The following is a 141,916-nucleotide window of genomic DNA, read 5'->3' on the forward strand; positions in this document are numbered from 1 at the left end:
CGTGGTGAAAAGAGTGCGCAAGTAGAGAAGGGAAGCGGGTGGGGGACCCACTTCAGGGAGAGAAGAAGATTGGACAAAGGTCCGTGGAAACTTTCTTTGGGCCTCTGTTTTCTCATTGGTAATATAGGTAATTCTGCACAAACTTAGTGTATCCAACGCGATTCTCTCAGAATACTCTTAATTGCCAGAGTTCATGCTACCGGGCGAATCCTGGAAGCGGGCAGTCTTATAAGGCTTGAGTAACCCCTTCCTTCCCTTCTCCCATCCTGCGCTTAAGTATTAAATCTACAACTCTCCCCTTTCATCATTTACACCGTTCCTGCCCGAAGCTGAAGTGCTTACCCTTTGGTAAGATGCACTTCATTTGTGTCCTGGACCATTCAGCCCCAGTTCTGGAAAGAGTGATCAGATCATCACTGACCTTTTCAGACAAGACAGAGCTCCATGCTGCAGCGTGTGAGCCAGCCAGCCTTCTCCCCTCTGCGTGAGACCCAGGAGGAAGTTTTGATTCATTCACAGCATGTATCTGAGGAAGGAAAAAACGTCTTGGAAGCTGCCCAACCGTATCCCAGTGCTTTTCAGTGTTTCCTTAGAACTGCCAGGGGATGGCCTTCAGGGATCCCAGGACCCCTGTCCAGCTGTCCCAGGGACTTCTTTCACAAACCGCTGTTTCTCCAGCTGCAGGGTTATGAGAGGGCCTGGGAAGCTGTCCAAGGGTGTTCAGGGGACAGAGAAAGAAGGCGGGCCAGACAACCAGGCCCTTAGCCGGTCTTCAGGGGAGATGCCTGCCCCTACCCGCTGAGTCACCCCACTGCTGACCCTGAGCAGGAGTGAGGTCAGATTGCCCCCCCCCCCCCATGTCTGGAGTGCTGATCAAGGAGGAAGTGAGGAGGAGGAAAACCCAGGCAAAGGTTCCTGGAGAACGGAAAGGTGGGCTGAGAATCCCTTAATACCTCTCACCCCTGAGCTGGTGCCACAGCACCGAAAGGGCACCCTGATGAGTTCAGCCTGTTGAAATTGCCTGCCTAAGGGAGAGGTGATGGCACCACTTCTCCACTGTCCCTTCCTGTCGTTGGAAATAGTTGCACACACGTGCGGTAATCATGGGTCAGCCTCTACATTTCTGGCCCTTCTCTGAAGCTTCATCTGTAGGCTCAGCGCCCTCCTCCTGCTCCTGGGCTATGGAAAGCCTGGCAGCTCAGCTTCCCACTGAAGAAGCAGCTAGGACCCCTCCTTGTTCAGCTCTCCTAGCCCTCAGCTCTTGGTTGCTTGAATTCTGTGCTGCAGCCCAAAGACTTGAACGGCCTGCTACTCCAAACCAAGCCCAGTGTGCATTACCAGGAGGGCTGGAAGAGACTCTATACCACTGCTCGGCGGCTGCCCTGCTCCAGACCACTCTCCACTCCCTGCTTCCTGAGCTCCTGTCCCCCGCTGGAGGGGTTGCTCACAAAGGCTGGGTGGATTGTATCCCAGCTTAAAATACTTCAGAAGGGGGTTTCAGATCCCTGCCAGGGTGGTGTGAGGAGGGAGGTGTTTTATAGACATTTTTTGAATCAGTGTGGAGACATTGAGCAAATTGTGACCCCGAACCCTCCACTCCCTCCTGAGCTTGGTGTGTCAATATCATGATCAGTGGTGTTCAGGGACCCAGGGGAGATGCCTGCATTTTTCAGAAAAGCCCGATGTGACAGTCACTGCTGGGACTCCTTTGCTTTCTACTGCAACGGTCCCAGCTTCCTTGCCCTTGGCATGGGGAAGGGCTGCTAAAGGGTTCTCTATCCTCCACAGAGTCCCCCAGCAGGACCAAGCCCCAGTTATCTGCAAAGGCAACCTGGTCTTTTCATGCACCCTTTTTTGGCTTCTTCCCGGTCCCTGCCTCAATTTCCCACTTCCTTATAGGTGTCTGCTGGGGTCATTTTCTGAACAGACTATTTGCATGTAAGTCCTGTCTCTCAGTTGGTTGTGGAGGAACCCAGCCTAAAGCCCTGGGGTAAGCAATATTGGGCCAGGCATTCTTTCAAGGTCTTTCTCTCTCCAAACCCATTCAATCCTCATTAAAAACCCTATGAGGCAGGTGCTGTTGATATTACTCCCATTTCACAGATAAAGAAACTGAGGCACAGAGAGGTTGGGATGCTTGCAAAAGTCACACAGCAAATAAATGGGGGAGGTGCCATCCACACCAGCTGTCTGACCTCAGAGCCACAACTCTTTTTTTTTCCATTTTCTTCGATTTCTTATTTCTCTTGCTCGTTCTTTTAAAAAAAATTATTTTTTTTATAAACATATCATGTATTTTTAGCCCCAGGGGTACAGGTCTGTGAATCGCCAGGTTTACACACTTCACAGCACTCACCATAGCACATACCCTCCCCAATGTCCATAACCCAACCATCCTCTCCCGACCCCCCTCCCCCAGCAACCCTCAGTTTGTTTTGTGAGATTAAGGGTCTCTGATGGTTTGTCTCACTCCCAATCCCATCTTGTTTCATTTATTCTTTTCCTACCCCCCCAATCCCCCCTCTTTGCATCTCCACTTCCTCATATCAGGGAGATCATATGATAGCTGTCTTTCTCCGATTGACTTATTTGGTTAGGCATAATACCTTCTAGTTCCATCCACTCGTCGCAAATGGCAAGATTTCATTTCTTTTGATCAGAGCCACAACTCTTAAGAGGAAGTCTCCCTCTTATCTGGCTGAGGAAATCGAGGCACAGAAAAGCTAAGGAGCTCACCTAAAGTCACATAGCTACACACTGAGGTGCTAGGATTACTAAGCTGGGATGCTTAGCCACCTTGCTCCCCTGTTCCTCACACGGATCCTGGTCTGTGCACTCCCTGGGAGGAGCTGGGTGCCACATTGCCCCACGGACCACCTGGGCTTCGGCGTACCACACAGAGCGGGCAGAGCCTGCCGAATCAGCACCACCCGGCTTATGTGAGATCTGCTGACTGAGGAAAACCACGAGCCCACGAAGATAGGCATCAGGTGTTCTTCTCTGAGCATTGGCCCTCCATCCTGCCAAGGGTGCTGCAGTGAGGGGAGATGACAGTCTCCGGATGTCAGGGGCCTGTATCCGTATTGTCTTCTGCTGGGCATGGAGACTGGAGATGGCCAGGGAACGGGTCCTGCGGTCGCCAGTGGCACTAACCGGCAGTCACTAAGTGCCACGCCCTCTCCTGGGGTTTCAGGGGCAGAGGGCTATCACCGGCAGCTTCTCCTGGCTTGTCACCACTTGCTGAATGAGGGATCAGGGGAAGGGACGCCACCTCACAGGGTGTGGGCTAGAGAATGATCACCTGTGCCGCGTGAGAGGCGAACATCCCCATTTTCCTGACCGGGGAATCCGAGTCTAGGAGAGGTCGTGATCCAGCGCAGGGTGACACCGGGTGCGAGGACAGGACTGGGATTTGGGGCTTCCTGACGTCACACCCACACTGTTGCTCTCCACTCACCGAGCCAGGATTGGAAGCAGGGGGAGCTGAGGGTGTGGAAGGACAGGGCGGCGGGGGAAGGGTGAGGTGGGTAGCTGGCAACGGACGTTGGGGGGTGTGGCAGGAGTGAGGACAGGGTCCTGATGAGGTAGAGGTGTCCTCTGGCTGGGCTGCCCTTCACTGGGCCCCACGCGTCCAGGCAGCCCTCTCTTCCTCTCAGAGGTCTCTTATGTGTTTGAAGACTGTTTTCCTATAGCTCCCCCAGAATTGTGTTTTATCCAAGGAGAACATCTTCTGCTCCTCCCGTTGTCCTTCTCATGACAGTAAGCCTGTGGGAAAGACAGCAGCGGTTCTCTACATTCCTTCCAGAATGTGCTGTCCAGCACTCCCTCAGGCACCCAGGGCTGACTGCCCCACAGAGAGCTGAGGGCCTTTGTCACCTGCCTAGTCCACGATTCCTATCAGTGTGACCAGGTCCCTGTCCTCTTCCCAAGGGCCAGCCATCAGTTGAGACCCTCAGTCCAGATCCAGCTGCCATCCCCTAGATCCTGGACACGGGCGGTTGTTTTTTCCTGGGCGGGTGCAGGCTTTGTCACTTGGCCTGGTTGCATTTGACTCTGACCTGCTGGAGAGCCAGCTGTCCTTCTTCAACCTACTCCCCTCCCTCTTTGCATTTGAACTACTGCTTCTAGGAACCTGTGCTCAGATCCTACCGAGAATGTGTGAGAGGATGAGCGAGTGAGCAGTGAGCGTTATCTCGTCTGTTCTTATCATGAGTGCTTATCTCAGAGCTCCATCTCTTCTCTGGGTTCCATAGCTCACACTGACTTTCAGGTCTTCAGGAGGAGGGGGAGAGACCGTAGCAAAGGGGTGTAGGGGTGAGGAGGGAGTGGCCCCTGGGACCCTTGGTGTGAAGCCTCCCTCTGCCAGCCCCCGCAGCATGTTCTCCTGCCCGAGGCAGGTCAAGGAAGGGCTGTGGGGGTGGTTGGGCAATGAACCCCTGTGGCAGGTGGGAGCGTCCCCGCAGAAGGGGTAGCAGCTCATAGCCCACGGTGTCCAACAGCCACGTTTCTCAAACTTTGGGGGGCATCTCAATCCTATGGAGGGTGCGTTGCAAGACAGTCCTGGGCCCTGACCATAGACATTATGACTTGATATATCTGGGGTTGGCCTGAGAGTCTGCATTTCCCTAAGCTCCCAGGGGCTGCTGCTAGTCCTTGGGCCACGTGTTGAGAGCAGCAATGTGCAGGGGGAAATCCGTGGTTCAGGAAGAGCTTTCCTGCTTCACTTTCCCAGGAAGGGCAGGGCCAAGCTCACCATCACCCGACCATTTATTTACCCACCACATTTTTATGGAATGTTTACTCTGTGGCCGGAGCTTGGAGTACAGCAGGGAACGGGCAGTTGTGATCCCTGCCCAAGGGTGTGTACGCCATCTTGGGGGCACAGATATTAAACACTTGAATCTCAAAACTTTCCTTCGGGGAAGGCTGAGCAGAAATCATTTCCCCTGTATCCCAGGTGAGGAAATAGCACTGGGGAGCGGTCACATGACTTGCAGAATGGCAGTGGCAGAACCTGAACTCAGGACATTACTCAGAATGGGGCTGCCGTCCCCTGGCTGGGAGCCATCTCTACTTTATGGGGTTGGGCTTAGGGGGCAAAGCTACAGGCCCTGGTGTCAGTAGGTAACAGCGGGGGGCTTCATCCTTATGTATGGAAGGAGAGCTTGACAGATACTCATACACTCCCATGCCCACACCCACGACTCTCAGTTCCCAAGACCTGCATAACTGCGGAGTTTCACAGTGAGTCACTTCCCCTCCTTTCCTCTCTGTTTGTTAATTCCTCTCCTCTCAATGCCCCTAAAGTTTGTTTTTCCTAGGCTCTGGCCCTTCCTCAGTGCCATATCTGCTCCAGTGAAGGATGCCTCCCCCAACCAAGATGGCGGCCTCATCTCCAAGGCAAGCAACCCCCTGAGACTTTGCCTTGGTGACCAACTTGCAAATTATGAGGCTGCTTTCCTGAAGCATGGACCAACAAAGTCCCTGTTTGAGGATGGGCTCTGCACTGGATGGGAACTCCCGGCTCGTTGTACCTCGGTACACTCTAGCCAGGCACCACAGGGTCTGAGCTGGCTTGCTGAATGCCAGCTTGGTGAGAGGAGGTTTCCTCTGAGTCAACAGTCTTGCTTCTCTGTTCTTCTCATGCAACTTCCAGAAGAACCTCAAGCTCTCCATGGGCAAGATGGGGCAGCTGGCCCTTACTGCCCCGGATCAGCCAGGCTGATTTTTCTGGGTCTCACATCCCAAGGCTTGCTCTACCCAAGAGCCACTGTGTTCCCCCAAAAGACCCTTCATCTGTTTACCGATCTTAAAAGCGTAGCATTTAGGGTCAATTTTATGGACATAAAAATCGTGGCGATGTTGATGAGAAGAAGATATCTTATTGCAGTGGATACGCAAAACCATAGCAATTTCCCCGGAAGTTCAGATAGATGGTGGCGCTTCTGTCCTGAGTGGCTACCAAGCACCGGGGACAAGTGTGTGCTGGGATTATCTCATTTAATCCTCACGGCAACTCCCTGCGGAAGTTGCTCCTCCCTCCCTGGTTTTCAGAGAAGGACTGTCCAGGAACGGGCAGTTGGCAAAAGGCAGAGAGAGGATTTGAAGGCAGGACTCTGCCCCCATACCTCCCTGCCTCTGTTTTTGCCACTTGACTTACACCAAGAATAAGCCCCAAGACAGAAATTTCAGGTCATTAAGGAAGCGTGTGCCTTCCAGACAGAGCAGAAGCTGATCCATAAGGAGTTACTCTGCTGCTCTTTTACTTTCCGTTCAGAATAAAATCTTACACAATACTCAGATATTATCGCTCTGTGCCTGAGTGGTTTCAGCTCTCTACCTGCAAGATGACTCTGGGCAGATCTAGATACCTGGCTTTTTTGTTGTTGTTGTTTTGAGATTAGACCCAGAAAGGGGTAGAAGGTTACATTTTCTAAAGTTGCCTGCAACAGGGTCTGCTATCCACGTGGTCTTCTTCCAATGCGACCTTGCTACCCCTTCCCTTGAGGAGGGGGGGTCTACATCTCTCCTGCATCCAAACCTGGAAAGACCTCCGTGATTGCCTTGGCCAAAAGAGAATGGCAGAACTGTTGCTGTGGGACTTCTGAGACTGGATGATAAGACGGTCATGAGCTTCCTCTTGGCTTTCATAGCACACTCCCTCTTGGACCTCAACTGCCGTCTTGCGAGGAAGCCTACGTGGTCGTGTGCAGAAACCACATGAAGAGCCCAAGGAAGGTGTTCCAGCTGACAGAGCAGCTCAGGTCCCAGAGGACAACCACATCATCTTCCAGGCATGAGCCAAGATGCCTCCAGATGCTTCTAGCCCCCACCTGTCAGGTCACCTCAACTTCGCATCTTCCCAGCAGGGGTTCCCAAAACCATGGAGCAGAGACAACTCTACCTGCTTTGCTCTGTCCAAGTTCTGCACCACAGGACCTGTGAGCATCATAAGGTAGATGTTTTGCATCACGGGGGGTTGGGGTTTTGTGTTACGCAGCAGTGATAACTGGAACGGAAGGTGTTGGCTTACATTCAGGTGTCTGTCTCAAGTGGGAAAGTCTCGTGGCCTTTACTGCATCCTCTCTTGGAGCAGATGTGATTGGTGATTGGTGGGGATGGCAGCCCATTAGCCCCATGACTTCATTGGAGGCAGATTGGATGGACAAGCCCTTCCTTGTTCTTTAGTTACAATAAATTAATAAATTTTACTTGCTTCCTTGTTTATGATTTCCCATTGACTAGAATGTTCATGCCCTCCGGACGGGATCTGTTGTGTTCATTACTGTATTCCCAGAGTTCAGACTAATACGTGGTACTTCGTAGTTGCCCAATAAATAATTATTGAATGAATGAGTTAACGAAAATAAACATCAAGTGGGCACAGTTTTTGATAATGATTCCTCAGGAGAATTTTGTGAATTTTCCACAGGCTATTTGTTATGATAATGTAACTTTATTTTCTGGACAATGTCTAGCTGACACTGCAATGGGAATTTCTTGAGGATCATAGTAGAGACTAGAATAGAGAAGAGAGGAGGATAGAGAATGGTTAACAGCATCAAGAATTAATAGTTAAGAATAGGTAAGAGTCCCAACATTTTCTCGAAATTAAAAAAAATCGTTAAATGTATATGAGTGGTAGGGGGTCTTTAGGTGTATAATAAGGAGTTCGTTCAAGATGTTTCTAGACATTCTCTAAGGGGATATAGATTCGGTCATCAAATAACAGTTGATTCAAGCAAACTTCTGCCTGGCAGTTCTGGGTGTCATGGGTCCACAAAAAAGTGTAAGATGGGGACAATGTCCTCTAGACAGCATTGAGTGCCATGCTGAGTCCAGCTGAAGCCTCTGAGGTAGCCAGCTCAGGGAGGCAAGTGAGGTCCAGGCGTAAAACCGATTGGGTTTCAGCAGCTGAGTTTCCTGAGGACGAGGGAATATCAAGGAGGACTTCTTGGAGGAGGCAGGTCTAGGCGGGCAGCTTTCCCAGGCACTCAGAGGAACGCTGAAACCCCATAGGGATTATCAGAAATCTGCCTGTTAACTCAGGTTTCCACCTGCAGATTCTCACAGAGCTGGTGGAAAGGAAATTAGTGTCTCTTTTGTTAAAATACTCTTAAACAGTTGAGTAAGTACTTACGTAGGTAATATCCTTAAATAGAAAGAAAACCTTCTCCTCCCTAGCACTGGCACATGTCCTGGGGGAGGTGCTGGCAGGTAATTTTGTGATGTGCATTGCAAGTTGCTGTGTCCACTGGCCCGTCTGGCCATCCCTGGAGTGGGCATTGCTGGTCAGCCAAGGTTCCGAAACCAACTAATGTAAAGCAAAGGGCTGTGTACTAAGATCACAGCTGCAAGCCTTTAAATGTTTCCTAAACAGTCGTTTGGTTGCAAAAGAACCTACAGAGAGAAGAAAATATGAGAGTAAACCATGACCGCCTGAACACGGGGATAACTCTCTTTCGAGAGAGACTTGTTTGCTCCCCCACCAAGTCACTCTGCTGTTGGCGACTGAGTGAGGCTCGCTGGTTCTGAATTACATGCCCGAGAGGAGAATGGGGAGAGGAAAGACCATTCCGAAGAAACTAGACTTCTGTTTGCTGCATGAAATACGACTCCATTTTTATTTATAGGAAAACAATTTCTTCCCATCCTAGGTTAGCATTAAACAAATACTGGATGATTATTAATTTGAAGCACGCCAAGGGTTTCTGGTCCACACCGCAGAAAGGACAGTCTCAGCCAGGTCACATTGTCCTGTTGGTAAGCCTAATAAAACCTGGGGGATAAGTTTAGAACCCCCCAGAGGCCATGATTAGTGCTGTGGTCAAGGCGAGCACACCTGGAGAAGTGGGTCCCAGGGCGTGTCCTGGGAGAGCCCAGGAAGGCACCAGGGGTCTCTGTCCTGTGGTTTGTTCCTTCTTTGGCTGGCTGTTCCTTCTTTGACCAATTCTGTTCCTTTCTGCAAATAAGTATCTTTTGGAGTGCAGCCTTGAGCCGTGCTGATCCACTGGGACCAACAACCTCTGTGGCCGCCCAAGCTCAGTGCTGGAGGCATGCCACCTCCTGGTGGCCTCTTGCCCCGTGTCCTTGGGGCTTTCTGAACATCAAGAGCAAGTTCCCCATGAGCTACTGTGAGCTGATAACTTATCATCCAAATGAGCGCCTTTGTCTCTGTAGGACACCAGGAAGACAGGTGTAAGCTAGACATGTCCCAAGGACACGTGATCCCTCTACCTTGGCACCTCCCAGGTATTGGGGTGCACATTGTGTGACCTACCGTCACGTGACAGAGGTGGGCACCAGGAAGCAGTGCTCTTCTGAATGTCTATCAACAGACCAACGGTACTTTCTCTGCCAGGGTGAGGCACCTGGTTCATGCCTGCTCGCCACCAGGTTTGGGTCATTTGGAATCAGAGATACACTGAACCTTAATGTAGCTGGCTGTGGGGTCCAACGGTTTCAGCTCTGTGCTCCCAGGCTGTGTGACTCCCCAAGACTTGGTTTCCTCCAGTGTGAAATGGGGTCCAGATTGGCTCCTGTGTCGCCGTGTGTTGGGAGGAAGGACTGAGCTGCGTGGGTAGAGACCAGGGATGGAGCCTGGCACCCCATCATTGCTGGGGCAGGATACTGCTAACCTTATGGATGACATCACTGGGTCCATCAGAATCCCTGACATCAGACACATGCTCTTTTCCTCACACTGTTTTCAGATGCAAACCAGGTGAGCTGAACAAACTTGGGCTCTGTTCTATGGAAGGATTTGGGGTGGGAGTATTTAGGGCAAAAGTTTCCCCATGTTGTCCTCTGCTTTGACTATGTGATCTCCAGCAAGCCCTCAGAATGTGTTTCTTCTCCTTCTCTCCTTCTCCCCCATTTCCCTTTGCCTGGGGGGCTTCTAGTCCTTTCCTAGAAGCCAGCTTCAATGTCCCTTCCTCTGTGCTCCTATTCCATGCTGGAATCCCCCGAGTGCTGGGAGTGGCTGAGTTCCTGGTGGTCTCAGCTAGATGCCACGCTCTGTTGGAGGAGACTACCCTGCCTGGCTCCCTGTCTCCGGAGCCCCTGCATGGGGGTCTGGCACAGAGTGGGCGCTCATACGTTTTGTCCATGAGAATTTGCTCCACAGGGATTCTTCTCAAGCAGTCAGCCAGAGAACACAGATTATCCCTCCTGAGACTTCTACTGGCTTCTTCTGTGGAGAGTGGGATATGGTACCATAGGAAGTAGGATGCCTTGCCTGGGGTAAGTGGGTATTATGATGATTAATTTAATGTGTCAACTTGGCTGAGCCATGGTGCCCAGATAGTTGGTCAAACATTTTTCTGGATGTTTCTTTGGAGGGGTTTTTGGGGAAGAGGTTAACACTTAATCAAGAGATTGCTCTCCATAATGTGGGTGGGCCTCATCCAATCAGTTGAAGGCCTGAACAGAACAAAGACTGACTTTCCTCCAGCGAGAGGCAATCTGCTGGCAGATTGGACCAGAACCACAACTCCTCCTAAGTCTCCAGCCCACTGGCCCTACCCTGTCAGGTTTTAGACTCACCAAGCTTCCCTAATCACATGAAATCAGTAAAGATATTGAAGAAGAAATCTCAGGAGGGACTTCTCTCCTCCACTCACCATCCATCTGAAACTCTTTCCTTCTTTGGGAGGTATTATGCAACAATTACACTTTTTTTTTTTTTTTTAACAAGTGTATTTACATTCAGGACTTGCTACCTATAGGTTGTCTTAACGGGGCATTTTTCTGAAACTTGCCTGGTGTCCTTGGGTGGGGATGGATGGAATGTATCCTGCATTTTCCACTCATGTTCACAAAAATATTTTTATTTAATGGATTTTCATTTAGCAGCAGGGACCAGAGAAACAAAATCGGGTGAAGTGAGGAATGGGCAGATAATCGTGCCTGCTTGTCTATCTGTGCCTGTGGACACGATGTCCAGGGTCCCCAGAGATGAAATGTCAGTCACTACATCCAGGCAGATGTGACTCCAGCTGAATGTCAACCTTTTATTGGTAACAAAGCAGCAAGGTTGGGGGATGTTTCCAAGATACCAAGGGCAGACCTGTCTCCATGCCTGTGTGTGCGCGGGGTGTGTGTGTGTGTGTGTGTGTGTGTGTGTGTGTGTGTGTGTGTGCATGTGTAACTGGGGGAGTGATTTGTGGTGCTGGGAAGCCCCACCCCGCAGAGACAGGAATGGAGAGACAGTGGAGCCTCGGAGAGACCTGGTGCCGCTGAAGAGTCCTTGCGGGCCATGCTGAGCTCAGCTCCCAGGAACAGCAGGGGCTCTGGGCTCAGGCAATGGCTGGGGGCTGCTGCACCTGCTGGGCTGGGCTTTCAGGAGGGGCTGCTAACGCCACGGGCATGTCCTCAGCTGAGTCCAGGTACTGGAGTCGGGAGAGGAAGGAAGAGCTAGACTAATCGCCTCCAGTTTGCCCTGAAGCCCCTGTGATCCCATGATCCTTTCAGATCCTTCCAAGTGCACTCCCCTTTGACCCAGGCCTCCCCCGCTGCAGGCCAGGCCACAGTTGCTGGGCCCCAACCATGGGCTTGGGCAGAGTTCTGCTCCTAGCCATGGCAGCCCCTGGAAAGAAGGTTGCCCAGCAGGCATATCTGGATTCTAGAGCTGGCTGGGACCTCAGACTCTCTGAATCTCCCTCTCCTCTGTGGCACGGGCATCACAATCCCTTTCCTGCCCCCTGGAGGCCGGTCATGAGGGCTGGGGTGCTGAGCTGTTGGAGCCATCCTCTACGGCACAGACTCCTTTTCAGAAGGCATCTAGGGCCCTGAGGCATCACTCTGGAGGAATCCCCAGAGCACCCCCCAGCATAGATATAGAGGGGCTCACCCTGGCCTTGCGCAGAGCTCCCCAGTGTAAACCAGTAGTGCTCACCCTGGCCATTGCACAGAGCACCCTAGTGTAGACCAGTGGGGTTCCTGACAGCCACTGCACAGGAGCAACCCCCAGTGAAGACAAGTGAGGCTCACCCTGGTCTTGTGCAGAGCCTCCCAGTGTATATCCAGAGGGGCTCGGCCACTGCGCAGAGTACCCCCTCCAGTGCCAACCAGAGGGGCTCGCCCTGGCCTTGCACAGAGCCCCCCAGTGTAGACCAGTGGGGCTCACCCTGGCCTTGTACAGAGACCCCCAGTGTAGATCCCAAGGTGTTCACCCTGGCCACTGCACAGGAGCCTCCCCAACCCCATATAGAGTCAGTGGGGCTCATCTGGCCACTGCACACTGAGAGAGGATTCTGTTCCCTCCCCCCAACCCCAATGCTTGTGTGTCCTTCTCCCTTTGCTTACCCCATCCAGGCACTGGGGACAGGGTGAGGGTGCTCCGGTCCTGTCTTGTGGAGATCTCTCTGGCCACATGTAATCGAAGGTGGCTTGGAAGCCCAGGAAGGTGGTCAAGGAAGTGATGTCCAGCTCCAGGACAGAGGAAAGCAGCAGCAGCACCAAGAGACTCTTCTGGGGCAGCTGGGAAACCAGTAGCGGGAAGACCCTCAGTCTGTACCTCTGGGAGTCAGGCAGCAGATCTGACCAGGAAAACACACTAGGTACTGGGCTGAAGCTGGGTATGGGGATGGGTGCAGGAAGAGAAGCTTCCGAGGAAGGGCCAGTCATCAGCCATCCACTGAGCACCTATGTGTTCATTTAAATCCCAATCACTTTCTTGGGTCGGTGCATTATTAGCTGCTACTTTCATCTTAGGACGAAAGAGAAGGTTCAGAAAAACAGAACCACACACTCGTTATTACAAGCATCAGGTATTGTATGTGAGTGACGAGTCACTAAATTCTACTCCAGAAGCTGAGATGACACTATACGTTAACTAAGTAGAATTTAAATATTAATTTGAAAGAAAAAATGTAAAGGGATCAAAAAGTTAAAAAAAAAAAGGAAAGAAAGAAGGGAAGAGAAATAAAGAGAAAAAGAAAGAAGGAGAGAAAAAGAAAGAAGGAGAAAGAGAAAGAAAAAGAAAAAGAAAGAGAACGAAAGCCAAAGTCACACAGCTGGTCAGTTAAAGCTGTCTGTTTCCAGACCCCATGTGCTCAGCCACACAGACTTCCTGCAGCAAAACGTATAGAGAGGTCAAGTAAGCAAATACAGAGAAGAGTGTCCCCAGTGTATCTGGCATTAGATCGCTGGTGACCTCCACACCAGAGCTGGGGAGATGATGGGAGGTGAGGAGGTGTAGACAGTGGGAGAATCTTGGCTATGAAAGGGGAGAGAGGGAGGAGCCAGTCAGACAGAGCTGCGGGATCTCGGAACTTAAGAAGATGGGAAGGATGGAGGAGAGAGGGGAAGGTAGAAACAAGGCACAAGGGCCTGGGGCAGGGGGTTGTAGGAAAAACTTGTACTCTCCTGGCAAGGAAGGCAAGGATGGGGCCATGTGAAGATTCGGTACATTTGAGGGCAGGAAGGGAGGAGTCTTACGGCGGGGGTAAGGTCAGGATAGGGCAGCAGTGGACTGTGTGTTTCTGTCCTCCTGTGCCCAGGTCGTATGTTGGACCCCACTGTGAAGAGTGGCCTGGTCCTTCCTGGTCCTTTCCTAGGACATAAACAGATGGGACTCCACCCAGGGTTTCCACCCTCTGTGCTTGCCACATGGGGGTTCATGGTGGTGACTGTACAATGCATTTGTGGGTTGTCCTGCAGATCAGCCCTGGACCCCAATCAGGAGAAGGCGATACTCACTGGTGAAGCCCAGTTACCTGGGTAAAGCCTGGAGCGGACAGATCTGGGTGGGAGTTCTGCCTCACAGGCTCTGCAGGTATATGACCGGATAAAGCAATTAATCCTATTTCCCGGTTCCGGCTTCGGTAAGTGGGAAGCGATAAGACATCTCTGGGGAGTGGTTTCCAGGATGCAGTGGGGCACAAAAGGGCAGGTGCCTGTTCTCTGCCTCTACCTTTTGGGGCGGAGTCTCTCACCTGGGTGTACATGCGGCCGGCAGTCAGCTCCACCACAAAGGCGCATATCCCAAGGCTGACAGCCAGCAAGCTGACCAGGTTCATCCCTGTGCTGACTTTCACCTGCCCAGGAGATCAGAGCAGCAGTCACCATCCGGTCCGCAGGGGAGGGGACCGGCCTCACGTGCCATACATCGCAGGCTTCCTTCATGGGCTTTTGATCTGGGGAGAACTGTTGACCTGCCCCGGGGGACTAGGACAGATCACTAGAGGTGAGAAAGACATCTCTGCTCCGACTATGGAACCCCATGGGACACGGACACCAGGAGCTATTGGTGGCCCTAGAGGCTAGGCCAGCCTTAGCAGCCAGAGGACCCCTTTAGTACCCACGGCCCATGTATGGCCCCTCTGTCCTGTGCCATGGCAGACGACACTAATTCATCCTCGTAATCCACCACGGCTGGCATCACTCTAAAAGCTACCTGCCATCGATTGTGGGTTTGTGCCTTCCAAAAAGACAGGTCGAATTCCTATGGATGTGGTGGGGACCCATCTGGAAATAGGGTCTTTGCGGATGTAATTAGGTTAAAATGAGGTCATATGCTTTGAAGGTGAGCCCTTAGTCCAATACAACTAGTGTCTTCATGGGCAAGGAGGAGACCCCGGGTCTGGTGTCTGGTCTCCTGCCCCTGAGAAGGAGGCAGAGGGGAAGTACAGCTGTCACAAGCCAAGGAATGTCAGGGAGTGCCAGGCACCCCAGGAACTTAGGAGATGCAAGGAAGGATTCTCTCCCAGAGCCTCAGAGAGAATGTGAGCCTGCCACCACCTAGATTTGGGGTGTCTGATCACTGGATTTGGCAGGTTATGAATTTCTGTTGTGTTTTAAGCCCTCCAGCCTGTACTATTCCATTCCAGCAGCTCTAGGAATGGGTGCCCCATCCCAGTGCCCTAGATTCAAAATCATGGCTCTGGGGCTACTCAGGGAACAGATCTCCTGCAAAGCCCTGGACAGATGGGTCTGCATTCCCCCTGTCCCGGCAGGGACAACGTGGTGGCTGGCATGGGGGACTGGCACGTTTCCCCGACAGGTACTGGTGGGTGATCAGGTCCTCACAGAAAGCAGGCAGCTTTGACAGCCCCCCTCCCCACCACCTCGTACAAAGGCTCCCGCGAGCATCCGCCTGCTTTCGAGGTTTTCCAGGATGAGTTGTGCCTGGAGGTAGAGACAGGGGCTGAGAAACTCACCCTGGGAATCGTGCAGCTGGCCGCGGCCATCAGGGTGGCTACTCCTGTAATGAAGAACTAGAGAGAGGGCAGGAGGACTCGTGGCCCTCCAGAACCTGGGGTGGCTCCATCTCTCTGTAAAACCCTGGTGCTGGCAGGTTCCCTGGGGAGTTTGCCATCTGCGAAGGACTTACCCTGAATGTGGACAGCTATGGCTCATCACAAGGTGGCCAATGAACAGGGAGGGACATGGTTACGGTAACAGAGAAGGGCACGCGGTCTCCTGCTGGGCTCTGCAGAGCTTATAGGACAGAATTCTAGAAGGTGACCACTAACGACTCCTAGGTACCTTGTCCACTACTTCTTAAGCGATCGGAGCACACAAGTAGCTTAGGTGCTTGCTAAAAGGCAGACTGATTTGGTCCATCTGGAGTGTGGCTGAGACGCTGCATTTCTCTCTCTTTTTTTTTTTTTTTTTTAAAGATTTTATTTATTTATTTGACAGGCAGAGATCACAGATAGGCAGAGAGACAGGCAGAGAGAGAGGAGGAAGCAGGCTCCCTGCTGAGCAGAGAGCCCGATGCGGGGCTCCATCCCAGGACTCTGGGATCATGACCTGAGCCCAAGGCAGAGGCTTTAACCCACTGAGCCATCCAGGCATCCCTGAGATGCTGCATTTCTAACAGGTTCCCTGGGGATGCAGCGTCCCCGTCCGGAAACCACACTTTCAGGAAGGACCAGCCTCCTAATACGAAGATGAGGAGACTCTGGCAGCTTCTTCCCTTGTCTCTGTCTAAGTCATGGGGCTGGGAAGTGGTAGATCTGGGTCTAGACAGCAGATGTCTGTCTGACTTGAAGTCATGGAGGTGGTTTCCACAGCAGGGGTTCTCTTTCTTGACCTATACACCAAATGTGAGACCCCCACCCCCCACCCCAGGAACCGTGTCTTTCTTCTTCCCTGGGCTAAACCTACTGGGGTAGGGGCCCTTCTCCACAGCTCCCATCCTCCCCTGCCCCACATGCAGGGAAGCAGCTGCAGCCGCTGGCTGACCAGCGTGCAGCCCAGCTCCCAGCCTTGGGGCACCCCACCCTGTACGGGTGTGTGAAGTGGGGGTAATGAGAGCATCCCCTGGAGCTCAGGACGATCTACATCCTGCACCCACACCCCCCCATTTCAGACTCAAACTCTTCCCTAAGGGCTCAGGGAGGATGTAGGTTTCCCAGGTCCCCCCATAGCCCCCCGCCTGGTTCCACAGAAAGCCTGCCTCTGGCCACCACCAGGCAGGGTCTCTGGGGTACTCACCAGCACTCCGCTGGCAAGCAGGTACCAGCAGGTACCAGAGGGAAACTCCACAAAATTTGGGGCAGCAGCCAGGATACTCCCACTGTTGATATGTAGCAAACCAATAAGGATCTGTAGGGCCTGTGGGGCGTGGGTGGGGGTGAGCTGAAGCCCCGGGGGGTCCCAGCAAGGACTCTCTGAGCAACTCAAATGGTGGAGCTGAGCAAATTCTTGTCCACGTGTCACTGCCCAAAGGGATCTCAGACAAACCTCCTCCACCTGCTGACGTGGCCCTGGAGAGAGGGAGTGCCTTGTCAAGATCACCGAAGCCAGTGAGAGGCAAGACCCAGGGCCCACCACTCCCAAATGGGCACCACTGCTTTGCAGAACTCTTGAAGCCTTGGGTTAGGACCATCTTGGGCATCCAGCCGGGTCCTCCTTCATGAGATATCATCAGTTAGCAGGCTGGTCACCTCCCACGTGCCAGGCTCCAAGTGTGCTAAGCACTCTATGTATCCCATCGTGAAGATATCAGAAGCCCGGGAGGCGGGCACCCTTGCCACTGTGATGCAGACGGGAAGTGAGGCTCAGCAGCGTTAGTCCCTTGCCTGAGGTCGCTGAGCTGGCCTCCGAGCTCATGTGAGCCCAAGCAGAAAGTCTGTGCTCCTTGCTTGCTCTATACAGCATCTGTGTGAGCAGGCTGCTGGTTTCAGCCTCGCCTTCCAGAATGCTGGGTTGACTCAGCTTCGGCTGATGGCCCCGCATTTGTGGTCCTCTGTTGCAAGCTGTCGCTGGCCCCCTCGATGGGCTTCTTTGACCCTGAAAGTAGCACTGTGACCTTGCCTTCCGACATGCTGCATTTCTGAGTATCACCCAAGAGGAGTAGCTTCTCCCAGGCTCCCTCTGCTCTCTCTGTCCTTCACTGCCCATTGCCAACAACGTAAGTCAGCCTCCACTTTGGAAAGAGGCTTGGAGCCCCCACTGGTGACCACATGATTTGGGATTCAAATGTTTGGCTCAGCTGCTACTCTGACATCCATGCCCAACAGTTGGCCACGACTCACGCTTGCCCACCACGGACCAAGACCCGCTCGGGTGTGGTAGCGAGATCCACAGGCAGGCGCCGGGCATCAGAAAAGGAAAGTCAAGGGGAAACAGAGGGACGCGGACTTCTTACCCCAGTGTGGCCGGAGGAGGAGGTCACCCTGCTCACTCTGGGTTCAAGAGTCACCCTCCAGGATGTAGTGGCAGCCCTAGCCTTTCATTTTTTTCTGAGCTGGAGGCTATGCAGGGACAGCTCTGCAGATCTGTCTTGTTTTCCCACTGTTTTAACTTTCCTACTGGGAAATGCCTTTGGCCCTATAAATCCTGCCCACTCGGTAGCTGCTGGGATTGGTGGTGGCTGTTTCAGGTCTACCTTGGAGGGAGGAGGGTCTGTGGGGACGGAGTGGTCCACTTACTCCCAAGGTGGTTGGCTGTCCCTGGAAGAAGTGGTCCTCCCTGCTTGGGTGCTCAGTCTCCAGGGTCTGGGGAGGCAGGGAGGCCTCCTCTGGGTTCCGCCACGGTACCCCTGGGGTCCTGGAGACAGGGGATATCACTGCCTGCTGCTCCTGGCTTTTACCACCGATGAGCAGGCTTCCGAGGGCAGCTGGGCTCTGGGCTGGGCTGCCTTCCGCTTGCCAGAGGGAGTTGGAGCTGGGGTCCTGGAGCCTGCAATCTCAGACATCCTGTCCATGGAGCACATGGGCACACACATAGGTCATCCAAGGAGGAGGCAAACGTTCCCGAGCAGATCTCCATTCCTGGGTTCCAGTTCCTCCAGCTGAAAAGTAAATCTTCATGGCCAGGAGAGGTCATTAGTAACACGTGGGTGAATGCGTCATTGTACAAGATAAAGGCAAAAGGCTACATGTCTGTAGAGAGCGGTGGGTACGCATCTGAAACAGGGCTGGGTAGGAAATAAAAGTCAGAAACAGAAGGAGATGTCAGAATGCCATCTCTATAAGTGAAATAGTGCACGCCGAACAGCTCACACACACACACACACACACACACTCTCTCTCTCTCTCACTGTAATACACTGAAGTCGGTGCTGGGGCCTGGGGGATGAGGGCAGGGCTGCAGGCACAGGTGGGGGCGGGTGTGGCCCGGCTGACCACCTGCCCTGGGCTCCCACTTACCAGCAAGCATTTATGGTTTGATAAACCCAATCTCCATTTCACTTCCGGCAGCTAGAACTAGCTTGCCCGATTCCACCGTTAATAAAGACCAGAGCTGGCCTCCAAATCAGGACAGGTGGCTGCAGCCCCTGAGCATTTCCCACTTTTGGGCACCCCTTATATCCCCCTCCACCCGCAGCCCTGGCCTTCCCGCCTGGCCGAACTCCACCAGCGCCACAGCTCGCACCCGTGTCTACAGCTCGTCAACCAGTCACCGGTGCCTTCGGGTAGGTCCCCTGGCTTCATTACTAAGCATCCCTTGAGTTGTGTAGGGCCGGGAGGACCACATCCACTTTGCTCGGGTTTTACGAACGTAAATGGGGGGGGGTCTACACTTGCACCCACACCTTCTGAGCCCCCACGTCCTGCGTTCAGTCCACTGTCCATGCTGCCTCCCTTAGCAAAAATGGGGGACATTCCAAAAAAAACAACGGAAACCCAGAACACCTCAAATTATGAGTGAGCTCAGGAGCAGAGACCCGGGAAGCCCCCGGAGTCCGAGGCCCACAGCCCTGAGCCTTTACCTGACTGTGGGGCCCTCCATCCGTAGCTGCGGTAGCTCCTCACTGAGCCCCCCAAGATGGCCCCTTCTCCGCCCCAACCTGCAGCCTCCCCATGCCCAGCTGTGCCTCAAGCCACGTCGGCAACCTGCTTCCTCCTCCCTGCTCCCATGTGCTGCTGCCCAGCCTCGTGGGACCGCAACCATCAGCGGGGTGCTTGCTAAATGTCACTGACACCTGGTCTTCACTGCAGGCCTGGACTTCCAGATCGGTCTCTCCTGTCGGGGGGGGGGCACCTGGGAGTCCCAGCCTTGAGTAAACCCTGACCCTGCACTCAGGCCTCCACCCCTCCCGTCCTCTAGCCCCTGCTGCGTTGCTGGGGATTCATCTCCCGTCTGTGAGCCTCCGCATGGATGTCTCAGTTCCCATACCTGAGCCAGCCAGTTGGCCCCTCTGAGCCTCTGCTTCCTCACCTCGAAAACAGAGGGAAATCTCTGTCCCAGAGGATCCCGTGGGATGTAATATGCTAAATTCAAAGCGCCTAGCAGTTTCTGGCTGCATGGGTGTTAGCTTCTCCTTCCCGCCAGCTGCAAACTTTTAAGCCTTCCTGAGGCTTGAAAGTGTAGTCAGCCCTTGGGTCCTGTACACCCGCCCCAGATGGCCTCCCAGATGCTCACCTGCCTTCCCTGGAAATGGCTGCATCCCCTCTAAAAGGCTGGGAGTTTCCTTTTATAAACGGGTGTCTGTTGATCACCTGCCAGCCTCGTGTCTGCTCAAGGCCATGTCTGGACCTGGGCAGGTGATGATCAGGCCGGCATCCCCACCCCTTTGGGAGGCAGCCAGAGCCCCAAGTTCACGGTCTCACCAAGTGCATTGCAAACACCACTGTTTCCCCTGAAAGGTCAACCCGGTTCCATTTCCTTCACTTGCTGCCACATTCACACTTTCTGGGTCTTTTTTGGGGGCAGGGAGAGAGATTATTTTCCTAGACTTTCTTCACCACCTCTGCAGGCCATGACCATGGAGGAGCTGTAGGTGGTGCCTGTGTGGGGCGGAGGGTGGGTGTCCCAGCTGCCAGAAGGGGACATACCACGAGTTCAGTGGGAGTAGGTGGGTGACAGTAGAAGGAGCACCCTTGGGAGAAGGGGGGGACCTGGCTTCTTCTTCGACTAAAGGTACTGACTTCCTGTGTGCCTTTGGCAAAACTCTTCCCCTCGTGGGCCTCAGTTTCCTCATCTGGAAAATGGAGATGTTGGACCAGATAATGAGCCCCAAGGCCACTTCCAATTTTAACTGACATTCTTAGTCTTAACTATACATTGTATAATTATAATTGTTACTGACCCAGGAAATGTAATTGTAATTGCAGTGTAATTGTTACTGACACAGGAAAAATGTCCATTGTCTGAGTGTGTGTGACTTCCATGTCGAACGTTTCCTTTTTGTTGTTGTTGTTTTTAAGTTTTATTTATTGATTTATTTATTTTAGAGACAGTGTGCGAGCAAGGGGAGGGGCAGAGGGAGAGGGAGAGAGAAGCAGACTCCCGCTGAGGGCGGAGACCACACAGGGCTCCATCTCACCAGTATCACGACCTGGGCTGAAATCAAGGGTCAGCTGCTCAACCAAGTGCACCACCCATATCTGAGGTCCTGCCTGGACGCTGCCAATATTTCCACAGAATCTAAGTGCCGTAAGCCGAATGTTTGTGTCTCCCCAAAATCCACGTGTTGAAACCAGACCCCCAACGTGATGGTCATTGGAAGTGGGGTCTTTGAGAGGTGCTATCCCCTCACGAACGGGATTAGTGCCTTTGAGAGAGGTCCCAGCAGGTGCCCTCACTCCTGTCATGGGAGGACATAGCGATAAGACAGTCTATGAACCAGGAAGAGGGCTCTTACCAGGCATCGAACTGGCCAGCCCCTTGATCTCGGACTTCCAGCCCCAGAACTGGGAGAAATAAATGTTTGTAAATTGAGCCACTCAATCTCTGGCATTTCTGTTGCAGCAGCCCAACAAAGACATCGACTTTCAGCAGGTCTAGGGCTCACCTGAGTTAGCCAGCGAGTGTTCTAAGAACCGCACTGGGATTCCAATAAATATGCTCCCTTGTGGCCAGGAATGTCACCACTCTGACGCGCAGCTTCCTCATCTGCCTGCAGGGAGGACATCCTCGTTCCTGGCCCTGGGTGGGTGCTGAATCAGATCCTGCTGGCTCCCCTCTGCCCATCCACGCTGGGGAGCGGTGGGAGCCGAACCCCAGCCACACCCACCCTCCAAACCCTAAAAGTTAATCAGGAGCCCTAACTGGGCTCGGTCAGGGACACCTAGCATGGGCTCTCAACAGCACATTGTAGCTCAGAGCTGCGGCCTTGGGGCAGTCTCTGGGGGCAGGAAGGTCACATGGAACCCATATTCCAAGGACAGGGTGGGGTGGGGTATGGGGAGGCGGGGTGAGGAGCCTCCTCACGGTCGGGGTCCAGCTCAGGGTCATTGTCCGTCATGTCTGTTTTGATCACGTTCCCTAATGATGCCCTTTCCCTGCGCTCTCCCTGAATCATTCAGAGGAATTTACTGCAGGGGAGTCGGAGCTGCTAACTGGGCTTTGGCTGGAGAGGGGCGGGGACAGGGCAAGACACGCCCACAGGCGCCTGCGGCGTGGGGGTGGGGCGCCCACGAGGCTCCTACACGGGCTTCTCGGGCCTATTTGCCTTCCTGCTGTTGCAGGCTTCAGCCCACAGCCCCTCCTGCTCCTGTAAGTGTCGCCCCCTTCTCTGCGCCCCCAGTGGCCCGTGCGTTGCTCTTCTCTCAGCGCTGTCACCTTCCCCGTTCCCGCGTAGCTGCCCGCTCCCACCTGTCCACGTGGGCTGGCCCCGGCTTCCCGGCTTTGCTGGCCAGTGAGCGCCTCGGTGTCTGAGGTCTCACCCTCCTCAGGGCCACAGGCAACCCGACCCCGCTCTGCCTCACACCTGCTGCGCCACCTCAGGCAAGTCACTTAGCCTCTCTGAGCAGGGCAGGAGACTGACCGTGGAGAGGGTCCTGACCGCCCCCTCTCACTTCTGCGGGTTTGACCAGGCAAGAGGCTCCCAACCACCAGGCCTTGAGCCCTGAGGGCCGAGCGCAGGGGCGCAGGGGTTTGCTTCTGAGCTGAGGAGCTGGAAGTGAAATCCCTGGTTCCCACCAAGGCGGGGAAATTCTCCAGACTTTGCATACAGTGGTCTCGGAGAGATCTTTCCAGAACAGAAATCAGTGTCTCTCTATGGCCTGCGGCATGCTTTGGAAGCCCAGGCCTCATTCTAGCACGGTTTCCCAACCTTGGCGATATTGGCGTCAGGGACTGGATGATTCCTTGTTGGCAGATGCAGGGCTGTCCCAGGCAGTGTGGGTGTCCAGCAGCAACCCCCAGCCTCCACACTCCAAATGTCTCCAGGCAATGCTGATGAGACCCCCTGCCGTCCCTGAAGATAGGGCTTGGGGGGAGGTCTGTGGATTGTAAAGGCTCCCAGGTGTTTCCGATCCAAGTCAGACCTCCCTCCCACCCTGGTGTTGCCTCCCTGGCTGTCACACCAACCCACAGCAGACCCCCCAGTGTGACATTTCACCTCCTCAGGGCCACCCTGCCCTCCTCAGGTTCATCCCTGCCCTGCTTCAAGAGTTGGGGGAGAGGAAAGTTAGCTTTCAGTAGCTGGGGACTCCCATCCCCTTCTCCGTGAGCAGATGCCCCGATGGAACGTGCTGTCCCCTCTGCAGGTCTGTTCTGTATTATTGAACTTTTTGGGTAATTTATGGGATTTTCAAGGACAAGTGCCTCCGTGACTTTGACCTCTTGACTAAGACTGTCTTCGTCTGCTCAGGGTGGGTGGTTCCGCAGCAAACATTTATCTCTCACGGCTCTGGAGGCTGGCGACTGAGGGCCGGGTGCTGGCATGGTCAGGTTCTGGGGAGGGTCCCCTTCCTGGCCTGCCAGTGGCTGCTTCTCATCAAATCTTATCGTGGCAAGCAGTGGAGACAGGAGGGAGCACTCCCCTGCCTCTTTCAAGGGTGCCAATCCCACTCCTGAGGATCCTACTCTTGGGGTTTAATTTCCTTCCAAAAGCCCCACCTCCTAACCCCCCCACACTGAGGATCAAGGTTTCAACGTAGGAATCTTGGCCTGTGTGGCTGGAAGGGCGGGGGGACACAGACATTCAGTCTGTAGCACTGATTTTTATCTTACCTGCTGACTGTGGATGCTGACCCCTGTGTGGAGGGGGCTTCCTGTATTTGGAAATTCCATTTGTAATTTCATAACTGCTTCCTGTTTCCCTCATCCCAGGCCTTCACCCAGGCTGTTCCTGCAACCAGAAGCACCGTTCCTTCCTCTGAGGCCCAGTGCAGACAGACAGACTGACCTCCTGCAGCACCTCCCTGACTGCCCCGCCCCCCTGTTCCCAGGACATCTGCCCTGGGGGTCCCGAGGTCACTGTGCGGTCCCATGTTTACTGTCCCTGGCCACAGCCAGCCCATAGGAGGGCCTTTCCACCTCCCTTGCAAGTTCTCAGTTACTCAGACACCAATCCAGATGTTGCCGGGGAGGGGTTTTGTACATGGGATTGAACCCATAGTTCATGGACTGTAAGTAAGGGAGAGGGTCTCAGATGGTCTGGGTGGGCCCGATGCGGTCAGTGCAAGGCTTGAAGCACAGAAGGGAAGCTTCCCTCATGGGGGAGAAGCTCCAGCCATGGATGGCAGCTGCGAACGGTGCCCCTGGGTCCCAGCATGGTCTACCCAGTAGCCTGCTCCCCCAACTGTGTGCTTGCCTGCCCAGCCCCCATAACCGCCAAAACCAATTCCTTGCCATTAGTCTCCTATGTGTCTCCCACTGGTTCTGACTCTCTCCAGCTCCAGCAGGGGCCTGGCACTGTAGTGGGCCGTTTGCAGCAGGAGTGCTGGGAAGGCAGTGGGGAGGGAGGGAGGAGGGGGTGGCTGTGGGGGTAGGGCGGGGACAGCTAAGCTGAGCAGGCCGCTAAAGGGGTTGGTCTGGGGAGAGCTGTGGTCAGCTCAGACCCGGTGCCCCAGGCCTCTGCATGCCCTTTCCCCAGGTCAGTGCTGGGCAGCCTTCAGGTTCCCATCAGTCCTCCCAGCACTTGCCCCAGTTCCACATTTATTGGTGTGGCCCTTAGTGCCTGTCTCACCCACTGGAGCCCAGTGTCTGAGAGGCTGGGGGCTGTGCTCTGGCCATTGCTCATGGGGGTCTGCTTCTGACACAGCACAGTAGCACAGTGCGGGTCCATTGTCACCTGCGGAAGGAAGGAAGGAAGGACGGACAGACGAGTACAATGCTCTCACGCCTCCATGACCTGCTTGAGCACAGAGAGTCACTGAAGGTGTTTGAGGGAGGAAGGACGTGGCTTTGAGGCTTCTCTTGATGCTCCCAAGGTAGGGATGGGGATTAGAGTTTGCGGGATTGTCCCGTAGACAGGAGGACAAGGTAGGCTGGAGAAATTTGAGGGGGGGAGGTGAAGTTGGATGCAGACAGCTGCTGGCCTCGTCCCCCAGGCTCCCTGGGAAGGAGGGGGAGCGTGTCATGGGCAGTGGGGCAACAGTGCCAGACCTGGGCTCCAGCCACTCCTCAGTCTAGGTCCTGCTGGATAAGCTTCCATATACCCGGGCCTGAGTTTCTCCATCTGTCACCGGAGGGGTTTGCGAGATCATCCATAAAGATTCTTCTGGTATGAAAGTTCTATGAGGCCCGGAGGCAGAATCCCAGGTTCCAGGGCCCAAGTGAACTTTCCGCTCAACCTCAGAGAGCCAACCTGCTTCTTTTCTGTTCAGCGGGGTGGGGTGAGCGGGTCCGCTTGCTTTGCTTCCCAGACTCCAATCACTCAAGCTCTACCTTCACAATTTGTATATATTTACTTGTGTTTTATACCATTATTTATTTAATGGGTTTCTTTAAATGGACCTCCTTTTTAAAAAGTTTTTTTTTTTCAATTCAATGATTTTTAGCACATGTACAGAGTTGTGCCAGGGTCACTACGAGTTTAGAGCATTTTCATCTTCACTTGCAAAGAAGCTGGGCCCATCATTCCTTTGTTTTTAACTCACACACGTCTTTTTCTTCTTCTTCTTTTTAAAGATTTTATTTATTTATTTGACAGAGAGAGATCACAAGTAGGCAGAGAGGCAGAGAGAGAGGGAGAGGCAGGCTTCCTGCTGAGCAGAGAGCCCGATGCGGGGCTCGATCCCAAGACCCTGGGATCATGACCTGAGCCGAAGGCAGAGGCTTTAACCCACTGAGCCACCCAGGCGCCCCTTGCGCACATGTCTTCTAAGCGCGCACTGTGTCACCTGCTGTAAGGGGAAGACGGCCATAACAGCAGACCCAGGACAAGGAACCGCCTGGGGAAGTTCTGCTTGATGTCGTGCCTGCTGCAGAGGCAGCTGTCTCTGGGGGAGAGACATCATCTCGCATCAAAGAGGTGTTAAAGACAGGACAGTCCCAAATGGAGACTTTCTCCTTAAAGAAATCCGAGAGGTCGATGGAGCTTGAAGAGGAATTGCCTCCCTCCACATGCACGCTGATATCAAGTGTCACCATGTTCTCGAACCCTACACCGTTCCCCTCCCCGCGTCCATGCTTCAGGGAAACACGGAGGCCGTACTTTCACATCCGAGGTCTTCTCTGACTCTCACGACCACTCTGTGAGGGAGGAACAACCATTCCCATTCTGCAGATGGGAAATGGAGGCTCATTTCCACAATGAGTCAGAGGAGCAGGATGTTCTTAGTCCAACGACCTTCCCATCCCCCGAGCATTGCCCTCTCCCCCAACCCGGTGTGCTCATTTCTCGGGAGCCCACCGCTCACAAAACTGGTCCCTTCCCAGGCTTGGGGGTAGTTGGTGGTGTCCTCACTGGGGATGGAAAGGCCCTGACCCCAACCTCCTGCTGGCTCATGGTCGCAGAAACCATGCATGCTGGAGCTCACTGGGAACCCAAGGGGCATTGAGGCAGCAACCCCCAGCCTCTAAGCTCATAAGTCCCTTTACGGGCTTGGTAACCGCAAGAACCCGATCAATGATTCTAGTTACTCCTCATTTGTGCGTGGCATATGGCAAAGAAGAAACTTTAAGTTAAAAAATAAAATAAAAATTGAGTTAACAGCATTGTCTGCGATATAGTATATCAAGTTCGTGTTTAGTATACTTAAGATTTATACACCTTACATTCAGCTGTTACAGAAAAGCCAATTTTGACATTTTCCTATTTAATAAGTAATGTGAACTGTTTTCTTTTTAAAAAAGATTTTATTTATTTGAGAGAGAGTGAGCGAGCGAGCGAGCAGAGGGACAAGCAGACTCCGTGATGAGCATGGGGCCCGATGCAGGGCTCGATCCCACAACCCCAAGATCATGAACTGATCCCAAATCAGGAGTTGGACACTTAACTGACTGAGCCACCCAGGTGCCCCTGTTTTGTTTTCTGTAAAAAAAAACAAACAAAAAACCAACTATAGGAAAAGGTAGGTACAAAGACTGATGAAGCAGTGGCAAACTGTGACAGTGACCGCCATGCCCGGGATCACTACCCGAGGGACAAGCCAGGCCCAGGGTCCGAGATGGGACACAGTGAGATGGCCCCAGCACCACCACTGGGAAGTTCTCCCCAGCATTCCCCCTGCATCAAACCAAGCCTCAGGGTCACAGCCAGGTGACAAGAAAGAGGAGGACGGGGGGCGGGGGGTGGCAAGCGAAGGGCACCGAGAAGAAACAAGCAGACATTCCACAGACAACTGTTCTTTTCATGAGAGAAAGTTGGGAGGACTGGTCTAGATTAAAAGAAAACGAGGTAAAAAAAAAAAAAAAAAGAAAACGAGGTGACGTGACATCAAATATAATGCATGAAACGTGATTGGATCCAGGTTAGACCGAAAGCACAGGAAAGGGCATTTTCGGTGCCATGGCGGAAATCTGAATGTGGACAGCATATTAGTATCATGGAATTATTTTTAATTTTCTCCGTGCAATAACACCTGTGTGCGTACGCAGAATGCCCACACTCTTGGGGGGAAAATGCAGGTGGAAGAATATGGGGATGAAGGGTCGTGGTATCTGCAACTTACTTTCTTCTCCTTCTTCTTGTTATTGTTACACATATAATGTATTATTTGCCCCAGGGGTACAGTCTGTGAATCATCACGGTTACACACTTCACAGCACTCACCATAGCACGTACCCTCCCCCGTGTCCAGCCCCCAGCCACCTGCAACTTACTTTCAGATGGCTCAACAAAAAAGCGTCTAGACGGATGTACACGTGCGTATGGGTGTGCACAGGAGGGGTTTGGATGGAGAAAGAGGAAGCAAGTGTGCAAATTTGACACTTGTTTAATCACTGTACTATCCCCTTCATTGGTTGATTATTCAAGCAAACCACCATTCTAGTATAACGTCCTGTTTTACAGATGAGAAAACTGAGACCCAGTGAGACATGGGGCTGAGTCAAGGTCACCGAGTAAGTGACAACCAGGCTGGAATTTGCATCTGGGTCTCCAGACAGCCAAGCTGAAGTTCTTTCCTTCAAGTCCCTTGTCTGAAATAAACATGTGCATGGCTCTCAGCTCCCTGAGGCTCCCTCTACCTCTACCCAGCGGCTTCTACCTTGCATTCTGTTCCAAAGCCAGCTGGCCGCAGCCTGCAGAACCAGCCGACCAGAAAGTGGAGAAAAGAGATGGAACAGCCAGTGACCGAAACCAGAGGCGACAGCCAGAAATAGCAAGAAGGGAGGTAACAATAGAATTCAGACAATGTTGAACCCTGGGAATATTCAGAGTGCCATTGATTGGGAGGGGATCTCTACACATAGGGGTTGTTGAGGGCGGCTAGCCCGTACAGCCTTGAACCTGGGCTACCACACAGTAAACAGCCTGTCTGGAAGGATGGGGTGCCCGTGAGCTTTGAGGGCTGACTCTGCCATGTACACCGTGTGCTAGCTCTCAGATGGCAAGTCTCATCTGACCTGGGACAGCACAGAGCAGGGCCCCTCCTATAAACATAACAGTGCTGTCGGGAGGCCAGCGCTTCCGTTTGGAGCCAGAGTGCTCAGGTCCAAATCCTGGCTTTGTCACTCACCAGCTGGGTGCCTTGGGGGCAGGTTGCTTGACTTCTCTGAGACTGTGTGAAATGGGGATAGTAGCAGAACTACATCACAGATGGATGGGAGAGTCAGTAGCCCAACAAAGATTCACAGAGCGAGCGCTGCCAAAGCCCCGGGGAAGAGAGTCCAGGCAGTGGAAGGGCACGGGGGTGGCTCAGCGGCAGGGGTGTGCTTGCCGCATCGGTGGAACCTCAAGGATGCCACGGCGTCTGCAGCAACTGAGCGAGAGGTGGAGAGCCAGCAGCTGACATCACAGGAGCAGGTGGCAAGTTAGTCTTGTTTCTACTGTGTTTACATCATTTTGTGCTTAGCTTCTTTTTATGGAAACTTACTGGCTTCCTGTTTATTGCAGATACAAAGTACCCCTCCAAAATGATACATTGTGAAAAAGAATCCATTTATGGAAACACAAGAGGAAAGGAGCACAGTCCACAAATAACAGAAACCGCAGACTGTCCTGGGACCACTACGTTCTGGAAAGGGGAAAAGCAGCTCTCTGTCATTTGACTTCCTCGAGGGAGCTGGTGTGGACGCCGGTTTGGACACCGAGCCTGCAGGTTCACAACGGGAATCCTGAACTTGACTACTATCTTAGAGCTTTCCAGCGAGGGGTGAGGCCCGATGGCTTCAGCCACCCACCCTCTTCGTGGTACAGATGGAGATACTGAGGCCCAGGGAGGCAGGGAGATGCATTTACAGTTTGCTGGAAGAACTGGTCCCAGTTTCCCCTTGACTCAATCCAGAATCCAGGGATTCGGATATAGATGCCCCTCTGACTTGCCCCACAGTCCCACAGAGACATGCTTCCTGTGTGTCCTGCCAGTGACTGGAGAAAGCAGACTGGGAGGGGAGAGTGTGTGGGGAGGGGCCTGGGGTCTGTTCCTGGGTGGGCAGGACCTTGTTGTGTTCTGGGCCGGTCAGTCAGGTGCTGAAGTGTTACGGGGGGCTCGGGGCCTGGGGCTCGGGGTCCCTCCTGTGCCTGAGGGGATGGGGACCGTTCCCCACCTTGGCCACCAGCACGGGGCAGACCATTCTAGCAATGGCACCATTTGCCCCTTTTGGGCAACTGCCCCCTCGGAACCGGTCCATGTCTGGGCAGGAAGAAGGGGCCAGGGGGTGAACTCTGAGAGTTGCGGGGAGCCCAGGGCGTCCATCCCTCTGCATTTGCCCATCTTACATGCCACCTAGAGTCGCATCCTCATAGGATGGTGGAGGACCCATGGACCACTGCCCGATTCTCACTTGTGTGTCCTGAACAAGGATCAAGTCGTCTTCCTGCAAAAAAGGAGCCACCGTCGCAGCTGCTCCCATTCGCACAGTGAGTGGCCATTTACAAAGCACTGACCCACCGGCTCCCTTGCCGTCTCAAGATTCCCATGGAGATGGGGAGCCGGGGGCTCAGGGAGGGGCTCTCTCCATCTCCCTGTCCCTGAGGCGGGAGCGGGGAGAGCCCCACTGGGAACCAGTGGACCGACCCTCGTTCCAGGCCTGCTACCAGTGTACGGAAGACCTTGGGCGCACTGCCCCCCAAGTCCCCCATCGGCTTCCCTGATGGGGCTGGGCCGGGGCCTTGGTCCAGGGTCCAGCAAGACCCATTCAAACTGGTGACGTCCAGAACCATAAGACCTCACAGCCATGTCTTTTTAAGCTGCCAAATTGGTGATAATTTGTTGCCACGGCAATGGGAAGCCACGACAGCCGCCCCCAGTGGTACCCGGCCCACGGCGGATGCCAGTTGGTGGGAACGGTTCTTGTTAATTCCCACAGCAGAGAGGGGGCCTCGGCCTCCCCATCCCGAGCCATCCTGAGGGCTTGGCCTCAGCAAGGCCTCTCCCAGCTCTCCCACCTCTTAACGAGATTTCTGGCCAGACAGCAGGGCCCTGACTGGGACAACCAGCTCAGGCCCCACAGCTCCCACTGGGGCCGTGGAATCTCCATGGACGGACGGCACCCATGGAAACCAATAGGAGATTCAAGCTCACAGGCTCACGGGGCGTTTGGAGCCTGTAGTTTTCACAGTGCTCTCAAGTTCAGGTTCTAATAGGAACTTTCCTTGTTTACAGAAGTGAGCCTAGAGAATCACATCTGGTCAGGGTCACTGGCATGGGGAGGGGCCAGTCTGTTCCAAAATGCACCTGGCCCCAGCCTGCCATTCTGCTAGCCCCACGGGTGGTCAGGCCTAGCCGTGGGCTAGGCACACCTTGGACTGAGTCCTGGATTTCCTTATGGGCTGACTGGCCTTGGGAATGGATGGGACCTGTCTACGCCTCGTTTTACTTATCTGTAGGATGGGGAAGTCTGTACCATGTTGAAAGGCTATTGAGAAAATTAAGCTAAATCAAGTGATGGCGTGGGGGAGATGGTGGTGGTTGTTTTCTCAAGTTCTATTTTTCTAAAGTGCCGATAACAGGTGCGCCCCATGACCCTGGCATACCTCGCTTATGACACACCTCGCTTGCTCCCTCCACAGCCAAACCCCACAACACGCCACAGCTCTCTTGGTTTTCCCTGTCTGAAAACCAAGCCATTGCCCATGACCTTGCCTCTGCTGGAATCCCTTTTCCCATCCTGACTGAGGTGGGCATCCTTCCCCGCCTCTTGAGAGAACTCCCCGGGCCTCCTGGCTGGGGAGCCTGGGCTGCTGCTCTGAGCGCCTGGGGCCTTCTCTCCTGCGTAGCCTGCAATGACCACCTTGAATCTTCCCGCCTCCCCTGCAGAACCGCCTCTGTCCGGGGCAGGGCATCGGGAGGCCCACTGAGTAAATGCTCAGCCACTTGACAAAGGAGGGAGGGACTTGCTCCTCCTGTGCCCCGCCCACTGCCTCCCCTTCCTCGTGCCCCCCCATCTCTCCAGGGCTGGCGGCCCCAGGAAGACCTCACCTCTGCCGGCCGGCAGTTAACGCGGCACACGGTGACCGCCGTGGAGCCCAGCAGGAAGAACTCCAGGACCGTGAAGCAGAGCAGGGCCAGCTCCAGCCTCTGGATGTGGAGCTGGGGGGGGGGGGAGGGAGTCAGGGCGGGGCCTCGCTGGGTATCTGTACCCCTTAGGTGGGCTCCGCAGGGGTCAGACCCAGCCAGCAGGGGGCAGTGGGGGTCTCAGCTGCAGGTGTGCCCATGGCGTGGGGGGGGGGGGGGTGCAGCATGCAACTCCGGTGGGCTGGGACAGGGTCCTTCTCATTTGCTGTCCTACACCCCACTGTCTGGCACCCCTGGGTCCTCAGTGACTATTTGCCTAATGTTGGAGGATGGAGGATCTCCAAGCGGTTCTGGTGGAACTGCAGGTGGCCTTAGGTGTCGTCTCAGCCAGCCCCACACTGAGGGTCAGAGAGAAGGGGCATCGTTTATAGCTGGGGAGAAGTTGGGCTTAGGGCCACCATGCAGTGGGGACATCTCACACGGCATGAGCATTTGTGGGGGAGCGTGTGCGTGTGTGCATGCGTGCATATGTGTGTGTGTGTGTGAGCAGGCCTGTTTGTGTGTCCACACATGTGTGTGCATGGTGGAGGCCTTAAGGAGGAGCCCAGCATCACGGTCAGAAACCTGACCCATAGCCGCCACGCAGTGTCCAGCCTGCCTTCTGCTTCAGGGGTGCCGGGCTGTTGAGAAGGCACCAGGCTCGGAGTCATAGGCCCGGCTTTGAGTCTTCCCTGCACCCTTGACTTGCCGTGTGGCCCTGGTCTGCTAATGTAGTCTCTCTGGACCTCAGTGTTCACTCTCCTCAAATGGGGGTAGCAAAGTAGACTTGGCCTGGTCGGCAAGGCTGCTATGAGACTCAACCTCAGACAGGTCCTCTCTGGTCCTCAGTTTCCCTACCCATCAAAGTGGGACTGCACTCAGTGACTCACGGCCTCACCCAGCTCCCTAACACTGACCAGGAGAAGCCAGCATCCCTTTTTGTCCTGTGCCTCAGGAGGGACGGGTTGGGAACAGATTTCCTGCGGGCCCCAGCACCTGTGCCTGGGCTCTGGGAGGTTTCCCGAGAGCCAGAAACCTCTGCTTGGCCAAGTCAAGGCAGTGCCTTCCCAGGAGTGAGAGGACCCTTGGGGCCGGATACTCACTGTGCTGCTGGGGTACGGTGTCCAGATCGGGAAGTCAAAGGGACTCTCCAGGAAGAGATCTTTGGCGATGACAAAGAGGCCAGCTAGCACGCAGAAGCAGCTGATGGCATGTGCTATCAGGCAAAGCGTCCTCTACAGGCAAAAGTAACAGTCACGACCGTTGTCCAAAAGTTAGGGACCCAGACTTGGGTCCTGTGTCTAGGCCTGCCAGGTGCTCGCTCTGTGATCACAGGAAAGACTCCGCCTGTCCCTGGGCCTGAGGCTCCTCATGGGAACATGACTTTCTGAGCTAGCTGACCACCCAGGGTGCGGGGGCCCAAGCGGCTTCCACCTTCTCTGGGGCAGGACTGGGGGAACCCAAGGGCTGCCTCCTGACCCACAGACTTGGTCCTAAAGAAGGATGGTCCCACCACTGTCTCCTTCTCAGAGCCAGTCTTAACTATCCTGGCATCAACTCTGTCGCCTGGTCAGGGACCAGACCCCCAAATGGCCCCTCAGCCGTCCCCTTCCCTACAGGAAAGAGCAGGAGGAGCGCTGAAGGGGAGGAATGCTGTCCTTGCGCATTCTGCCTCCTCCCCAACCCGCCATGGTCTCCCTGAAACGCCTCCATTCATCACCATCTTGGGTTAAGCTTTATTCCAAGAGCCTGTTTACCAAGAGGGAACTCCTGAAATGGGGAAAGAGAACACATGGAACCTCCGGCTTATTTTAGCAGAGAGGAGGAAGGGAGAGGCTTCTGGTTTGGAAAGGGGCTCAGCCGGGGAGGGATGGGCAGGTCTTTGCCATGTGTCTCCTGCCTCCGCTGGGTGGGTGGCACAATGCCATCCTGTGGTCTAGGCCTCCTGAGAAGGCCAGGGACAGCCACAGCCCATCCCAGTCTGAGGGGCCCAAACCTGGACCAGGCCAGGCCTTCTGGGGCAGAGGGTGGTCTGAGACCCTGAAGTAGGAAGGATAGGGATGGCCATTCCATTGCCAACGTCTGTCTGGCCAGTCTGGTGTTGCTGTCTACTGCGGGCCACTCCAGCCCACCTGAGCTAGAGAGATGCTCGGACACCTGCTGCCCACACAGCTTAGCATCCCCTGGAGATCACAGGCCGAATCTCCAGCACGTACACACAGAGGCCCTTCCTAAACCTGACCCCGCTTGGGACAGGAGGGAGTGCTCTAGCTTACCAGGTAAGACTTCGGAAACAGCTCCGTCATGATCACCAAGATGCCTGAAGTGAGGAACTGCCAGCCAGATTTGCAACAGTCATAAGAGAGGTCGGGGTTCCTTGAAACCCACACCTTTGCTGTCTTCTGGCTACTCTCCAAGAAGACCAGACGCCCAGCCGCCGGCCAGTGGTGGAGAACGACTCCTCTGATGCAGGAGTTCCCCTGCCCAGCTCAAGGCCCCTCCAGGCCTGCTCTGGCTCCGCTGGTCTTCCCCGGATGCACAAAGCCCCATGCTGACCCTCCTGGCCCCGCCCTCATCCCCCATTTGTGCGGCCCAGACCTCCCTCTGGATCAGCTAATTATCTCCTCCCTCTGACCCTTTCTCCATTCCGGAATTCTGCAGTCTGGAGCATATCATCTCTGCATTCTGAGGTCCCTGGTGTATTTCTGCAATGATCCTGCAACTGTCAGCTGAGTGTCTGCTGTGTGCCTGTCCTGGGGACCGCAGGATGAATAGACGCTGCACGTGGGGACAGTCCCATGACTGAGCACTGAAAATCCAGAGCTGGTGTCAGTTGTGGGGGGGGGAATCAGGACACCTGCCCGAGAGGGTGCTGTGAGCTGGGACTCCGTGTGTACGCCGGGTTCCGGGGGGGACCCAGGGTTGGGGATGATGCCTTGGGTGCCTTCGGGAAATAGTGTGTGCTCTGGTCTCCCCTCATCTCCCCTCCTGGACTGTGGCCTTGGGAGGAGAGGAGGCACCTGTCACAGGCTTGTGTTCCCACAGACTCAGCCTGACAGAGCCTCAGGCACCAGGGACAGGTTGCTGGATCTGGAGGCAGCCTGGCTGCCCTCCTCCACCCCCATGCTCGCCCTCCATCTGCTGGAGGCACCTGCTGGATTAGGGGGGTGGGCATAGAGTCCAGGAGTGCTCCCCTGGGATGCAAGCCTGAAGGGGTCTCCTGGGCAGCGCTGAGGACACAAAAGCTGAGGCAGGGACTGGAGAAAGGGGCTTCCCTCCTAGTCGCTCCTTCTGACCCACCAGCAGCTGGCCTCAAAAGCCAGGGTCCCCCGGCCCTGCCTGCTGACCCCTACATCCCGCCCACGTTTGGGCACCGACTCACAGAGGCAGCCCCCCAGAATGGATACCACGACTTCAGCACCACCAGGTGAAGACCCTTGACGTTGGAGACCAGGCAGCTCCCGAAGAGCAAGTACAGCAGAGCAAGGACAACGTGGAAGGCCTGGGGGCGGGAAGGGGCGGGATGCCACCATTGGGGGACTGGGCCCTGGTGCCCAGCGCCAGCTGGCTGGGCCGGGGCCACTTTGCCCCTTCCGAGGGACCCTGGTGGGTCTGCAGGGGAGGGTGGACTCCTTGGAAAGGCGATAGGAATCATGGGAATGGAGTGATTGTCCCTCCCCCGGTAGTCCGGTGGCGGGGTTGGGGGGGGAGTAGGGGGGTGGCTGGGGTTGGTGGGGGCAGTTTGGGGGAGGGAAGAGGCGAGAAGGGGTGGGACTTCTGTTGAGGCGTTCCTTTGAGCCACACCTTGCTGGTGCCGGTGCGGGTGTAGACAGCCCCTCCCAGCCCTCAGGACTTTTTCAGTTCCAGCAGGAGTGTTTTAAGTAGGGCACCCTGAGGCCTCCCTCTCTAACCTCAGGGCCCCCCAGCACTCCCTCTCCCTCCCTACCCTCACCAGGGTCCCAGGAAATGGGCACTCACTACCCCCACGGGGGTCCCAGGAAGTGGGCACTCACGCCCAGCAGCTTGAGAAGGCTGTTTCTCTTCCTGGTCTGCTTCTGGTACCAGGCCCGCAGCGGGAAGGCGGGCGAGCTCGTCTGGCCAGGCTGGGTGGGACCCTGGGCCTGCCGTGGCGGGAGCTCCCCCACTTCCGGCCTGGGAATCACTTCCGCGGCTCCATAGGCTTCTGCTGTCAGGGCAGGGACCAAGGACATTGGCTGCAGGCGAAGGAGAGAGACTGGGTCAGAACCCATCCCGTTCCTGGGGCTCAAGCCTGGGTGAGACTCAGTGACCGTCACCTCTGCTCTCCGAGCCAGGACCTCTCAGAACAGGCTGCCCTGTCCAGTAACCCCTGAACTGGATTTGACTTAGAGTAACCTGGCTTCCGGGCCCCTCGAGGCCTCTGTGGCACCGGGGGGATCTTGTTCTGGCATAGAAAAAAGGGCCAGACTAACTTCCCAGCCATTGCAAGACAGAGCACCCCCTAACTGGCGATGATGGTGCCTCCTAGGTTTGGCCAACTTCTGTGGAGGACCTACTATGAGCCGGCATTGAGCCAGGAAGTCCATATTTACTAGTGCGTCAAGGTTTATACGCATTCTCTCTGTTCTTGGCAGTGGGACAAGCATTTTACTTGCATTATCTCATGTTATCCTCCTCCCAAACCTCTGAGGTAAGTGCTGTGCTTGCTTCCATTTTGCAGAAATGAGGCCCAGAGAGGTTAAGCTACTTGCCCAAGGTCACCCAGCCAGGAAATGTCTGGACTGGGACTCAAACCAGGCAGACCTGCTCCAGAGTGTGGGCTTCCGTCCTCTGGGCACTGCTGCCTCTGTGAGTGAAAGGAAATGTTCTGGGAGTTTTAATAGGGGTGAGAAAGCGCTTGCGGGTAAACTTTGCTGGGGACTGAAAGTCCCACCTGCTGAGGGGCCTGGCCACTATTTCTTACACTGAGCTGGGGCACATAGGGCCTGGGGACTGCCTGGCGACCTAGTGGGAAAAGCTGACCTTGCCCAGGAGAACCGAGGTGGGATGGGGTTGGGAGGAGGGGGAGCCGGTTCATGGAAATCGAGGTAGGACACAGTTCTCCATGGGGATGGGGTTCATGAGCAAAGTGCATGCGCCGTTCTTGCTCTTTCTGGTAAAAAAGAGGGCACATTCCCCTCACTTCTAATTCCAGCTGTATGAATTCAGAAGGTCTCATTTGAGTATCCCCATTTTGCAGTTTTCCTGCATGGAGGTGGTGACTGTAGCCGGGAGAAAGAGCTTTGGGAGCCTGGGAGGGACAGGCAGCCTGGAGAGTTAAATCCCAGACAGGGAGGAAAGGAAGGGGCAGGGTCCAAGGGCCAAAGGGCCCGACGGGACCTCATGGCCGGAGAGCACTGCTCTGTGCTAGGCTGACCTCCCTCAATCCCCGGGAACTGGCTCCATTCTATGGAAGAGGAAGTAGAGGCTGAAGGAGGTCCAGGGCCTTGACCAAAGTCACACAGCCAGAAAGGGGCTGGGATTTGGGACTGCGTGTGGTCGGCCAGGCTGCTGGGCCCTCTGACAAATGTCTCCACTGGTCTGTAGTGACAGTCCTGACTTGGTGGGGAGGAGGGGAACTCCAGCAGCTGAGCTCAGATGCACATTGACGCATGACTCTCTCTTCTGTGACCTGACCCGGCTATGCCTGGAAGTCTGTCATCTTAATTCCCAGCACTTCGGGGCCCCTCGGACATAGCCGGCTGGACTGACGGATGCAGCTGGAGGCAGAGCCTGACCAAGTAGTCACCGGCCACAACTAGACTTCTCTGGTGCCCCTGGGAGGACGGAGCATGGACCTGAGCATGGACCATGCACCCCCTCCCCCCTGCCCCCGGGAAGCACAAAAGAAGACTTGTTAGCAGAGGGGTCTTGGACAGAATAAGTCGTCCAGGAAGGTAGTGAGCACTCGGCCACTGGAGGTGTGCCTCGCACCTGGGATTTCACTTTCCAGAATGGGACAGGGGGAAGGGTTCAAATATCCCTTTGGGAGCCATATTCAAGAATGCGGGGTAAGCTTTCTCGAAGTGTGTTCCATAGAACACTGGCCCCAAGAGATCTGCAGCAGAAGGGTTCTTTGGTCAAGTAAGTTTGGGAAACCCTGGATTCCGGCTTCCCCCCGTCTTTAGCATGGTCAAGTTCCTGAGAATTCCTGCAGAGGAGTACTCTATTTTATTTTATTTTTAAGATCTTATTTATTTATTTGACAGGGAGAGAGAGAGGAGAGAGAGAGAGAGAGATCCCAAGAAGAAGAAGAGGAAGGGAAGCAGACTCCCTGCCGAGCAGAGAGCCCAATGCGGGGCTCAATCCCAGGACCCTGAGATCATGACCTGAGCCAAAGGCAGAGACTTAACCCACTGAGCCACCCAGGCGCCCCTGGAGTACTCTATTTTAATCTTAAGGGCATTTCCCAAACTTAACTGGCTGTGGAAACTTTTTTTCTCAAAGACTGTTCATTCTACAGTTGTTCTGTGGGGAACACTTTGGGGCAAAGTGGCCTTAAACTAACAAACTTCTGGTTCTGGGGGTGTTTTGGCCTCACACTGGTTTTCTCCTGTGCAGATCGAGGTGGGGGTAAGGATTAGACTGTGGTCTCAGGGGCCACGTCCAGCTGTCTCCTGGGGCAGGCCATCAGAAAGGAGGGGTGCGGAGGGATGGACTGAGAGAACCAGAGGGGCAGCCGGTCTGCCCTGAGCTTCCCACTTCCAGAGAGAGGCATGAACTCCAAGGCCTTAGAAGACTTAGGTCCTGTTGCCCCCCACCCGCCCTCCATTCCTCCCCAACCCCCATGCAGGGCTGTGTGGGGCGGAGGTGGGCGGACCCTCCACTCTTACCCTTGGCCTCTCCCCTGCCCCTCAGCTGGCTCAGGACCCGCAGGCCTAGCCAGCCTAACATTCCCAGGGAACCCAGCCAGGGCCCAGCTTCCCTTTGGTCCTTCAGCTCCCGGAAGGCAGGGCCAGCAGGGACAGAGCTGGGGAGCCCCTCTGGCTCCCGGCAGAGGGGATCACATTGTGAGCGCAGGGTATGGGCAAGGCTGGCTCAGATTCTGGCTGTGTTCCCGGGAGCCTGGACCTTGGGCCGGTTGATGACATCTCACTCTCTCTTTGTCACCTCGGGGGTGGGGAGCTCGTGCCTCTCCCGGGCATAGGGGAGAGGGTGAGTGTTACAAGGATCGAATAGAATAATGTCCTCAATGTGCAGGGCCTGGCGGACAGCAAATGCTCAGCAAACACGAGCCTGCCCCATGCCTGGAATCCCGCCACCCAGGCTCCCTTGGGTCCTCATCCATTTCTCTTTTAACACTTGACCCATCCTAGGCGCCTGGGTGGCTCCATTGGTTAAGCGTCTGCCTTCAGCTCAGGTCATGATCCCTGAGTCTTGGGATCAAGCCCCACATTGGGCTCCCCTCCCTGCTTAGCAGGGAGTCTGCTTCTCTGTCCCTCCCCTGGCTCATGCTCTCTCTCTCTCTCCCACTCTCTAATAAATTAAAAAAAAAAAAAAGACTTGACCCAACCTATCCTCATCGCCCTCAAGGCTGGTCATGGGGGAAAGGGTTCGACAGCTCAGGGCTCCTGGGGAAGGGGGAAAGGTGTGGCAAGGGCGGGAGAGGACTGAGTGTACCAAGTGCACTGGGTGGTCTGAGATTCATCCCTGGAGTCCGAGCTGAACACCACAGCGACCCAAGCAGCAGCGAGTGAGATCTGACAATGGGAGGTTGTCGTTGAGCAGACAGAAAACCTGAGGCCCTATCAGTCTATGCTAGAGAGGCCTAGAGGACACGGCAGCTTCTCAGGGTGTGTGTGTGTGTACATGTGTGTATACGCACGCACGTCTGTGTGTATGTGTGTATTCGTGAACACACCAGTGTGCCTGTGTGTGCATGTGTGTGTATACATGTGTGTATGTGTGTGCATGCGTATGTGTGTGTGCACGTGTATCTGCAGAGATAGGCCAGAACTGAGAGCTACTGAGTCACACCATATGACAAGAGGCCAGTGGGAGGCTGGGGGCCATCCCTAGAGGAGTGGGTTTTAGTGCCTGCCAGTTAGAAAACAGGGGAAGGTCCCCTCCCCCCACCCCTCCGGGGCCAGTAGGAAACAGAGGCCTTGCTCTCGGGTGGAGTCAGGAGGACTAGACTCTAGTACTGGCCCTGCGTGGTCCTGGGCAATTCCTTTCCCCTCTTTGGGACTCTGCTTCCTCCTAAGCGTGTGCGTGTGAGATTCTGGGATTGGAACAGACATCGCTGTGACCCCTCCTACCTGGCAGCAGGAGGGCTCTCGGTGGTGAGTTCCTCCCTGGGGTAGATGCTCTTGGTGCCCCCATTTCCCATTCACTGGCGGTGGGGGACGCCCATTGCCGGCCACTGCAGTCCTTGGTGCTAAGGGCTGTGACTGCTCCCTCCTGGGGGGGATTAGTTACAGCCCCTCCCCTCCAGCCTGCAGCCAATGACCGACTGGCTTGGGGCCTGAAAGGACAGCCCCCTGGCTTCAAGAGGGACCAGCATGTGCTCCTGAGCGCCAACGGACAGTGGGATCAGGCTGAAGCTAGCAGTTGATGGAAACCACCTCTGTCCTCGGCTTGCTTCACCCGCCCTGTCCTGCTTTTCACTCTTCTTTCCGGAGCACCCCTCATAAACCAGTTGCCCAAGATCCTCATCTCAGGCTCTGCTATGACAGAATCTGACCAAAGCCATTCCCCTCCTTGTTCCTGGTGTGGGGGAACCACTCACCTGGCCCTGAGTCTTCTCTTCGGGACTTCCAGCCATGCTCTGCTCCCCCGATCGACCTCAGCCCCACGGACCGGGCACCAGGAGATCAGAACATCCTCTAATGTGAGACTTTGGATCTTTGCCCTCCTGGCCCCGCCCAGCAGCCGGCATCGTCCCCACCCCGCAAGCCCAGGCAGGTGGAACTCTTTGCGACTCTCTTTACAGCTAGAAATTGCTTTCGACAAACCACATCTGTTGACAATTGCGTCCGTTTCCAGTGCGGGACAGAGGGTGTGAAGATGACTGCAAATCTTTCATAGAGTCCTGGGTTGCGCCTTTTAAAATATCTTTCTAACTTTGGATCTTTTCAGACATTTCCAAAAGTAGAAAGAATGGTCCAGTGAACAGCCACGTACATCCCCGGCTGCAGGGGTCAAGGGCGTGCAGGGGACCTTGCCGGTCAGCTCCCACCCCTCCCCTATCGGGAAGCCATACACCGGCATCCCACGGTTTGTAAACATCCTCCTATTTACTTCTAAAAGATAAGGACCCTTTAAAAAGACTATGATCAGGGATGCCTTGGTGGCTCAGTCGGTTAAGTTGCTGCCATCGGCTCCCAGGGTCCTGGGATGGAGCCTGGAATTGGGGGGGGGGGTCCCTGCTCAGCAGGGGGCTTGCTTCTTCCTCTCCCTCTGCTTGCGCTTTCTCTCTCTGTCAAATAAATAAAATCTTAAAAAAAAAAAAAAGACTATGATCATATGTCACAACTAAACAAAGCGCAAGGAGTTTTGGTGCCCCCCTTCCTGGGGGTGCCCTGACGCTCAGCAGGGTGCACTGTGTTTCTGCGTAACTACCCCTGTGTGGCCCAGAAACTTCTGCCCAGCCTCTGCTACCTCCCAGGCTTCAAATATCGGGTCAGTCAATGTCCAAGCGTCTCTGATGGTCTTAGGAGCCTCTGGTTACGGCTGTTCTGTGTGACTCGGGATCCAGGCCCACAGACTGTATCAGCCAGTTGGGTGGGGCCCGGACACCCATCCTCGCTCTGCCCCTAGCATGCCACTGCACTCTCAGGGCGCACAGATCCCGAGGACGTGGCTCTGGGGTCTCCCACCCAGGGTCCTATCCCATCTGGCTTCTCCTTCCATGTGCTATGCCGAGGCAGGGCTGGAAGGCAGAGTCCAGCGGCCGCTCCCGATGGCTGACTGCCAACGTCCCCTTGGTGAGCACAGTCGAGTGCTTCGGGGCCGACACCGGGCCCAGAGGGCCCGAGTTCAAACCTTGATATTACCACTTTGTAGCTGTGAGACCTACGGTGCATTATTTGACCTCTCGGCCTCGGTTTTCCCTTCCACAAAGTGGGGATAACTATACCTCTGAGGGGGAGTTGCCAGAGGGTTCCATGAGTTAGAATATTAAATTGCTTACAGCGGTCCCTGGCCCGTGTCCGGTGCTGTGTGTAAGTAAGCTCATTACCACACCCTCACGAGGGGTCCCTCACACCCAGTAGTCATCCCTGCCCCGGGTCACACACACAGCCATGTGGAGAGCAGCCTGCCCTCCGTTCACTTCGTTGTCACGCCCACTGAAGGTCACTCACCTTCTCTCGGACCTGCCGGGCTGGGCAGCCTTTCTGAGAGTGGTGGGGCTGGGCCATCGGCAGCTCTGGAAGGCCCGCTGGTCCTGGTAGGACACCTGCCCACCGCGGTCTCCAGACGGGCTCGTGCCCTGTGACCTCCCGCGGCGTGTGCACCTGTCAGCAGGCGCTTGGCCCTACTCATCCCCCACACCTTCAGCTCCTGAATCGTGGGATGAACATTTTTCTAAAAGTCATGGCTTTTCACCGGATTAGAGGCTTCTGCTTTGCCTGCCACTCAGTCCCGTACAACGTATAACACGCACACGCACGCACACACGCACACACACACACACCCCGCACCCTTGCTCATGAATGGACTCCCTCATTCACAGATGCTTTCCTGAGCACTCAGGATGGGCCGAGCATGGGGCTGTGTGGAGGTCCAGGAGTGGAGGAGAGACTGCCCTGGTGCTGAGGAGCTCGGATGCTGACGGGCAGAGTAATGGTCCCCAGCGATGTGCATGGTCTTAGCTCTGGAACCTGTGACTTGTAACCTTCCACAGTCAAAAGACCGGGCAGATGCCATTCAGTGAAGCATCCTGAGAGGGTGAGATTATCCTAGCCTACCTGGTGGCCCCGTATGATCACAGGGTCCCTCCCCGAGGGAGGCAGAGGGAGCAGAGTCAGTGAGAGTAACTGGAAGGGGCGGGGTTGCTGGCTTGGAGGAGGGAGGACAGGGTCACACACCAACGGACGCCGCTGTCCCTTAGGCTGGAAAAGCAAGGAAACAGGTTTCCCCTGAGAGCTACCCCCAGGAATGCGGCCCTTTCAATACCCTGGTTTTATGTCAGACCCCCAGAACTGTACGATGATAAACGTGTTGTTGAAAACACTAAGTCTGTAGTCCTTTGTTACCTCAGCAACAGGAAACTGAGAGAGTCCAGTGGGAAAGATGTCAGGGAGGCAGGCAACGGTGTGGTGGAGAGGGGACATGACCCTGGGCTGGGGAGTCTGGGAACAGCCCAGCAGAGGCCGCCTCACTAGACAGGAGGGGGAAGGGTGAGGATAGGGAGGGCTTCCTGGAGGAAGTGGCATCTACCCTGAGATCTGAAGGCAGCTGGGAGTTCAGTGGGACAGACTGGAGAATGGTGGGCAGGCAGGGGACTGCACTCTAGGGAGAAGGATTCCCCGGGCTCAGCATGGCTCCAGGTCAAGTACAGGAGGACCGGAGGACGAGAGTAGAGAGGTAAGCGGGCTCTGTCTCTGTCTCTGTTACTAAGCGGGCTTTGTAAACATTGTGGCCCATCTGGACTTTAGCCTGGGGGCAAAGGAGAGCCCCAAGTGGCAGAGCAGTGACACTATGGCTCCTGGGCCTGAGCTAATACCCCCTGGCTGTTATCTAGCCTTGAGATGGCCTGGTCCAACTAACAGTTGGGGACGCAGGCTAGGTCAGCAGGCTGATGTCACAACACAGGTGATAAGTGACAGCGGTCCAAAGGTGCTGGGAGGAGGTTGGAGAGAGTGGATCGAGTTGAGAAGAGCAAGGAGAATCAGTGGGGGTGATTATATGGGAGGCTGAGGGTTGGGACCTAGAACGGCCCTCGGATTCTCCTTGGGCACCGACGGACACAGGGAACATAGGAGGGAGAATGGTTTGAGTTGGAACAGAGGCTGAAAGTGCCTTTTCGGTGGAACATGAGAGCAGGTGCTGAAGCTGGCTCACAGAATTTGGATGGGAGGCAGATTTGGGAGCGGTTGGAGTGGTGGCAGATGGCCAACAGAAGCTCCATGAGAGCAAGGACTTTGGCTCATGCCCAGCATCCCCAGAGCCCAGACACACAGCGGACGCTCCAAAAGGACCTGCTGAAGAGTGTGGAGGGCATCGAGGAGTCCAGAGCCGGTGAACTTGAGGGGTAGACGGAGCTGTTATTGTCCATACAAGGCTTTTTAAAAGCCCACTGATCTTGGTGACATTGATGGGACAGCAGCCCTGGAGGGAGAGATTTTGGCAGAGTGAGCAGGAAGAGAGGAAGCAGACTCCATCAACAGGAGAAAAAGAAGCCCTCGTGGAAGGGCTTTCCAGGGTCAAAACAGACCTTTGAAGCTGGGAGGGAGAGGAACAGGCTCCATTTTTCACACTCACAAAATTTAATTGGGCAAAACTCTTGGATCCAAGTCCTCTAATCTTGTCTACTGCTTCTGAGAACCAAAGCCGTTTGGAATCCCACTGTCATTCTGTACCCACACGACTTGGGGACCAGAGCTTCCTTGAAGTGGGCAGATGGCTGAATGGCACTAGCCACCCACCTGTCTTTGGGAAGACCTCACAGAAGGGGCAACATTAATAGGATTTTGAAGGAGGAGCAGGAGTTTGTTAGATGAAGACGTGGGCTGTTGAGAAACGCAGCCCCATCCCAGTCTTTGAGATGAGGAAGCAGGAGGAAGGAGGGGAAGGGGTTGGTGGAAAGCACTTGGGTTTGGACCTGGGGAGCCATGTGGTGAGACATGGACTCTGATGTTAGCTGGAACTGAGTTCAAATCCCAGCATTGCCTCTTATGAGCTCAGTGACTTTGGGCACCTGATTTGACCTCTCCAAGCTCCTGTGTCCTTAGCTGTAGAATGGGGTTATCGATGCCTGCTTGTTTGGGCTCGAGTGGGGACAAACCAAGTGCCAGGATCACACCTCACAGACCCCAGCTCCCAGAGAGTCCTCCTTTCTGTGACAAGGGGACCCAGGTCTTCTGATAAATATGGGACAAGCCTTCAAAACCCCTGAGATTAAAAGGAAAGTCATTGCATGAGACCAAACTGTAGGCCACACTGTTTATTTCCCTCTGTGGTGCGGAGGCAGGACCGTCTACCAGCACCTCTGACATCGGGTAGAGGGGCAGAGGTGGCTGCTTTGCCCCAGACCCAGCCCAGCTGATAGTAACCTGCAGGGGCAGCTCTGCCCCCCTGGCCAGTGGGAGGGGGGGCTCCCATGGCTGTGCACCTGCGGATGATGACTGGGGTGCCCCAGGGCTGGCTTCAGCTGTCCCCCGAAACCTCCCCAACCCTGGCAGGGCTGAAGTCAATACCGACTCCATTTCATAGATATGGAAAACGAGCTTTTCCAGGGTCACGGGGCAGCGGCGTGGTAGGGGGAGGGATAGTGCCTGACTCAGAACAGGACTTTGGGGAGCCCTGGGGAGGATTCTGGGCTCCTGAGCTGAAAGATCTTCCCAAGGCCCGAGGGCAGCCGTTGAACCCGTCTGTCAATGGGGCCAGAGCTGCCTGCCAATGAGCAGAGAGGAAAACAGAGCAGCAGGTGGGGGACATTCCCAGAAGGGCCACAGGACCCAGGGAGCTGAGGGACACACACCCTTGACATCAACTAGTTCTTTCAGGAAAGAAGCCACCGAGGGAGATGTCTGGGACAGACGACCCCAGGGAACGTTTCACTTGGGAGCCACAAGGTGAGGATAGGGTGGGGGGATGGGTGCCCCCAGATTAACGCGGTGGGGGCTGGGGAGGCGGGCCCACAGGGGAATGGCTGGCTTCCCACCAGCGGCGGGACCTCTACTCGGATGACTCCTTGGGCATATAGGCCACATTGTCATAGGCGGGGGGCGGAGAGGCTGCGGGGCTGGGGAAGTTGAAGTCAGTGCTGAAGGCGCTGGGCAGGAAAATCACAGGCTGCAAAGAAAAGAGAAACCCCCGACAGTCGTGGAGGGCGCCGGCGGCTCCGGGCGGTGTTGCAACAGTGCCGCCCTGTGGGCATCCTGAGAACAGCGCCCTCGTCGTGAATTCCGTAAGTGACTTGGCCGACTCCCCTGTTCGGCTAATATTTCAAAAATATTTACGGGGGCCAATTACGGCCCAGGCGTTGCAAGTACAGCAGTGCACAAAACAGACGGAAGTCTCATTTCTCTGGGACCTAAAGGTCTGGCGTTCTTTCTCCCTGGGCTTCCCCTGCCCTGGCTCCGTCCTGGGGGTTCAAGGTTCCAGGCGAACCGCGGGACTGGTTTCGCTCCCTGTGCGCACGCACTCCTCCGCCCAAAGTCTTGCGGTGGCCTCACCTCCAGCTTGCAAAAAGCCACTCCCGAGCAGCACCCACGCCCTGTGGCCCGCAGTTCCCGCCCGAGGCCGCCTTTACTCCTCAATGTCCTCCTCCGCCTCCTTTCTGTCCTCACTGTCCTCCAGATTTGGGGAAACTAAGCCTATGCCCCCCCCCGAGTCGGCTTCAAGGCCTGTGAACTCCTGGAAGGTCCCGCCCCTCCGTGTGCAGCGCTGCCCAGGTCCCCTGCGCCCCAGCCTCGCAGAGCCTCCGGCTCCTTGGTGCTGGCGCCCCCCTGTGGCCGCGAGGAGAATAGCTTCCTCAAAGAGTTCACGGGCGTCCCTGACATAAGAGGGTGGGGAGCGGGTCGCAGCGCAGTCCCTCCTAATTGCTAGACGGGGAAGAAGCAAGAGGCTGGAAGAGGAGTCTTCCAAGCCAGCAGTCTTCCTCCGAGGTCCCTGTTGGGGTAGACCGTGGGTGGGTGGGGGAGGAGGGCGGCGGGAGGTACTCACCGTGTTGGCTTGAGCGCGGGTGGCTTGGCACCCAAAGTGGGTGGCAATGACCGCGATGAAGAACTCGAGGATGGTGAAGATGGTAAGCACGGCCAGATAGCCCCTGCCCACATCCTGGGGACACACCCACAGTCAAGGCAAGCCCAGTGCTCTAGAGCACAGGAGGAAAGGGCCCCAAAGGGACAGTAACTCTCTAGAGGTCACACAGCCAGGCCTGGCAGAGCGGGAGCCAGGACACCTGCTGCCTGTCCCGTGTCCTCCCCTTCCCTCTACTGGGCTGCTGCTCCGTGCCCGCGGGGCCCATTCTTGGGGGTAGGTCAGGGGGTCAATATCCACATGGGATCTATCAGGACTGACAAGCCCTGCCCACGCCCGGGGCCCTGGGGCTCTCTGAGCTGCACACTCCGCCTACCCCACCTCCTGGATGTGGCTCTAACAGGCTCTGAGTGTTCCCACTTCTGGGGGCGTCTGACAACACACCCAGTTAGTGACACCAAAATCCATGAGCAGAATGGCTGTCCCCGCAAAGGCCGCCATGGCACTGAGAATGTTGGTCCCCAGGCTGCTCCTCACCTGCAGGAGGGAGACAGGAGGAGAACGGAGAAAGGAAGGAGGCGGCTGCCCTCCCTCCCCCGCCAGGGCTCAGGGGCCACCCAGCCATGTGTGAGGTGTGCTTCCTGACCCCTGTCCCTGCTCCCTTCTCCCCTGGGGCTTCTAGGGACAGCCCTGCAGCCTCTCTTACCTCTGTTATCTTGGAGGCTGCCAGAGAGGGCAGATTCCCTCTGTGGCTTCTCTGGGTGCGGTCTGCCTCAGGCTCCTGGCCCATCCTCACTGTGCCTACCCCCCCCCCCCCCCCGGGGGCCCAACACCCTGCAGGAGCAACTGCCCCGGGGCTGGAGTCATGGAGGCTCTCTGCTATGGACACCGAGGGTCAGTTGGGAGAGCTGATGGGGTCATTTCCATGACATTCCAGGTGGGGATGGGCAGAGCAAGGTGCTGCAGGCCCTGGGGGGCACTGAGCAGGGGACAGACAAAGGGTAGGTGCAGAGGGCCCTGAGGTGAAGGCAGGACAGACCCTCACGTGGAGGCGCAGGGCTTCAGGGCAAGTGGCTCTCTGGGTGGTCCGAGCGACCACTCAGGGCTCACCCTCTCTTCGCAGCCAGAACCCAATGCTCTTTTGACCCAGTAGTGGGAACCTGTGGCTAAACAGCCCTGGCCTTAATTGTGGGTGGGTGGGGGGGCTGGGACTATGGGACCCACTCAGGTTCTAAGATCTCTGACTCCCCTTTTTCTTTTTCTTTTTTTCTTCTCTTTCCTTTTTCTCTTTTCTTTTCTCTCCTTTCCTCTCTTTTTCTTTTCTTTTTTTTAAGTGACATCAAGGAGGTCATGGAGACCAGAGCCCACAAAGCACTATCAAGCACCTGCGGGAGCCAGGCATTGTCCCAGGGGCTGCAAGCACGGGGACAAGGCAGGTCCCTGCACTCCTGGACGTCACAGCCTGGGGATCCTGAGTTTCAGTCCTGCCTGGGGGTCTGATCTGTTCTCCACTCAGTGCCCAGCACTGGATAGCTCCCAAGAATGCAAGTAGGACAAGGAATCTCCACTTCCATTCTCAGTGGACTCCCTTAAATGGTGTCCCTTAAAAAATTCCAAAGTCCCTCTAGGACCAGACTCCTCTCCCTCCTTTCCCCCTCTTGGCTGTGTCCTTCCTCTCTGCTGCCTTCACCCCTGTAATCTGCTCTGGCTCCTTCTGTCCCCATGCCCAGGTTCCTCCCCATACTGTCTTCCTGCCTGGGATGCTTGTTCCCAGATTCTTCTGTGACTGTCCTTCTCTGAACAGCGAGCTCAGTGGCACCTGTCCCGGGAACCCAAACTGTCCTTGCGGAGTGGAATGACGGTCATGTTACCCCGTGTGCTTTCCTTGTGGCACTTTGAACACTCCCTAACTACTTTGTTGCTTGGCTTTGGGTGTCTTACCAGACCCTGGAGGGTAAGGTCCAGGAGGGCAGGAACTTGACCTTCACTGCTGTGTTTTCTGAGCCTGGAGCATGCTGGATGTGCTCCCCTTCAAACCCCCATTGCCTCCCACTGCCCACAGAGGGATCCGAGCCTCCACCACATGGACCCAGTGCATCTCTCCTCTCGCCTTCCCAGACCTCTGCCCTGCTCACATGGAGCCCCACGTGGTTTCCTCAGCAACCCTGCCCAGGACCCCTCCTTGCCTTCTTGTGCTTGTCCCTCTCTATTTCTAAGTCCTCCCTACCCACCAAGGCCCAGATTAGCCATCTCCTCTTCCAAGAGACATTTTTGATCTTTCTCTAAATGACCACGAGTGCTCGGTCTGCGGACCCTCACTTTTCCGCCCTGTATTGCAAAGTGTGTCTTGGTTCCTCCTGTCCTGTGTTGGGTGTCTTCCGGTGCCTGCCACTCAGCAGGCCCCCAGGAAATGTTTGCTGGATAAGTGAATGGCCAGGAGGGGCGGAGTAGAGGGGAATCAGTAGTGGCCCCCGGGGGCCTCCATTCAGACTTACCAGGCAGCTGGTGTGGCTCTTCTCGGCTGCCACTGAGAGCGACCCAGAGATGACAAACTGTGTGGGAAAGAGGGGATCCAGGTGAGGCTGTGCCCAGGACCCTGGGCAGGCCACATCATGTCGAGGCTCGGTTGAGACCAGGGAGATGGCAGCAGCCTGTTGGCTGCCTCCTGGGATCTCTCTGTAAGGGTGTCCCCTGGTTACTGGGGGGCCCGTCCAGGGAGCTGGAGCCATAGCCAGCAAGGAGCATGTTTTCAGTGACACATTCATAGGTCACACGAATCTGGCTCTGTCTCTGAAGGCAGAACTCTTACAAAATGAGAGTCGGTTTGTGGCAGAATCAAGTCTTGGGAACTATTTCCCACGTGCATTAGATTTGATTTCCTCAAACTCTGGGGTAGGCGGGGCCAAGACTTTGCCTTTTAGATGAGGAAACTGAGGCTGGAGACTACCTAACTTGCCTAAGGGACTCCATGGTGACACGCAGTGGCCGTGGAGCTGGGATTCGGACCCCACTGGCCTCACGCCCGGTCTCCCGGGGCAGCTGGGAGACGCAGGTGGGTGACGCAGGTGCGGACGGGGTTGTGTGAACACTGAAGTGCTCTGTTGATGTTGGAGATTCACCAAGAACCATGTGCTTCTGGATTCTGCGGCAGGGGACTTGGCGAGGGGCGGGTGGGGGGGGGGGGGCGTGCTGGCCAGGTTGGCTAGGCTTGCCGGGAACAGGCAGAGGAATGGACTGGGGGGCTCCAGAGCTGGTCACATCCCAGTGGACAGAGCTCTTGGGGGGCTGGGGCCCACGAGGGAAGTTGAAGGTTTCTGCAGGCTGGGGTTTGGATGTGCGGTGAGTTTAGTATCCAGATAATACAGGTGGTTAAGATCCTTGATCCCTGCCCTCATCCCCCGCATCCATCCTTTTTGGGAGCCTTCTCTGTGCCAGGGTGGCCTGTGCCCAAAAGAATGGAGGGGGGCGGGCGCAGAGGGGAGAGGTGAGCCCCAGATGGCCCTGGCACTCACGCAGGCTCCTCCCCAGAAGGGGACGCCGCCTTCGATGAAGAGCATCCCGGCGTGGCCGCGGCGGACCATGAGCAGCACGCTGCCGAAGCCCAGGTGGATGAGGCCGATGAGAATCTGGACCGTCTGCGGGAGGGGGACGCGGCTCAGCCGGACTGGCGGGCCGGCTCCACACCGCCCTCTGCCGGCCGCGAGGAGAACGTGCAGAGCCCTGCGCGCCCCCGCGATCTCCCAGCCCCCAGGAAATAAAACCCCGACTCTGCTCTTTTGAGGAGACATCCTCAGAGCAACCCTGAAAGGCTGTTTTAAGACGGAAAGCTCGTACATCCACGAGACCACCCCGCTTTCCCCCGCCCATTTCCATGTTTCCCTGAGTCGGGCTCTGCTTTGCGCTCTGACCATGGGTCCCAGGGACGCTAGCGAGTTTTCTCAGCTCTCATTTCAATGACACATCAGTCCCTGCGCCGAGGGCCTCACCATCCCCGACATGTACCCCCCCCCCCATGCCCTGCAGCGAACGTGTCCTTGAGCGGCTCTCTGTTGGGCATCATCCCTGATCCATGCCAGCCTGCTGTGAGCCGAGCTGCCTCGGACCAGAGCTGACATCAGGGGCGGGATTTCCTTCTCTAGGTGGTTTACCGGCACCCCACAGATCCACTCCAGTAAGCAGAACGGTTTTCCCAAGGAAGGGGACATGTGTGCTTCTGATAAGCTCTGCCATATGTTTTTTCTTGTGCTTTTGGTAATGACTGAATTCTAGAACCGGGTGGGCATATCAGAGGCCCCCACATTCAGTCTCTGCTTAACCCAGGAGCCCTTTCCAGCACCTGACTTCTTAACAGGTCCCCTCAGTGGGATTGCTCACCACCACTCAAGCCATGGTGGTCCCTGTCCAGGCAGTTGTGACTGTAAACGGCTGGAATCATTTTCTTGGGGTCATGAGGGAAGATCCATGTCTTTCTAACATGAATGCCAAAAAAATTGGATATTTATGGGCATGGCCACCTTGCATCTTCTCTCCCATTCTCTTTTGAGCTGCATGTCCTCCTTTTTTTCCAGCTTGCTTATGTGGCCGGCACCACTCCCCTCCAGCTCCTGGACCTCCACCACTGCGAGCCCTGCTCATGGAACACCGGTTGCCTCTGCCCGCATGCCTGTCTACACTGAGCAATGTGCATCTCCTTTAATCCTAACATGATGAAGTAGGTATTATTATTCTAACTTGGAGATGAGGACACCAAGACTGAACCCGAGATGTTCAGTAACTTGCCTGTGGTGTCCCAGTGATGGAGTGGCAGGCCAGCCAACCTTTGAGATGCTGTTCCTCTACTGGGTGTCTCCCCCAAGCACCTATTTATAGTTTCCCTTTCTGTGTTTTCCAGCAGTTTCTATCTGTCTTGTCAAATCTCTTTGGCGATCATGGCTTCCCCGGACTGCTCTGGGCTCAAGACTCCGGAGACCGGTGACCCCATCTCTGTTCACTGTCTCCAGTCCCTTCATGAACCAGTGGACGCAGTATAGCCTTTAGTGTGGAATTTTGAATTCCAGTGTGTTCAAGCCAGAGCTCCTGAATGCTGCAGAGGGGGGACTGAAAGTGGAACTGTACAGTCAGGCCATCTTGAGGTACAGGATGCCACTTAGCAGCTGTGTGGCTTTGAGTCTTGACTCTGTTTTCTAATCTGTCCGGTGGGAATGGTGGTCCCTGTCTCACAAGATGGTGATGAGATGTAAGCAGCCAGTGTGTGCACATTCCATGGCGCTGTGGGTGCCCCTCTTGGGGGTGTCCAAGAGATGATAGCTGTCCTCATCACAGTCATCACCACCATCATCATAACCATCATCATCATCATCACCACCACCATCATCATCATCACCATCATCATAACCATCATCACCATCATCATCATCATCACCACCACCATCATCATCATCACCATCATCATAACCATCATCACCATCATCACCATCATCATCATCACCATCACCATCATCACCATCATCATCACCATCTTCCATTTGGAGAAACTGAGGCCAAGGAACAAATGGAAGACATTATATATGTATGTATGAGGATGAATATGTCTGTCTGTCTGTCTACCTGTCTATTTGATATTTCCTTCCCACCCAGAAACCAATATCTCAGTCATCTGAGATTGGCAAAGACCTCCTGGGACCTCTTTCACAGACCTGCAGGAGCTGACCTCGGCTCACCCCTCCAGCTTCATCTCACCTCCCTCCTTCCTTTGCTTATTATATTCCAGCTGTGTTAACCCTCCATTTGTCCTTGAACAAGCCACACGCATCATTCCCACCTCAGGGCCTTTGCACTAGGTGTTCCTCCACCTGCTGAGCCTCCCCACCCCACCCCCGGCCCCATCTACCCTTGGCTTTCAGCATCCAGGTTTTAGCCTAAATGTCACCTCCCCACGGAGACCTGTCTGTCCATCCTTGCTAGTGTTGCCCTTCCCACATCCATCATGTTCAACCTCATTACCCTCTTTGGGGTTATCTTAGTGCTTTGTCTGCTGGGGTGCTCTCTGCGAGCCCCACGGGAATGGGTCTGTAGGTCTGGTACACCGCTGAATGCTTAAGCCCTCACTAAGTATTTAGGGACGGCCTGCCTCTCTCCAAGGTGCACGTGAATGCTCCCGTGCTGGAGCTCTCCCTCCCCGCGCAGCACCCCTGCACACACGCATGCCTCAGGTGGTCTGGGGAGGCTCTTCTCACCCCTAAAGCTTTGGGCTCTCCGTTCAGGAAAGTCTCCATGGGCCGCAGGTCCGGCGGCTGGGTGGCCCTTGGCGTCTGCGCCCCCAGCGGCGGCTCCTCGAACTGCAGGACCCCGGGAGGCTGGCACAGGGACGTGGGCAGGATGGCTGGGGGCTGGCGGAGGCCGCTGGTGTTGCTGGGTGGGATGACGACAAACACCCCGTTGCTGGCCGGAGCGGCGGACATGGTGCTCGGAGGGCCTGGGAGACAAAGGTCAGACGATGCTGCTGCTGCTCACACACTCACGTGTGGCCTTTTAGTTTATAAACAGCATGCCTGTGTAGCCTCCTCACTGCTGTCCCTGAGGACGGCACCCACATCTCTGACCGTCGTTCGGGGAGCTTCACTCCGAGAAGTGAAGGATGTTCTAGATCACGGGCCTCTAGGTGAGGCAAGGCCAAGTCCCCAGAAACCCCGATCTTAATCTCTGGGCTTTATTACGCGGAAAGGACCTTCAGGAGGAGCATATACTTTAACTACCTCCTTTCTCCAGAGAGGGCAAGTGACTTGCCCAAGAACACACAGCCAGTGTGAGGCAGAGCTGAGGCAGCAGAGCCCTCCTCACCCACAGGTTGGAACTCACCTGCCGTTTCCTGTCCCTCAGCCCAGGCTGAGAAGCTTGTGTCCGTAATGCCCGTGGGTCATTTCCAGCTCTGGAGGCTTTCTCCTTGGCCACCCAAACAGTTGCTATTAATGTATCTGGGAAACACATGGATTATGGGAGCACTGTGTGTGGCTGGCCCCAGCAAACACTGGGTGTGAAAGCACCCAACTATCACAAGATGAGCTTACTAGGACACCGAATGAATGTCCTGAAGGACATGAATGAACCTGCCAGATCAGACAGTGAACTTGAAAAAGTCAGTGCTCCCATTGGCATTAATGGGTTCAGTGGAGACAGACGTCAGCGTTTGAATCCTGGCCCCTCTTGCTACTGTGAGATGGGACAAGACGGCCACCTCCCCCCTTGCCTCAGTTTCCTTACTTACGAAGTGGGGACAAGGACACTGCTACCAGACTCATAGGGCTTGGCGTGAATTAGATCGAAATAATGCATGCACGCTTAATAACAGCCAGCCTTTGAGTGCGATTTGTTATCATGCTACTTGCCTTAAATGTTTTCTTAAAAGTAATGTGTATAGAACAGTCACGATGAGCGGTTCAATTTTTAACTGTTTTACAGTGCATGTCCCCTGGGTTCTGACAGCTGTCACACCCTCTTCTCCAGGGAGAGTCAGCTCGCAGACCACACAGCAAATTCTCTGTGGCTCTGCAAAGGCTCTCAGCTGATGAGGGCTCAAGCCCGCCTGTTCTGGAGTGATCATGCTCGCAACATGTATGTCTTCTGGGGAGCCCCTGAGCCATTTGTTCGTACTGTGTCTGACCTACGTTCGTGGACAGTGTTGACTTGCTGCAAAGAAACAGAGCCAAGGCCACCCACAGGCTGTTGCACAGGTTTTCCACAACTGGATGCATCGCGCAGGACTCAGCTGCGGGAACATGGGGTAAAAATTGGCTGGCGTTTAGGGAGTGACAGAAGGTAGTTGTCATTTTGAAGGGGTTCCTCCCCCGCCCCGCAGCCTGGGAGGAGTGACGGCGTGCACTGTGGAAGACGGATCTGCCCACGGGTTATGCTGGGACTTCCCCATAAAGCGTCTACTCTGTTGGGGCTCTCATTTCTAGGGACTCACACGGAAATGATAATTCCTAGACATGCAAACTGCTTGGAACGGGGCTGGCAAACTGCGTCTGTGAAGAGCTGGGGGGTAGATACCGGGCTCTTCTGTTGCAACCGTGAGCCTTTGACAGTAGCTGCAAGCAGACACAGGTAACTCCCACAGTGGTACAGCCGTGCCCGTCGGCTGCGGTTACATGGAAAACAGGTGGGCTGCCTCGGATCTGTGGGCTGCCGTTCGCCGACCCTGTTCTTGGAACACTGCCAGGCAGGGTGCTTGGCATAGGAAACGCTCGGTAAATTTTGGCTACAGCCTCAAATATTGCTTATATGGATTATTTGCCGTGGTTTCAGGCAGGATGCGAAACTGCACTGAGCCAGTCTACGTTCCTAGAAGACGAGGATGGTCATAGCTGAGCACCTGCCTCAGCTGTAGGGCAAGGTTGAAGCACGAACACAGGTGAGAAAGCCTTGCAAGCTGGCGAAGTGCTGGGGGCGTGTTGGGGGGGTCCCTTTAGGGTTCCAGTTTCAAAGCAATGTTGTCATGATCCTATCTCAACATGAACTTTTCTGGAACTTTCTAAACCAAACTGCAGTCACTGAGCCCCATTCTGCTTCACGCTGTCAGGCACCAGGTTAACAAGAGCCTGTGACAGACTTGCTTTTTTTTTTTTTTTTTTTTTTTTGAGGATTTACTCTTTTCCAGGCACTTCAAATATGTTATTTCTTATCCTCACAAGGACAATTCCTGAAGGTTCATTTTATGGGTGAGACAAGGGAGACTCTGAGCCACGGAGGGGTTGCTGGGGGTGACCCAGCTGCGGGTCGATGGAGCCAGGGTTCACGTCCAAGTCAGCCCATCTCCAAAGCCTGCCCGTGTCCCTGTTGCCGCCCCAGGGGTCCCAGCTCTTCCACCCTGGGTGCCTTGATGTTTGTGTTGGCCACGTGACTTGGTTTTGCGGAATAAATGTGGTTGGAAGGAAATACACGGCTTCTGGGTAGAGACATTGAGCTATCAGAGAACCCGGACCATGCAGGGCTCTTTTTCTCTTTGTCACAGTGACTCACAATGTCCTGGGCAGAGGCTGCTCCATCCGCCCGGCTCCCTGAGTGAGGACCATGGGGGAGAAGAGCTCCCAGAGCGCAGGAACCCGAGGAGGAGTTCCTCCCCGGGTGAGGTCACGGAGCTCTTTATGACAGCAGCATCATCGAGCTGCTCCTGACCGTGACCCTTTCCCCAAATGAACACAAATAGGGTCCGGACACAGAGTCCATGTCCTCCAGGAGCCTAGAGGCTAATAAGAGAAGCAAGAGAAGTTTGCCATTCAGGCCAAAATACAATTACTGAACATCTACGATGAGCACCGCATGGAGGGGCTGAGAATACGGAGGTGAATTAAGACCGACGTGCTGCCTTCCCTGTGTCTTTCAAGGGAGAGGTCCGCGGAGCGAGGGGGCACGGATCCGACCCGACTGAGGAACTCAGAGATGTCCCCAAGGAGGTTGCAGACCTTAGACAGTCCTTAGAGGTGCTGCTTCCCTATTGTCCCCTCCCTCACCCCAGGACGGTTGTTGTTCTCTTACTCTGCATCAGTCTCCTTCTCTTCCCCACGCACTGGCCTCCCCTGCCTGGCCAGACATATCTGGGAAGCGGACACAGTTGCTGAGGACACTGGCAATGACGTCGTGGCCTGGGAGTCCAAGGAAATGGGAGAGGGAGTGAGACAGCAGGAAGGCGGGGAGTCTGGGTGGAGGAGGACCCCCTGTCCCACAGGTCCTTGCCGAGTGGGGTGCAAATCCCGGACCCTGAAGCCCTCTTCTCACTCATAGGGAGAGACAGGCCTGAGCTATTAGCTGTACTTACAGATGAGGAAATGGAGCTTCAGAGAGGGTGAGGTTGTCTCCCACAGTCACACATCACCTCAGTGGAAGAACTGGGTTAGGTCCTGGATTCCTGCTGACTTTAAGGACCTCACTCACTCCTGGGTTTGAACCCTGCCTTTGTTAGAGGGAGGGGGCTGGCGCTTGTGCCCCACTCCTGGGACTAAGGATGCTAAAACGTCCCGAGTCCCCAGAACAGCATCTTCGAAACAAACAACTGAATGAGCCTGCTGACTTTCTGCCTCCTGGAGGCAGTTCATTTAAAGCGATCACCCGTGTTCTCACCGGGGACCAGCAAGGACATGTAATGCCCGAGGGGAGAGAGGGACAGAATTTTAGAGTAAAGGACAAGGGATTTCAGTAGAACAAGTGCAACTTGGTGAAAACCTCGAGCTGCTTTTCCTGTAGCATTGTCATGTCTCAGGGGACGGCCGAAAGCTGCCGACACCCGGGGCGGGCTGGGCGAGTTGCTGAGCCTTCCCCGGGGTCCGACCTGGGCACCGAGCAGCCCCAGAAGGAAGCAGCTGGAATTAGCAACATCTCTCTCGGGCAGGAGGTGAGAACGCGCTGAAACCAAGACCTCACCCTCCTCCCGAGAAGAGAAAACACCTATAAAAATAGGCTCTCTGTTGCTGAGGCTGGCTGGGTGGCAGCCCCACGCACGAAAGTGTGACATAGTTCCCGAGGCTCACAATCTCCCCTCTCGACTTGCCCCTGCAGCTGAGACAGCCTCTCGGCACCCTAGGGCTGGGACCACCCCTCTGTCACATTCTGGGGACTATCTGGTCCATGCCGCTTGGCTCTGTGATGCTCAGAAGGAGATCTCTCTTTTTTTTCTCCCTTACCAACCAATCAGCCAGTCTGACCTAAACACTAATGCATGTGAACCAGGGTCAGGCAGGTGGAAAAGAAGGGAAGTCATGGTCCCCTGCCTCCAGGAGTTCACAGGGCACCCACCAGTGGAATGGCTGCCTGTGACAGATGCAAAAGGCTCCAGACACCAGCGATAGGCATGTTATGAATGGCTAAATGAGTGGGGGTAGTCCTGGCTCCTCTCTTATGCACCACACTTTACAGTTTGTAAAGAACTGTCATCTCTATGGGAACTACGGACCCTCACAACAGCCCTGTGAAGTAGATGTTATTCAGCCCTTTTCACAGATCGTCAAGTGAGGGTCAGAGGTAGCAGTGTGAAATCCTTAAATTCGTATGGAACCACAAAAGAGCCTCAGTAGCCAAAGCAATTTGGAAAAAGAAAAAGCTGGAGGCATCACAATTCTGGATTTCAAGCTGTATTATGAAGCTGTCATCATCAAGACAGTATGATATTGGCACAAAAACAGACACATAGATCAGTGGAACAGAACAGAGAGCCCAGAAATGGACCCTCAACCCTGTGGTCAATTAATCTTTGACAAAGAAGGAAAAAATATCCAGTGGAAAAGACAGTTTCTTCGACAAATGGTGTTGGGACAATTGGACAGCAACATGCAGAAGAATGAAACTGGATCACTTTCTTACACCACATACAAAAATAAATCCAAAATGGATGAACTACCTAAATGTGAGACAGGGAACCATTAAGGGGAGAAAATGAACAGAAACTTCTTTGACCTTGCGGCAGCAACTTCTTACTAGAGACATTGCCGGAAGCAAGGGAAACAAAGGCAAAAGAACTATAGGGACTTCATCAAGATAAAACTCTTCTGCATAGCAAAGGAAACAATCGACAAAACTGAAAGCCTATGGAATGGGAGAAGATATTTGCAAACAATATATCTGATAAAGGGTTAGGGTCCAAAATCTATAAGAACTTACCAACTCAACACCTAAAAAAGAAATAATCCAGTTTAAGAAATGGGCAGAAGACACGAACAGACACTTCTCCAAAGAAGACATCCAGATCGCCAACAGACACATGAAAAGATGCTCCATATCACTGATTGTCAGGGAAATACAAACCAAAACCATGATGAGATGCCATCTCACACCTGTCAGAACGGCTAAAATTAACAACACAAGAAACAATTGGTGTGCGCGAGGATGCAGAGAAAAGGGGAACCCTCTTATGCTGTTGGTGGGAATGCACACTGGTGAAACCACTCTGGAGAACAGTTTGCAATTTCCTCAAAAAGTTAAAAATAGAGCTACCCTATGATCCAGCAATTGCTCTACTAGGTATTTACCCAAAGGATACAAAAAATACATATCCAAAGGGGTACATGCACGCTGATGTTTATAGCAACATTATCAACAAAAACCAAACCATGGAGAAAGCCCAAATGTCCATTGACTGATGAATGGATAAAGGAGATATGGTGTGTATATATATACACACACAATGGAATATTACTCAGCCATCAGAAAGGAAATCTTGCCATTTGCAATGACATGGATAGAGCCGGAGTGTATTATGCTAAGTGAAATAATTCAGTCAGAGAAAGACAAATAGCATATGATCTCATGCATATGTGGAATTTAAGAAGGAAAACAGATGAACATATGAGAGGGAGGAAAAGAAAGAAAGGAGAGAGGGAAACAAGCCGCAAGAGGCTCAAGAAGGAGGACAAACTGAGGGTTCATGGAGGGAGATGGTGGGGGATGGGCCAGATGGGGGATGGGGATTAAGGAGGGCACTTGTCGGGATGAGCAGCGGGTGTTGTGTGTAAGTGATGAATCACTGACTTCTGCTCCAGAAACCAATACTGCACTGTATGTTAACTAAGTAAAATTAAGGGAAAAGAAGAAAGAAATAGCAGTGTGATAGAGTAGGATAGGCTGTGGATCTTGCCCTTGAACATACTTGTCAAAAATGTTAAAACAGGGGTTTCAGCCGGGGAATGCCTGGTCATTGCAGTCAGTTGAACATCAGACTCTTGGTTTTGGCTCAGGTCATGAACTCATGGGTTGTGTGATTGAGCCCTGCGTCAGATGTGCTCAGCGGGGTGTCTGCTTGAAGATTCTCTCCCTTTGCCCTTCCCCCTCTCTAAAATAAATAAATCTTTTTTTAAAAAGATTTTGCTTATTTATTGACAGACAGAGATCACAAGTAGGCAGAGAGGCAGGCAGAGAGAGAGGAGGAAGCAGGCTCCCCACTGAGCAGAGAGCCTGATGCAGGGCTCGATCCCAGGACCCTGGGATCATGACCTGAGCTGAAGGCAGAGGCTTTAACCCACTGAACCACCCAGGTTCAGCCCCAATAAATAAATCTTAAAAAAAAAAAAAAACCAACAAAACCTGAGATGATGCTAGTGTGAGCTGTGCCACAGATGGCCCTCGGTGGGGGGGAGCTTGCAAAGCAGGGGACTGAGGACCTACTATGTGACTTGACACCCTCCTCTGCAGGATTGGGAGTGGAGATTGAGAGAGAGTTTGGGAGAGAACATTGAGAATGATCCGGGCACTGTGTGTGTAAAGGAGGGGACACATCGCTCTTTGCGAAACAAGACGGGGAGCTCCCTTTAGGGAGGCTTGGAGAGGCTGATAGGCATCCCCTGCATTTGGGACCTGAGGATGGAACTGTTGGGGGGTTTCCCAGAAGATGGGGGTGTCTTCATAGATAGCATAAAAACCCCCTGCAGAAAGTGGGTCTGAACACTGGTGGCCTCAAGGCGGGTGAAACCAGCTCACTGGAATGGCAGTCAGGTGTCTTGTCTCCTGGGCCCCTCATCTCCTTCCCATTAACCAGAAGCCACAGTTGCCCAGCTGGGGGGAGGCTGAAGGAGGAGAAGCTGGTGTGACCAGCAGGGGAGGCCCACAAGGTCCTCTTATTCCATGCCCCATGCTGGTCTGAGGACCAGTGTCCCCTAAATCTAGTTGTGACATGACACAGGATGGACCACTTGGGTGGGTAAACTGGGGCTGCTTGTCTCACCTGAGAGCAGCCAGGAAAGCCACGGGACTGCCCGATTCCCAGGTGGCCCCAGCGAGCCCCAGGACACGGATTGCACCAGCTTCCCGGGGCTGACCTGAGGCCCCCTGGTCTTTGACTGCACTAACTCATGACTTTATGCTGGGTTGAGCCCTCCAGGCAGCCAGGACTTGTCTTGTGAGCATCTTGGGGCATCATCTTTATTCACGAGGAGCCAGAAGCAGTTTTGCTCATTCACAGTTGGAAGAGCATGGGGAGGAATTACCAGCTGGAGGAGAGAGGCTCTAAGGAGGATATCTTGGATGAAACGTAACTGTGAGGAGGGACCTCACTAAGCTTTGCTTAGTGGTTAAGATCATAGGTCCCAGGGTTAGCCTGGGAAGAATCCATCTGAGCACCTACAAGCTTAATCAGCTGCACGACCAGATAGTTCCCCATCTGTCGAGTGGATGGCTGTAATGTTGGTGGTGAGCGAGGTGCTGTAGGCTTTCAGGGATGCCCCGTCCACGTTCCCTGTCTACCAGCCATGCTTCCTGACCCCGCCACTGTTCACCAGGCAGGAATGTGCTCCTTTTAAGCCTCACCCTGGGACACTGGGCTGTCAGGAGGCCGTCCAGGCTCCTCCAATCCCAGCCCTCCAGGGTGGCTCAGACCTGCCTCACTGGCCTGCAAAGGATGCCAACAGATGCACAACACAGGATGGAGTAAGGCAGGCCCCCTTCCCCAATCCCCACACCCTCCTGACTGGCCCACACCCTCAGCAGGGGCCCACTCTGCTGCCCACACCTCACTGAGGGCCTGCGGGCCAGGGCAGCCCCTTCCCCTTGCTGGACCTCCCTTTCCTGGTCTATGAACAAGGTCCAGACAATATTTTCCCCGCAGCCCCTTTCTAGCTCAGCATCCCTGCATGTCTGTCTCTTTTCCTGGGAGAAGCAGGAGGGCAGGGTGACTATAACTGGGTTGGAATCATCTTTTGACCCCACTTAGGGTCGGGGTCCAGGTGGAAAGGAGGATTCCATTCCCCTGGAAGGATGATTAGGGTCCTAGGGCGTCTAGGGGATACCCGAGTCATCGCAGACACGCTTTGAGGAATGAAGATAGATGCCCCTTCTTTTCCCACCACTGGTGGGTCCCGAGCCAGCAGGTGCATCTCAGTGGGGGGCCCTGGGAGCTGTCCTCCCTGCTCTCAGCGTCAGGTGGGGCAAGACCCCCAGGTCATAGCATCCTTGGCCCAGGGTCTCCATCCCTGCCAGATCCGATGCCCTTGCCCCCTTTCCCAGTGCGCCCCAGGGACTGGAAGGGCAGTGGGTACTCACCGGGCTGCTTCCGCCGCCGTGCCCGCGCCGCTTGCTCCCCGCTGCCTCTGCTCGCCCGCAGCTGCCTCTCCTGAGTTCACACATATTCATGTGAAAGCCTTCCTATCCGTGTGGGGCTTGGAAATCCGCTCTGCAGGGAGCTGCCGCCTCTGGGAAGTTCGCAAGCCCCTCCTGGCTCTCAGGCCTCCACCCACCAGGCCCTCTGGTGGGGCTGAGATGACTGCTGGTGGATTGCCCGGGCATGGGGTGGGGGGGTTTGAGTTCTCTCCTTCAGCGTGCAGAAGGGGAAACTGAGGCCCAGAGAAGCAAGCGGGCTGTTGGGGTCCCACAGTTAGCGCCAGAGCTGTGAGTGGGATCCACACTGGCCTTCACCTTCTGGTGGCCGAGGAGGGACCCTCTGATAGTAACCAGGAGGCTGCCTGACTTCCCACTGAACTTGTCTGACATTGGAGAAGAGGGGCCCGCTGCAAGACGTTGCAACGGCAGGGGGCAGTGTGTGTGAATGTGGGCGTGAGTGTGTGTGCAGGTGTAGGCCTGCAAGTGTGAGTGTGAGACCAGGTGCATGCCGGCGTGTCAGTGAGCGCACAGTGGGTGTGTGGAGGTGCGTATGTGTGAGTGTGTCAGAAGCATGTGTGTGAGTGTGTACGAATGTGTGAGCAGGAGCCTGTGTGGCATGTGTGAGTGTACGTGTGTAAGCGTGAGTGCACGTGATGTGTGCAAGTGGATGGCGGAAGGGACTGCATCTGAATGTGGGTGTGAGTGTGTGAATGCGTGTGAGTCCCTGGATATGTGTGAGCACGAGTGAGTGTGTGTGTGTGCACGCGCACAAAGAGTGCTACTCAGGTGGCACACGCACAGAGAATTTGTGCCTCAGTCTCTAGATTCAGGTTCGCCCCACTGTCGCCCCAGCAGCCTCCGCAAAGTCAGGAAGGTGACCCAGGACTTGCGGGCCCAGGCTGGTGCGGGAAGGGGTCGGAGGGGTCTGGCCGGCGCCGGCCCTCACGGAAACCAGGGACAGAACCGGATGGCAGGTTGACTGAAAAACGGCCCACGTCCTCTACCTCTTCATGGACCCATAGCTATTCCAGATCTGGAGTCCGTGTCCCCAGGTTCTTGAGTCTGGGCTGCCTGGGGACATCCTTTGGCAGCAGAATGAAGCGGAAGCAGTCTTGTATCTGGTCTGACCTGAGGCCTCAGGAGGCTTGACGGCCTCCCTTCTGTCCTGGAAATCTGCAATGGCCGCAGGACCTGTCCAGGTTAGCCTGCCAGAGGACTAGGCATGTGGAGCAGAGCCCAGTCAGTCCTATGGGCCCCACTGAGGGCCCAGTTGCATGGGACATGGTGTTGTCAAGGTGGGCATGGCCGTCTTGCTGACCCTCAGCTGGACACAAATGCACGCAAGAGTCCGGCCAAGCTCAGATCCGGTCAGGAGACCTGCCCAGTCGACCCGTAGATGTGCGAGCGAAGGCACATGTGTCTTGTGGTCTGTCCTGAGGTTTCAGTGCTGTCTGTCCACGCAATCCTGTCATGAGGACAGCAGACTGAAGCCATCCGTGGCTTTACGGTGGCCTTTTCTGATGCACAAGAGCAACCAGAGGCCAGGGACCAAATACACAGACCCTCTGAGAACTAGAAACTGCTGGGAAAATGGAAAGTCCAGACTGAGCCAGCACGAAGCCCTAGCTTGTCCCTTCCCACGGCTCCCTGTTGTCAGCCCCGTGGCTGTCCTGTTTACTACCTTCATGCCTGGGCCTCTGTGGACAGAGCAGAGCGATTCCTGTCCTTGCTTTTCCTTTCTCGAATGCTTGATTCTCTGTTAGTTGCCAGTTTTTAGAATAGCGGGTGTGGCTTTTGGCAACTTTTAAAGGTGACTGCTGTTTTAAAAAATACCATGATGAGGCCACGAGTTTCAGCTCAGCTTGGGCATTGTTTGTGATTCTGATGGTTTCGTCCTTATTCTTTTTTCTTTTTAAAGATTTTATTTATTTGAGAGAGAGACAGTGAGAGAGAGCATGAGAGGGGAGAAAGTCAGAGGGAGAAGCAGACTCTCCAAGGAACAGGGAGCCCGATGCGGGACTCAATCCCAGGACTCTGGGATCATGACCTGAGCCGAAGGCAGTCGCTTAACCAACTGAGCCACCCAGGCGCCCCTCGTCCTTATTCTTGATGAGCTTTTTTGGCCAGTGGAAGCCCCTTTAAACCAGCTCCAGCATCCTTCTGAGCGGAACCCGGCGGCCCCTGGAGGTTTCCTTTCTCTGGCACAGCGTGTTTCTACACTTAGTCTGTTCTCCAAGGAGCCCTCCCTCTTTTTAGCAGGAAATGTTTAGAGACTAAAGTCTGTGACTCACAGGTATTTATCAAGTTGAGTCGTTATTGTTTCTTGTGTGTTTTCAGTGGAAAGAGCTGTTTGTTCTTGTTAGAAGGAGAAAAATAAAATATGCTTTTGTGTTTCTAATTCAAAATTTGTTTCATATCAGAAGACGGGCTCCTTCTGACTATTTCTGCTTTTCCAGTGTTTAGCCCCGTTTTGGGGGAGGTGTATTGTTGCATGTAATTGGATCCCATGTGTGGATTCCTGTCCCTGTCACCACGATCAGGACACAGAGCTGTCCCATTGCCACGAAGAAGCTCCTGCATGTTGCCCCTTACCCCTCACAGCCTCTTTCCCACCCTAACCCCTGACAACCACCCATCTGTTCTCCATCTGTAATCTCGTCGCTTCCAGAACATCGTATAAATGGACTCCTACAGGATGCGCCCCTTCGGACAGGCGGTTTCCACTCATGGTATGCTTTTGAGACCCAAGGTGTGCATGTCCATAGCTTGCTCCTTTTCCTTGCTGAGAGGTGTTCCACTGAAGGGATGTGGCCCAGAACCTCCAGAGTTCCCCCAAGGAAGCCCATCTGCCTCATTCACAGTTTTTGAGTCTTCCAAATAGAGCCGCTATGAACATGTGTCTACAGGTTTTAGTGGGAAAACAAATCTCACGTTCTCTAGGATAAATACCCAGGAGAGAGATGGCCGAGTGACAGAGTAAGCATCCGTGTAACTTTGTAACGGTCGAAGAGGCTGTTGTCCAGAGCGGTGGTGCCATTTACATTCCCCCCAGCAACGCGTGGCATTTCCAGTTGCTGAGCGCCTACGTCCCTGTGCTGGGTTCAGTGGTGGAGGGTGGGGGGTATTCTGTGATGGTAAACGACTTCTGACAGCCTTTGGACTGACCTTGGGGGGAGACTTTATAGAGTTTTATTGGCCTCTTACCTAGACAAAGTCTAATCTTGTTGCTCCAGCCTTCTTTCCCTGGCATTTGTCCAGTCTCTTTCTAATGACTCCTGGTTCCTGATCTAAGTTTAATAAGTATATTAGAGGGTGTCTGGGTGGTCCAGTTGGTTAAACACCTGCCTTCAGCTCAGGTCATGATCCCAGGGTCCTGGGATGGAGTCCTGCATTGTTCTCCCTGTCCCCCTGCTGGTCCCTCTGCTTGCTCTTTCTCTGACAAATAAATAAATAAAATCTTTTTTAAAAAGTGTAATTAACAAGGCAGGAAACAAGAAATGTTGGGGAAGATGTGGAGAAAGGGGAACCCTCTTACACTGTTGGTGGGAATGCAAGCTGGGGCAGCCACTTTGGAAAATAGTATGGAAGTTTCTCAAAAAGTTAAAAATAGAGCTACCCTATGACCCAACAATTGCACTACTGGGTATTTACAGATGTAAAGATACAGATGGAGTGAGAAGAAAGGGTACCTGCACCCTGATGTTCATAGCAGCAATGTCCACAATAGCCAGACTGTGGAAGGAGCCGAGATTCCCTTCAACAGATGAATGGATAAAGAAGATGTGGTCCATATACACAATGGAATATGACTCAGCCCCCAGAAAGGATGAATACCCACCATTTGCATCGGCATGGATGGAACTGGAGGGGATTATGCTGAGTGAAATAAGTCAAGCCGAGAAAGACAATTATCATATGGTGTCACTCATATATGAAACATAGGGAATAGCCTAGAGGACATTAGGGGAAGGAAGGGAAAACTGAAGGGGGTCGAAATCAGAGGGGGAGACGAACCATGCAAGACTATGAGCTCCAGGAAAAATCTGAAAGTTTCAGAGGGACTGGGTTAGCCTGGTGATGGGTATCAAGGAGGGCAAGTGTTGTAATTAGCACTGGGTGTTGTACGCAAATAATGAATCATGGAACATTACATCAAAAACTAATGTACTGTATGATGACTAAGATAACATAATAATTAAAAAAAGTGTACTTGACAGTAACCTCACCTGTGTGGCAAGTAGGGGAAGAGGAAGCCAAAGTGAATGTAGGGACTTGGGCCTGTGGGAGGCTTTGGCAAGAAACGGATGGGCTTGGACGGAGTCTTTTCCAGCACTCTGTACTCAGCTCCAAAGGAGAGGGTCACCCTTTTATCTTCTAGGTGATAACTTGGGGAGTGGCTTATCTAACCTACACATGTTCATTCTTTGGCAGAGCTTCTCCATAAAGTTGTCTAAGGGTGGTGTGTGCCACTGGCTGCCTTTGGAGACAGCAGTGTAACGTACCCCACCATATAAGATGAGAAGGAAAAATCACTTAAGAAGAATCTGTGGAGGGGGCACCTGGGTGGCTCAGTGGGTTGAAGCCTCTGCCTTTGGCTCAGGTCATGATCCCAGGGTCCTGGGATTGAGCCCCGCATTGGGCTCTCTGCTGAGCAGGGAGCCTGCTTCCTCCTCTCTCTCTGCCTGCCTCTCTGCCTACTTGTGATCTCTGTCTATCAAGTAAATAAATAAATAAATAAAAATCTTAAAAAAAAAAAAAAGAAGGATCTGTGGAGAATTCGCAAACTCGACGGAGCATTAAAATCACCTGGCAGGCTTGCTTCAACACAGACTTCTTGACCCCGCCCTCAGTGCTCCTCAGTAAGTAGGTCTGGGGAAGAGCCATGGGCTCCCCGGTGATGTCGGTGATGCCGATATTATACATGGGGGGCAGTGATAGAGGATAGTCCAGCGTCAAAGAGAGGTTATCTTTACGTTCTTGGCCACCTCTCGAATGGTCTGCTCCTATAAGTGCTGAGGACAACATTATTGAAATTGGGGTTTCCTCCTGAAACTTTTTCTGATGCCAGCCTTCCCCATTCCAGTAAATGGCTGTTCACCCACTTACTTAAGGAAGAAACCTTGGCATTGCCCTCAATTTACCCTTCTTCTTTCACCCACCCCACACGGTCCATGAACCCTAGAGATCTCCCCACCAAGCCGTGTCCCAGGCCTGCTTCTTTGTCTCCACTGTAAGTACCTCATCCAGGCATTCAATGGCTTCTTAATGGGGACATTCCCCTAATTGTGGTCATGTCCTTACAGCTCCCACTTGATCTCACTGGGAAAGTCTGATTACCAAGGGCAAGAGAAGTTAAGTGGGTCATAGCCAATTCTTTCCCATTGTGAGCGAATAGCTTGGAACATCATGATTCTGGCCCACAAAGGACAATAACTCATCATCATCATCATCATCATCATCATCATCATCATCATCGTCTTCTTCTTCTATCTCTAGGGTCAGCACACTTCTCTGCAAAGGACCAGATAGTAAATATTTTAGGCTTTGCAGACTGTCTGGTCTCTGCCATGCTACTGAACCTTGCTGTTGTAGCACAGAAACAACCAGTGAACAAATGGGCCTGGCTGTATTCCAGTAAAACTTCCTTCACAAAAACAAGTGGTGGGCCAGAAATGGTCCGCCCCATAGGCCTTAGTTGGCCAGCCCCTGTCCTACACTACCACTAAATCTCCTCCGGGACCCCCTGCTTCCTGCCTTCACCCTTCTCCTATCCCTTCTCTACAAAGCAGACAGAATGAGCTTTCAAACTATAAGCTGGATTACATCACTCTCCTGCATAAAGCCACCCAATGGCTTTTAGCCCTAGAACGAAACCCAGCGGCCTCTATGGCCCCTGCCTGCTTCTCCAGCCCCTTCTTGAGACACTCTCCACCTCCTTCACTAGACTCCAGCTGCACTGGCTTTCTTTCCAGTTTCCTGGACACTCCAGGCATCTTCCTGCGTGGGCTTTGCATGGCTTCTTCTCTCTGCCTGGATTGGTTTTGACTTCACTTTCTGTGTGGCTAGTTATTCTTATTCTTCCCATTTCTTTAGAGGGGACTACTATTCAGGACCTGCCCTCTTCCCCTTCCCCAGTAATGTCTAGATGAACACCATGCTTGTGTCCCCATCACTTAACTGACCATGTGACTTGCCTGACATGCGCTCAGGCATATGCTCTCCAGGAGGGCAGGAACTACATCTGCTCCATTCATCACTGTGCAGAATGGAACAGCACCTGGCATAAAGCAGGTACTTCCCATCACAGGATATTGAGTGAGTGGGTATGTAAGGGATTCATTCCCGGAAGCAAGAGGATACTTTTCATTCTAGGAAGTGTTTGGTGACAGCTGCTCTGTGCTAAGTCTTATCATGAGCCTGGCAAGAGAGTTAGGAGCTGCTGAAGATGTTCAGGCGGTACCCAGGAAGACTGACTCCATATGAGTGGTGTAAACTGTGGGTAGCAAGAGTCCTGGGAAGGAAAAGTCAGGAAAGTATGGGCTTTAGCATGACACTGGGACTCGGGTCCTGGGGAACAGATCTTTCCTTGTCAAGACACACCTACTGACATTGTAATGTACCTTCCAAAGACTGAGCATCCCTCCCCAGTGGAATGTCCCAAAATTCTTCGGGTCGTTGAGGGGAGCTGTAAATGTTGCAAGTGAGAAGTTGCTACTGGGACACATAGCCACACTCCTATTTTTTTTTCCAACTGTAACACAAAAATCAGATTTTTTTTTCAGTCAAAAAAAAAAAAAGTCCTCAAGGTTAAACCCTGAGCATCACCACTTCCAGATCACATTGTACACATTCCTCTTGCTCCCACCACAGGCCTGCCTTTCCTTGGATGCTCATGGCCATGGGAACCTAAGACAACTTCTCTGTGAAAGTGGCCATTGAACTTGCCGAAGGAGGAGATGGGGGCAGGCATATCCACTAGGACATTGAATGATCTTTTTCGTAAGAATTCCCCAACCGGGGAATGATGAGCCCTGGGACTCAAGGCCTGACTGGAAAGCAGTATAAACACATTCTAGCCCTTTCTGCATGGATTAGCACATTTGACTCTCCATCTCCCTCGAGATTAGAATCTCAAGTTCCCAGGAGATGAGCTTGAGTACCTGAGCTGAGAAAAGGGACCAAGGGTAGTACCTTATTAGAGAGCAGTTCTCAAGGCCCAAGGGGAGAGAGAGGAACTCACACGGGAGAATGAGGAGAGCATTTGGAGAAGCCAGCGCAGAACTAGCCTAGTGTTTTAAGGAGAGAGTGGTTCGTTAGCTTAAATCCTACAGAGGACAAGTAGGGTGAGCATGGAAACAGAGCTACTGGACGGTATTGGTGAATCTGGTGACAGCAAAATTGTCACTGGTTGGGGAGTTGGGAGAGAAAGCCAGGAGTGTGGTGGCAGCTCAGGGGTCCGATTTCAGGAGCCTATAATCACCCTTTTGTCCTATGATGTGTCCCTGCTTCTGCAAGGAGCCTTGGATGGGCCATCTGGTGTATTGGTTCTAGTCCTGTTTGTGCTCCTGGCTGGCTGATGGTGCTAACTCTCCAAGGTCTCTTCCGGTGTGTATGCTCCACTGTTCTAGGGAGGCTGGGAGTGAGTGGAGTTGTGCGGATGAATAGTTTGTGGAATGGCGCAGAGCAAGGACAACCTTTGCTGCCCACAGGAGGCAGTGAGCTGTTCTTCAGACTGCTGAATGGGCCATCTGGAATGACGGGTCTAGCACCCAGGACTAACAGGGCAGGTGGTAGGATAGGAAAGGTACTCCATTGCAACAAGCCCCAGAGTGATTTCAGGTGGCAGGTGGCAGATGCCATCTATCCAGAGAAACACCAGGTGTGTGAGCAGATACAGTCTCCAAGATGACCCATGCAGTAGGACGTGGGACTCATCAGGAGTGTCTGAGCTAACTCACAGGCTGGACAAGTTAGGAAGGAGACTCTGAACACCAAGTGGGACATTGTAGTTGAGCGTTTGAGTTCTGTGAAGTGAGAAGGTATGGAATCAGATGGGGCAATGAGAGGAAGTGGTAAGGACGAGGGTGGAAATAAGGCCAGACTTGCTCTGTCCCTCTAACTTCCAAGAGTGGTCCCACTAGGCCTGTCCATTTTAGGGAGCCCAACATACCAATATCTCAGCTTACAGAACAGATGAGTGAAGGGCTGGTCTAAAACCAGGATACTACATATCTCACACTACATTTTTATTGTCCATGATTTCCTAAGACCTATTCAGTTCTAGCAAATGAAAACCCACCTGTGGTCTTGGAACCTCAGCCATACCCGACCAGCTGATGGGCATCCAGAGGATTGCTGGTCAGAGATGATGCGGATGCAGGAGATGGGACTCTAAACAGCAAGCCATTTAGAAGAAACTTCTTGGATAAAGTCAGAGGCTAAACACATTTACAAGAGTAAAATCATGTTCTGTATTTAGTGACAACAACAAAAAGGAATGCTTGCAGGGTTTCTGTAGCGAAGGGAAATTAGATGGCACCTGGATGTCAGAGATTGTTGCCAGCATATAACCTTCTTGAAGCCAGTTGCCATCATGTATAACAATATTTAAATTAACGCGGGTAGATCTAGAAGTTATAGACATAACCATTTCTCTCTCAATTAGTCTCTATCCTTCCTTTTATAAATATATATTAGCCTCATAAGTTGGGGAGATACCTTCTCTTAAGACAATGTGTATTCACAAATACTGCTACCTCAATGGTAACAGCATATAGGATTAATCCTGTTAGTGGATGACTCACTGTCTCCCAAGATCTCCCCAACAGGGTGGTTCCTTGTTGCACTAAAAAAAAACCCTTTAATGCCCCACTCAAATGTTGCTTCCTTAACCAGGGTTGTTCTCTACTTTCCCCATCACCATTAGAATAAATCTGTTCTCTCTCTGTGAGTCCCCACATTCTGCCCTGTGTTAGAGAAAATTGCTTGCATAATTGTCCTATGAGGCCAAAAGTTCTTGAAGTCAGGGAATTTGTTGTGTTCTCCACTGTTAACCTTCCTAGAACATATCAAATGCTCAGTACACATTTAATCAATGAACGAATGACTGAGAGAAAGAAGGTTGGGTTGTCTAGACATTGGGTCTTCCAACCCATGAGCTCACACAGGTAAACACACAAAGCCCCAGGCACAAATGCCCTAGGGAGGATCTCTTTGTTAAAAGCCACTTAAAATTTCTGTCTCCTTTTTTTTTTTTAAATTTCTTTTCAGCGTAACAGAATTCACTGTTTATGCACCATACCCAATGCTCCATGCAATACATGCCCTCCATAATACCCACCACCTGGCTCCCCCAACCTCCTTCTGTCTCCTTTTTAACAGAGGAAATGCAAGGTTTCGATGCCGAATTGAATGAAGTCAAGATGCATGCAGGTAGACAAACATTTCCCTTAGATTGTCAAGGAAGGAGGATCCTGGGTTTCAGAAGCGCAGAAAGGGGAGGTCTTCTTTCTGTCTCTTCGAAAGATGCTTCTAGAAGCTTTAGCTTTGCTTATCTGGAGCCCTGGAACTGGTTGGAAGAAGTTGGTGGCAAGTTCACTGGTTCTGGGATGACCCCTGGGTTTGCCACATAGACAGTCGGGAGGACCACGCCCACCTGGAAAACACAAGTGCACAGAAGGTGCCCTAGGAAGGTGCAAGAAGGACCAGGCAGGCACGGAGGCCTTTACATCCTGCAAGACTTCTGCTCCTGGGCAGGAAGGGGAAGCATGGCGAATCCTCTAGACTCCACCCTCTTTGGGGCACCTTCCTGCCCACTGAGGAGCCTTTGGACTCACGTAGTTGTGTTGAGAGCAGACCAGCTGGCAGCCAAAGTGGGAAGAAACACAGGTTATGCAGAACTCCAGGAGGCAGAAGATGAGCAGCACACTGGAAATAGCCACTCCGGGGCTCTGGAACCACAGGGAGTGGGTTGTTAGGAGGGCTAGTTTAGGCGTCCAAGGTCTGGCTCCAAGTGTGACTCTGCGGTGGGCTGTCCCTATGGCTTTGAGGAAGTCCCCTAACCTCGTCTCACCAGGTTTTTGTGAGGGTCAAATGTGTTCATAAAAGAATTGTTACTTTAACACTACTGGTACTCCTCTAAGGGGAAGGGTAGTCATCCTTTAGGAAAACATCTCTGTCACATGACTGGGAAGGAGAGGATGGGTTGCCAGGCAGATAGAGGGACCGAGTGGACAAGGGCTTGTCTTGCTGTGCGCTCTTGTCAGTCCCAGGGTCATGAGTCTCGTGTGGCTGCTGGGCATTTGGGAGGTGGTTAGTCCCAAAGTGAGATGTGCGTGACACACAGGATTTCAAAGATCGAGTACCCAAAATGCAAAATATCAAACTGATCTTTTTTTTTATTTTTATTTTTTTATTTTTTTAATATTTTTTATTTATTTGACAGAGAGAAATCACAACTAGGCAGAGAGGCAGGCAGAGAGAGGAAGACGCAGGCTCCCTGCGGAGCAGAGAGCCCGATGTGGGGCTCGATCCCAGGACCCTGAGATCATGACCTGAGCCGAAGGCAGAGGCTTTAACCCACTGAGCCACCCAGGCGCCCCCTGATCATTTTTTTTTAAACACAGATTACGTGTTGAAATGACATTTCAGATATATTGGGTTAATTAAGATATATTATTAAAATTAATTTCACTTGCTGCTTCTTTTTTTTAAGGTGGTGACTAGAAAATTTAAAATCAGACATGCAGCTCACATTATATTTCTATGGGTCAGCATAGGTTGGTACATTATTGTCCATGGGCCAAATCCTGGCTGCTGCCTATTTTCATAAATAAAGATTTATCAGAAAACTGCCATGCTCACTGCATATACTCACTGGGATCCAACTCAGGGCTGGAGTTGAAGGCAGATACCTATTTTCTATGGTTGCTCTCCCACTACAGGATAGGGATGAGTAGTTGTAACAGAAACTAGAGGGCCTGCAAAGCCTTAAATATTTATTCTCTGAACCTTTACAAAAAACCTTTGCTGACCCCTTGTCCATAGTCACAAGCAGGGGTGCAGTGGGAGGCGTCTTCATGTTATAATTGCATTTAATTTTGCCAATAATGTCATAGGTAGGTACTGTTTTATAAAGGTAGAAACTAAGACTAAGAAAAGTCACATGCTTAAAGTAACACAACAATAAAGCCATAGGTCAGGGACTTTACACTCTGTTCTGATTCTTTTCTACAGTGCTAGGTGAAGAAGTTGGGTTTGGGGCCTTCTAATAATTAGGTAAACCTAGCTAACTCGGAACACAGAGGAACATTGGTTTAGAGAGGTACTCACCACACCCCAGGTGTAATAGGGGGGATAAGAGACAGAGTAGCTATAGGACGGGATGAGACAAAGATCCGTGATGAAGAGTATAATTCCAACCACAGAACAGATTGCACTGATGATGTTCAAGCCCAAGCTGCCATTCAGCTGAAGAAGACACAGAGGGTCAGGGTGGGAGAGGAAAATTATTGTAGCTGAGATCAATAGAGATTCAACAAGTGCTTCTTAATGTGAATCCCCAGAACTTTAGTTCTATAGCAAGGAAAGAGTTGTTCTGTACAAAAAAGTGTGCAGGTAAATAATGTTGGAAAAAAGCTGGGCTGAACTAAGTTAAATAGGACTTTGCTGCAGGACTTGTCAGAGCCTTTAACAAGGATTATGGATCTTTTTAAAAATTTCATTTTTATTTATTTATTTTTATTTTGTTTATCATTTATTTATTTATTTATTTATTTATTTTATTATTTGAGAGAGAGAGAGAGAGAGAAAGACAGAGAACAAGCATGGGGGTGGGTCAGAGGGAGAAGCAGACTCCCTGCAGAGCAGGGAGCCTGATGTGGAACTTGATCCTGGGACTCCGGGATCATGACCTGAGCTGAAGGCAGTCACTTAACCAACTGAGCCACTCAGATACCCCAGGATCATCGATCTTCCAGAGAGGGGACTACTAAATAGAGTTTTCCCAAGTTTACCTACTCATTTTCACAGAGTGTCGCATGGGACAAGTGTCCCTAAGTGTTGGGAAACACTCAACCTGCTTATCCCATATGAGGCAGATAGGACGCTCAGCCCCTGTGTCTTGGGATATGACAGGCTCTGATCCTCTATGATTCTGGGCCATGTGCAGAAGGACATGCCCAGAATTTAGAGCTTCCCTTTGGAGATTTTCAGATAGCTCTCATGTGGTAGAGGGACCTGGCCATCCTGAGCCCCTTCACCCTAGACAACCTGCCGTGAGAGAAACAAAGGTACTTTCTTGGTCTGTGTCTAGGGGACCTCATTTCTGTGATTAACAGAGCTCACTTGGCTGGATTTCTTCGGGAAGCCGGTAGTTGAGCTTCCCCTGGCTTCCCTGCAGGAATGGCTGGAGGCCTACTCTGTGTGCCACAGACCCTATCAGTGCCTGCTTTGCTGGAGTGGAGCCGGGACCCCTAGGAGCTTTGTGTCTCCTCCTGTAGGCACCTCTTAGGGACACTGTTCTGTCTCTACCTTAATTCAGGTGGTTGTGTTGCCCTTCCCTCCCCAGAATCCTCTGGGCTCCTTTCTATCGTGACTCTGGCCAGGTTTGTGTAGTCCTGCCTGTGAGTATGAGTGAGCACGTGTATCAGTGCCCTGAGTCTGGTTAGATGTAGGGATGAGGGAGGGATTGTGTGTTAACCTCCTTTTCCCCAGAGGGTGTCTCCTATAGCCTCTGCTGGCAGAGCCTGTGTCAGGAGGTGACTTACCAGGCAAGAAGATTGTGGCTGATTTTCTGCTGACACTGAGAGTGATCCTGAAACAATGAACTGGCACAGAAGAGGAGGGTTTTAAAAGATGCCCAAGATTGCGTCCCATCTTCCAGCTCCCAGGATTCTGGTCACACACATTCTCTCATACATACTAGGTTCCTGTGCTGGGGCCTGCAAGTCAACATGGAGGGAGGAGGGAGGGAGGGAGGAAGGAAGGAAAGAAGGGAGGGAGGAAGAGAGGAAGGAAGGAAAGAAGGGAGGGAGGGAAGAAAGAAGGAATGGAGGGAGGGAGGGAAGGAAGGACAGGAAGGGGAAGGAGAGGCAGACTCCCCACTGAGCAGAGAGCCCAACTCAGGGCTGGATCCTAGGACGCTGAGATCATGACCTGAGTTGAAGGCAGACACCTAAACAACTGACCCACCCAGGCATCCCCAGACCCTATGTTCTTAACCCTTACCCCACATACTCTCCCACTCAAGGCAGATGCATGTGTCATGGGGTGGAAACAGCTTTACAATGAAAAGTTACTCTAGCTTCCTATGCCTTTTAAAGGGAATGGTATTTTTTCCTGTATGTGGGAAAATAAATCTCATTCTTAAACCCCTCAGTATATAGAGACTTGATAAGAAGGGAAGGGAACAAGGGGCTGGCCTTCTGAGGTCCCTTCGGGTTCTTTTAAGATGCCAGAGTATATGGGTCTATGGGTCTTTGTTTTGGAAGAGGACATTAACGATCTTTAGGGAATACATAGTCCTAGAGTCAAAACAGCAACCAAGATCAAAAGTGCCTGCAGATATAAGGAGGTGGGATGGTCATGAGAGCTGATCAACCTGGCAGAAAGGAAGATGTCTGGGCAACAGTACTCAGTGGCATCTAATGCTCAATAGCAAGCCATTCTGTGGCCATGGGGTTAGCCTCTCCATTGCCCCAAACTCCATTAACATGGGTTATACAGATGCAGCACTGGGGGAAAGGAATAGAGGCTGAGTTCCAACTCTGGGTCCATGCACGGCAGAAGAGGATCACAGCCTCAGTAAATGAGACCCAGATGGAAACAAGAAAGAGCAGGTACTCGGAGAAAGATCCTCCCAAGAACATGAGCCTTGCCATTTTGCAGGTGTTTTGTTGGTACGAGGGTGGGGGGATAACATTAGGCTATTTTATTTAAATGATTTAAATGTCATGGGATAAGGGGGCACTTTCCTTATCTAGGTTACTCTGGAGTTTTGCTATTTATGAGAAAAGTTGTATTTGAATCATAGATAGGTGTGTGAGTCCAGAGACAAAGACTGTGTAACAACAGAGAGATAAAGGACTTGGGAGGGAGGAGAGGGAAGGGAAGGAAGGAGTGTGTGTGTGTGTGTGTGTGTGTGTGTGTGTGCGTGTGCACGCGCGCCTGCATAGCTTAGATGACACTAGGGAGAATACAAAAGAATCAAACAGACAGTAAATTGGAGAAGAGAAAGATCTGTGGTTTTTAACATTTTATGGAGTCATAGGTCACCCTGAGAATCTGATGAAAGTTATGGACTTTTCCAGGAAAAAAAATACAGCTCTAGCACACCAAATATTTTGCCAGAATGGAGACTCTGAAGCCCATCTGTGGACTCCAGGTTAAACAAGTCATTGTTTAATGACTGTTCTGCGTCTCAGTAGTCACTCTCAACCATTGGTGGAAGTGTTCTTCTCCTGGAGCTCAGGCTGTGGGCCTATGTTGAACAACACTTGAAGACTATTACCAATAGATCCTTTTACACATTGGCACTGTTGTATGAATTGGAAAAAGCTGCCACCCCTGGGTTGATGAATGAGAAGAAAGTTACCTGACCCCTGGGGTGAACCAATTAGAAAATGTGCCCACTCTGGGTGAATGACACCTTGTTGGGCTGTCACTTGGTGTTATGGCTGAATTGTGTCCTCTCAAAATTAATCTGTTGAAGTCCTAACCACCCCCCCCAGTATTTCAGAATGTGACTATGTTAGGTGATGGGGCCTTTAAAGAGGTGACTAATTCTCTGTGAGATCATTAGGGTGGCCCTAATTCAATATGAGTGGTGTTTTCACGTGAAGAGGGGATTAGGACACAGATACACTGAAACCACATGAAGATAGAGGGAGAAGGCGGTTGTCTGCAAGCCAAGGAGAGAGGCCTCAGAAGAAACCACCCTGGCGACACCTTGATCTTAGACTTCAGCCCCCAAACTGTGAGAGAATGCATTTCTGTTGGGTAGGTCACCTAATCTGTGCTGTTGTTCACAGCAGCTCTAGCAAACCAGCATGCCTGGTAAGCAAGGCCTGGGCCAGCTTCACACCTTGCTTGTTCTCTTGACTAGGAACCTGCTGTGGAGTACAAGCCACACAAATTGACAAGATGGCCCTGAGTGTGTTGGCACTTTCTGGGAATTCACTCGCCGGGTGGGGTGACTCCTTACTTACCCAGATGCCTCCCCAGAAGGGAAAGCCTCCAAAGAGTGAGATAGCTGAGTAGCCCCCAGAGACGACAGTGACCATGACGGAGCCGAGGCCGATGTGTATCAGGCCAATCAGGATCTGGGCAGCCTGTCAGGAGAGCCAAAATCTGAAGCCTTTGTTTCTGGGGTGGGATCCTGTCTCCCCTTTGTACCTCTTTTTTATTTTAATAAATCTTACATTTTCCTAGTCTAAAAAGTCATATGAAAGATATAAAAATGAAATAAAACATCCATAATTACCTTCTATTCAGAGAAAACATCCCCCTTACATTTTGATGTATAACTTTCCTTTATTCTTTACAAGTGTGTATACCAATACCACAAGATGGTCCTGGGAGGGAGAGGGAAGGTGGCAGAAGAGTGGGGGACTTGCATCTCATCTCCCTTGAATTCAGCTCGGTATCTGTCAAATCGTTCTGAACACCTGTGAATTCAACCCGAGATCTAAGAAAAGAATTGCTTCAATTCTACAAATAGAAAAGCAATCACTTTTTGCAAGGTAGGAGGTGTGGAGAAGTGAATCTGAGGGGATAGATTGGAAGATAAACCACAGGAGGAGGGAACCTGTGTAAGTCGGCTATGGGAAAGTGATTTGCAGTGGAGCACGAGATCAGAACTTCCAGAAGTCTGCTCTTGTAAGGGACATCACTGCTTGAAAGGTGCTCAGCGGGTGAAGTAGGGCAGAATCCTAGGTGGGACCATGTGGTCTCAGGATCTCCAGGATTACAGAAAGACTGGGGTACCCAAGAGCAACAGAGTTCCCAAGCATTGGAGTGGGAGGCTGGCCACAATCAGCGAGCCCCTGAGTGGTCTCTGAGCTCAGTGTTGCTATAGATCTTGAGCCATGATATTATTGGGTGACTGCTCTCCAAGCCAGGGCCCAGCAAGCAACAACTTCTGGGAGACCCCACCATGACCAGGCAACTGCTCCTGGAGCAGGGGCCCAGAAGGGAACAGGGCCTTAGTGAGACCCCCTTCTTCCCCTTGGAGGATTGATGTAGGTGTGCCCTGCAGGAGTCTATGGAGTTTGGCACATACAAAAGGGATTGACTGCTTTTCCTTGAGGGTGCCCTGAAGAGTGGGGACAGCGATCATTCCGCTCCAGGGCTGGAGTTCGGGGCACCATCATTTTTTTTTTCATCCTCTAAAATGGCATGAAAAACCTTAAGGGAACAAAAGTCACATAGAGCAACCCCAAGCAGCTTACAATGTGCCTGGATCCCTGGCAAGGGATGGCACAACTCTGCACAAGCAAAGACACCTGAGAATCAGTGCAATGGGTCCCTCCCCCAGAAGACAAGTAGGATCTCAGGCGAATACCAAGTTTACAGAACACACAGGACTAAGAATCTCTCGTCCTAGGGGAAAATAGTATATAGAATTTGAGGTTTTTTCTCAGGAGTCTTTAGTCTTTCAGTTTAAAGTATTCTTTTCCTTTTTTCCTCTTTCAACTAGATTCTTATTCTATTGACTCTTTGTTTTTAAGTATTTCTATAATTTTCATGTCTACATTTACATTTTATAGGTATATTCTTCATTTTTTGGCTTCCTTTCACTGTATTCAATTTTATTTTCTGTAGATATATCAGTTTTGCTTTCTTCACAAGTTTGGGATATAGTGTCTTCTAACAAATGGACCAAAATACACTCAGGATCAAGTAGATCACCCTGTTGTGTCCAGCTGTGAGGTTATATTTCTCTCCCCCATTTTTTTCTTTTCTTTTTTGGTTTCTGACCTCTTCAGATTTGTCTAGTGTGTATTTTGCTGTATTTTAATTTTGTTCTCTTGTTCATTTATTCTTCTCTGAACAAATGACTAGAGGGAGAAATTCACAACAAAAGGAAGAATCAGAGGTAATACTTTGCCATTGATCTAATCGATATGGATATAAGTAAAATGTCAGAACTAGAATTCAGTATAATGGCTATAAAGTTACTATTTGGGCTTGAAAAAAGCATAAAAGACACTAGAGAATCTCTTAGTGCAGAAATATCAGGCCAAAATAAAAAAAATGCTTTAACTGAGATGCAGTCTAAAATGGATGTTCTAACAGCTAGGTAAATGAGGCAGGAGAGAGTCAATGACATAGAAGACAAAATGATGGAAAGGAAGGAAGCTGAGGAAAAGAGAGAAAAACAACTAATGGACCATGATGGAGGCTTCGATAAATCAGCGATACCACAAAGTGAAACAATATTAGAATTATTGGTGTTCCAGAGAATGAAGAGAGAGAGGGGCAGAAGCTATCTTATGGGAAATCATAGCTGAGAACTTTCGCAATCTGGGGAAGGAAACAGGCATTTAGTCCAGGAGGCACAGAGAAATCCCCTCAAAATCAATAAAAATAGATCAACATACAATAGTGAAGTTTTCAAATTTCAGACGTAAAGAGAAAATCCTGAAAGCAGCCTGAGATAAGAGGTACTTAAAGTACAAGGGTGGGAAAATTAGACTGGCAGAAGACCTATTCACAGAGACCTGGCAGGTCAGGAGGGTTGTCATCGTGTATCCTGGGTACTAAATGAGAAAAACATGCAGCCAAGAATACTTTATCCAGCAATACTATTATTCAGAATGGAAGGAAAGATAAAGAGCTTCCAGGACAAAGAGAAATTAAAAGAATTTGTGACCACAAAACCAGCCCTGAAGGAAATATTAAAGGGGATCCTGTAAGTGAAGAGAGACCCCAAAAGTAACATAGACCAGAAAGGAACAGAGATAATATACAGAAACAGGGATTTTACAGGCAATACAATGACACTAAATCGTTATCTTTCAATAGTTACTCTGAATGTAAATGGGCTAAATGCTCCAATCAAGACACAAAGTATCAGATTGGATAAAAAAGCAAGACCCACCCATATGGTGTCTACAAGAGACTCATTTTAAGAGTCTCATGCTCTACCAACTGAGCTAGCCGGGCACATCAAGAGACTCATTTTAGACCTAAAGTCACCTCCAATTGAAAGTGAGGGGGTGGAGGATGATTTATCATGCTAATGGACATCAAAAGAAAACTGGGGCAGCAATCCTTATATCAGACAAATTAGATTTTAAACCAAAGGCTGTAGAAAGATATGAAGAGGGACACTATATCATACTTAAAGGTCTATCCAACAAGAAGATCTAACAATTATAAATATTTATGCTTCTAACTTGGGAGCAGCTGATTGTATCAACCAATTAATAACAAACTTAAAGAAACCCACTGATAATAATACAATGATAGAGGGGATTTCAACAGTCTACTCACAGTAATGGACAGAAGATCAACAAGGAAACAAGGGCTTTGAATGTCACGCTGGACCAGATGGACTTCACAGATAAATACAGAGCATTCCATCCTAAAGCAATAGAATACACATTCTTCTCCAGTGCATATGGAACATTCTCCAGAATAGATCATATACTGGGTCACAAATCAGGTCTCAATTGTTACCAAAAGACTGGGATTATTCCTTGCATATTTTCAGACCACAACACTTTGAAATTTGAACTCAATCACAAGAGGAAATTTGGAAGGAACTCAAATGTTTGGAGGTTAAAGAGCACCCTACTAAAGAATGAGGGGGTCAACCAGGAAATTCAAGAAGAATTTAAAAAATTCATGGAAACAAATGAAAATGAAAACACAACTGTTCAAAACCTTTGGGATGCGGTCCTAAGAAGGAAGTATATAGTAATATGTCTTTCTCAAGGAATTAGAAAAGTCTCAAATATACAAGCTAATCTTATACCTCAAGGAGTTGGAGAAAGAACAGCAAATAAAGCCTAAACCAAGCAGGAGAAGAGAAGTAATAAAGATTAGAGCAGAAATCAAAATAGAAACCAAAAGAACTGTGGAACAGATCAATAAAACTAGAAGCTGGTTCTTTGGACGAATGACATGAAGAGACACACAAGCACACAGGGGAATTCCTTGTGTACCAAGATGGGGGTTGTCCTGCCACTGGCCAAGGAAATACCAGAAGTTGGGAGAAAGGCCTGGAACAGACCTTCCCTTAATGCCTTCATAGGGAGCATGGCCCTGTGGACTACTTCATTGTGAAATTTTGGGCTCCAGAACTGTGAGATCATTGCTGTTGTTATAACCCACCCAGCTTGTGGAACTTTGTTATGATGGTCCTAGGAAAGTAACGTAGATATATACTCTTGCACAAATGGTATATATTCATATACACAGATATATTATGTATGTATGTATATATATGTATGTGTGTGGTGTGTGCATATACTACAAATATGGCAGCAAATTCAAATATAGTATTTCCTTAAATTTGTACAAATGATAACAGACTGTGCACAATGTCTGCACCTTACTTTTTCTTTTCATCAAAGATATATCTTGGGGTATGTCCATATCATGACACAAAGAGATTTTGTTCTCTTTGGAGCTATACTACATTCTGTCTTTAAAATAATATGTTTATTTAGCCAGTATTATATTGATAGATATTTTTATTGTTTCCATTCTGTTGTTATCACAAGGCATGCTGCAGTAATTAAGCTCTTACACATCACATTTCTTGTGTGCCCAGGCAGCATCTGCAGGACAGAGGCTCAGAAATGGAATTATTGGGTCTTTTGTAAATTTGAAAGACACAAAGTGCCCTCCATACAGTCTGTATGAAATGACACTCCCATGAGTAGTAGCTGGGGGTAGAGCTAGGACATGAGCTTAGGCTGTCTGGGTCGGAATCTGTGATTGTCAGCATTCAGCTATGCAATGAAATGGGCCTCTCTTGGTCCTGTCCAAGACAGCTTTTAGGGGAAAACCACCGTGAACTGTTATTTTGCTGGTTGTCTAAGATGCTTTTTTTCCCCACATGCTGGGTTTAGACTCCACCTTAAAGCTTGGTATGCCCACTTTTTTCCAGAGGTCACATGGATCAACACAGACACTAGCAAAAGGACCACATTCAAAACAGATGACTATAGGGGAAGGAAAAAAATAAAATAAGATGAAAATAGAGAGGGATGCAAACCATAAGACATGCTTAACTCTAGGCAACAAACACGGTTGCTGGAGAGGGAATGGGTGGGGGGAAGGGATAGTTGAATGATAGGCATAAAGGAGGCAGGTGATGTATTGAGCACTGGGTGTTATATGCAACTGATGAATGTCTAAACTCTACCCCTGAAACCAATAATACAGCATATGTTAACTAAATTGAATATAAATAAAGAATAAAGAAAGGTAACCCCATGCCCTTTACCTCTCACCCTTCCCCCATTCAGTCTCCCCTTGGCATGGCCATCCCCAACCGTTAATCTACTTTCTCTTTATATGGATTTGGCTATTCTGATGATTTAATATAAGTAGAATTTTTAAAAAAGGACCAACATTCAAGTTTACTGCTTTTTTGGTTGTTGTTACCTTTCTTCCTCTTTCTTAAAATGCCTAAGGCAGAAAACCCAAGGCCCCATACTGAGACCCTGGTGATGTTGCACAGCTGAGATTTCTGGTAGACCCGAGTTTAGCAAGCCTGGGTCAGCTCCAACCCTGCTCGCTGGATTTGGAGTTTCTGTATTTCCAAGCCTCCCCCTCTCATCTGACACCAGCCAGTGACCTGTCCCTGCAGAGCAAAATCTCACTTACCCCTAAGGTTTTGGCTTCCTTGAAGGCTCTCTGGACAGGCTGCTCACTCCCAGGTAGATTCAAACCCGGTGGGTTCACAGGAAGTAGGTGTACTTGGGGCTGGTTGCTTGGAGACAAGGCCACCTGACACATGCCTTGTTGGGTCACAGGATAGCCATTCTGGGGTGCCACCGCTAACCTGGAATTGTCCATGGGTCCTCCTGAAGCCATCAGATTCATGCTGCTAAAACATAAAGGTGACAGACTTGTCTCTCACACAGGCACTATGTTTACACTGAAAAAGGCCTTTTGCTTCCAGTAGCTCACTTGAGCATCTTAAACCACTTATTTATTTATTTTTAAAATTTCTTTTCAGTGTAACAGTATTCATTATTTTTGCACCACACCCAGTGCTCCATGCAATACATGCCCTCCGCAATACCTACCACCTGGTTCCCCCAATCTCCCACCCCCTGCCCCTTCAAAACCCTCAGGTTGCTTTTCAGAGTCCATAGTCTCTCATGGTTCATCTCCCCTTCCAATTTCCCTCAACTCCCTCTCCTCTCCATCTCCCCATGTCCTCCGTGTTCTTTGTTATGCTCCATAAATAAGTGAGACCATATGATACTTGACTCTCTCTGCTTGACTTATTTCACTCAGCAGAATCTCTTCCAGTCCCGTCCATGTTGCTACAAAAGTTGGGTATTCATCCTTTCTGATGGAGGCATAATACTCCATCGTGTATATGGACCACATCTTCCTTATCCATTTGTCCGTTGAAGGGCATCTTGGTTCTTTCCACAGTTTGGCAACCATGGCCATTGCTGCTATAAACATTGGAGTACAGATGGCCCTTCTTTTCACTACCTCTGTATCTTTGGGGTAAATACCCAGTAGTGCAATTGCAGGGTCATAGGGAAGCTCTTAAACCACTTATTAATGCCATTTGTTAATCTCATTTTAGAGATACTATGAAACCAATAATACAGCATATGTTAACTAAATTGAATATAAATAAAGAATAAAGAAAGGTAACCCCATGCCCTTTACCTCTCACCCTTCCTCCATTCAGTCTCCCCTTGGCACGGCCATTCCCAACTTTTACGGGACACTTATAAAGTGCCAGGCAGTCAGGGCTTTACAAACACGTCTTTTCATCCTCATACCGGACCAGCTTTACAGGTGAGAAAATGAAGGCTCAAAGAAGCCAAACTCTGCCAGAAGACAAGGGCTGTGTCTTTCTCATTTTTGAACCTCTCATAGTACCTACCATGGTACTGTGCACATAGTAATACCATCTGATTACAAAACTTCAGAGGTGGAGAGGCTCTTGGAGCACACTGAGTCCAATTCTCTCAACTTCTAGAAAAAGAAGCTGAGGCTGGGAGAGTGGACATGAATTCCTCAAGGTCTCGGTCACATAAATATTAGTCAAGGGGAGACCCTCCTCCTCAGGAGAAGTCCTGATGCTAGTGCATGTGTATTTACCGGGTGTCCAATTTTCTAGGCCACTTATGAATTCTGGTCTGGTGTTTAAAATTTCTTTTCTTTTTTGGAGCAGACCCCACAAAAGTTTGTGCAGTAAACCCTACCACGTCCTGCACCCCACATCCAGATTCATCATGTCTCGTTTGGCTGAAAAATCTTCATAAAATATAATTTTTAAATACTTTAATTTTTAAATTAAAAAAATTTTAAATATTATAAAATACATTCATTAGAATGCATATACTCACTTTGCTCTGCCAGCCGCTAAGGCTCTCTTGCTCTTGTTCCCAATTCTTTGCTGTAGGCAACCTGATTTCCTGAAAGAGTGAGCAAACGTGGCCGAGTTGGGTTATAGGTTCAGAAAGATCCAAAGTCCTTTTCACTTTCTCCTAGGTGAGGCCAGATCACCAGCTGCTTAGAGCTCAGCTTCCCTGTCTCTATTTGCTTTCTGTTTTGGTTAAGGAACCAACTGAATGCAATTCAGTTGGGGGGAGACATGGAAAGAACTGGGCACTCAGGGGTAATGGACATGGCTATAGCACAAGACAGAATGACATAAATGCTACAGTTAGAGAAACAAAGGTCCCCAAAGAAGAGGAGAAACTGATTTTCTGGATTTGAAGAAAACAGGGAAGACTTTGAACAGAAGGTGGAATTTTGAAATCAATATGCTGCAGGGGGAAAAGGGAGTCAGAGCATGTGAAATGAGGTTTGCAATTAACTTGTCTACTTTTATCTATGCCAGAGCCTGTAGGAAATCAGAAAACACCTGTGATGTATCCATGGTGTATATCATGTGAATTACACAGGCAAAATGAACAAGAACTGCCAGGCTTGGCAATGAGTATCTTGATAGAATAGTTCATTGCATTCACCTTTGTATTCCTACTGGCATATAATAGGCATTAATAGATGCTTATCGAGGGGCGCCTGGGTGACTCAGTGGGTTAAGCCTCTGCCTTCGGCTCAGGTCATGATCTCAGGGTCCTGGGATCGAGTCCCGTGTTGTGCTCTCTGCTCAGCATGGAGCCTGCTTCCTCCTCTCTCTCTCTCTCTCCCTGCCTACATTTCTGCCTGCTTGTGATCTCTCTCTGTCAAATAAATAAAATCTTAAAAAAAACCAGCCCCAGATGCTTATCGAATAAACAAATGAAGTTGATGGGATGGCTAAAACTTTGTAAAATGGTCAACAAGAAGGACACTATTGCAGGCAGAGGGTATGGAGGGCAAAGGATAGAGGAGAGAGATAGATGACATATTTTGGGTATGGCTGAGAGTGACAGCGTTTTGTGGGAGAAGGACATTGAAAGTCATAAGGATGAGAGAGTAGATGGGGCTGAACTACATGTCTTTACCCATTTTTAGATCAGATTTCTGGAACATTTTCTTTTAATTTTCAAGAGTCCTTTATGTATCAGGCATATTAACTCTTCGTCTGGGAATATCTTTTCTCCAAGTCTGACAACTGTCTTTTGACTTCGTTTATGGTGGTTTTTAATTATGTAAATTTAAAAAATATATGTAGTAACATTTATCCATCATTTGTTTTTTTTTTTTTTTTTTTTTTTTTTTTGTAATTCACATTTTATTTATTTTTTCAGCGTAACAGTATTCATTCTTTTTGCACAACACCCAGTGCTCCATGCAAAACGTGCCCTCTCCATTACCCACCACCTGTTCCCCCAACCTCCCACCCCTGACCCTTCAAAACCCTCAGGTTGCCCCAACCTCCCACCCCTGACCCTTCAAAACCCTCAGGTTGTTTTTCAGAGTCCATAGTCTCTTATGGTTCGCTTCCCCTCCCCAATGTCCATAGCCCGCTCCCCCTCCCCCAATCCCACCTCCCCGCAGCAACCCCCAGTTTGTTTTGTGAGATTAAGAGTCATTTATGGTTTGTCTCCCTCCCAATCCCATCTTGTTTCATTTATTCTTCTCCTATCTCCTACCCCCCCATGTTGCTTCTCCATGTCCTCATATCAGGGAGATCATATGATAGTTGTCTTTCTCCGATTGACTTATTTCACTAAGCATGATACGCTCTAGTTCCATCCACATCGTCGCAAATGGCAAGATTTCATTTCTTTTGATGGCTGCATAGTATTCCATTGTGTATATATACCACATCTTCTTGATCCATTCATCTGTTGATGGACATCTAGGTTCTTTCCATAGTCTGGCTATTGTAGACATTGCTGCTATAAACATTCGGGTACACGTGCCCCTTCGGATCACTATGTTTGTATCTTTAGGGTAAATACCCAGTAGTGCAATTGCTGGGTCATAGGGTAGTTCTATTTTCAACATTTTGAGGAACCTCCATGCTGTTTTCCAGAGTGGTTGCACCAGCTTGCATTCCCACCAACAGTGGAGGAGGGTTCCCCTTTCTCCACATCCTCTCCAGCATCTGTCATTTCCTGACTTGTTCATTTTAGCCATTCTGACTGGTGTGAGGTGATATCTCATTGTGGTTTTGATTTGTATTTCCCTGATGGCGAGTGACGTGGAGCACTTTTTCATGTGTCTGTTGGCCATCTGGATGTCTTCTTTGCAGAAATGTCTGTTCATGTCCTCTGCCCATTTCTTGATTGGATTGTTTGTTCTTTGGGTGTTGAGTTTGCTAAGTTCCTTATAGATTTTGGATACTAGCCCTTTATCTGATATGTCGTTTGCAAATATCTTCTCCCATTCTGTCAGTTGTCTTTTGGTTTTGTTAACTGTTTCCTTTGCTGTGCAAAAGCTTTTGATCTTGATGAAATCCCAACAGTTCATTTTTGCCCTTGCTTCCCTTGCCTTTGCCGTTGTTCCTAGGAAGATGTTGCTACGGCTGAGGTCGAAGAGGTTGCTGCCTGCATTCTCCTCAAGGATTTTGATGGATTCCTTTCTCACATTGAGGTCCTTCAACCATTTGGAGTCTATTTTTGTGTGTGGTGTAAGGAAGTGGTCCAATTTCATTTTTCTGCATGTGGCTGTCCAATTTTCCCAGCACCATTTATTGAAGAGGCTGTCTTTTTTCCATTGGACATTCTTTCCTGCTTTGTCGAAGATTAGTTGACCATAGAGTTGAGGGTCGATTTCTGGGCTCTCTATTCTGTTCCACTGATCTATGTGTCTGTTTTTGTGCCAGTACCATGCTGTCTTGATGATGACAGCTTTGTAATAGAGCTTGAAGTCCGGAATTGTGATGCCACCAACTTTGGCTTTGTTCTTCAATATTCCTTTGGCTATTCGAGGTCTTTTCTGGTTCCATATAAATTTTAGGATTATTTGTTCCATTTCTTTGAAAAAAATGGATGGTATTTTGATAGGGATTGCATTAAAAGCCATCTATGAAAAACCCACCGCAAATATCATTCTCAATGGAGAAAAACTGAAAGCTTTTCCGTTAAGGTCAGGAACACGGCAGGGATGTCCATTATCACCACTGCTATTCAACATAGTACTAGAAGTCCTAGCCTCAGCAATCAGACAACAAAAAGAAATTAAAGGCATCCAAATTGGTAAAGAAGAAGTCAAACTATCACTCTTCGCAGATGATATGATACTATATGTGGAAAACCCAAAAGACTCCACTCCAAAACTGCTAGAACTTGTTCAGGAATTCAGTAAAGTGTCAGGATATAAAATCAATGCACAGAAATCAGTTGCATTTCTGTACACCAACAACAAGACTGAAGAAAGAGAAATTAAGGAGTCAATCCCATTTACAATTGTACCCAAAACTATAAGATACCTAGGAATAAACCTAACCAAAGAGACTAAGAATCTATACACAGAAAATTATAAAGTACTCATGAAAGAAATTGAGGAAGACACAAAAAAATGGAAAAATGTTCCATGCTCCTGGATTGGAAGAATAAATATTGTGAAAATGTCTATGCTACCTAAAGCAATCTACACATTTAATGCTATCCATCATTTGTTTTTTGTTATAGATGGAATGTTTGTATCCCTACCAGACAGGTTCGCATATTGAAATGTAACTCCCTAAGTGATGATATTTGGAGACGGGGCCTGTGGGAAGTGATTAGGGTGGAGCCCTCATGAATGGGATTCGTGCTTCCTGTTCCTGTCCTGTGTGGGATTAGTACCTTATAACCCCGGGGAGCGCTCTAGCTCCTCTGCCATGTGAACACACAGTGAGATGGGCCATCTATGAACCTGAAAGTGGGTTTTCCCAGACACTCAATCTGCAGGTGCCTTATACTGGACTTCCTAGTCTCCAGATCATGAGAAATAAATACGTGTTGTTTAAGCCACCCAGTCTATGGTATTTTTGTTACAGCAGCCAAAACAAGCTAAGAAAATGACCTATGGAATTGAGTCTTTATTAGAAAGCCTTCCCAACATTAAATTAAATAGGAATTCACCTGTGTTTTCTTCTAGCACTTGAATGGTTTAATTAAAAAACAAACACATTGGGGCGCCTGGGTGGCTCAGCGGGTTAAGCCTCTGCCTTCGGCTCAGGTCATGATCTCAGGGTCCTGGGATCGAGCCCCACATCGGGCTCTCTGCTCAGCAGGGAGCCTGCTCCCTCTACCCCCGCCTGCCTCTGTCTGCCTCTCTGCATACTTGTGATCTCTGTCTGTCAAATAAATAAATAAAATCTTAAAAAACAAACAAACAAACAAACACAACTCATTAGCTAATCCAAATCGGCTTTATTTTACCCTCTGACAGTTAAGTGTTTGGTGTCAAAGTACATTTTTCCTACCAAATTGCTTCTTTCCCCCAAACTATCAATTTTGTTTTTATGAATAGTATAGTAGGTAATTTAGCTTTTTACATTTTCTTTTAAAATTTCAATTAAATTATTAACATAGAGAACATCATTAGTTTCAGATATAGAGTTCAGTAATTCATCAGTTACAATAATACCCAGTGCTCATCACATCATGTGCCCTTCTTAATGCCCATCCAACAGTTACCCCATCCACCCACCCACCTCTCCTCCAGCAACCCCATTTCTTTCATATAGTTAAGAGTCTGTAATGGTTTTCTTCTTCTCTGATTTCTTTCCATTCCATTTTTTCCCTTCCTTCCCCTATAATCCTCTGCACTCTTTCTTATATTCTTCATATGATTGAAACCACATGATAATTGTCTTTCTCTGATTGACTTATTTCACATAATACCCTCCAGTTCATCTACTTCAGTGCAAATGGTAAGATTTCATCCCTTCTGATGGCTGAGTAATATTCCACTGTAAATATATACACCACATCTTCTTTATCCATTTATCTGTGGAAGGACATCTGGGCTCTTTCCATAGTTTGGCCATTGTGGACAATGCTTCTTTAAACACTGGGGTGCAGGTACCCCTTAAGATCTCTACATTTGTATCTTTGGGGTAAATACCTAGTAGGGCTATTACTGGGTCATAGAGTAGCTCTATTTTTAAATTAATTATTTAATTATTTAATTTTTATTATGCTCAATTAGCCAATATATAGTACATCGTTGGATTTTGATGTAGTGTTCAATAATACATTAGTTGCATATAACAGCCAGTGCTCATCACCTCATGGGCCCTGCTTAATATCCATCACCCGGTAGGAAAAGATAGTGAATGAATTATCTTCCCCTATCTACCTACAGAGAACTGAGTATGCTTAAAAGATTGTCTCTTTAGGCTAGCATTTACCCTGACACAAAACCAGATAAAGATACTACAAAAAAAGGGAACTACAGGCCAATATCTATGATAAACATTGATCTAAAAATCCTCAACAAAACAGTAGCAAACTGAATCCAACAATAATTTAAAAAGTCATTCACATATTCAAGTGGGATTTATTCCAGGTACAAGTGTGGTTCAAGATTTGCAAATGAATCAGTGTGATACATCACATCAACAAGAGAAAGAATAAGGACCATATGCTCATTTCAATGGCTGCATTAAGGAAATGCAAATCAAAATCACAATGAGATACTGTCTCACACCTCTCAGAATGACTAAAATAAAAAAAACACAAGAAACAGTAAGTATTGGTGAAGATGTGGAGAAAAAAGGAATGCTCGTGCGCTGTTGGTGGGAATATAAGCTGGTGCAGCCACTGTGGAAGACAGTACATAGATTCCCCAAAAAACTAAGAATAGAATTAGCATGTGATCCTATAATTCCACTACTGGGTATTTACCCAAAGAATATGAGAACACTGGGGCACCTGGCTGGATAAATCAGAAGAGTGTGTGACTTTTGATCTCAGGGTTGTAAGTTCAACCCCACATGGGGTATAAAGATAACTTAAAAAAAAATAAACTTAAGAAAAAAAGATTACAAAAACACTAATTTGAAAAGATATGTGCACCTCTATGTTTATTGCTGCACTATTTTACAATAGCCAAACTATGGAAGCAACCCAGTTGTCCATCCATAGATGAATTGATGAAGATGTGGTAAATACATATGCAATGGAATATTACTCAGCCATAAAAAGGAAAGAGATCTTGCCATTTGCAACAATATGGATAGGTTTTGAAGGGTATAATACTAAGTGAAATAAGTCAGTCAGAGAAAGACAAATCCCATATGATTTCACTCATGTGGAATTTAAGACACAGAACAAAGGAACAAATATAAATATAGAGAACTGGTGGTTGCCAGAAGGGAGGTGGCTCCAGGGACGGGAGGGCGATGGGTGAAACAGGTGAAGGGGATTAAGAGTATACTCTTCAGGGGTGCCTGGGTGGCTCAGTGGATTAAGCTGCTGCCTTCGGCTCAGGTCATGGTCTCAGGGTCCTGGGATCGAGCCCCGCATCAGGCTCTCTGCTCCGCAGGGAGCCTGCTTCCTCCTCTCTCTCTGCCTGCCTCTCTGCCTACTTGTGATCGCTCTCTCTGTCAAATAAATAAATAAAATCTTTAAAAAAAAAAAAAAAAAAAAAGAGTATACTCTTCATAATGAGCACTAAGTAATGTATAGAATTTTTGAATTACTATATTGTATCCCTGAAACTAATATAGAATTACATTAATAATCTATATTATGTATACTGGAATTAAAAAAATAAAAAAGGTAAAAGATTCAGTCTCCTTACACTGATCCTACCCATTCTGGGTATGCTGATATCTTTTGTGTATCATTGTGCATACTTTTGTGCATTGCTGTACCATATGGGGTCCCAAAAGAAAACAAACAGCAGTCTTAAAGTGTTCAGTTGTATATTAATGAAGGGACTATTCACAGAAATGTGGAAAGAGTTATGGGGAGCGAAAGGGGATGTTGACACACTTGGGAAGCTGTTACTTCCCCTAAAGCCTTAAGAGGCAAGAGGCAGAGACAGTGTAACTGTGGCAGCAAGAGCTATAGCCAAGGATGTGAGCTGCCTAACTTGTCACAACTACTGTGAAAACCAAGCAGAAAATGGGTGAACTCTGATTTCCCCTTCCTCTGGACTTCCAATTTCATTGGCTGAACACCATCAGAAGGACAAGAACAAGCGAGTATAGACGCAGTCCACATAGGGCAGCCTCCCAGGGTATAGAGCTGGGCAGAGGGCTCTGCTGGCTATCTTTCACCCGTTTTTCCAGATCGCCTCTCCATCCCTCTCTATTCTGTTGTGTCCCTGAAGACTAATCTTTATACGGATTTCATCAACAGTCACCCTTGCTCTCTGGCTTCTGACTGATCTCAAACCACAGGCTGTTCTGTTAGGAAATTGGAGGGGAGAAAAGGCAAGTGATTTATTGTCTTAGTTTCCTCCCTGTGCTTTGCCAAGGCCTGGTGGGTCCCTTGACCATGGGTCACAACTGTCTCGATGGCCCTCTCTGTGTGACTCTCTTCTCCTGGGTCTGGAGAACTACTCGTCTCACTTGCCTATTCAGGTTTCCAGAATTAGGATTTGCTCTTGATCTTAATGGTTTTGGGATATTATCCTATCACTTGTGGCTTCTCTATACCCTACCCACATTTTGTAGAAAGACCCTGTATTAAATGTCTTCAAATTATCCCACTGGAATGTTCTAGCTCATCTTACCATTTACCTAACTGCTCTAAGGGCAGAAAATGGATGTGGATGGGCAAGTGGAGACTGTCTCTGTCTTTGGTCTCCTGTATACCCCAAAAGGGAGGCAGGCATGATACCTATGACTCTACTTTTGAATTTGGAGTTCTACTCATGCCAATTAACACAAGGTTCCCAGTAAATACAGGATAACTTGTCCTTTCTTGGAGAAGGCCTGGCTTATGGAAAGAGAGCAACTATGTGAATATGATTTTTTACAAAATGTAATGGATATATTTTTTCAATTTTTTCTTTGGCTAAAAATCAAAAATTGTTTTTTCACTGTCTGAGCATATTTTTTCCCTTTAGTGAAAGCCCTTAAAGATTGAAAGCTGGGGGTGAGGAATCCAAGAGAGCTAGAATGCCAGTATGGACTTTAGTCTTTTGATTCAAAAGCATCATATCTGCAGGACCTGACTATTTCCCAAGAAAAGAACATTGAAGAGAACCAAAGTATACAGAGGTTAATCAGTTAGGTTTATAGATTTCTAGAATTCTCAAGTTTAAAGAAAGGTCTAGATTCCATCGCCCCCAAAGGAATGGTAGAGTTTCAAATGTTGAAGCAATACCATTGTAAAAGGTACCTGTTCTTCAAGGTTATGTTAGACTTATGAAGGGTGATGAAGGAAACATCTCCTTTAGGTTTCCTTTGAAGGGTTTGGTGGACCATCCTTGGAGCACACGGCAGAGTACAGGTTGTAGTATCTCAAGACACTGGAGTTCCATTTCAATTGGTTTTGAGAAACTATTTAGCTCTTCTATGTAAAAAGAGGTAGAGGAATTCAAAAACCCCTAAGAAGAAAAAGGAAAAAAAATATTTAAGAAAATCTCTCCAGGCACCTGGGTGACTCAGAAGGATGAGTGTCTGCCTTTCTCCTAGTTATAAAAAACAAATGTTTGCTAATTGACAACATACTAAAACTTTGTACTCAGAAAAATAATAAGTTTAAAAAAAGAAGACAGGGGCACCTGGGTGGCTCAGTGGGTTAAGCCTCTGCTTTCGGCTAGGTCATGATCTCAGAGTCCTGGGATCCAGCCCCGAGTTGGGCTCTCTGCTCAGCAGGGAGCCTGCTTCCCCTTCTCTCTTTGCCTGCCCCTCTGCCTACTTGTGCTCTCTCTCTCTGCCAAATAAATAAATAAATAAAACTTTATAAAAAAATAAAAAAAGAAGACAAACACAGGTGACTGTAGTGTGTGTGCATGTGTGTGTGTGTATATATATATATATATATAGATGTATATATATATATATATAGTTATTGAGTACAGTTTTATTGCATGAAATTCAACTTAAATGTTGAGATATAGGACTAAGTCAATTTTCCTTGTTCTAGAACACAAGGATGGGCGGGGGTTGGAAGGTTGGGTGAGCCTGGTGGTGGGTCTTAGGGAGGGCATGTCTTGCATGGAGCACTGGGTGTGGTGCATAAACAATGAATTCTGGAACACTGAAAAGAAATTAAAAAATAAAAATTAAAAGTATAGATTGCTCTAGGCAGTATAGACATTTTAACAATGTTCTTCCAATCCAAGAGCATGGAACGGTCTTCCATCTTTTTGTGTCTTCTTCAATTTCTTTCATGAGTGTTCTGTAGTTCCTCGAGTACAGGTCCTCTACCTCTTTGGTTAGGTTTATTCCCAGATATCTTATGGTTCTTGGTGCTATAGTAAATGGAATTGATTCTCTAATTTCCCTTTCTGTATTTTCATTGTTAGTGTATAAAAAAGCCACTGATTTCTGTACATTGACTTTGTATCCTGCCACGTTACTGAATTGCTGTATGAGTTCTAGTAGTTTGGGAGTGGAGTCTTTGGGGTTTTCCATATAAAGAATCATGTCATCTGCGAAGAGAGAGAGTTTGACTTCTTCCTTGCCAATTTGGATACCTTTTATTTCTCTTTGTTGTCTGATTGACATTGCTAGGACTTCTAATACTATGTTCAATAAGAGTGGTGAGAGTGGGCATCCTTGTCGTGTTCCTGATCTCAACGGGAAGGCTGAAAGCTTTTTCCCATTGAGGATGATATTTGCTGTGGGTCTTTCATAGATAGATTTTAGGAAGTTCAGGAATGTTCCCTCCATCCCTATACTTTGAAGCGTTTTCATCAGGAATGGACGCTGGATTTTGTCAAATGCTTTTTCTGCATCAATTGAGAGGACCATGTGGTTCTTCTCTCTTCTCTTATTGATTTGTTCTATCACATTGATTGATTTGCGAATGTTGAACCAACCTTGTAACCCAGAGATGAATCCCACCTGGTCATGGTGGATAATCTTTTTAATGTGCTGCTGGATCTTGCTAGGATCTTGTTGCGAATCTTAGCATCCATATTCATCAGTGATATTGGTCTGAAATTCTCCTTTTTGGTAGGGTCTTTGCCTGGTTTGGGGATCAGGGTAACGCTGGCTTCATAAAAAGAGTCTGGAAGTTTTCCTTCTGCTTCAATTTTTTGGAACAGCTTCAGGAAAATTGGTGTTATTTCTTCTTTGAAAGTTTGGTAGAATTCCCCAGGGAATCTGTCAGGTCCTGGGCTCTTGTTTTTTGGGAGGTTTTTGATCACTGCTTCAATCTCATTACTAGATATCGGTCTATTCAGGTTGTCAATTTCTTCCTGGTTCAATTTTGGGAGTTTATAGTTTTCCAGGAATGCATCCATTTCATCTAGGTTGCTTAGCTTATTGGCATATAACTGTTGGTCATAATTTCTGATAATTGTTTCTATTTCCTTGGTGTTAGTTGTGATCTCTCCTTTTTCTTCATAATTTTATTAATTTGGGCTTTCTCACCGGTATTTTTCAAAGAGCTGGAGCAAATAATCCTAAAATTTGTATGGAATCAGAAGAGACCCCGAATTGCTAAGGAAATGTTGAAAAACAAAAACAAAACTGGTGACATCACGTTACCTGATTTCAAGCTTTACTACAAAGCTGTGATCACCAAGACAGCGTGGTACTGGCATAAAAACAGACACATTGACCAGTGGAACAGAGTGGAGAGCCCAGATATGGACCCTCAACTCTATGGTCAAATAATCTTCTACAAAACAGGAAAAAATATACAACAGAAAAAAGACAGTCTCTTCAATAAATGGTGCTGGGAAAACTGGACAGCGATAAGTAGAAGAATGAAACTCGACCATTCTCTTACACTGTACACAAAGATATACTCGAAATGGATAAAAGACCTCAATGTGAGACAGGAATCCATCAGAATCCTAGAGGAGAACATAGGCAGTAACCTCTTCAATATCAGCCACAGCAACTTCTTTCAAGATATGTCTCCAAAGGCCAAGGAAACAAAAGCGAAAATGAACTTTTGGGACTTCATCAAGATCAAAAGCTTCTGCACAGCAAAGGAAACAGTCAACAAAACAAAGAGGCAACCCACGGAATGGGAGAAGATATTTGCAAATGACAGTACAGACAAAAGATTGATATCCAGGATCTATAAAGAACTCCTCAAAGTCAACACACACAAAACAGATAATCATATCAAAAAATGGGCAGAAGACATGAACAGACACTTCTCCAACGAAGACATACAAATGGCTATCAGACACATGAAAAAATGTTCATCATCACTAGCCATCAGGGAGATTCAAATTAAAACAACATTGAGATACCACCTTACACCAGTTAGAATGGCCAAAATGAGCAAGACAGGAAACAACATATGTTGGAGAGGATGTGGAGAAAGGGGAACCCTCTTACACTGTTGGTGGGAATGCAAGTTAGTGCAGCCACTTTGGAGAACAGTGTGGAGATTCCTGAAGAAATTAAGAATAGAGCTTCCCTATGACCCTGCAATTGCACTGCTGGGTATTTACCCCAAAGATACAGATGTAGTGAAAAGAAGAGCCATCTGTACTCCAATGTTTATTACAGCAATGGCCACAGTCGCCAAACTGTGGAAAGAACCAAGATGCCCTTCAACGGATGAATGGATAAGGAAGATGTGGTCCATATACATGATGGAGTATTATGCCTCCATCAGAAAGGATGAATACCCAACTTTTGTAGCAACATGGACGGGACTGGAAGAGATTATGCTGAGCGAAATAAGTCAAGCAGAGAGAGTCAAGTATCATATGGTCTCACTTATTTGTGGAGCATAACAAATAACATGGAGGACATGGGGATATGGAGAGGAGAGGGAGTTGAGGGAAACTGGAAGGGGAGATGAACCATGAGAGAGTATGAACTCTGAAAAACAACCAGAGGGTTTTGAAGGGGCGGGGGGGGTAGGAGGTTGAGGAACCAGGTGGTGGGTAATAGGGAGGGCACATACTGCATAGAGCACTGGGTGTGGTGCAAAAACAATGAACACTTTTACGCTGAAAATAAACAAATAAAAAAAATTAAAATTAAAATTAAAATAAAAAAAAAAGAGGCTTTGTTGAAGTTTTGGTGGAGGATCCCTGCAGATAGCATCAGGGAGCAATTGAAAAGCAACCTGGAAAACCAGACACATAACTTCAATATGGGGTGTTCCCCAGAGAAATTTTGTATAGTGTCATAAAATATTAAAATATGCATATAGGATGATGCGTTCTCCAGAAAAAGTAAGCATGTGTCTATATTTCATTATATTTCAGACATATTTATAAAGAGACTGATTATAAGGTATTGGCTCACGTTACTGTGGAGGCCAAGAAGTCCCGTCATCTGCTGTCTGCAAGCTGGAGCCCGAGGGGCGCTGGGGTGTAGTTTGAATGCCTCAGAGTCAGAGGCCAGACTACCAGGAGTGCCAAGGGTGGAAGTCCCCTGTCCCAGCTGTCAGTCAGACAGAGAGCAAATTCAAACTTCCTGTGTCCTCTCATACTATTTAAGCCCTCAGTGGATTGGACAATGCCGACCCACATTGGGGAGGGCTGTCTGCTTCACATAGTTCACCAACTTGAATGCCATTCTGGAATTCACCCTTACACCGTACCCAGCAAGGCTGTCTCACCACAGAAACATCATTTGGCCTCCCGTGGCCCACTCAAGTGGACGCATAAAACTTACCACCACAGGTGGCCATAATATGAACCAATTTTTGATCAACCTTGCTTATTGCTTTTAAAAAAATTAAATGAAATTATATTAGCTCTCTGTATTTCATGGTTTTTTTTTTCCAGTTTGATTCATTTTATCTTAAAGCTGTCTTAGATCTCTTCTGTGACACGTTTGCATGAGACAGTTAGAAATGTAGGTTGATACAGCTGTGTCCTACTTAAGTGGTGACTTAAGTGTCACAGGTGACGTTGCCTTTTCTTTATCACTTTACATGGTTAATCATTCTTGGTGAAGTCCCAGGTCAAGCAAAGTACATGGCAGGTCCATTCTGGGAACTGTGACCTAGGAAAAAGCCTGAAAGTTGTTCATTAAGTTCTGGGCTTAGATAATTATAAATAAGTTTATCTTCTTCATGAATTTCTGGTGGAACATTCAAAAGTCATGAGGGAAAATTCATCATTGTCTGGAACTGTCCTGAACATTACAGAAAATCTAGCATTCCTGCATATCTTTTCTACATGCTTTTGTTGACTTGTCACCTCCTTCCCTCACTGGGACCACAAATGACATGCTCAAAATTTCACAGGAATCCCACGACGGGATGGTACTTCCTTTGCCAAAGAACAATTACAGTGTGCCTTTTTCAGATGAGTGGAAGCATGCCCGTCATGACAGGCAGCAAAAACACTTCTGAAAGTCTAGCCTAGGTTTGGTCTACCGTTTTCTGTTCATAGTAATTGAGGCACACGCTTTTTAGGAAGATGCTAAAGGAAGTTTGTAAAACTGCAGAGACTCAATAATGCTTTCAACTGTGCACACCACCAGAGATCAGAGGGGGAATTTAAGCATGCAAATGGAGTTTAAAAAAAATAACGAGTCAGGGGGCGCCTGGGTGGCTCATTTGGTTAAGCGACTGCTTTTGGCTCAGGTCATGATCCTGGAGTTCTGGGATCGAGTCCCACATCGGGCTCCCTGCTCACTAGGGAGTCTGCTTCTCCTGCCGACCTCTCTCTTCTCATGCTCTCTCTCCCTCATTAATAAATAAAATCTTAAAAAAATTAGTCAGAATGTATGCAGAGTGTGAGCTAAAATGTCTAGAAGCTCTGCCCATATTCTTACAACCTTGAGATCAGTGGCAAATCTTACACTGAAATTCTCCCCACATGAAATGTTAATAAACACGCCTATGTGGTTACTGATTCTCCCTCTGGTCACTGCCCCCTGGCCGAAATTCATCAGCTGGAAAATGTGTTATGTATCACAAAGTAGCAGTTATGTTCGCCAATGTATTCTATTATTTTTTTTTTTTTACGAATACCTGGTCACGTGAGAGGAGAACCCATGAGAAGACAGAAAATTGTGACCACGCAAGGTAGTGTGAAGCTGGTGTGGGAAGGCCAGGGGATGGGACCCCAAAAAGGCCCTCAGTTTCACACATTGGAACCAATGAGGATTTTTCACAGTGAGCTGTGGCCAGTGGATGGGCCTGCCATTGTAGTGTTCCAGTTGTGGTTATTAACATATCCTCATTTAAGCTCTGAAGTCTCAGAACTGACGATTTTAAGCCTTCAGTTTCACATCTGAGTCCAAGTTTGCTCCCTGCCCTAAAGGGGACGGGGCCAGTCTTTTGACTCCTACCAGTTGTAGGATGGTTGGTGGGAGGGCTGAGGACTGCCCTCCCCCACCCCCCCCAGTCATTCCTCTATTGGTAGTGGACACCAAGGACATACTGAGCCACGACTACTCATGGAGAGGAGACCGTCTTCCCAGTTTGCTACCTGCACCACTCCCTATGCATAGAATCCCATGTCAGGATGTGATCCTCCTTCTGGAGGTTCTGTCTTCAAACTAGGTGGGTACATGGAGGCTTCTACTGTCTACAGTAACAAGCCATTCAGTTCTGGGTGCTTTTTTAGGTGGAGGTGACCTCTCTTGCCACTTGACTTTGTCTTCCTGCTGATATCAGGGGCAGCATTTTATGGAAGTGCTTTGCTTGGTATTGTTCTCCATGCTGCAGCAACATGTTGGGAGACCTGGGGCTTCCGGTTTCCTCTCTCTCCAGGACCCCCAAGGCCGGGGACTGCCGGCAGTGGTGGGGTCCTTCCTTTTACCTCTTGCATACTTTGAACTCCAGGGCGGGTCCATGGCCCTCTGCATGCTTCATATAGCCATGCCTTTTCTTAACATTGCTCTGGAGCACCTTGACCAATTCCATCCAGGTCTCAAAGACTCTCAGCAGGGAATGGGGTTCTTCCTGTAGACAACCACAAACCTTACCTTAGCCTCTCTGCTCCCTCAGCTTCAGAGAGGAGATCCCTGAAAATGCCACACTCTGTGGGACATATCGTGGGACGCTGAGTTCAGAGGATAAACCTTCCTAAAACTAACACGCTCTAGGGAGTGTGGCCAAGATGGTGCTCACTATGGTGAAAAGACACCTGTGCTTGTTTTCTAGGCTAGTGTAACAAAGTATCACAAAGCAGGTGGCTTAGAACAACAGAAATTTATTGCCTGCCTGATCTGACTGTCCAAAATCAGGACGTTGACAAGGTCATGTGCTCACTGAAACCTTTAGGAAAGGATCCGTCCTTGCCTCTTCCTCGCTTCTGGTGATTTCCCAACAATCTGGCATTTCCGGGTTCGTAGATGCACACGTCACTCCAATCCTCTTGTCTTCACATGGTGTTTCCCTGAGCCTTCACGTTGTCTTCCTGGTGTGTACGCGAGCCTCTATGTCCAAATCTCTCCTTTCCCTCAGGACACCAGTCATCAGCATAGGGCCCACGCTAATGGTCTCATTTTAACTTGATTACCTCTACAAAAGACCCCATTTCTGAATAAGGTCACATTCTGAGGTACTGGAGACTGGGACTCCAACATATCTTTTTGGGTGGCACAATGTGACCTCAGAACAGCAGCCCAGCAAGCTCTTAAGTGGTTTTTTGGACTTAGAATGTTGAGTACGTCTTCTGTTTTCGCAGGAGGACTCTGGTCACTAATTCTTGGAAAACAAAAATTCCATCCAGCCTCCTACATCATCATGCTATAGATATAATGATAAAAGCTAATAAATGACAAGTAATCATAATTTATTGAGGGAGTAGCATAACTAGGAGCTCAGAATTCTAAGTCCTTTACCAATGTATTATAATTTCATATCTGCATCTACTTTGTGGGCTAGGAACTATTCTTTCTGTTTTACAGGTGAGGAAATAAAAGCACAGGGAAGTCAAGCGTCTTGTAGTTACTACTGTGACACCCGTGGACTGGCTGTATTGGTCTATGCTAACTCAGATTGTTTTGAAAAAGGGTAGAATCAACTTGGGATCAAAGCGCATCCTTTATTGAAGAAGTAGGGAGAAGGTGTACCAGAAAGGACTTCCTTAGCATGTCTTTTCCGCGAGGCCTCTTGAAAAAAAATGACCATTCTTCACTAATTCAGTTTATGTTTTGTTCATGACTGGAGTCATGCTGGTGTTTTGAAGACGCTGGATTCCAACAGTGAAGAACCTGGGTGAGAGCAGACCGATCACTATTATACCATAAAATAAGAGCCTCGTTCAGGGCCACCGAGTCTCAACAGGACAAAACACAAACAAACAAGTATGTAAACCTAGAACGTGACCAGGTGAAACCACCCACTCCATCCTGGGGGAGACGTAGAGTGGCAAGAGACCTCTGGCCCATCAGCGTTTCTGTGAATTACAACCACTGCATTAAACTAAAATATTACTCTTCAGAAAATGACTTTGACCTTCAGCTGGCTTGTGGTGAGTGCTAAGATTCCTCTTGGATCCTCTACTTCGTATTCTAGGTCAGGAGAAGAAAGAGCCAAACAACCCATGGAGTGGAGAGCTGCCGGGCTTCCACTACCGGGTCTGGGGGAGTCGCTGCAGAAGGCATTCTAATGGGAGCAGCCTACGTGATGAGATGAAGTGAGGTGGACAAAGTAGGCATCATGAGGTAGTGTTCGGCTACCACTGACTTTCTGACCATTCATCAGAAGGCGGGTCATCCACTTCCAGATGTGGTTGACGGAGGGTAATTGAAACCTTGCAAAGCAAAACCATGAACAAGAGGGGAACTATTGTATCTGACCCTAAAGTCTAACCAAGAAACCCTGTTGCTAGAAACCATTCAGTAGCCTCAGGGTACTTACAGGCTAAATTCCAAATTCTTTAGTAGGGTGGTTGAGCCCTATTAGGATCTGGACTCAATTTGCCTCTCCAGCTTCATTTTCCATCACTTTCCTCTAAATAGTATGCAACAGGAATTCTGTGAACCTGCCCTCCTGACTCTGGTTTTTAGGCTGACTTATCCTTATGCAGGTTTTGTGGGGGGATTTAATAACCTATTTTGGAAGAACTTAGACAAACCATATAGGTAAGGTGATAAGATTATCAGTCATTACAACCAAGCTCCTTCCATCACTATTTAGTGATTGTTTCTACCCTTTATTCTATTAATGTAGTGTATTATATTGACTTTTTTTGCAATTATAAAAACTGTATTAAAATACACATAATATTTATCATTGTAACCATTTTTAAGTGCCTGGTTCAGTGGTATTAAATACACGTAGGATGTCGTGTGACCATCACCACCACATCCATCTTCATAGTTCTTTATATCTTCTAAAACTGAAACTCTAGACCCATTAAGCAGTCACTCCCCACTCCCTCATCTCCAGCACTTGGCAACCCTCATTCTCTTTTCTGCCTCTAGGATTTTGACCACTCTTACACTCTACTATGGGATGGAATCACACAGGATTTGCCTTTTTGTGACTGCTTTATTTCATTCAGCATACTGTCCTCAAGATTCATCTATGCTCTTTCATATGTCAGAATTTTCTTCCTTTTCAAGACTAATATTCTGTTGTAGGGATATACCACATCTTGCTTGTCCATTTATCCACATTGATGGACACTTGGGTTGCCACAATTTAGCTATTATGAATAATGCTACTCTAAACATGGATGTACAAATACCTCTTTGAGATCCTGCTTTCAGTTCTTTGGGGGCACATATCCAGAAATGGAATTGCTGGATCCTATGATAATTCTATTTTTAAATTTTTGCGGAATAACCATGCTGTTTTCCATAGCAGCTGTACCATTTTACATTCCCACCAAGAGTGCACAAGCATTCTAATTTTTCCACATTCTAGCTAATACTTGTTATTTTCTAGTTTTTTATTTTTTGATAGTAGCCATCCTAATGGGTTTAAGATGTTATTTCATTGTGGCTCCAATCTGCATTTCCCTGATGATAGTGGTGTTGAGCATTTTTTCCTATTTGTTATTTGTATATTTTATTTGGAGGGATGTCTATTCAAATCCTTTGCTCAATTTTGAATAGTTAATTTTTGTTGTTCTCTATATATTCTGGAATTAACCCCTTAACAGATATATGATTTACAAATATTTATCTGATTCCATATGTTACCTTTTTACCTGTGGGTATTGTGTTTTGATGCACAAAGTTTTTAATTTTCATGAAGTCCAATTTGTCTGTTTTTACTTATGTTGTCTGTGCTTTTGGTATCATATCCAAAAAATCATTGCCAAATCCAATATCATGGAGTTTTGCCCCATGTTTTCTTCTAAGAGATTTATTATTTTAGGACTTACATCTATGCCTTTGCTCCAGTTTGTGTTAATTTTTGAATATGGTGTGAAGTAGGGAATCCAAATTCATTCTCTTGCATGTGGAAACCGAGTTTTCCCAGTACTATCTGTTGAAAAAACTATACTTACATTGTTTTGATCATTGTAGCTTTGTAGTAAGTTTTGAAATGAGGAAGTGTTAGTCTTCCAGCTTTGTTCTTTTTTTTAAAAATTTTGTTATGTTAATCACCGTACAGTACATCATTAGTTTTTGATGTAGTGTGCCAAAATTCACGTTCTTCTTTTTTAAGGTTGTTTTGTTTTTTGGGGCTCACTTGGGATTCCATATGAATTTTAGGATAGGTTTTTCTATTTCTGCATAAGTGGCATTGAGATTTTGATAGGGATTGCATTGAATCTATAGATTGCTTTGAGTACCATTGACATCTTAACAACATTAATTCTTCCCATCATGAATATGGGATGTATTTCCATTTACTTACGTCTTTTTAAAATTTTCAGTAGTTTTTTTAGTTTTCATTGTATAAGTCTATCACCTACTTGATTAATTCCCAAGTATTTTATTATTTCTGATGACATTGTGAATGGAATTGTTTTTGTAATTTCCTTTTCAGATTTATTCAGGATATATTCCTGGACTCTTGATTCTACTGCACTGATTTTTACTTCTTTTTTAAAAAATTTCATTTAAAAATTTTTTAAATAAACATGTAATGTATTTTTATCCCCAGGGGTACAGGTCTGTGAATCACCAGGTTTACACACTTCACAGCATTCACCATAGCATATACCCTCCCCAATGTCCATAACCCCACCCCTGTCTCCTGCCCGCCCCTAGCAACCCTCAGTTTGTTTTGTGAGATTAAGAGTCATTATGGTTTTTCTCCCTCTTAATCCCATCTTGTTTCATTTATTTTTTTTTCCTACCCCACAACCCCCTCACGTTGCATCTCCACTTCCTCATATCAGGGAGATCATATGATAGTTGTCTTTCTCTGATTGACTTATTTCACTAAGCATGATACCCTCTAGTTCCATCCATGTCGTTGCAAATGGCAAGATTTCATTTCTTTTGATGGCTGCATAGTTTTACTTCTATCCTTATGACAATACCACGATGTCTTGATTACTAGATCTTTGTAATAACTTTTGAAATTAGGAAGCATGAATATTCCAACCTTATTTTCCTTTTTTTGTAGAGCTGTTTTAGGTTTGCAACAAAATTGAGAAGAAGGTACAGAGATTTCCCATATATTCCTTGTCTCCACACATTATTGACGTAAGTCACCAGAATGGTACATTTGTTATCAAGGATTAATCAGCATTGATTTATCATAATCACCCAAAGTGCATAGTTTACATTAGGATTAACACTTGGTATTGAATATTCTATGGTTTGGACAAATGTGTAATGATATATAACCATCATTAAAATATACAGAGCATTTTCACTGCGCTAAAAATCTCTGTGCTCTGTCGGTTTATGTCCCCTGTCCCTTTGTAACCACTGATCTTTTTACTCCATAAAAAGTAAACATATCCATAGTTTTGCCTTTTCCAGATGTTGTATAGTTGGAATCATACAGTATGTATACTTTTCAAATTGGTTTCTTCCACTTAGTAATATGCATTTGAAGTTTCTCCATGTCTCTTCATGGCTTGATAGCTGATTTATTGTTAGCCCTGAATAGTATTTCATTGTCTGGATGAACAAGTTTATTTTTCCATTCACCTACTGATGGACATTTTGCTTGCTTCTAAGTTTTGTCAATTATGAATAAAATTTCTGTAAACATTTGTGTGTGGACATAGTTCTTAACTCTTTTGGATAAATACCAAGAGACATGATGGCTAGATTGTATGGTGGTATGTTTAGTTTTTTAAGAAACCATCAAAACCACAGCTTCCCAAGTAGTTGTACCATTTTTCATTCCTAGTAAAGCAATGTGTGAGAGTTGCTGTTACTCCATATTCCCACCAGTATTTGGTGTTGTCAGTGTTCCAGATTTTGGTCTTTTTAAATATGTGTGTAGTGGTTTGTTTTCTTTTTTAAAGATTACTTTGGCTATTTGTGTCTTTTCTATTTTCACATGAATATTAAGATAAGCTTTATAAAAATCAGCTGAGAATTTGGTAGGGATTGTGCTGAATTACAGATTTAATTTGGGGAGTATTGCTATCTTAATATTAAATCTTCTCATCCATGAATATGGGATTTTCTTATTTGTTTAAACCTTTAATTTCTTTAAATAATGTGTTCTAGTTTGTGCTGGACAGGTCTTACACTCCTTAAATTTTTTCCTGAATATAAATTATATAAGCATTTTATTTTTTGATGTTATTGTAATTGTGCTTTCATGTATAGAAATAACTGATTTTCTTACATAGCACTCTTATAGCCTACCAACTTGTTGAACTTGTTTATTAGTTCTACTAGATTTTTTTTTTGGTGTGGATTTCTCAGCATTTTATATATACAAGATCACATTAGCTACAAAGAGAGTTAGTTTTACTTTTTTCTTGACCAACCAAACTGGATACTTTCATTTCTTTTTTTTTTTCCATTTTATTTATTTTTTCAGCGTTAACAGTATTCATTGTTTTTGCACAACACCCAGTGCTCCATGCAAAACGTGCCCTCCCTATTACCCACCACCTGTTCCCCCAACCTCCCACCCCTGACCCTTCAAAACCCTCAGGTTGTTTTTCAGAGTCCATAGTCTCTTATGGTTCGCCTCCCCTTCCAAATTTTTTTTTTAAATAAAAATATAATGTATTTTTATCCCCAGGGGTACAGGTCTGTGAATCGCCAAGTTTACACACTTCACAGCACTCACGATAGCACACACCCTCCCCAATGTCCATAGCCCCCTCCCCCTCTCCCAATCCCACCTCCCCCCAGCAACCCCCAGTTTGTTTTGTGAGATTAAGAGTCATTCATGGTTTGTCTCCCTCCCAATCCCATCTTTTTATTTCATTTCTTTTATTGCCTTTCATTTCATTTTTATGTGGTTTGAACCTCCAGTACAATGTTAAGTATAAAAGGCAAAAGCAGACATCCTTTTCTTGTTCCAGAACTTAGAGCAAAAGGATTCAGTATCCCTCCATCAAGTATGATGTTAATTGTGGACTTTTCCCCCCACAACTAAATGCCCCTTTTCAGGTTGAAGAAATTCCCTTCTATTCCTAGTTTATTGATTTTTTTTTTTTAAATCATGAAAGGGTGTTGGCTTTTGTTAAGTGCTTTTTCTATGCCTATTGAGATAGTCATGTGGTTTTTTTTGGTCTTTTATTTTATCAGCATGGTATTTCTCAGCATGTATTACATTTGATTTTCATGTTAAAACAGCTCTGAATTCTTAAGATAAATCTTAATTGGTCATTATGCATGATACTTTTGTTCTATTGCTGGAATCCATTTGCTAGCATTTTTTTCTTTGAGGTGTACACATTTATACTCATAATGGATCCTACTCTATACCCTTCTCTTTTTTTAAAAAAAAATATGTTATGCTAGACACCATACAGTACATCATACACTCTCCTTTTGTTTGATGTATTTGTCTGTTTTTGGTATCAGGGTAATATTAGCCTCATAGAATGAGTCAGGTAGTATTCTCTCCTCTTCTTTTCTGGAACAATTTGTAAAGATTAGTGTTAATTCTTCAAATACTTAGTAGAGGGGTGCCTAGGTGGCTCAGTCAATTAAGCATCCAGCTCTTGGTTTTGGCTCAGGTCAAGATCTCAGGGTTGTGAGACTGAGCCCCATGTCGGGCTCTGCACTGAGGATGGAGACTGCTTAAGATTCTCTCTCTCCCTTCCCTCTGCCCTTTCCCACACCCCACCCCACTTGCATGCATGTGCACACATACTGTATCTCTCTTAAAAAAATTTAGTAGAATTTACAATGTAGCCACCTGGGACTGGGATTTTCTTTACAAGAAATTTTTTGATTATTAATTCAGACTCTTGTGATGAATCTATACAAATTTTTATTACCTCTTTTTTATAGTTTAAATTCACATATAGTACATCATTAGTTTTTGGTGTAGTATTCAATGATTCATTAGTTGGGTATGACACCCAGTGCTCGTCACATCACGTGCCCTCCTTAATGCCCATCACCCAGTTACCCCATTCCCCCATCTAGCTCCCTTTCCACAACCCTCTGTTTTGTTTCCCGGCGTCAAGAGTCTCTCATGGTTTGGCTCCCTCTTTGATTTCTTCCCATTCAGTTTTCCCTCCCTTCCCCTGTGATCCCCTGCTCTACTACTTATCTTTTTCATATGAGTGAAACCATATGATAATTATCTTTCTCTGATTGACTTATCTTGCTCAGCATAATCTCCTCCAGTTCCATCCATGTTGATATAAATGGTAAGTATTCATTTTTTCTGATGGCTGAGTAATATTCCATTGTATATATGAACCACATCTTCTTTATCCATTCATCTGTTGAAGGACATCTTGGCTCCTCCCACAGTTTGGCTATTGTGGACATTGCAGCTATGAACATTGGGATGCAGGTGCCCCTTCTTTTCATTACATCTGTATCTTTGTGGTAAATACCCAGTAGTGCAATTGCGGGGTCATAGGATAGCTCTGTTTTTACCTTCTTGAGGAACCTCTAAACTGTTTTCCAGAGTGGCTGTACCAACTTGCATTCCCACCAATGGTGTAAGCGTTTCCACCAATGATGTAAAAGGTTTACTTTCTCCACTTTCTCAACAACATTTGATGTTCCTGTCTTGTTAATTTTAGCCATTCCAACTGGTGTAAGGTGGTAATCAAGTGGTTTTGATTTCTGTTTCCCTGACGCCGAGTGATGTTGAGCATTTTATCATGTGTCTGTTGGCCAGTTGTATGTATTTCTTTGGAGAAGTGTCTGCTTATTTCCTCTGCTCACTTCTTGACTGGATTATTTGTTTTTTTTGGGTGTTGAGTTTGAGAAGTTCTTTGTAGATCTTGGATACCATCTCTTTGTCATATGCAAATATCTTCTCCCATTCTGTAGGTTGCCTTTTAGTTTTGTTGTTTCCTTTGTTGTGCAGAAGCTTTTTATCTTGATGAAGTCTCAATAGTTCATTTTTGTTTTGTTTTCCTTGCCTTTAAGATATGTCTTGCAAGAAGTTGCTGCAGCCAAGGTGGAAGAGCTTGCTGCCTGTCTCACATTTAGATCTCTCATCCATTTTGAGTTTATTTTTGTGTATTTTGTGTATTTTTGTGTATTTTGTGTATTTTTGTGTAAGAGAACAGTCCAGTCTCATTCTTCTACATGTGGCTGTCCAATTTTCCCAGTACTATTTATTAAAGAGACTGTCTTTTTTCCATTGGATATTCTTTCCTGCTTTGTTGAAGATTAGTTGGCCACAGAGTTGAGGGGCTACTTCTGGGCTCTCTATTCTGTTCCATTGGTCTATGTGTCTGTTTTTGTGCCAGTACCATACTGTCTTGATGATCACAGCTTGGTAATATAGCTTGAAGTCAGACACTGTGAGGCCCCCAGCTTTGGTTTTCTTTTTTAACATTCCCTTGGCTATTTGTTTTTTTGTTTTTTTTCTGGTCCATAAAAATTTTCGGATTATTTGTTCTGGTTCTGTGAAAAGTGTTGATGGTATTTTGATAGGGATTGCATTGGATGTGTAGCTTGCTCTGGGCAGCATAGACATTTTAACAATGTTTGTTCTTCCAATCCATGAACATGGTATATTTTTCCATTTCTTTGTATCTTCCTCATTTTCTTTGATAGTGTTCTGTAGTTTCTAGGCTACAGATCCTTTACCTCTTTGGTCAGGTTTATTCCTAGGTATCTTATGATTTTTGGTGCAATTCGATTGATTCCTTAATTTCTCTTTCTTCAGTCAGATTGTTAGTGTATAGAAATGCAACTGATTTCTGTGCATTGATTTTGTATCCTGCCATGTTGCTAAATTCCTGTATGAGTTCTAGCAATTTTGGGGTGGTGTCTTTTGGGTTTTTCATATAAAGTATCATGTCATCTTCAAAAAGTGAGAGTTTGTGAGAGTTTGACTTCTTTTTTGCCAATTTGAATGCCTTTTATTTCTTTTTGTTGTCTGCTTGCCAGGGCTAGGACTTCTAGTACTACGTTGAACATTAGTGGTGACAGTGGACATCCTTGTCGTGTTCCTGACCTTAAGGGAGAAGCTCTCAGTTTTTCTCCATTGAGAGTGATATCACTGTGGGCTTTTGTAGATGGCTTTTATGATATTGAGGTATGCTCCCTCTATGCCTATCCTTTAAAGAGTTTTAATCAAGAAAGGATGCTATATTTTGTCAAATGCTTTTCCTGCACCAGTTGAGAGGATCATATGGTTATTGTCTTTCTTTCATTAATGTGACCTATAACACTGATTGATTTGCAAATGTTGAACCACCTTTGTATCCCAGGAATAAATCCCACCTGGTCATAGTGAATAATCTTTTTAATGTACTGTTGGATCCTATTGGCTAGTATCTTGGTGAGTATTTTGCCATCCATGTTCATAAGGGATATTCGTCTGTAATTCTCTGTTTTTTTTTTTTTTTTTTTTTTATGGGGTCTTTGGTTTTGGGGTCAGACCAATAACCAGCAAGGAAAATGAAGCAGCAATCAAAATATCCCAAAAAACAAGAGTCCAGGGTCAGATACCTTCCCAGAAGAATTCTACTAAATATTTAAAGAAGAATTAATACCTATTCTTCTGAAGTTGTTTCAAAAAATAGAAGGAAATCTTCCAAACTCATTTGATGAGGACAGATTTTATTACCTCTTGACACAGTTTCAGTAGTTTGTATGTTTGTAGGAATTTGTCCATTTCATATAGTTTAACTAAACCATTGGCATGTCATTCACAGTATCCTCTTTTAGTCTCTTTCATTTCTGTAAGGTTGTTAGTCATATCCCTCCTTTCATTTATGATTTCAGTAACTGAATTCTTTTTTAAAAAGATTTTATTTTTTTATTTGAGAGAGAGAAAATGAGAGTGAGAGAGAGAGGATGAGAAGGGGAGGGTCAGAGGGAGAAGCAGACTCCCTGCTGAGCAGAGAGCCTGATGTGAGACTATCCCAGGACTCCAGGCTGAGCTGAAGGCAGTCGCTTAACCAACTGAGTTACTCAGGCGCCCCTCAGGCACCCCTCAGTAACTGAATTTTAATCTCTTTTTCCCTTGCTCAGCATAGCTAAAGATTTGTCTTTTGGGGTTAGGAGTTCTTTTGAAAGAGTCAACTTTTGGTTTAATTGTTTTTCTCTGTCATTTTTCTATGCTTTTTTTCATTTTTTCCATCACAGTCTTGATTATTTCCATTCTTCCTTTTACTTTGGGTTTAGTTTTCTCTTCTCTTCAGTTTAGTTTTTAAATATTTATAAGTTTTAATTTTGATTCCAGTTTAGTTAACATTCAGTGTTATATTAGTTTCAAGTGTACGATATAGTGATTCAACAATTCTGTATATTACTCAGGGCTTGTCATGATAGCTGTAACTCTTTCATGCCCTTCACTTATTTTACTTATCTCCCCAAGCCCATTCTAGTTTCCATAGTTGGAAAGTTAGGTTTTTGAGATGAGACTTTTATCCTTTTTAAAAATATAGTATTTATAGCTATAGATTTCCCTCTAAGCAGTACTTTAGATACATCAAATAAGTCATGGTATGTTGTATATTTTTTTAAATTAACATATAATGTATTATTTGCCCCAGGGGTATAGGACTGTGAATCATCAGGCTTACACACCACTCACAGCACTTACCATAGCACATACCCTCCCCAGTGTCCATAACTCAGCCACCCTATCCCTACCTCCCCCACTCCCCCAAACCCCTCAGATTGTTTTGTGATATTAAGAGTTTCTTATGGTTTTTTTCCCTTTCGATTCCATCTTCTTTCACTTTTTCCTTCCCTACCCTGCAAAACCCCCCACCCTGCCTCTCAAATTCCTCATATCAGGGAGATCATATGATAATTGTCTTTCTCTGATTAATTTATTTGGCTCAGCAAATACCCTTTAGTTCCATCCACATTGTTGCAAATGGCAAGATTTCTTTTGATGGCTGCATAGTATTCCTTTGTATATACATACCACATCTTCTTTATCTGTTTATCTGTTGATGGACATCTAGGCTCTTTTCATAGTTTGGCTATTGTGGACACTGCTGCTATAAACATTCAGGTGCATGTGCCCCTTTGGTATTTGTTTTATTCATCTCAAAATGTTTTCTACTTTTCCTTTTGATTTTTTTGACCTTTTGGTAATTGAGGAATGTGTTGTTTCATTTCCACATATTGGTGACATTTTAAAACTTCCTTCTTTTATTGATTTCTTATTTAATTCCATTATAATCATATTTTATGTGATTTCCATTCTTCTAATTCATTGAGATTTGTTTTACAACCTAAAATATGGTCTATCCTGGAGAATAATCTATGTGCACCTGAAAAGAATATGTGCTCTGTGTCATTGGGTGGAATGTTGTACAGACATCTATTAGGTCTAATTGGTTAATTATGTCATTCAATTTCTCCTATAGCCTTTCCCTTTTGCATAATTCCTATAAATTATTGAATATGGGGTATTGAAGTTACCAAGTGTTGTTTTTAAAATTTTGTGTTTCTCCTGTCAAATCTGCCAATTTTTCTTCATGTATTTCAGGACTCTTGTTAGTGCATATTTGCTTACAATCGCTATGTATTCCTGTTGGACTGAACTTAAAAAAAATCATTGTAAGAATGTCCTTCCTCATGTCTAGTAACAACTTTTGTCATAATGTCTGTTTTGTCTGATGTTATTATAGTTGTTCCACCTCTCTTTTTGTTTCTGTTTATACGGCATATATTTTTCCATACTTATGTTCAGCCTTTTGTGTCTTTGAATCTAAGGTGTGTCTCTCACATATAGCATTTAATTGGAATACATCTTAAAAATCCATTTGCCAATCTCTGCCTTGTGATTAGTGTCCAATCCATACACATTAAATGTAGTTACAAATAAGATAAGGTTTACATCTGTTATTTTTGTTTCCTATATCATATGTCTTTGTTATTCTGTTTATCCAGTATTGCTCTTGTTTATGTTACACAAATGTTTTCTTTCATGCCATTTTATTTATTTTTTATACCACTTTACATTTTAATTTTTATTATTTTGAATAATTTTTTAATTTATTGTCAATATTATCTTATTATTAATATTGTTATAATATTCTATATAATTCTTGGTTGATGGTATTTTTCTTTCAGTGCTCCAAAGCTGTCATCCCACTTGCTGTCTTCTGGTCTCCGTGGTTTCTGATGAGGAATTTTACTGAAGATTACCCTTTCAGGATGAATTCCTTGGTTTTGGCTGATTTCAGGATTTTCTCTTAGTCTTTGCCTTTTGGCATTTTGACCTGTCAACTGACCTATCTTCAAGCTTGTGGATCATTTCTTCTGTCAAATCAAATATTCTGTTGGGCTCCTTGAGAGATGTTATCATTTTAGTTATTATGTATTTTTCTGCTTTGGAATTAATACTTGATTCTTTTTAATAGTTTCTATGTCTTTATTTATATTCCTTCTCATGAAACATTGCTCTCATATTTTCCTTTAGATCTTTTAGACATGTTTCCTTCAGTTCTTTGAGTATACTTACAATAGCTGATTTAAAGTCCCCCTCCCAGTAAGTTCAATACCTAGGCTTTCTTTGATGCAACTTTTATTGCTTCCCCCCCAGTGTTTAGGTCACATCTTTCTGTATCTTTGCATATCTCATTATTACTTTTGTTAAAAACTGCATATTTAAAATAATTTTCTTAATTGTTTTAAACCAAGAAATCTCTTAGTCTTAGCTGAGAAGCTGTGTGTGTGTGTGTGTGTGTGTGTGTGTGTGTGTGTGTTGGGATAAGTCTTTAAAGCCTTGGAAGACAGGTTGAAACTCTACCTTAGCTATCACTTACTACTGGGAGACAGCTTCAGGTCAGTCAGAGGTGGGAGATTAGATTACTGGCAGGTCTTTCTTTGGCAGGCACACGTCTCTGCATATGCACGTGGTCTTCTTTATTTCCAGGTACTGCCATAGTTTCAAGGTCTCCAGTGGACTTCTTACTCCTCATTTTTTCTATTACGTTTTTTGGTAAGTCTCCTGTTTTCCCCAACTGTTATCACCGCTTTAGGCAAAGGCAATTTTTTTTTTTTTCAATATTTTATTTAACAGAGAGAGAGGTCACAAGTAGGCAGAGAGGCAGGCAGAGAGAGAGGGAGAAACAGGCTCCTCACTGAACAGAGAGCCTGATGCGGGTTTCGATCCCAGGACCCTGAGATCATGACCTGAGCCGAAGGCAGAGGCTTAAACCACTGACCCACCCAGGCGCCCCTAGGCAAAGGCAATGTTAAATGTTATTGACTGTTGTGACACACATCCCAGAAAAACTTTTCACGGTTACTGAGCTCTGAGGTCAATAAGGGGGCCTTGCCACTGGACATTTCCAGGGAGCTGCCAGACAAATCAATAACAATGTTCTGGGAATGGGTTTTTTGGGGGGGAACTCCAATCTCAGGTTTCCTCCTCTTGTGGTGTTAGGGTGGTGTTTCTCACAGGTACTGTGACTGCAAGTTTATTTCCTTTAAAGACTGCTGTGGAGATGGAGCAAGGTGGATGGGAACAGGGCAAATTATAATCACAAAACTCACTGTTCTTACCAAGAGTCAGCCATTTTTTTCCTGCATGAATGCTCCCTGAGTTGTTGCAATTTTTTGAGTAATTTCCAGAGTTATTAAATGTTAATTTTGGCAAATTTTGCCAGTGTTCTCATATATATTTAATGGAGGAATAGATTTTTAGAGAACCTTATGTTTCTATTCCATAAGTACTCTCTTCAGGGTCCTCTAAAATCTTTATTATCTGAAGGGATATGAATATCTCAAACTTTGGAAACAAAAATTTATAACTAAATTTGCACTTCAGAGTCTATAGCATTTGGTGCCCCCATATTACTCATATGACCCATGAAACCTCTTCAGTCTATGTATTTCCTTTTTTAATCTCCTGGGTGATGCAAATCTAAAAGACATCAGGGTGCTTTTATCCCTTCAAATCAGTACTTTTGTATCCTTTGGGTAAATTCCTAGTAGCGCAGCTGCTGGGTCATAGGGTAGTTCCATTTTTAACTTTTAGAGGAAACTCCATACTGTTTTCCAGAGTGGATGAGCCAGTTTGCATTCCTACCAACAGTGTAAGAGTGTTCCACTTTCTCTGCATTCTTGCCAATATCTGCTGTTTCCTGTGTTGTTAATTTTAGCCATTCTGTCTGGTCTGAGGTACTATCTCATTGTGGTTTTGATTTGTATTTCCTGATAATGAGTGATGTTGAGCATCTTTTCATGTGTCTGTTGGCCATCTGTATGTCTTCTTTGGAAAAATATCTATTCATGTCTTCTGTCCGTTTTTTAACTGGATTTTTTGTTTTTTGGGTGTTGAGTTTTATAAGTTTTTATATGTTTTAGATACAAACCCTTTATCAGGTATGTCACTTGCAAACATCTTCTCCCATTCCATAGGTTACCTTTTAGTTGTATTGATTGTTTTCTCCTCTGTACAGAAGCTTTATCTTGATGAAGTCCCAATAGTTTATTTTTTGCTTTTGTTTCTCTTTCCTCAGGAGACATATCTAGTAAGAAATTGCTACAGTGATGGCAAAGAGGTTACTGCCTGTGTTCTCCTCTAGGATTTTGATGTTTCCCAGAAGAGGGGGTTCTTAACAGAAGCTGTTTTATCCTGATCAGCCCTCCAGAAGCAAAATTACTCACTCTTTTCATTGTATTTTGGATGATTTAATGCTACTGAAATCCATCTGATAGTTATGCATGCACAGATCACTTCCGAGATGGTGCTGAAGAGTAAATATTGTAAAAGCATACTACCAGCCATCTGAATTAAAAAGAAAAGAAAAAAATTTTCATATTAATTAGCCATTTAAAAATTATACAAGAACAATACTTAGTAAGAGGGAATAAATACCATTCATCATATCAGTCTTACATAACCATGATTACTTTTGTGTATTTTTCATAAGAACAAAATTTATGAAGTACTTATATATGTACCTTGCATTTTGTTAAGTACTTCTTCTAGCAACAACCCTACAAGTTGGATACTTTTATTTCTTTTCTACATGTGACAAGACCAAAAAGCAGAGAGCTTATCTTAGTACTGTGGGGTGGTCCACATTCCACATTCTTCAGGGTTTGGTACTGAATGCCCATTTTTTTCTCTCTTTATACTTTCTCTTTTGGTAAGACTGATGGCATGACTTGTGTTTTATGCTTTTCCACTTAGTGCACATAAAATTTGCATGTTCTATTTTCTTTTGACCCCCATGTTGTAGGCATTATTACATGTATTAGGTGGAGCCAATCTCCCTCCCTTCCCACGTTTCTACCATGGCCTGAAGTAGGAGTTTCAGCTTTAAGAGTGGCTTCTAGTGTGTCCCAGTGTTCCTTACTTAAAATTCCCCATTTGAGAAGTAGAGATTTATCTACTTGGTGATTTTATCCTTTCTGGGTTCTTTTTTCAGAACTGTTTGTCTTTATGACCCCAGATTCTGAGAATTGTCTGGTCCCAGCACCAGGAGACCTATCATTTATTTGCAATTAGGTAGATAAGTTTAATTCATGGAAGGAGGTATCAGCAGGCTCATTTTGGTCAAATATTTAAGACTTACTCTCTATAATAATCAATGAGGCTATAGTTTTATCTACATCTGTTTGATTTCTTGTATTTTATCTCAGTTGGTTTGGAACATGAAAGGAGAAAAGTGGGTGGCCATTAATTAGCCTGCTATATTAGTTTCCCAGGGCTGCTGTAATAAAGCACCACATCTGCGTGGCTTAACACAACTGAAATTTATTGTCTCACAGTTTTGGAGGGTAGAAGTCCAAAAAGAATGCATTGGCCTTAGCAAGAGAATTCTCTTTCCAAAGTCTTTAGGGGAGGATTCTTCCTTGCCTCTTTCAGCTTCTGGTGGCCTCAAGTGTTCTTGGCTTGTAGTAGCATTACTACAACCTCTGCTGCTATGTTTATATGGCCATCTTCCTTCCATGTCTGTGTCCAGATTTCTTTCTTCCTATAAGGACACTTGTTATATTGGATCAATGGCCTACTCTACTCTTGCATGACCTCATCTGAACTAATTCCACCTGCAGAGACCTAGTTCTCAAATAATGTCACTTTCTGAGGTACTGTGGGTTAAGACATATCTTTTTTGGGGACACAATTCAACCCATAACAGTCTGTCTCTGCCCTGCCTCTACATTCATGTCCCTCCCATGTACAAAAAATATTCACCTGATCCCGATATCTGCAAAAGTTTTGACCTGTTTTGACATCAACTCCAATGAACTAAATGTCCTCAGGTCAAAGAGCCCCAAATATCATCATCTAAGTTATCTTAATTAGCTATGGATGAGACTCATAGTATTGTTCATTTCAGGGCAAAATTCTTCTCCATCTGTGGACCTGTGAAACCAGGAAACAAGCTATCTACTTCTAAGACATAACTGGTGGGACAGACATAGGATAGATATTCCCGTTTCAAAAGGGAAATATAAGGAGGAAAAAAGGGTCATGGGCCCCAAGCAAGCTCAAAACCCAACAGGGCAACAGTTTAGATTTCTGTCCTCAGGGCCTGCTGATGTCCGTCTCTTTAGGCTATTCTTACCTCAGCCTGTAGCGTATGAAAGATGTAAATATTTGTGATATGAAAGGCGTTTCTTTTTCCTTTTTAATTTTTGGTTTTCTTTTTTATTTATTATTTTATTTAATTTTTGAAAAAGATTTATTTATTTACTTGAGAGAGAGAGAGAGCAAGTGAGAGAACATAAATGGAGGGGAAGGGTAGAGGGAGAAGGAGAAGCAGACTCCCCACTGAGCTGGGAGCCCAGGACCCCGGGATCATGACCCTAGCCAAGCAAAGGCAGACACTTAACAGACTGAGCCACCCAGGAATACTTCCTGGTTTTCTTTTCTTTGCTTTTGTAAGTGAGGTACTAATTCTATACTTTATTTTTCCAGTGGTTTTTAATGCTTATTTATTTATTTATTTATTTATGCTCATTCATTTAATCTGTGATTTCTTTTTACACATTGGGAAAATGGAGCCCATTACTATTTTACTTGAAATGGAGAGCTCATTTATTAAGTTTCACCTTTTCCATATTGCCTGGTAAAATGATCTCCCATAAAATAATATTTTTTGCCTATAATAGGATTTACTTCTCAGCTCTCTGTACTTTGACCAATTTTTCTTTTTGTGTATAAATATTATACCATTTTTATTATAATGGTTTAATCACATATTTTCATATCTGGTTCAGCAAGTTGTTTGTCTCTCCCCAACCATTGTGTGGCTTTCAGACTTTCTTGGCACTTTTCCCACAATCTTTTCCCCATCCATACACATTTTACAGTAGTTTTATTGCATTCCCTCCCAGACCTTTGTTGGGATTCTATTATTTTTTAAGATTTTATTTATTTATTCGACAGAGAGAGACAGAGCAAGAGAGGGAACACAAGCAGGGGGAGTGAGAGAGGGACAAACAGGCTGCCGCTGAGCAGAGAGCCTGATGTGGGGCTCGAACCCAGGACCCTGGGATAATGACCTGAGCCAAAGGCAGATGCTTAACAACTGAGCCACCCGTGAGCCCCCTTTGTTGGGTTTCTAAATGGAATTGCATCACATTTATGTATTAATTTGCAGAATCTTGCAATTTTATGATATGAATTTGTGTTCAAGAATGTAGTTTCTCAACAGTATTCAGTTCTTTTTACAGTCCTCATTATGTTTTTATAGCTTTGCTATTATTTTGATTAGGCATTTATTGTTTTTCCTACTTTAGTATCTAAAGTGGTGATTTCTAGTACAAAGAAAATGTATTAGAAGCCTGGATGGCTCAGTTTGTTAAGCATCTGAATCTTGATTTCAGCTCAGGTCATGATCTCAGAGTTGTGAGATCAAGCCCCACTTTGGGCCCTGCACTGGGCATGGAGTCTGCTTAAGATTCTCTCTCTCCCCCACCCCTCTAAAAAAATGTATTAATTGTCTACATTTTTCTTTACCCAGTTACTTTCCTAAACTGTTTTGTTTCAGTGGTTTTTTAGCTGAGTCTTCGGAGTTTTCTAGGTATCCTATCACTTTATCTTCACATAATGATAGTTCTGATCTCTTTCTGAGGCTTCTAGGGTTTTTTTTAGCTGGACTAAAAGTGATTTTTTAATATTCCCATGGTAAAAATTTGGAGGAGACACAGTTTGTTTGTATATTTCCATACCAAAGATGATTGTCAAATTTGGCTGCCTTTTCCATACCTTGCCCACTGCAACATACATAACTCACAGAAGTTTTTTCATTTATATCTAAAATTTGGATCCTGTTGTTACTAAACTTGGTACTTACATGTGTCCAAACGTATTCGTTGGTGTCTGCATGATATGTGAAACAGGCAATACTTAGTATTATTATACCAAGTATAGAAAAGCAGACACTTAAGATGTTCATAACAAGGCTATAAATAAGCTGTAAAAGACAAAGAATACTGGGCATGGGCAGTATGAACAGGTTTTGATGAAGCAAACGTCTGTTGTCTGCTCTAGAGCATTCAAGTTGGAAATTTTTTATCTGATTCTCTGGAATCCTACTGTGGTTGATATCAGGACTCTGTCTCAAATTTGTCTGGAACCCAACAGGAAAAAACCCTTTTTTAAAAAGTTTATTTAACAAATAATTAAACAGTGCCTGCAACGTGCTAAATGTTGTGCTAGGGGTAAGCCCAGGCTTCTACTCAAGCATCTCACAGTCAAATGGAGGAGACAAGATGACAGTTTCATTCAATAAAATTTCATAAATGTCATGCTATGAATTAGCCTCAGGTCCAGGATTTGCCAGTGTCATTCCTACCCCAATAAGGTCACCTTACTACCAAATACCTTTCCATAGTTCCCAACTGCCTTCAAAATAGCATCCGCTCTCTTCAGAACGGCACTGTGGAACTTGCATGACCTGTGAAGAGAAATTCTGCTCTTTTGAAAGGGGCTCCATGGGTTTTGTATGCATGCGTCAGAGGATAGTTATGTTTGAAAGAGGATTTTTTTTTTTTTTAATAATGGGAAGAAGGAGGTGATTTGATGCTGGTCAACCAAAGAAAGAACTTAAGTGGGCATATTCATTTTTTTTTTTAATCTGTATTTTAATTTATTTATTTTTTCAGCGTAACAGTATTCATTGTTTTTGCACAACACCCAGTGCTCCAGGGCATATTCATTTTTGATTGTCTAGCAAGCAGCCTCCTTTCATTCCAGGTACTCTCCTCACTGGTTTAGTTTTTATTTATTTAAATTCAATTGACCAACATATAGTACATTGTTAGTTTCTGATGTAGTGTTCAATGATTCATTATTTGTGTATGATGTCCAGAGCTCATTACATCAAGGTTTGGTCTTTATAAAAGAAGTTTATCAGACTTTACTACAACGGCCAGAAGAGGAAGGACCTACCTCCCTTTCTTCAGTCCATACGAGGCAGAACCAGGACACTGCCAGTGAAATGTTACTCCTAAGTGTTGTGAATCTTGAGCAAGTAACTTAAAGATGAACAAAAGACTGGAATTCATTCCTAGAACTGGCAGGTGGGATGTCATGCAGTGGGGGCAGTGGGACCTTTGGATGCTAGACAGAAAATATGATGTCTAGTGAAGGTAACAACCTGGCCAGACTCCCTTTGCTGAAAGAAATAGCTGTGGTACTTTGGACTTTCTGTTTCTGGCCTCTGGAACTTTCTCAGATCCTGTGTATTTTCTAAGCTTGGTCCTTCACCTCCTAGATGCTATGATCCTGGCTTCTTTCTAGTAGATCCTATCTTTCCTTGATATAGCCAGATTCCGTTCACAGTGGTGAACAAAATTGAAAAAATGTATTATGGAAGAGAGAACAGTGTATACAAAACTTCAGAAGCATGGGAAAGGAGGTTTTCAGGAAAATGAAATTTTTGGTGTGCTGGAATGCAGGGCAAGAAGGGGAGTTGGATATAGTGTGGCTGGAGGAGTGGGCAGAGGATGGATTATGAGGAATCTAGTATGCTGTGCTAAGAATTCCAATTTTATCTTTTTGAAGTGCAGAACAATATCACTGAATGTGTCGGCTAGAAGAACCCCTCCTTAGTACAAAGCCAGGTGTGGTACACTCAAGCAAACACACACTTACAATGCCTCTGCACACTTACCCTATGACCATTTATGAGGTCAGAGAGGCTTATGAACCAGGATCACCTAGAGAAAGACATTTATGTTCCAAAAAATAGTAATCAAGCATTTTTTTCCTTTTAAAAAAATTTAAATTCAAGTAGCCAACATATAGTATTACATCATTTGTTTCAGACGTAGAGCTCAATAATTCATCAGTTGTATATAACAGAGCTCATCATATCACGTGGCCTCCTTAATGCCCATCACCAATTACCCCATCCCTCCACCTACCTCCCCTCCAGCAACCCTCAGTTTAATTCCTATAGTTAAGAGTCTTTCATAGTTTGTCTCCCTCTTTGATGACTTCCCATTCAGTTTTCCCTCCCTTCCCCGATGATCCTCTGTGCTCTTTCTTATATTCCAAATATGAGTCAAGCATTTGAGTTAAATCTACAACATCATTATTTTTGATGTGTTCTGCCTTTGTCATGACAGTGTGAGGAACTCCGTGGATCAACTCCTCAGCCAAACTTGTGAAAATTACTAAAAAAACCCAAAAAACAAAAACCAAAACACCCTGACATTTAAAATTTCTGGAAATAGTCCTAATGGCCTATGACAAATGAAGAAACACCTATTCAAGAAAATCTACTAAACCTCCATCAAAACCATAGGGGTCTTGTGGTATCCAAACCAAGAGCCATGCCCACTTGCCCCCTTCCTAGTGAGCAAGACCAGTTTGGGTTAGTGCAGGATACTTTCCCACCAGATCCCACTCAGAGAGCTGGCTAGTGTTCTCGCCCTTGGAGGAGCAGGTCATCTAGTGAGCATTTCTAATCTTGCTCCCAGCTCCTTGCAACTGATGCTAAGTTGCAGTGAGTGCAGCCAAGAGAGGGAGACTCTCTTCTTTTGCCTAGCCCCTATTTGTGGGATGAGGGCCGATCTTGGTTGCAGTGCCAGTGAGAGTACTAGACCATGATCACCCTTGCCCTTGTTTAAGGGGTAGGAGTTCCACAGCATGAGAGGCAAACAGAGACCTGGGGCAGCTCTAAGCCCTCAGTTATTAAAGTAGGGGAGTCACCCTGAGAAAAGCACTCCATTGTCCCTGTGTCCACCCCCATCCTAGCACCAGAGCTTTGGCTCAGAGATTTTGTCTGGGGGAGAAACAGGCATCCTAGGGGGACTGTGGCTATACCTAAAGCTCCACCCTGAGAAGCAATTTGACACTGAGGGGGAGAAATAGACTCCACTAAATTATTTCAGTCAGGCTTAGAGAAAAATCTAATAACAATAACAAATCCTAGGGACACCTGAGTAGCTCAGTCAGTTAAGCAGTTAAGTGTTGGCCTTCAGCTCAGGTCATTATCCTAGGGACCTGGGATCAAGCCTTGAATTGGGCTCCCTGCTCAGCCAGGAGCATGCTTCTCCCTAGGCCCCCCACCCCCACCCCACCCCTGCTCCAACTCCCTCTCCCTCTTTCTCAAATAAATAAAATCTTTAAAAAAATGAAAAACAAGCTGTAGAGTGGATAATGAGTGCCCAGAGTTGAAAAACAAGCCACAGGGGGGAGATGAGGGCCCAGAGTTGCTACAATATATTATCTAAAATGCCTAATTTCCAACAACAAAAAATTTACGAGACAAAGAAACAGAAGTGTGTATCCAACTATGCACTTTGACCCACACACCAGAAAAAAAAAGCAGGTAACAGAAACTGTGAGAGTGGCCAGATGTAATCTTTATTAGACAAAGATTTCAAAGTAGTCATTACAAAAACACCATATATCTAAAGTAAATGATTAAACAAGTAAAGGAAGGTCTGTCTGACTAGGGACAATTTAATGGCAACAGTTAGATAACCCACATGAAATGGACAAATTCTTAAGCAACAGGTAAACCACTACAACTGACTCAAGAAGAAATGGAAAATTTGAATAGATCTGTAACAACCAAGAGATCTGGAATAATAATTAAAAACTTTCTGTGAAGAAAAAGCCCAGTTCCAGCAGCACCTGGGTAGGTCAGCTAAGTGTCTGCCTTCAGTTCAGGTCATGATCTCAGGGTCCTGGGATGGAGCCCCTGCATCAGGTTCCCTGCTCAGTGGGGAGTCTGCTTCTCCCTCTGCTTCCACTCGTGCTCCTCCTTTCTCTCAAATAAATAAATAAAATTTTAAAAAGCCCAGTTTCAGATGACTTCAATGGTCTCTTCTACAAAATATCTGAAGAAGAATTAATATAAATTCTTCACAAGCTCTTCCAAAAATAGAATAAGAGGAGACACTTCCTCACTCATTGTAGGAAGCCAGTATTACTCTGACACCATAACCAGACCAAGGCATCACAACAGCAACAACAAAACTGTATACTAATATCTCTTTGAACATGGATGCAAAAGCCTTCAACAAGATACTAACAAACTTAATCCAGCAACGTATAAAAAGCATCATAAACCATAACCAAATGAGATTTATTCCACCAATGGAAGGCCAAAATTTCCAAAAATCAATTAATGTAATACATCACAATACAATAAAAAACAACTGCATGATCATCTCAATAGATGCAGAAAAAGTGTTTGACAAATATCCTAGGCACTTTCATGTTTAAAACACTCAAGAAACTGAACTAGGCGGCATCTTCCTCAACCTGGGAAGGGTATCTAAGAAACACCCATAACAAACATACTTACTGGTTTGCTTACTTACTGCATACCACTGGAAGCTTTCCTCCTGAGATCAGAAAAAGATAAGAACGTTTGCTCTCACAACTTCTACTCAACAATGTACTAGTGGGGCAGGTAACTAGCCAGGGCAGTTAGGCAATAAAAAGAAACAAAAGTCATCCAGATTGATCAAGGATTTATTCACAGATTACATGTTCATTTCTACAGAACATCCTAAGGAAAACACTGAAAACTATTAGAACTACTAAATGAGTTCAGCAAAAGACAGAATACAAGATTGATGTATGAAAATCAATGGTATTCCTTACACTGGAAATGAACCATCTGAAAATAAAATTAAGAAAACAATTCCATCTATAATAGCATCAGAAAGAATAAACTATTTAGGAATAAGTTGAATTTATAAAGATCAAAAATTATACCCTGAAAACTAAAAAACATTTATGAAAAAGTAATGAAAAAAATCCATGTTCATATGGACGAGAAGATTTAATACTGTTAAGATCAATACTCCCCAAATTGACTTACAGATTCAGTGTGATCCCTATCAGAATCCCAGCTGTTTTTCCTTACAGAAATTGATAAGCTGATCCTAAAATTCATAGGCTTTGAAGGAGAACAGAATAGCAAATGAAAATCTTGAAAAAGAAGAGCAAAAATTGAAGGACTCCCACTTTCTGATTTCAAAATATACTACAAAGTAATCAAAACTTTGTGGTACTTGTGTTAAGAATAGACATATTGACTAATGAAATAGAATTCAAAGTCCAGAAACAAACTCACAAGGGTACCGAGACAATTTAATGGGGAAGAAATAGTCTTTTCAAAAATGACACTGGGACAACTGGATATTCACATGCAAAAAATGAAAGAAGACCTTTACATTACATCATCAACAAAAATTAACTCAAAATGGATCAAAGACCTAAATATAAGAGCTAAAACTATAAAATGCCTATATGAAAACAGGCATAAATCTTCATGTCTTTGGTTTCTGCAATGGATTTAAACATGATGTCAAAAGCAAGAACATCAAAAGAAAAATAGAGAAGTTCAGACTTCAACAAAATTAAAGTTTCTGTGCTTCAGAGGACTATTCAGAAAGTGAAAATACAATCTACAGAATGGAAAAACATTTGCAGATCATATATCTGATAAGGGCTTGTATGTAGACTACATAAAAACTCTTATGACTGAATGATAATATAAGGTTAGTAACTAATTTTAAGACGGGCAGAAGATTTGAACAGACATTCCTCCAAGGAAGACATACGAATGGCCAATGGTTTATGAAAAGATGCATGACGGGTAGCCTTCAGACCCACTAGGATGGCTAACATCAGAAGTCAGGTAATAATAAGTGTTGAAGAGGATATGGACAAATAGGAATCCTCACACACTGTTGGTGGAGTCCCTTTGGAAACATCATCTGTCATTTCCTCTATTGTTGTGCAGAGTTACCAAACAGCCCTGTAATTCCATTCCTACTTATATAGTACAAAGAATTAAACACATATCAAATAAAATGTTGCACACAAGTGTTTATAACAGCACTCTTCATGATGGCTAAAGGTGGAATCAATGGAAATGTTCATCACTGATGAATAGATTAAAAAATAGAGCATAGCTGTGCCATGCAATATTATTTAGCCATGGAAAGGACGAAGTTCTGATATCATACACTACAATATGGGTTAACCCTGCAAACATTAGGCTAAGTGAAAGAAGCCATTCATAAAAATTACGTATTCTATGATTGCCTGTTTTTTTAGGATTGCTTTTTAAATAAAATGTCCAGAATAGGCAAGTCTACAGGGACAGAACATAACTAGTGGTTTCCTTGGCCTGGGGAGAATGGGGGGTTGTGGTATGGGGCGCAGTACCTAAATGTGCATGGTTACTTTTTGGGGTATTGAAAATGTTCTAAAGTTGACTGTGGTGATTGTTGCACATATCTGCAAATACACTAAAAAAATTGAATTGTACACTTAAAAAAAACCAGAATTGGTGAAGGTGGTATATATTTACCCAAGCAGCTACAGACTTTTCAGGTTAATATGAAAATGAATAGGTATGTTTTTAGAAAATAAAAAATTGTTGAACTCAAATATCTGGACCTGAATAAGAGGGCCATGTAAAGCATTTCATTAAAAAAAATTTTTTTTAAAATGTTCATAAAGAAGACATATACCCCACATTCTTTTTCTGCTTTAAATCAAAAGGATACACATGAATATAAGGAACATTGATATTCTTTAGGAAGTTACATTAAACATAGAAACTTTTCTACTAAAAATATCATTTTTCTCCTCTTCTTAGTCTTCAGGATGAAATGCCCTAGGGCTCAGTCCTGTTTCTCTTTTCTTCTTTGCTACGTTCTCCATTGGTGACCTTAACAAGTCTCATCACGCTAAATATTATTTCATACCTAAGATTCCTGATTCTATCCTTCCAATTGCTCAAGACAAAAGCTTTGCTTTAGTTCCTGATTTCTCTCTTTTTCTCTCACACTCTACACCCATCAGGAACCCCTGTTGGCATTACCTTCCAACACATCCAGTAGCCAAACACCCACCATCCCCTCCACTTGGTCTACTCTGTCCAAACCACTTTCCGCTTTTCCCTGACTGACTGAAAGAGCCCTGGAACTCTCCTCCCCACCTCTAACCTGGCGCCTCCTGCACCCACTGTCAGAGAATTTCAGTCAGAATGATCCTTTCAAGACACACCCTCATCATGTCACTCCTCAGAATACTGCAGTCTCTCCATGTTTTCCTCAGGGTAAAAGCTTGTCTAAGAGGCCCTACAGGATCAGGGCTCCATATCCTGAGCTTCGCAGCTGAGCCTTACAGGGCTCCACACCAGAACATGCCAGACATGCTTTCACTCTGGCTTTTCTGATGGCTGATCCCTTTGGTGGGAACACGTTCCATATGCTATCTGCATGGCTAACTTTCTCCCTCAGCCTTTGCTCCAATGCCTCCTACTTAATAAGACTTAACTTGGATAATCTTGCTTATACAGTCCCCAGTGGAGCCCCTTTCACCTTTTCTTTTTTTCCCATGCTAGCTTTCACTTTGTGAACCACACCGTATTATTTCCTTATTTGTCATGTTTATTGTTTTTAGTCCCCTGTTAGGATATCAGCTCCATGAGGGTAATCAGTCTTTGTCTGTGTGTTCACTGATACACCCTACACACCCAGAATGTGCCCGAAACTCAGAAAATACTTTTGATTGAATTATTAGAATTTGAGCACCCTGTATCAGGTGTATTAGGTGCATTTTGTCACCTAAGTAGACAGAATATGGTGTTGCCACTAGAACAGTTTTTCCAAAGCATTTTTTTCATGACTTGATGAATAACGATTTGATTTCTCCTTGTGAAGTTGAGACACGTTAGCTTGGGAAATTCCTGGACAAGTATCCCTGAGGTAGATGAGTCTGTGTTTCTGTGAGGAGTGATGTCAAGTGCTCTATGTGAGACAGGAAGAGGAGTTCATTTTTGCTTTTTTGAGGTGGAGTGAGGTGAGGGACAGGGAGGGCAGAAAACAGAGCAAGGCTAGAGGTTGGGTAAAAAGTCACAGTAGGAAGTCAGATCATGGCTAGAACTTAGAAAATAGAGTCATAATCTTACCCCACCATCCCTCAAGTAAAAACAAACAAACAAACACCCAAAAAACTTTCTGTGAGTTTTTGTGAAAACCAAGCAAGAGACCAATTTTGTTTACACATGCTTTTTTTTTTTGGTTTTGGTTTTGGTTTTGGTTTTTGGTTTTTTTTGTTTTGTTTTTTTGCCAGTATGCACAAATACAGAAACCAAGGCAGGAGAGGGTTAGTTCCAAAGATTTGCAAAATCCTAACTAAGGGCACTTCACAGGCTTTGAGGTCAACCTGTACTTACATCCCTGGGAGAAAAGTAATACTGGGTTATATCTGGGTCACATGTACACCCTGGAAATACATTGAAAAGCTTAGAAAAAGCATAGGATAAAAACCGATGTTAACAGTGGTAGACATTTTTTGAAAAAGGTATAAAAACTTGATGCCCATAGTTATAGCCACCAAGCTGCTTTGGGAGGTGGTGGGAAGGTGGGCCGACCTTTCACTGAATTATGGAATAATATGTCTTCAGTTTCTTCTGTCTCCAGCCCCTGAAGTACCTTGTCCTCCTCGGTACATTTTGGTGAACGGAGCTAACACTTCCTGAGCACTCACTGTGTGGCCGGGGCTGGTGCTTTTTGGATCCTTTAATTCTCCTCACAATCCTTTGAGTTTGGGAGGGGGTAGGGGGTTGGAGGAGCCCCATGTTTTTCAGAGATGGAGAGTGAAGCACAGAGCAGAAAGGAACTTGCCCCAGTTCATGTGGTCAGTAGTAGGGTAGTCAGAATTTGAATTCAGGCAACGGACCTCTAGAACTGTGATCCCAACCACAGTGGGAGAAGTTCTAAAGGGGAATGTGCCTCCTCTGTTGGATGTATTTTAGTAAGGCCTGATCTGTGTTCTGGTGATATTCTCTAGCAATGGGTTTGCTTAAGGCAATTCTCTTTTCACACATCATTTTGTCCTATGTCCTTTTCCCTAAATGAAATGTGGATATCCTAAGCTGACCCCATCTGCCATTCCTCCCTGCTCAGGGCTGACTCCCAGGTCACTTTTGTTTGGTTATATATACTCCTTCACATAGCTAGAAATAATTTATTCCATGAAAATCCTCACACCTGACACCTGAGAAACCTTGTTCTTCACATGGCACCCTCCACAACACCCATCCTTAAAATACCATAGAGTTGAGGGTCCATATCTGGGCTCTCCAGATATGGACCCTCAACTCTATGGTCAAATCATCTTCGACAAAACAGGAAAAAATATACAACGGAAAAAAGACAGTCTCTTCAATCAATGGTGCTGGGAAAACTGGACAGCAATATGTAGAAGAATGAAGCTCGACCATTCTCTTACACCATACACAAAGATAAACTCAAAACGGATAAAAGACCTCAACGTGAGACAGGAATCCATCAGAATCCTAGAGGAGAACATAGGCAGTAACCTCTTCGATATCAGCCACAGCAACTTCTTTCAAGAAGCAACATATCTTTCAAGATATGTCTCCAAAGGCCAAGGAAACAAAAGCAAAAATGAACTTTTGGGACTTCATCAAGATCAAAAGCTTCTGCACAGCAAAGGAAACAGTCAACAAAACAAAAAGGAAACCCACAGAATGGGAGAAGATATTTGCAAATGACAGTACAGACAAAAGGTTGATATCCAGGATCTATAAAGAACTCCTCAAAGTCAACACACACAAAACAGATAATCATATCAAAAAAAGGGCAGAAGATCTGAACAGACACTTCTCCAATGAAGACATACAAATGGCTATCAGACACATGAAAAAATGCTCATCATCACTAGCCATCAGGGAGATTCAAATTAAAACCACATGGAGATATCACCTTACACCAGTTAGAATGGCCAAAATTAGCAAGATAGGAGAGGCTGGAGGGGTTGGAGAGGTTGTGGAGAAAGGGGAACCCTCTTACACTGTTGGTGGGAATGCAAGTTGGTGCAGCCACTCTGGAGAACAGTGTGGAGATTCCTCAAGAAATTAAGAATAGAGCTTCCCTATGACCCTGCAATTGCACTGCTGGGTATTTACCCCAAAGATACAGATGTAGTGAAAAGAAGAGACATCTGTACCCCAATGTTTATAGCAGCAATGGCCATGGTCGCCAAACTGTGGAAAGAATCAAGATGCCCTTCGACAGACGAATGGATAAGGAAGATGTGGTACATATACACTATGGAGTATTATGTCTCCATCAGAAAGGATGAATACCCAACTTTTGTAGCAACATGGACGGGACTGGAAGAGATTCTGCTGAGCAAAATAAGTCAAGCAGAGAGAGTCAAGTATCATATGGTCTCACTTATTTGTGGAACATAACAAAGAACATGGAGGACATGGGGAGATGGAGAGGAGAAGGGAGTTGTGGGAAATTGGAAGGGGAGATGAACCATGAGAGACTATGAACTCTGAAAAACAACCTGAGGGTTTTGAAGGGGTGGAGGGTGGGAGGTTGGGGACCAGGTGGAGGGTAATAGAGAGGGCACATATTGCATGGAGCACTGGGTGTGGTGCAAAAACAATGAGTACTGTTACGCTGAAAATAAATAAAAAAAAAATACGCATCAGCATGCCTCCTTGTAAAAATTAAATGACTTCTTTCCTATACAAACATCTGGAAAAATTTTATCCACCCCCCCCACCCCCGCAAAAGCTAGCTCAGAAGTAATATTTTATTCTCTTCAGTTTATGCTAGGTGATTTTTTTTTTCTTAATCTTTGACATTGCTCCAAAGCATTTCAACGTACCATGTATTTTGTGGGATACTTCTCTCCCTGTATGCTGGTGGATCCCGAGGCGATGAACTGGAGAAAGAAACAGGCATTTATAAACACCCACTCCTGTTAACGGGTCCCCTACACAAGCACTTTCGCAATGCCAATGACATTCTTGAGATCTAAGGTATCATAGAATTCTCAGAAGAAAGAGGTTTTAATTACTTCAGTTCTGTGATGACTAGTAGCCGACACTCTACAAAATGGATTCACTATTTCTCTGTTAACTGGCGTTACAGAGATGAGAAGACATTTTTAACCTCTCTGGTCATTAAGGAGCCTTTGTGCAGGCGATGGGACTTAGCCACCTCACAATGACTTTATGAGGAATGAGCAGTAGGTAGATCACTTCTTTGGACTGTCATTTATTACGCTCATGATATAAATTGTTAGAAAGTAACCCCCACTGGCCAGTGGGGCAGCTCTCACTTGCAGGAACTTCCCCCTCTAATGCTGTAGAAAGAAGATTTCATCATTAGGAAAGCATTTGATCTGAAGAGCGAAGGGTGTCTTCCACAGACATCCTGTCCTGAGCACTAACATCTCCTGCTGGCAACAGTGGAAAGAACCATTGTTTCTGATATATCAAGAATTTAATTATTTTCCCCCATGGTATACCTTATACCTGCCTTCCATCTGCCCATAGCACTAACAAAAGATCACTTATCTGAACGGGACTGAGAATCTTGCAGTTCAGGAAAATAGTCCCTTTCATGGGCACTTCATGTCTCGGTCACCTTGTAGAAGTTACATACATTTTCTTCTTTAAAGATTTTATTTATTTATTTGACAGAGAGAGAGAGATCACAAGTAGGCAGAGAGACAAGCAGAGAGAGAAGGGGTGGGGGGAGCTGGCTCCCTGCTGAGCAGAGAGCCCTATGTGGGGCTCGATCCCAGGACCCTGGGATCATGACCCGAGCCGAAGACAGAGGCTTTATTTTTATTTATTTATTTATTTATTTTTAAAGATTTTATTTATTTATTTGACAGAGAGAGATCATAAGTAGGCAGAGAGACAGACAGAGAGAGTGAGAGGGAGCTGGCTCCCTGCTGAGCAGAGAGCCCGATGTGGGACTCGATCCCAGGACCCTGAGATCATGACCTGAGCCGAAGGCAGCAGCTTAAACCACTGAGCCACCCAGGCGCCCCAAGACAGAGGCTTTAACCCACTGATCCACCCAGGTGCCCCAAAGTTACATACATTTTCTAAGTCTCGGTTTCCTAATTTGTAAAATGGGGATCAATAATAGTGATCATGGAGTTGCTGTGGCAACAAACCCGAAGCGCTTTTGGAAGGTGCCTGATACACATTAGTATGAAACTGAATAATTACTATTTGAGGTTAATTTCTGCTGTTAGCTTCTTTTCTGTATCTTGGACTTGGATCCTTTCTCGGTGCCTTATAACGGATGATTCATTGTACTCTTTCAGTTCAAAGCATTTCTCTTTATGACATACAATTTTTTCCCAGAAATTTCTCAGTGTTGGTAAATGCCCTCAATTTGACTCACACTGTAGGAAAGCCTCTAAGGAAATGCCTCCCATCCAGAATACTTATTACTATGTGTCAGAGCCCTTTCACAAAAAGTTATTACATTTAAATCTTTTTTCCCCTGAAGCTCTGTTTTTGGTTGAGGAGTGCAAAAGGGTGGGTAAGGAACTAATACAACACTTTCTCCCCCAAAGAGACATTTGGCTTTGGGTTAACTTTCTAGCTCTGTTCAGTTAGACACTTGGAATATCCATTGTGTTACTAGGTCACGTTGCTTATGAATATAATGACCCTTGATGGACAATTTGCTTCTGGATTGGATGTAACTATGAGAAAATAATAAATTGTGGGAAGCCATGGCTCTGGGCTTCCCTGAGTGTAGTGCCTTATAATTGGGTATGTCCTTATTAGGCACCTCTGCAACTATGCTTATGGAATTATTACAGTATCCTTACTTGAAATATTCACTTCAGAAATCTTGGTTTCATTTCTCCAAATTCCTGTTTGCCCTCTCATGTCTTTTCTTTTCTCTTTCATTATGTAACTGCTCTAAAAATACTACTATAGCCCCAGACATTAACCTCAGTTCAAGCCTTTGGATTTTCACTCTGAAAAAAAGAAGAAAGAAAGAAAGAAAGAGAGAGAGAGAGAGAAAAGAGAGAAAGAAAGAAAGAATGAATGAAAGAAGGAAAGGAAGAAAGAAGGGAAGAAGAAAGAAGGAAAGAAGAAAGAAGGAAAGAAAAAGAGAAAGCCTTGTAGTTATCCAGATAGCCGCTCTCTTTACTGTTCTTCAAGCATACACTCTCAAAATCACTTCTGCATGCACACCTCACCTTCTCAAGGAACTCATCAAAGCCTGCAACGAACATAAAAAGACTTTTCCTAAGTATATACTCTCTACCCCCACCCACCATTTTGTGAAGGCTGTTTCCATAGCAAGATGAGCTCCACAGGCTCAGACACTGGGTCCTTACCCATTGCTTGATCTCTTGAGTAATTTACTGGACAAGTTAGAAAAAAAAATAAATTAAAATCAAGAGCACCATGGGTTACTCACAAATGGCGATGACCAAAATATGTGAACTAGTGTAACAATGACAGGGATATGACCGGTACTTTCTCTTTTCTCTTCTTGGAAGAATAATGCATAACAGAGATACCCCAAAGCATAGTAAATCACTCCGTTCATGATTTGCGCAGCCTGTGAGAAGAGAGAGCCATCGTAATTACTCAAGTAAAATCTATCACGGATGATTACAATATGGTGACTGAAATGTCATGGCCATATCCAGCATATCCTGGTTACTTCTGAAGCAGTGATGAAAGAACTACATGTCAGGGAAGAACCAAGATGGATAAAGAAAGGGCAGCCACAAATGGATGGTGAGGTCTCCACAATTATTTAAGCAGGGAATATGTGCTTTTGTTTCGTTGACATCTTCAGAGATGTTTAATATCGAATTTTCTAGTTGGCTCTGGTTAAATAAAAAGCAGAGGCCTATTTGTCTGTTTGGTTCGGGAGGACACATGACCCAAAGGAGGGCTATTGGCCCTGAGGATCACTCAGGCTCTGCCTTGACATCCTTCTCCTTCGTACTGTTGGATCTGTGAGATCAACTCTGGCTAGCAGGTGTGTTCTCATTCTCTACCACCAACCCAAAAAGGTACTTTTGGACCTTGCCTTCATTCATCCTCTCTTGCCTTGAGAGTTGAGTTTCAGTTTCCTTTTGCTCTGCCCACTATCATTCTCTGTGCTCTCTTTTGTAACTCTACTCTGGACCAGAGCCCTAAACTTTATTCAAAAAACCAAGAAGGAAGACTCTCCAGTAGGAGTCGGGCCTTATTCTCCAGATGGGATAGAGTCACGGACACACACCAGTGACAAGGGTGTCTGCAACTACTGAAACAGGCAGGGGAAGGTCAGTCTTTTTTTCTAGCCAGGCCTTCGCCTGATTGGATGAGGCAGATCCACATTATAGAAGACAGTCTGCCTCCCTCAAGTTCCCTGAGTTAAATGTTAATCCCCTCTCAAAAACACCTTCACAGGAGGGGGTGGGAAGATGGGCAAAATGGAGCAAAGGGAGTGGGAGATACAGGCTTCCAGTTATGGATGAGTAAGTCACAGGAGTAAAAGGTACAGCATAGGGAATACCATGTGTGGTATAACAGCATTGCATGGTGACAGGGGGTAGCTCCATTTGCAGTGAGAACAGCATGAGGTCTAGACTTGCCCAGTCACTATGTTGTACCCTTGAGACTAATGTAGCATTGTGTGTCAACTGCACTTCAATAAAAATAAAATAAAATAAAGACATTCACAAAAACACCCCAAATAATGTGACCAATTATCTGGGCACTCTGTGTTCCAAGCAAGTTGACACATAAAATTAATTGTCACAGAGAGACATGAAGTGGTTATTGGGTGATAAGACTCCTCTCCCTTGAAGTTTACACTGAGACAACACAAAAGCATGCATTTATTACAAGGCATGTTACTCATGCCTTGATCTGGCACATGGGGGATGGCCATTTGGGATGGGATCAAATGGACTTGCTCACTACTGTCACAGTCTTCAGAATCAACTCTGGGCCATGAATCCACTGACTTACTCTGAGTTCAGCAGAGGACTCAGCAGGGCTTAGTAGGAGGAACTCGGTAGGAGATCCTAAACATTTCATCCTCTCTGAGGTGGTGGATCTTACTGGTAGGCCTGTGGATGGCCAGTGACAGGCCTACCTCTTTTCTTTTCTTTTTTTTTTTAAGATTTTACTTATGTATTTGACAGAGATCATTAGTAGGCAGAGAAGCAGGCAGAGAGAGAGGAGGAAGCAGGCTCCCCACTGAGCAGAGAGCCCAATGCGGGGCTCGATCCCAGGACCCTGACCTCATGACCTGAGCCAAAGGCAGAGGCTTTAACCCACTGAGCTACCCAGGCATCCCTGGCCTACCCTTTTTCACACACACTGCCATGACTATTGTCCAGGGCACAGAAAGAGACAAGGAGAAAGCAATCCATCTGTAAAATACCATGGCGATGGGGGATGAGGTAGAAAAAGACCAGTGTCCTGCCCCTGCTCTACTTGAGGTTCTGTTGCAAGACGTTGTGCCTTGCGTTCTTGCCATGGACAAAATAGCCACCAGCCAACAGGACATAATCATAGATTTGTTATATTGGGAATTTTCTGAGGACAAGTTTTAGTTTTGCTGGCTTATATTGAAGTATGAATCAAGCCCCCACAAATATTAGTGGTTAATACAAAACGGTACAGCATTCTAAGGTTTAGGACCAGTGAGAGGGAGAACATTGATATGGAATATGATCTCAGAGATAAATATAGGGGGAGCATGTTTTGAGCCCAATATTATCAAATGACCATTGGCCACAGAGCCCCAGTGTCTCCACCCCCTTCTGGTTCTGTGTCCATTGCCTGAGCCTGACCACCTCACTTATGATCTATAAGCTTGTTTAAAACTGTTTACAAACAAAAGCAGAAAATGGACCCTCTCATTGCTTATGAGATTCATAACCAGTCTGAATGTATTTGTTAAAACCCTCGGTAGATTATGATGCTATTGAACTATTCAGAAATAGTCTGTGGATCCAGAATTTGTGTCCAATTAGCTATCGACTCAGAATACTTTCATCAACTTTCCTTTTTTTGGGGAGTTCACTGTAGATGTGGCCAATGCCTTCCCTTTTGTGTTAGGAAGATGCAATGCTCATCATTTATTAACCTAAATAGCATTTAGTTCTTACCCCCAATGCTCTGGTCTCCAGTCTTAGGGTATAACTTCTTGGCATTTTAATTAAGATATGGTATAGAAATTGTAGATAACGAATGGACTCCTTTTTCTGTAGAGAAATACAGAGAAAAGTTAAACTAATTATTTTTGAGATAAGACACTTTATATTGCAGCCTCTGGTTTTCCACTACTTTCCTTGAAAGAAGATTTGAGTTAACTCACTGATATTACTCTCTGTTACATACCTAATAAATTTCTGTCAAAAACCAAGAGCTACTTCTCAGGTTTTATGCTGCCATCATGATCTTTAAATGAGACTGAGTAGTTAACTTTTGATATAAGTGCCCCACTCTCATTATTTTCACTTTTTCCAAGAATTACCTCCTCCCATAAATCCCTAGGGTCACCCAAGTTTGGGATCCTGGTTGCCATGTTTGGTCATCACAAGAATATCTCTCAGTCTAGCCACAGTTGCTTGGGAAAGGTTGTGGGCATCTTATGTAATTGAGGCAATCATAGTTCCCTTCCCAAGAAATTATATTTAGAAATTATATTTAGCATATATTATATATGGAGAAAGTATTACCTAAAGATTCTAATGGTTCTCACTTCTCTGACTCTAGTTGCTTTTTTAGACCTATCTATGAGCCACATCCATCTGCCTTTTTAAGACAAATTCCTCTTTATTTCAGTTAAAACTAATGTAAGGGGATGTACATCAAGTGGGAATTTTCATAGTGTTCCAGAATAATGACTAGGTACTAAAAAAACTTGGGACAAAAGGCAGTATTTTGTACCTTAGTTGATAAAATTGCCAGAGGTTGTGCCTAGTAACTTTCTCCAAGGGCTTACTGATAGATGAGGGTTCTGAGAAGTAGCTATGGTCAGTTAAATTACTGTCCCCAATGATTGTTTCCCTTTTCTCTGTTACAGAGTTCTACACCTTCACATGTTGCCTTGTGACTTGCAGTGTCCTCCCTCCACTCCACGGGAGGAATATATCTCTATACCTTGCTGATATTGGATGTGACCCTAGACCGTGCTTTCACTGGTCTAATGTGAGGGACGTGACACATACCAAGCCTGAGCCAAGGCCTGATGAGGTATTGTAAGTTTCTATCATTTTCCTCTGTGGTGAGGATATCATTTCCCAGGATTTTGCTGTACTTTAGTGTAGAGTCCAGAATGAAGACACATGGAGGCATACCCATAGTTGACCTGTAGCATCAAACAAGAATTAACTTATTTGACAGAGAGAGCACAAGCAAGGGGAGCAGCAGGCAGAGAGAGAGGGAGAAGCAGACTCCCTATGGACCAGACAGCTGACACTGGGCTCTATCCCAGGACCTTGGGATCATGACCTAAGCCAAAGGCAGATGGTAAGCCAACTGAGCCACCCAGGCTCCCCCTGCTCTTCCCTTTTTCCCATCCAAGTACTAACCAGACCCATCCCTGCTTAGCTTCCGAGATCAGATGAGATCGGGCGTGTTCAGGGTGGTATGGCCATAGACTGGTCTTCCCTTTTTAAGCAATTACTCCCTCCATGTAATCTCTCTCCTATTCTCTCTTCCTTTATTTAGGAATGTGGGGGATTCTATGAATTTAGATGAAATCAGAAGAGTAGAGAGTTTTGATAGTCAAAAGTCTCAAACCATAAGAATACATGTGAACTCAGACCCTTCCAAAATAAATGTTTCTAGCTTCGTTCCCAAAATTTGCCCAACCGAAGAAGTAGAGCTTTTCCTTACTATTAAATCTCCTGTGTCCACGCTTGGTTCTCTAATTGTCTTTTCTTTTACAAGGAAGCAGGAGGGTAGTTACTGAAGAAAAGCATAATGTATATGGACACCCTCTTCTTGAAAGAAAGCAAGAATGTTGTTGAGAATATTAGATACAGTGCACAAAGGACAAAGAAACCAGGTTAATGGGGCCTTTGCTGGGTGAGCTGAGAAAAGTTGAATAACCAAAGAAAGAATAAAAATCACGACCATTTAAAATGATTGGTTTATTGGGGCGCCTGAATGGCTCAGTGGGTTAAGCCTCTGCCTTCGGCTTAGGTCATGATCTCTGGGTCCTGGGATTGAGCCCCGCATCAGGCTCTCTGCTCAGCAGGGAGCCTGCTTCCCCCCTCTCTCTCTGCCTAGCCCTCTGCCTAATTGTGATCTTTCTCTCTGTCAAATAAATAAATAAAATCTTAAAAAAAAAGAAAAAAAAATGACTGGTCTATTAAAGCCATGAATTCATCATGATACACAAAAGGGAAGATTTGAAGTGTTAATAAATGTGATTATACTGCCCATGAAATTTGAACATGTTAGGATGTATTTTATTTTTCATTGATTTGAGGGGTAGGAAAGTGTAAATATGCATATGTGTATTTCATTTCTTCCTTTAAGTGGATATTCATTTGTAAAGGATAAATAAGTGTATAAAGATATGGATATTTACAGGAATAAATATGAAAGATGGACTCAAATATTATGAGTAAGCTCTATGGTTCACTGGTGGCTATTTTTGGTATAAGGGGCAGCCAAGAGTTGATTAGCACCACAGATTTCATTCATTCCTCAGGTAGAAAACACAGGTAGCTATTGACCCTGAATGTTATGTGCAAACAATCACTAATTTAAGGATTGGTCCACACTACATTTCAAGATGATCAATTAGCCAAATGTCCCACAGAGGAGAATTAACTGCTCAGACTCAGTCTGCCATCACTTATTCAATGTAAACCCCATTATACCAAAAGTTTAAGGAGGCATTCACACATTTCCAATTTCACTAGTTAGCCAGGTCATTATGTTGTAATGTTGGGATAAAGGAGTAGGTAGGAGGTGGCTAGGCAAAACTGAAAACCTCTCTTTTTCATGTGAGAGGAAAAGAACTAAATGTCCTGCGATGTAACAGAGATTCACTTTCCAAAGAGATTCAGTTTGATGACCACTGCTCAAATACGAGTAACTTTGGTTTGCTGAACCAGGTCCTAAAACTCCACTACCAATCCATGGATCTGACAACCCATATACTGCAACCTTGCTTGGAATGAGAAAACTTATTTTTCTTTTGGGTCTGGTAAGATTATTTGCAACCTTAGCATGTTTAAAAACAGTATCGGGGCGGGGGGTGGGCACCTGGGTGGCTCAGTGGGTTAAAGCCTCTGCCTTTGGCTCAGGTCATGACCCTAAGGTCTTGGAATCGAGCCCCGCATCAAGCTCTCTGCTCAGCGGGGAGCATGCTTCCTCTCTCTCTCACTGTCTGCCTCTCTGCCTACTTGTGATCACTGTCTGTCAAATAAATAATAAAATGTTTAAAAAAAAACAGTATCTGGGGGCACATGGATGACTCAGTTGGTGGAGCATGTGACTCTTGATCTTGGGGTTGTGAGTTCAAGCTCCACACTGGGTGTAGAGATTATTAAAATAAAAGTAAAAACAAACACAGCATCTGTTAAAACTGCCATTGTTACCCTAGAAAATATAAAGAAAAAGGTAAGCTAAAAATGACCAAGTGCTTACTTGGGCAGGTACTTCTATGTCCTATACATGTATTAACTCATATAGACTACTCAGTAATTCCATGAGATAGTACTCTGAAATGGTGAATTCTTAGCGACAATCTACCAAGACTGAATCATGAAGAAGAGGGAAATAGAAATAGAGTATTAATGATTAAGTAGATTGAATCGGTAATCAACCCCTCCCCCCCCCAAAAAGAGTCCAGGACCAAATAGCTCCACTGGTTGATTTTACTAAACATTTAAAGAATACAAATCCTTCATAAATTTTTTGAAAAAAAAAAAAAAAAAAAAAGGAACAGGGAAGAAGGCTTCCACACTTTTTCTATGAGCCCTCATTTGCTTATTTCCAGAGCCAGATAACAACACTATAAGAAAAGAAAATTACAGGCCAATATCCCTGATGAACATACATATGAAAACTCTCAATAAAATATTAGCAAACCAAATTCAAAGCACATTAAAAGAAATACATCCCATGATCAAGTGGGATTTATCCCTTGGATGCAAGAATGATACAACATATGAAAATCAATAAATGTTAGAATGGCCAAAACCAACACGACAGGAAACAACAATCATTGGAGAGGATGTGGAGAAATGGGAATCCTCTTACACTGTTGGTGGGAATGCAAGTTGGTGCAGTCACTTTGGAAAACAGTATGGAGATCCTTAAGAAATTAAAAATAGAGCTACCCTGTGACCCTGCAATTGCTCTATTGGATCTTTACCCCAAAGATACAGATGTAGTGAAAAGAAGGGCTATCTATACCCCAATGTTCATAGCAGCAATGGCCACAGTCGCCAAACTGTGGAAAGAACCAAGATGGCCTTCAACGGACGAATGGATAAGGAAGATGTGGTCCATACATACTATGGAGTATTATGCCTCCATCAGAAAGGATGAATACCCAACTTTTATATCAACATGGACGGGACTGGAAGAGGTGATGCTGAGTGAAATAAGTGAAGCAGAGAGAGTCAATTATATGGTTTCACTTACTTGTGGAGCATAAGGAATAATACGGAGGATACTGGGAGATGGAGAGGAGAAGTGAGTGGGGAAAATCGGAGGGGGAGGCAAACCATGAAAGTCTGTGGACTTTGAGAAACAAACTGAGGGTTTTGGAGGGGAGAGGGGTGGGGGGTTGAGTGAGCCTGGTGGTGGGTATTAAGGAGGGCACGTATTGTATGGAGCACTGGGTGTGATGCATAAACAAGGAATTTTGGAACACTGAAAAGAGTTAAATTAAATTTTAAAAAAATCAATAAATGTGATACATCACATTTACAAAATGAAGGATTAAAAAATTCCAATTGATGCAAAAAAGCATTAGACAAAGTCAACATCCTTTAATGATAATAACTCTCAACAAATTAGGTATGGAAGGAATGTATCACAACATAATAAAGACCACATATGACAAGCACATAGCAAATGTACTTCATAGTAAAAAGTTGAAAACTTTTTGGATCAGGAATAAGGCGTGGGTGGCCAACATTGTAAGTTCTATTTAACATAGTAGTGGAAGTCCTAGTCAGAGCACTTAGGCAATAAAAAGAACGAAAATATATCCAAATTAGAAGGAAGAAGAGGACTCGTCCCTGTTTGCAGATGATATGATCTACATATAGGAAGCCTTAAAGACTCCATCAAAAAACTGTTAAGCTGATTAATGAATTCAGTAAAGTTAGAGGATTAAAAATTAACATACAAAAATCAGTTGTTTGTATACACTAACAATGAAGTATCTAAAAAATATAAAACAATTCCACTTACAATAGCATGAAAAGACATTTAGGAATAAATTTAACCAAGAAAATGAGAGATCTATATACAGCAAAGTACAAGATGTTAGTGAAAGAAATTTAAGAAGACATGAATAAATGGAAAGATGTCTTATATCCATGGATCATAAGAATTACTGTTGTTAAAATTTCCATAATGCCCAAAGCATTCTATAGATTCAGTGCAATTCCTATGAAAATTCTGAAGACATTTTTTTTCACAGAAACAGAACAAAACAATCCTAAAATTTGTATGGACCTACAGAAGTCTCTGAATGGCTAACACAACATTAAACCAACATTAAACGTCATAGTCCCTGATATCAAATTATATTATAAAACTATAATAATTAAAACGAGGGTTTTGAAGGGTCGGGGGTGGGAGGTTGGGGGAACAGGTGGTGGGTAATAGGGAGGGCACGTATTGCATGGAGCACTGGGTGTTGTGCAAAAACAATGAATACTGTTATGCTGAAAAAATAAATAAATTAAAGAAAGAAAAAACCAAAAAAACAAAAAAAAACAAAAAAAACCAAAAAAAAAACGTTATGGTGTTGGCATAAAAACAGACACACAGATGAATAGAACAGGATAAAGAGTCTAGAAATAAATCCATGCAATTTTGACAAAGGAATACACAATAGGAGAAGAATATCCTGTTCAATAAATGGTTTTGGAAAAATTAAATACTCACATATAAAAGAATAAAATTGGACCCTTATCTTAACGATATTTAAAAAATCAAATAAAAATGGATGAAAGGGGTGCCTGAGTGGCTCAGTGGGTTGAGCCTCTGCGTTTGGCTCGGGTCATGATCCCAGGGTCCTGGGATTGAGTCCCGCATCAGGCTCTCTGCTCAGCGGGGAACCTGCTTCCCCTCTCTCTATGTCTCTCTATGTCTATGATCTCTCTCTCTCTATGTCAAATAAATAAATAAATAAAATTTTTAAAAAATGGATGAAAGGTTTAAACATAAAACCCCAAATTGCAAAACTTCTTGATGAAAACATAGGGAAAATATTCCTTGATGTTTGTCTTGGCAATGAGTTTTTTTGGGTCTGACACCAAAAGCACAAGCAACAAAAGCAAAAATAAACAAGTGGGACGACATCAAATTCAAAAATTTCTGTACAGTAAATGAAATAATCAACGGAAGACAATCTACAAAAAGGGAGAAAATATTTGGAAACCATATATCCAGCAGGAGGTTAATATCCAAACTGTATGTGGAAAGCTTGCAATTCAATAGCAAAAAACCAAATACTCAATTTAAAAATGGGCTAAGACCTGAACTGATATTTCCCTGAAGAAGACATACAAATGGCAAACAGGTATATGAAAAGATATTCAAAATCCCTAACCATCATGGAAATGCAAACTGAAACTACAATGAGATATCACACCACACTTGTTAGGGTATCTCTTATCAAAAAGACAAGAGATAACAAATGTTGGTGAGGAAATGGAGAAAGGCGACTCTTCTGCACTATTGGTGGGAATGTGAACTGGTACAGCCTCTATGGAAAACAGTATGCGAGTTCCTAAAAAAACTATAAAAATTGGACTACCACATGATCCAGCCATCCCACTTCACTATCTTTTTTTTTTTTAAGATTTTATTTATTTGATATATAGAGAGAGATCACAAGTAGATAGAGAGGCAAGTAGAGAGGAGGAAGCAGGCTCCCTGCTGAGCAGAGAGCCCGATGGGGGACTCGATCCCAGGACCCTGAGATCGTGACCTGAGCCGAAGGCAGAGGCTTAACCCACTGAGCCACCCAGGCGGCCCCACCCTCTTCACTATCTTGAAGAGATATCTGCACTTCCATATTCATTTCAGCATTAGTCACAAAAGCTAATATAAAAAAACAACCTAAATGTCCTTCAGCAGATAAATGGATAAAGAAGATGTGGTATATACGTTTATCACAATACCTCAATACCACATACCACAATACCACAATACCAATGGAATATTATTTAGTCATAAAAAGAAAAAAAATTTTGCTATCTGCAACTACACGGATTTCTCGAAGAACAGTCCAGCCATTTCTGATTAGTTTCAGTTCCATCAATAAGCCGTATTTTTTTTTTTTTGGTGTGTTTGTGTCATACTGACGTTTTATTTTTTATTTTTTTTCCAATTTTATTTATTTTTTCAGCGTAACAGTATTCATTCTTTTTGCACAACACCCAGTGCTCCATGCAAAACGTGCCCTCCCCATTACCCACCACCTGTTCCCCCAACCTCCCACCCCTGACCCTTCAAAACCCTCAGGTTGTTTTTCAGAGTCCATACATACTGACGTTTTAACTATAGACTTCAAGCACAGGATATCGCACATTTTAGGAGCTCAAAGATTATTGAATAAGGGTATAATAGAAACAAATTTCTATGTGTTCTTCAAACATAACTGAATTGGTTTTCATTTCATGGTATTTTAGGCGATAGTTCTTAGTATATGATACATGGGCTATGCCATTCATGAAGTCAATATTTAAAAAAAAATTTTTATTAACATATAATGTATTATTTTCCCCAGGGGTACAGGTCTGTGAATCATCAGGCTTACACATTTCACAGCACACACCACAGCACATACCCTCCCTGATGTCCATCACCCAGCCCCCCATCCCTCCTCCTCCCCAGCAACCCTCAGTTTTTTTTGTGAGATTAAGAGTCTCTTATGGTTTGCCTCCCTCCCGATCCCATCTTGTTTCATTTTTCATGAAGTCAATATTAAAAAGAAAGAAATTAGAAAAGTGTGGTATGCAGTAAGTATACAATAAATATAGCCATGATTGCATTATTATTACTGCAGTCCTAAAAAGCAAACTCAAATTCCAGATAGGCTTTCATCAAATTTGGATGGAAAGTCTGGAACGGAATCACTTCAATCTAAGCTATGTGAATACACAAAATTCCCTTTGGGGACCCTGGAGACACACCCCAAGGTA

At 47.0% G+C, this 141,916-nt stretch overlaps 4 protein-coding genes across 16 annotated transcripts; all 4 read right to left on the minus strand.

The window, feature by feature from the left end:
• Nucleotides 1-10,860: 10,860 nt before the first annotated feature.
• Nucleotides 10,861-21,370, minus strand: LOC123948021. 5 transcript variants are annotated; one of them, XR_006819912.1, is made up of 6 exons: nt 19,819-19,937; nt 16,444-18,370; nt 13,938-14,039; nt 13,702-13,771; nt 12,307-12,480; nt 10,861-11,390 (listed from the first exon to the last, which is right to left on the minus strand). XR_006819912.1 is itself a non-coding variant. In XM_046014417.1 (6 exons), exons 2-6 carry the CDS (start codon nt 16,874-16,876, stop codon nt 11,298-11,300), a joined length of 855 nt encoding a protein of 284 aa, XP_045870373.1. In that variant the 5' UTR covers nt 16,877-18,370; nt 21,191-21,370; the 3' UTR covers nt 10,861-11,297. The 5 variants fall into 5 exon arrangements, 4 of the variants coding, with proteins under 4 accessions (XP_045870373.1, XP_045870374.1, XP_045870377.1 ...); XM_046014417.1 differs by lacking the exon at nt 19,819-19,937 and adding an exon at nt 21,191-21,370 and having other exon boundaries at nt 13,719-13,771; XM_046014418.1 differs by having other exon boundaries at nt 13,719-13,771.
• Nucleotides 21,371-27,488: 6,118 nt separating this feature from the next.
• MS4A10 (membrane spanning 4-domains A10) lies at nt 27,489-40,115 on the minus strand. 5 transcript variants are annotated; one of them, XM_046016774.1, is made up of 8 exons: nt 39,976-40,115; nt 35,243-35,443; nt 34,612-34,731; nt 33,506-33,562; nt 32,333-32,464; nt 31,155-31,265; nt 29,453-29,550; nt 27,489-28,826 (listed from the first exon to the last, which is right to left on the minus strand). In XM_046016774.1, the coding sequence occupies exons 1-8, from the start codon at nt 40,009-40,011 to the stop codon at nt 28,775-28,777; spliced, it is 807 nt and encodes a 268-aa protein (XP_045872730.1). In that variant the 5' UTR covers nt 40,012-40,115; the 3' UTR covers nt 27,489-28,774. The 5 variants fall into 5 exon arrangements, with proteins under 5 accessions (XP_045872730.1, XP_045872728.1, XP_045872729.1 ...); XM_046016772.1 differs by having other exon boundaries at nt 27,489-29,101; XM_046016773.1 differs by lacking the exon at nt 33,506-33,562 and having other exon boundaries at nt 27,489-29,101.
• Nucleotides 40,116-41,817: 1,702 nt separating this feature from the next.
• Nucleotides 41,818-55,755, minus strand: LOC123949020 (membrane-spanning 4-domains subfamily A member 15). Of its 2 annotated transcripts, none has more exons than XM_046016290.1 (9): nt 55,650-55,755; nt 53,776-53,880; nt 52,974-53,089; nt 52,352-52,590; nt 49,628-49,750; nt 48,611-48,667; nt 46,560-46,652; nt 46,080-46,193; nt 41,818-42,301 (listed from the first exon to the last, which is right to left on the minus strand). In XM_046016290.1, the coding sequence occupies exons 4-9, from the start codon at nt 52,574-52,576 to the stop codon at nt 42,149-42,151; spliced, it is 765 nt and encodes a 254-aa protein (XP_045872246.1). In that variant the 5' UTR covers nt 52,577-52,590; nt 52,974-53,089; nt 53,776-53,880; nt 55,650-55,755; the 3' UTR covers nt 41,818-42,148. The 2 variants fall into 2 exon arrangements, with proteins under 2 accessions (XP_045872246.1, XP_045872247.1); XM_046016291.1 differs by lacking the exon at nt 41,818-42,301 and adding an exon at nt 44,249-45,206.
• Nucleotides 55,756-69,637: 13,882 nt separating this feature from the next.
• Nucleotides 69,638-83,902, minus strand: LOC123949891 (membrane-spanning 4-domains subfamily A member 8-like). Of its 4 annotated transcripts, none has more exons than XM_046017605.1 (7): nt 83,747-83,901; nt 82,032-82,254; nt 76,397-76,519; nt 73,958-74,017; nt 72,522-72,659; nt 71,027-71,140; nt 69,638-70,845 (listed from the first exon to the last, which is right to left on the minus strand). In XM_046017605.1, the coding sequence occupies exons 2-7, from the start codon at nt 82,248-82,250 to the stop codon at nt 70,741-70,743; spliced, it is 759 nt and encodes a 252-aa protein (XP_045873561.1). In that variant the 5' UTR covers nt 82,251-82,254; nt 83,747-83,901; the 3' UTR covers nt 69,638-70,740. The 4 variants fall into 4 exon arrangements, with proteins under 4 accessions (XP_045873561.1, XP_045873562.1, XP_045873563.1 ...); XM_046017606.1 differs by having other exon boundaries at nt 82,032-82,251; nt 83,747-83,863; XM_046017607.1 differs by lacking the exon at nt 73,958-74,017 and having other exon boundaries at nt 83,747-83,902.
• Nucleotides 83,903-141,916: the final 58,014 nt, after the last annotated feature.

This window comes from Meles meles, chromosome 8 (genome assembly GCF_922984935.1).
Source record: "Meles meles chromosome 8, mMelMel3.1 paternal haplotype, whole genome shotgun sequence".
In the NCBI taxonomy this organism is placed as follows: domain Eukaryota; kingdom Metazoa; phylum Chordata; class Mammalia; order Carnivora; family Mustelidae; genus Meles; species Meles meles.

Coding starts and splice junctions, on each gene's coding strand:
- LOC123948021 (XM_046014417.1), bottom strand. CDS start 16,876: ATGATATCTCATGAAGGAGGACCCGGCTGGATGCCCAAGATGGTCCTA. Junction 13,772..13,937: donor CCGGCCGCATGTACACCCAG/GTGAGAGACTCC, acceptor ATATACCTGCAG/AGCCTGTGAGGCAGAACTCC. Junction 11,391..12,306: donor GTCCCCAGTGCCTGGATGGG/GTAAGCAAAGGG, acceptor TCCCGACTCCAG/TACCTGGACTCAGCTGAGGA.
- MS4A10 (XM_046016772.1), bottom strand. CDS start 40,011: ATGGCTGGAAGTCCCGAAGAGAAGACTCAGGGCCAG. Junction 32,465..33,505: donor TGTTTCCGAAGTCTTACCTG/GTAAGCTAGAGC, acceptor TTTTGCCTGTAG/AGGACGCTTTGCCTGATAGC. Junction 29,102..29,452: donor GATGCGACTCTAGGTGGCAT/GTAAGATGGGCA, acceptor TGCTTTCTCCAG/TCACTGGCAGGACACACAGG.
- LOC123949020 (XM_046016290.1), bottom strand. CDS start 52,576: ATGTCCGCCGCTCCGGCCAGCAACGGGGTGTTTGTCGTCATCCCACCC. Junction 46,653..48,610: donor AGAGCCACACCAGCTGCCTG/GTAAGTCTGAAT, acceptor TCCCTCCTGCAG/GTGAGGAGCAGCCTGGGGAC. Junction 46,194..46,559: donor ATTTTGGTGTCACTAACTGG/GTGTGTTGTCAG, acceptor GTGTGTCCCCAG/GATGTGGGCAGGGGCTATCT.
- LOC123949891 (XM_046017605.1), bottom strand. CDS start 82,250: ATGAATCTGATGGCTTCAGGAGGACCCATGGACAATTCCAGGTTAGCG. Junction 71,141..72,521: donor CCTATTACACCTGGGGTGTG/GTGAGTACCTCT, acceptor CTGTGGTTCCAG/AGCCCCGGAGTGGCTATTTC. Junction 70,846..71,026: donor TCTGCTCTCAACACAACTAC/GTGAGTCCAAAG, acceptor TGTGTTTTCCAG/GTGGGCGTGGTCCTCCCGAC.